The 121,896-nt window shown below is 38.0% G+C and overlaps 3 protein-coding genes across 12 annotated transcripts in view; 1 reads left to right on the top strand and 2 right to left on the bottom strand.

Annotated features, from left to right (window-relative positions):
- sugt1 (SGT1 homolog, MIS12 kinetochore complex assembly cochaperone) overlaps positions 1-13,449 on the bottom strand; it is a 28,367-nt gene extending 14,918 nt beyond the window's left edge. For all 4 annotated transcript variants that reach the window (XM_016992266.2, XM_016992265.2, XM_008106823.3 and 1 more), the window contains exons 1-6: positions 13,296-13,449; positions 13,158-13,203; positions 6,958-7,048; positions 6,373-6,442; positions 2,412-2,482; positions 957-1,010 (exon numbers count right to left, since the gene is read on the bottom strand). In XM_016992266.2, the coding sequence (XP_016847755.1) occupies positions 957-1,010; positions 2,412-2,482; positions 6,373-6,442; positions 6,958-7,048; positions 13,158-13,203; positions 13,296-13,330 (367 nt within the window). In that variant the 5' untranslated portion in view covers positions 13,331-13,449. The remainder of the gene's footprint in view (positions 1-956; positions 1,011-2,411; positions 2,483-6,372; positions 6,443-6,957; positions 7,049-13,157; positions 13,204-13,295) is intronic.
- Positions 13,450-23,017: 9,568 nt separating this feature from the next.
- elf1 (E74 like ETS transcription factor 1) lies at positions 23,018-101,746 on the bottom strand. 6 transcript variants are annotated; one of them, XM_062975597.1, is made up of 10 exons: positions 101,607-101,746; positions 98,384-98,588; positions 57,481-57,763; positions 45,782-45,956; positions 43,058-43,165; positions 40,262-40,423; positions 37,073-37,156; positions 36,080-36,272; positions 33,941-34,411; positions 23,018-24,609 (listed from the first exon to the last, which is right to left on the bottom strand). In XM_062975597.1, exons 3-10 carry the CDS (start codon positions 57,550-57,552, stop codon positions 23,985-23,987), a joined length of 1,890 nt encoding a protein of 629 aa, XP_062831667.1. In that variant the 5' UTR covers positions 57,553-57,763; positions 98,384-98,588; positions 101,607-101,746; the 3' UTR covers positions 23,018-23,984. The 6 variants fall into 6 exon arrangements, with proteins under 6 accessions (XP_062831667.1, XP_062831665.1, XP_062831668.1 ...); XM_062975595.1 differs by lacking the exon at positions 98,384-98,588 and having other exon boundaries at positions 101,607-101,718; XM_062975598.1 differs by lacking the exons at positions 98,384-98,588; positions 101,607-101,746 and adding an exon at positions 101,213-101,416.
- Positions 101,747-101,753: 7 nt separating this feature from the next.
- wbp4 (WW domain binding protein 4) lies at positions 101,754-116,693 on the top strand. 2 transcript variants are annotated; one of them, XM_016992263.2, is made up of 10 exons: positions 101,754-101,887; positions 104,691-104,763; positions 107,077-107,139; positions 107,427-107,550; positions 108,581-108,742; positions 108,998-109,053; positions 110,101-110,158; positions 111,030-111,187; positions 114,427-114,629; positions 116,244-116,693. In XM_016992263.2, coding segments are annotated over exons 1-10 (1,107 nt in total). In that variant the 5' UTR covers positions 101,754-101,885; the 3' UTR covers positions 116,452-116,693. The 2 variants fall into 2 exon arrangements, with proteins under 2 accessions (XP_016847752.2, XP_016847753.2); XM_016992264.2 differs by lacking the exon at positions 101,754-101,887 and having other exon boundaries at positions 104,708-104,846.
- The last annotated feature ends 5,203 nt before the right edge of the window (positions 116,694-121,896 follow it).

Raw genomic sequence — 121,896 nt, forward strand, 5'->3', positions numbered from 1 at the left:
ATCCTAGATTGATCAGAAATAATTTTATGGAAATTCCTCAAAGGGGTACTTTAAAGTCAAAACTTTAAAAGTTTCGAACAAAGATACAAGGAAACAAAATAAACAGTTATAGTACTCACCAAAACATTAGCTCTATAATTCACTACAATACTTATTCTAAACAAAACTCAAGCAGTAACATTAGTGAATCCTAAACTAAGAATAAAAGTAAAAGGGGCGGGGAAACAGGGATGCTAGCAGCCCCTTTCTTCTTTCTATGATTACTACTGAAGATAATATCCCCCCCCCCCAATTCAATGTTAAAATAATACTTAGAAGTCTTTCATCTCACTGTAATTCTGGCTGCATAGAAGATTTTTCATGTGTTGCTTTTATCTTTATTTATATTAAGGGCAAGGAAATATACTGGTGGCTGTTAGGACTGCAAAATTCCCATTATTTCTCAATACAGTCTCTGGTGGATAAGACTGAAGGTAGCTGTAGTCTGAGGCCCACTTCTGTACAACCACACTTTGATCTCACCAAATTAATACGCCATTTTCTTTCATCTTTCTTTCTTTGTTTGCTCGATGATAGTTTACTTGGTTTATCATAAACTAACCTGTAATTTTATAAATAATTTTCGCCTACGATCACAAATTCTCAGATGTTCTCACACACAGACCACACACACACACACACACAGATAAAAGCAAATGCTGAAACAGGAATAAGGCCAAGTCAGGCTTCTACATAAGCTTTAAAATTAGGTTCATTCTACACTAGAAACTCCACTTTAATATATATGCTGATACTATTTGACAAAGCTAATATAAATGAATGGGAATGAAAGAACAGAGGCTGTGGAGAGTGATTATGATGTAGATGGAAAGCCAGAAAAACCAGTGGATTAAATCTGCCAACAAGAAATTCCACATTCTTAACAGAAAGCATTCCAAGCATAAAGTATTGCTTACTGTTGGAGGCTTCTTCACATCTTTTAATCCAAATAGTAAAATCTGTATCAGCACCTAGAACATTAAAAAAGATGTCTATTGTGGCCACTGTCTACTACAAAAAGTTGTCAGCAATTTCTTTAAGCTACTAAGTCTGCAGGTTCCTCTACATGGTATACATGTATTTAATAATCTAGAGCTGATTTTCCCTGCATGTCTTGCAAGCTACTTGCAGCTTCTATGTTTTAATAAGATAACAAACCCTTACAGATAAAGGAACCCAAAGTCTCCTAGCAGCACTGCAAGACTAAAAACAAGGCAGACTCTTCCCAGTTAGGATAGAACAGTCCATTTGGAGGAAGAAAGATGTTGAGCCCTCTTCCTGCAACACAATAATAAATTTAAAAGTAAAAGTTTTGGATTGTTGTTTCGAAGCTGCCGCTGCAATAAATTTCAGCAACGCTGGCAACAAGAAGGAAAGGAACCAAAGAACTGGCTACAGAATTTAAATACGTCATTCACCTTTGATCTAAGTCAGTGGTTCCCAACCTTTTTTTGACCATGGACCACTCTGAACAAGGACCACTCTCCAACATTAGTACCAAAAGGTTTGGTTTGATAATTTGGGGTGCTGATTCAGAAAACTGCATTGGATAGACCACATCAGCTCTAGTTTCCGATACAGAACATGTACCATTCAGTAGCCATCCATCTGCTCACCCACAGAAAACCGTATTTAATAATCTAGAGCTGATTTTCCCTGCATGTCTTGCAGACCTTATTTTAGGTCTCATGGCCCACAGGTTGGGAACCACTGATCTAAGTGAACCCTATTCTACTTCTGACGTGGAATTCCAGAGTCATCACAACCCATAATAACCCTATAATGTATCTCAAACATAATTAATCCTATTCTAAGAATGGAGGGAGCAAGCTAGAATTGCTGGATTCTAACAGTGAAAAAGCTCTTTCTACTCCATTGGTTATGACAGTGTTTCAAACTCAAGGCTCGGTTCTGAATAGGATTTCTCTAAGCTATTACTATTTGTCCTGAAGTCCGAGAGCAAAGGATAAGCAGGTATATTCTGTAATAAATGATATAGCAGCAGTAAGCACAGTTACTATCTAGTGCTGGATGCACCCTTCAAACTACACAAAAGGGCAAATAAGTGTGCAGTTGCCAATAAGCAAGGTGAAAATTTCCTCACATTTTTCATTAACTGTTTTCTCAAAGCATCCAATGGAGGCGGCCACCTCAACGGTTGATAAACACCAACTAATTTCATGGGCTACCTATTAAAGTTTTTCAAAATTAACTAGACACCAATAATAAACGATTATAAGCAGTTAACAAGCAGTCAGTCATTCTAGTGAACAATGTAGTGAAAAAGGCTGATATGAAAACCAGAGTAAAAGTGCCAAGAATCCTTTATCAAGGATAAACTGGATAAGGAAAGAATATATTATCAGACTTACCATCCAGTTTTTGTCCCTCATTTAGAGACTTCAGTGCTGATATGTAGTTTTTCATATGATATTCACCAATCCTGATGAATATAGAAGAGGAGAGAATGAAAACATTGCCTTCCAATACAAATTACCAACTAAAGATACAAGCTTTGCATAATATTTGAGTTAAGGAAAGGTAAATACCTTGTTCGCCAGCTTCAGGAGAATATTTAACATTAGAAATTGCAAAAACTACCCAACAACAACAAAATGATTAGTGTCTTGGGCTTTTAGGCCTATTCCTGGAGCTATTTTGGACACTGATTCAGATCATTGCACTGGATAGATCACATTAGCTCAAATTTCTTAGATAGATTAGATAGATAGTTTATCATGGTTTTCCATGGGTGCATAGTTGAAGACTGGTAGATGGCATATGTCCTACATCTCAAAAACAAGGGAAAGCTGGTACCGTTTTTGGAATCAGCAGGTCAAATATAGCCAGAAACAAGTCGAACTTTGGAAGCACCAAAATGTTGGCCAATGTTATATGTCACAATTTATTCTTACTAAAAGTACAGTCAGCTGTTTCAGCCTGTACTTCCATCTTAAATAAACCTCATAGTTTTGATGATCAATGCTACCCCTATAAGAATAAACTAGAAACTATCATTGTGATTATTATTAATATAAAAATTGTTTTTGAAGGGTCTAAACTTGACTGAAACATACAAATGTTACATGCAAAAATACACACAGTTTAGCTATAATTTAAAGAACACTTCATGATTAGTACAGAAAATAAACCGATGGCAAAATGGTCTCACTGTGAACAGGTCTGCATAAATACAGCACTGCCACAACAAAAACGTCCTCTCCGTTCCAAGTCCCCCTTGGAAGGTGTAAGGAAGAAGTACTCAAATAGTGACATCAGAGCACAGGTGTACAATAGGGAAGACATTTTAGGAAATACTGAGTTTCCCATCAAACCACATACATGATTCCTAAAACATGTGTATTTATGAAGCAAATATATATAAGAGAACAAAAATGTCACAGCAGCTCAAAATTTAGGCCAAACAACTGACAAAGAAACCAAGAACACATATAAAGAGATCTGGATTTTTATAAAGAGACCTGGTTTTTGCTATCATGTCACTAAGTTTAGAAGTTAGTGGGAATTATGTTGATCTCATTTATCTGCAAAGCATTTGATCAGGTCCCCCCAAATATTTTAATCAGCAAACTCATTAAATATAAAATAGACAGAAACACCACTAGATTGATCCATAATTGTTTAGAAAACTTCTCAAAAACTGTCAACAATGGCTGTGCTTCAAACTAGAAGGAGGAATTGAGTAGAATGCCTCAAGGTTCTGCCCCAGGGTCCATTAATCTCCAACATTTTTATCAACAATAATAATAATAATAATAATAATAATAATAATAATAATAACTTTATTTTTATACCCCGCCCCATTTCCCCGAAGGGACTCGGGGCGGCTTACATGGGGCCAGGCCCGATAAAACAAACAAAACAGTAACAAAGCAATAAAACAATTATCCCAGTAAAAAACATCAACATCAATAAAACAATCATTAAAATCAACAAGCAGGATACAGTGTTAAAAACAGGAGACTAATTCGTAGATCAAGAACTTAGATGATGTGTGGAGGGAATCGTTTTCAAGTCTGCAAATGATTCAAAACTGAAAGGGATGACTAAAACAAAGGAAAATAGAAGCAGGATTCAAAAGAATCTTGCTAAACTAAAAAAGAGCAGAAATTAATACAATAAATTTTAATAAAGAGAAATGCAAAATTCCACATTTAGGTAAAGAATAGGGGACACATGGCTCAGCCATAATACATGAGAAAAGTATTTCGGGATTATTGTTGATCATAAATTGAATGAGTCAGCAGTGTGATGTCAAAGCAAAAATACTACTTTAATACGAGTCACAATTTCAAATTCAAAGGAAGTTATACTCCCACTATATTATTTAGATGTAGCCAGGCTATATCTAAACTACTGCATTCAGTTGCTGATACCTCATTTTAACAAGGATATATACAAGCTCACACAAGTTCAGAAAAGGGCAACAAGGATGATAGGTATGAACACTAAAACAAGATAAGCTTGATGGGGTTAGGCATATTCAGCCTTGTGAATAGAGATGTGAAATGATTGCTGTTTGAGTGCCTTTGGAATATATCAAGGGTGTGCTACCCCAGAAAATAGGACCAGGTCTAATGGTTTGAGATTACAGGAGGATACATTTCAACACTGAACATTAGGAGGAACTTCTTGACAATAACAGCATTTTGGCAATGGAACCTATTGCCTAGAGATGTGCAAGGTCTCCTTCTCTGGACATCCTTTAAAAAGTCTGGGCATATACACAGTAGGGATACTTTAGCTAAAGATCCTACATTGGATGTGATGGTCCATGAGAACCCTTTCCAACTCTACGAATTTATGACGTCTTGCAATGTCTTCACCTGTGTGAACACTAGCCAGGAAACAGTTGAAGTATGGCACAGACATAAAGAAAAGGCACAATGAAAGTAATAATTGCACTTCTTTGTCTATCAACACAGAGGCTTCTTGAATTGTGATGCACAGAACTGGAGACAATATTCTGAGTGAAGTTTGACTAATGTAGAATAGAGTGGGACTATAACTTCTCTCAGTCATGACACTATAATGCTATTGATGCAACCTAGAATTGCATTGGCTTTTATAGCTGCTGCATCCCATGGCAGCCATGGTCAGCTTCTGGTCTATTAAGACTCCTAGACCCCTTCCACATGTATGGTTGTCAATTCAAGTGTCACCGCTCCTATGTTTCTGCATTTTTTTCTGCCTTACATTTCTCCATGTTAAAATTCATTTTGTTAGTTTTGGCCCATATCTCTAAACTGTTCAGATCATTTTGAACACCATTCTGTTCAGAACTGCAGACAAATTGGTTGCAGATAGCAATCAATTTGGTGCCATCTGCAAATTTAATAAGCATGCCTTCAATTTTGTCATCCAACCCATTTATAAAAAATGTTGAATAGCACTGGTCTCAGGACAGAACCTTGTGGCACTCCACAAGTCACTTCTCTCCAGGATGAAGAGAAGCCATTGGTAAGCAGCCTTTGGGTCCAGCCACTAAACCAAGTACAAATCCATCTAATAGTAGCCTTGTTCAGGCCACACTGAATAAATTTATTTTAAAGAATACCATGGGGAACCTTGTCAAAGGCCTTACTGAAATCAAGGTATGCTAAACCCACAGCATCCCTTCATCTACAAAGCGTATAACTTTAGCAGCAAATGCAAGAGGTTTACTATGGGATGACCTGTTTTTCAAAAACCCATGTTCACTTTTAGTAATCATCCCACTCCTTTATAGAATATTAGACTGTCTGGCACTGGAGATAGTCCTTTAAGGTAGATATACTACCTCTTTACCTATTCTGCACTGTTTTTCCTCTATTACATCATTTGCTCTATTTTTCTCAGATTTTTTCTCATTATTTTCTTTTTTGAAAAAGATTAAAGCAAAGAAGTTGATGATTAGTTCTGCTTTTTCTCTGTTACCATTTCACCATCTTGACCATGCAGTGGCCCTACCATTTCCTTTTTCTATGGACATAATCCAACCCACAAGCCCTGCAATCATTTTGTAATTACATTTATTTTTCATAGAATTAGAAAGTGGCTATAAATGTTCTGATCTGTAACTAAAAGTTTACAATCAACTTGTACTATGTTATGCTTCTCAGCAACAGGTTCAGTAAGTATTTTACACTTTGTAATTGCAAATGCTTTTGCATGAATGGAAGACCCCCTCCAAAGTCCTCCTAATTCTCCCTTAGAACTATAGCTGCCTGCATAACAGCCCATGCTGTTCTAGAGGGCTTTCCACTACAAAAAATTCTTTCACAAAAAAAAATGGTGGGACCAACACCATGTAACTAGTAAACAGTCACTTACCCTTGTCTGAGCAAGGCTTTAGCATTATTGGGATCAAGAGACAGTGTCCTCTTCGCATCTGAAATGGCATCTGCAAAAAGTAATTCATTTTTCAATTACTCTGTTACTGCGGTTTTTGTGTGTAAAACCTTCTGATAGATCGAACATTGACATTCTGTGGACACTCAGTAATCGACATTGATTCTTTCATACTGGTAAGGATTGTAAATCTCAGTGTTACTATAGCTATCCGAAATAAAATATATGTAACTGTTCCAGGAAAAAGGTAAAAGCTAAAGTATCTCAGATCTCTTCTAAACTTGTACAGTATTATCAATTTCACACTTCAAATTCTGGTGACAAGGAAGAAGTATGTATTTGATGTTAAGATCATATTTTCAGAGGGAATTCTCCCTGTAAAAGCTTATTAATTGATAAAATTATTTTTGGTTTTTGCCATTCCATTAGCTATGTTCCAGTGACAACAACAACACAAACTGTAACTCCAGCTTTATGAATGAAACAGGTGCGTTCAATGTGTCAAAAAAAATCAAAGTTTTAGTGCATCATTTTAGGTTATAAATCACATCAAATAAGAAACGTTACCATGATAATTTTGTAGAAGAATGTACGCATAAGCTCTTTGACAATAATACTCTGCATCATCTGGCTTCAGTTCTATGGCTGCTGTCAGCTTCTGCAAGTGTAAATACAAAAAATTAACTTCACATTTTCTACAAATCTCTGTATATTGCATAGTAACATGATTTGCCTGACACATCCAACAGCATCAATTAGCACAGTGCTACTTTAAGAGAATTACACCAGAGGCAAAATTCTTCACTTAAGAGCATAGCTGACTATAACTGAGATAAAAGCTCTGCAGACAGAGCTAAAAAAAAAAAGCAGAGACAAATTATAGATAGAAAATATATCATTTTGAGGAAAGTAGTAAGAGCTTGCTTCTCAATTGTCACAAAGTATATAAACATCTATTTATTACATACATCAAAATGATCCTTCAATTTCTCTTAATGATATCAAATCATTTTTTTTTCATTCCAAAAGGTCTACAGCACACACACACAAGCTTTTTAATATAAAGCATAAATTGATTCTCTTTCTGCATAAAGATGTGCAAATCGAAACACCGGCTAACACATTTTAGTGTGTCAAACGTTAGACCTGTTTCTGGGTATGTTTGACCTTCTGATTCCAAAAATGTATCCCATCAGCTCTTGTTTTCGAGATACAAAACATCTATCAGTTGACATCTGTTCAGCCACAGAAAACCATGATAACCATATCTAAGAAATGAAAAGTGATATAGTCTATCCAATGCAATTTTCTGAATCAGCGCCCCAAATAACCCCAGAAACAGACCTAAAAACCAAGACATCAAGGTGTTGTTGTTATTGTTGGTGGCCAAGCTGCATTTACGATGCTGTAACCCACTGAGTGACATCAGGAAAGTCACATTATCTCAGCCTCAGAGGACAGCACTAGTAAATTTATTCTAAAGAAATCTTGCCAGAAAAATCCTGCACCGTAATAGGTTCACCCCAAGGTTGCAAAAGATCATCAAAAACGGCAAATACACAAATTATCTAGTTTCTACCATTGACATTTGCTTTCTCACCCTATTGTATGCTATGTTACATTCGTCATTGACTGTCTATATACCAAAACATTATGCATGCCATAATCAACCAAGGCTCTACAGATGCCTGACTCACCAGAATGAAGCAAACACCCAATTGCTTTCTTCATCAGGATAACGCAATGTTAGGAAAAATGGGTCCAGGCAGACCCATAGCCAGGATTTTGATTCAGGAGGGGCTGGGATTTTTGGTTCGGGGGGGGGGGGGGGCTGAGTCTGGCTGAGGGGGAATCTACCCTAGCAAACCTTTTGTATCGTTATCCCAATACCCCCATGCATATGAGATATATTGAGCATGGTGATCAAATCATTATATGAATAAACATAACAGTTTAAATAATAAATGTAAGGCTTTTTCGCGAACCACCCTGAGAATTTCGGGGGGGGGGGGGGAGAAGCTCAAGCCCCTCAAGCTCCCCCCCCCCCCCACCTGGCTACATGCCTGGGTCCAGGTTTTGCAACCCATAATCACTCCCTTGGTCCTCAAGAGCCCCTCTTTTAAATTAATTGACAGAAATCTCACATCTATGTATATGGAAATGGTATGTTTTAAGTTTACACATTAACTGGCATTTGACTAGAATTTCCACTTTAAAATGTTACCTTTTATTTTGTTTCTCTAATTAGCATAAGGGAAAAAGTAAGTTATTAAAACATAAACATGTTTTCAGACTCCAGGAGTTTTGGCATTCTCATACCAGAAGCCCACATCCCATTAAAAAAACTCAGCCTGTGTTAGAAAGTACCAAGTCATAACAAACAATGATAAGTTAAAATTATCACAGTGTGTTCTCGGCAAGATTTATTCAGAGGATGTTTGCCTTTGCCTTACTCTGAAACCCAGAGTGTGATTTGCCCAAGGTGATCCAGTGAGTCTCCACAGCTGCGTGGAAATTCAAACCCTAGTCTCCAGTATATGGCTACATCTACACCATAGAATCAATGCAGTTTGACACATCTTAAACTACTATGGCTGAATGCTATGGAATCACGAGGGTTATAGTTTGACAAGGTCTTTAGCCTTTTCTGCCAAAGAGGGTTGGTGCCTCATCAAGCTACAAATCCCAGGAGTCACAGTAGTTAACATGATGTCAAACTGCATTAATTCGACAGTTTAGACGCATCTCTAGTCTTATACTTAAACCAGTACACCACACTGGATTTCAAAGAAACTGCATATGCTGTCAATGCCATAAATTTCCTTCCAGCCCCAGATGTAGATTAGGGCTGTGTATAGACAGCAACATTAAATTATGTCTCTGATACTATTTAGTCTTCTCACTCATAATATCCATGATTGTATTAAGGTGTCCACATTTTTCAAGTCTACACTGTAAAAACCAATCTGAGTGGGAAATGCAACACTTCAATGCGTTAACATAAAACACTAAAATGTTCTTAAATAGACTGGGGGGGGGAGAAGAAAGAAGAGACATATAGCACCTCTATAACTAACAAATATTTAATTCTGCATGCACTTTCAAAGATATAAGTTTACTTTTTCAGAGGCAGCACCAAACAATATTCAAGTCTCGGCTATAAACCATACTGATACAGTGGTGGAATTGCAATAGAATATTATAGCACCCAGAAAACTTTTGCCCAACAAAAAATAACAGAGCTGATAAAGCTTGAGGAGCCAAATTCAGGAAAATAACATCTGCTCCCAGTTTCCTGAAGTGATCTCCTGTAATGCGTGTTACTGCAACTGAATCTTGCTATTATAGATGGGAAACTATGCATGCGTTTTATTTTGGAATGTAAACTGAAGGCACGGAGGCTCTTCAAAGTCAGCACTGATATCAGAAGAATGCACATTTATGAACTCAACTGTGATTAAGGGTAACTCAGCCACAGGAATGTCTTACCAAACCACATAGGCCCCGTCCACATAGCCGTATACATTCCACATTGAACTGGATTACATAACAGTGTGGACTCAGATCCAGTTCAGAGCAGATATTGTGGATTAAATTAAAAGCATTTAAGAGTGAAAATAATCTTTTAAACTCTCAAATTTAAAAATCTGTGAAATATAAAATGGTTATAATGTAAATTTGTCGGTCTGTGTTCAATTGTCTTTGTTGCTTGTATAAATGTAAACTGGGTTTTATCTTTTGCTTTAAGTTATTTTGTATTTTTATACGGCATTGAATGTTTGCCTCTCTATTATGTTGTAAGACGCCCCAAGATAGGGCAAAATAGAAATAGTCTCAATTATTCATTATCTGCCTTGATATTCTGGACTATAAGGATGTGTGGAAAGGCTCGTCTCATTTTCTAGCTACTAAGAAACCATCTCCCTATGTCACTTTACTGCTGCCTGAAGTCTGAGGCAGGGGGTCATTTTGATGTCCTTCAGAAGGGAATTACAGAGGCAGGGGGGGGGGGAATTGCAGAGAAGGCCCTCTCTCTTGTCCCCAACAGCCAGATTTGAGACAGAGGCAGAAGAGCGAGGAACTTCCCCCCCCCCACCCCCACCCCCAAAGATCGCAGTGTTTGGGTAGGTTCGTATGAAGAGAGGTGGTTGGTCAAATAGTCTGGACCCAAACCGTTTAGGACTGCTTAGAGCTGCTGTAGCATAGGAGTTGTTCACTTCCTGTACGGCGCTCCAGTTAGCAACCTGGCAGCTGACCTTTACACCAGCTGAAGCTTCTGAGCACTTTTCAAAGGCAGCCCCATGTAGAGTGCATTGCAGTAGTACAGTCAAGATGTAACTAGGGGATACACTACCATGGCCAAGTCTACCGTCTCAAGGTACAGGCACAGCTGGCACACAAGATTTAATTGTGCAAAGGTTCTTCTGGCCACCGCCAACACCTTGGGGCTCCAGGGACAGCAATGAGACCAGGCTGCAGTCTATGTCTTAAGGGGGACTGTAACCCCATCCAGCACAGGCTGTATCCCTATACCCTAATCTGTCTTGCTACTGACCAGGAGCACCTCTGTCTTGGCGAATAAATGGAAATTAAATTTCAACCTTATCCAATCCATTAATAATACTAATTTTAAAAATTATTTATACCCCACCACTATCTCCCCGAAGGGACTCGGGACGGGTCACAGAAGCACTACAAATTGTACATAAACATGTAAACAGCAACACAAATTTAAAAACACACATAAAATCCCATCTGATAAAATTGTAAAATTCCTACAATATAGTAGAACCTGTGAATAAAGCTGACTGTCTAGGCCCAGACAGGGATCTTTCTGTTCAGGACCAGAACGGGAACTTTGGCTTTTGGTGGAAAGGAGTAATGGAGTTGGATGTTGTCTGCATAAATATGACACCAAACTCCAAATTTCTGGATGACATCCCAGCAGTTAAATGTAGATATTAAGTAGCATGGGTGACAGAATGGATCCCTGAAGCAATAGATTCAAATAACCAGAAAGGAAATTCTAAAGAAACATTGGGGGTCCTTCCACACAGCCATATAACCCAGAGTATCAAGGCAGAAAATCCCACAGTATCTGCTTTGAACTGGGTTATGAGTCCACACTACCATATATCAATGGAGATAATGTATCTTGTTTTGCTCTTGTTACATCCTCGAATAGACTCCTGCAACGCGCTTTATGTGGGGTTGCCTTTAAAGACTGTTTGGAAGTACCAAATGGTCCAATGGGCAGCAGTCAGATTGCTCACCGGGGTGGCATACAGGGAGCATACAACTCCCCTGTTACATCAGCTTCACTGGCTGCCACAATTCAAAGTGCTGGATTTAGCCTATAAAGCCCTAAACTATTCCAGCCGAGCTTACCTATCCAAACATATCTCCCTCTATGAACCATCGCAGATAATAAGATCTTCTGGGGTGGCCCTGCTCTCGGTCCCACATTCTTCGCAGGCATGGCTGGTGGGAACGAGAGATAAGGCCTTCTCAGTGGTGGCCCCTTGGCTATGGAACTCCCTCCCCAGTGATATTCAATCAGTTCCTTCCCTTTTAGCCTTCAGAAAGAAAGTTAAAACATAGCTATGGGAGCAAGCTTTTGGGGAATAACTGTAGTGCAATAAATTAACAAAGAATCTGTGCAATTGACATTTGGAGTGGCCCTGGACTAAAACACTGGATTATGTGATTTTAATAATTGATGTTTTTATTTGTCTCAATTCTCTGTTTTTAATGTAGATGTTTTTACCAATTATATGTTATATTGGCAATTAATTTCTGCCGATAAGTGAAGCCACTCTGAGTCCCCCTCAGGGTTGAGAAGGGCAGGGTACAAATATGGTAAATAAATAAAATAATAAAGGGTAAATAATAAATAATCCCCCTTGATGGATTGTCACCTTGACGTGGTGAGGGAGCTTGCGTGTTCCAATGAACCTGAGGGCACAACCATGGGAGTCACACACTCCCAGGAGGGGCCACAGGGGAGGATCCAGACCAAGCACAATCCGAAGACCCTAAAACCTCAACGGCGGAGCAGGTGGAGAATAACATGGTACATGTTACAACGGCTGTGAAGGCGGAAGAAGCCTGCAACAGACTGAGAAGCCACTCTCGTTGTGTTAACCACACCACTGCTGGAACCTCACTCTGTGAAGACTGTGTGTTGACCGGCCATGCACCGACCTCCACACATTAAAAAAAATCACGCACAGGCATCTTCCAAGAAATGGAGGAACATCATCCTTGAACTACGAGGGATCGCCTAAGAAGAAATAAAATAATGATTGTGGGATTTTATACAACTGTGTAGGACGGGCCTAGGATAAAAATGCTGATGGTGGGAATAATTTGACAATGGAATATGCTGCCACTTCCATGGAAGGAGTATTTCCTTCCTTGGAGGCTTTGATGCACAGGGTGGACAGCCATCTGTCGGGGGTGTTTTGATTGTGTTTTTCCTGTATGGCATGGGGTTGGACTGGATGGCCCATGTGGTCTTTTCCAACGTTATGGTTCTACGCAACTTAAATTTAGGAACAGCTATCCCCCATCTGGTGAACTGAGCCTTTGTTCATGAAAGGCCATGCCGTGAGGGAAGTGGGAAGTCTTCAATACAGCACATGATTCTGCTTCGGGAGAGAGGCCTTGTTTTGGCCAGCTGAGGGAGAAAGCAGACCTAAAAACCAGCAGGGAAGAAGACCTGTGTGGCAAGAAAGGCAAGCTCCCCCTCCCTCCTGCCTTCCTACCTGCACGGCGCCCGCGGGGTCCTTCTCGACGTCGCACTCCGTCAGCCTGAGGAGAAAGGCAAGAGTTAGGTTTGGCCCAAAGACGGCGAAGGAGAAGGAGCGGGGCGAAGGGAGAGGAATTGGGGGCTGAAGGCTCACCGCGCGGCTGTCATCCCCTCCGCCTCCGCCATCATGGCCCCACCGAGGAAACTTCTAGAGCGCGAAGATTTTGTTTCTTTCCGCTGTCGCGCACGCCGTGTGACGTTGGAAAAGACAGCGCCGGCGCGGCCTTTTTACGTCACCAAGAGTCCTCCCACGGAGGGCGGCGGCGAAGGAGTCAACATTCAAAGGAGGCGGAGCCTCAGCGGCAGAAGGCCCGCCTCCCCGCGTCAATCATTTTCCAAAACAAGAGGGAAGCTTCCATTGGCTCAGGGCTGGCAAGAATAACCTGTTCTTGGGTTGCTAAGAGTTTTCTGGGCAGTATGGTCATGTTCCATAAGCATTCTCTCCTGACGTTTCGCCCACATCCATGGCAGGCATCCTCAGAGGTTGTGAGGTATGTTGGAATCTAGGCAAGTGGGGTTTATGTATCTATGGAATGTCCATGGTGGGAGAACGAACGCTTGTCTGTTGGAGGCAAGTGTGAACGTTGCAGTTGGCCAGTTTGATTAGCATTGAATAGCCTTGCAGCTTCAAAGCCTGGCTTCTTCCTGCCTGGGGGAATCCTTTGTTGGGAGGTGTTAGCTGGCCCTGAATAAAATCAGGACAGTAAATAAAGAACAACACTCAGAGGACAGGAGAATTCCAGACAAGAAACAATCAGGGCCAGCTAACACCTCCCAACAAAGGATTCCCACAGGCAAGAAACAGGCAGGCTTTGAAGCTGCAAGGCCATTCAAAGCTAATCAAGCCAGCCAATTGAAACACTTGCCTCAGGAAACAGGCAGGCTTTGAAGCTGCAAGGCCATTCAAAGCTAATCAAGCCAGCCAATTGAAACACTTGCCTCAGGCAGACAATACTTCTTTCTCCCACCTTGAACATGCCACAGATATATAAACCTCTCTTGCCTAGGTTCCAACATCTCACAACCTCTGAGGATGCCTGCCATAGATGTGGGCAAAACCACAGGAGAGAATGCTTCTGGAACATGGCCATACAGCCCGAAAAACTCACAGCAACTCAGTGATTCTGGCCATGAAAGCCAACACAAGATTGTTGTTCTTTTTATTATTACACAGAGGCATTAAGTGAATGTTGTTGATGTCAACAGATATGGTATGGAGATCTTTCAATGCAGGGCAGGGACAGCTTATTGCACAGGAGCCGACAGTGTGATGCAGCAGCTTAAAAAGTCAATGGGATTTTGGGCTGCATCAAAAGGAGTTCTAGTGTCCAGGATCGGGGGAAGTCATGATGCCTTTGTATTCTGCTTTGGTTAGACCTCACCTGGAATACTGAATCTAACCCTAAATCTAGGCACCACAATTCAAAAGATATATTGCCAAACTGAAAGGTGTCCAGAGGAGATCAACTAAAACAATCAAAGGTCAGAAAACCATGAATCTCTATCAGGAGCATCTTAAAGAACTGGATATGTTTAGCCTGCAGAAGAGAAGGTTGAGAGTAGACATGATAGCTATGTATAAATATGTGAAAGGATGCCATAGGGATGAGGGAGAAAGCTTGTTTTCTGCTGCCCTGGAAACTAGGACTAGGAGTAATGGGTTCAAATTAATTCAAATCAGATAATCTGGGTTATATGGCAGTGTAGAAGGGACCTGAGTCTGCACTGCCATATAATCCAGTTTAAAGCAATCTGGATTTTATATTGCACTATAGAAGAGGCCTATTTGAACTGATAATGCCTCAGATACAATGTAGGCCTGTGACCCTAACATCCTCACTGTCCGTCTCCTATATGGTTTTTAACATCTTTGCGTGATGAAGTAGCCAACAAAGCTTTGAAAGCTTGCTAATGTATTGCATATTTTGAAGTTCATCCAATAAAGGTAGCACCGGTTGTGGTTTTTGTTCTATGAACCAGACATATTGTGGCATTTACAATTCTACGAATAAAATTCTGGTAGGCCAGTGTTGGAAACACTAGGGTATAATAGCCACAACGGACCAGAGAAATCTATGTTAACTCTATTAAAACTGTAAAGGTAAAGGTTTCCCCTGACATTAAGTCCAGTCATGTCTGACTCTGGGGGTTGGTGCTCATCTCCATTTCTAAGCCAAAGAGCCAGCGTTGTCCGTAGACACCTCCAAGGTCATGTGGGCGGCATGACTGCATGGAGCGCCGTTACCTTCCTGCCGGAGCGGTACCTATTGATCTACTCACATTGTACTGTAAATCAAGTGGGAATTACAAGATTCAAAGTATTGTTGGACTACAGCCCTCAGGCACCCTCACTGAGATAGCTATGGTGACCAATACTGGGAATTGCAATCTAGCATCCACCTTTGCCACCGTTGGCTTAAATGCATTTTTACACAGAACTGACACAACAACCTGTTCTTGTCACAATCTATCCCCTTGAAAGTTCCTAACTGTATACAAAGGCAGGATTATCATATACCACTGTCATAGAACAGGGTTCTTTCAGATGGTGCTTTTTTGTGTACAATCATCTCTTGTTCATAGAACTTTGTGAGAAAGGGATTTCCAGACAACATCTATCACTTGTAACTCTTCTGTATTTTCCCGCTTTTCCTTACCACAAGGTGTATTTCCAGATGGAGTACTGCAAGGATCAGAAGGTACTGTTACTTTCTTCTTCTGTCTCTATAGTGGATTTTCTACTGTAGAAATAAAAGAACGGAAACAGGAATGAAATAATGAGGAAAAAGTAGAAATGAGGCACAGTGTGTTAAAGCGCTGAGCTGTTGAACTTGCAGACCGAAAGGTCCCAGGTTCAAATCCCGGGAGTGGAATGAGCGCCCGCTGTTAACCCGAGCTCCTGCCAACCTAGCAGTTCGAAAACATGCAAATGTGAGTAGATCAATAGGTACCGCTCCGGCGGGAAGGTAATGGCGCTCCGTGCAGTCATGCCGGCCACATGACTCTGGAGGTATCTACAGACAACGCCGGATCTTCGGCTTTGAAATGGAGATGAGCACCAACCACCCGAGTCGGTCACGACTGGACTTAATGTCAGGAGAAAACCTTTACCTTTACCTTATCTTCTGAAATCCCCTTTAAATTTTTGAGTGACACATCAATAATCCATCTAAGGAAGGCAATACAGAATAGCTGAAAAGTTCCTCAGGCTTATTCACACTACACAGTGAATCATAGAATCATAGAATCGTAGAGTTGGAAGAGACCTCACGGGCCATCCAGTCCAACCCCCTGCAAGAAACAGGAAAATCTCATTCAAAGCATCCCCAACAGATGGCCATCCAGCCTCTGCTTAAAAGCAGTATTATTCCAGTTGAACAACCATGTTTCCATCCTATGGATTTATGGGATTTGTAGTTTACAAGAGGGCATTTACAATTCTCACCAGAATGCTCCAGGACCTCTCCAGACTGCAATGCCCGCAATTCCATAGGATGTTACTCGCATTGCAAAATGTGAATTATGCCTAAATGTAAATGTATATTTATATGTATATTTTATGATTGTTTTAATGTAACCCAATTTTTTAAAACTGAATTGAAATGTTATTGTAATTTTTATATGTTTGTTAATACTGTAAGCCGCCCTGAGTCCCCTATTGGGTGAGAAGGGCAGGGTAGAAATACTGTAATAAATAAACAAATTAGATCGTAAATGTTGCCTCCAACCTGTGGAGATATTGACAGTGGATTTATTACTATTTCAATTGTTGCGTGTGATGGAAGTAACTATTGTATTTCCATTTTCAGTTAAAGTTTAAAAATATTAAAAGAGGAGAAAAGAAAAATCTGTGATTTATCTTTATCTTTAAATCCTAAATTAGGGATAGGATAACACTTAGTCCAGTTATAATTACGCTGTATTTTCTCCATTGTTTTCTATAGGCGGCTGTCACATATACTGAAGACAAAACAAAGGTAAACTATTGGACCTGAGATTCCAGGACAATGGAACTCCTTTTCTTTATCGTGTCAGAAGTAACTTGAGCACATACTGCAAGTCGCTTCTGGTGTGAGAGAATTGGTCATCTACAGAGATGTCGCCCAGGGGACGCCCGGATGTGTTACCATTCTGCTGGGAGTCTTCTCTCATGTCCCCGCAAGCTAGAGCTGACAGACGGGAGCTCACCCCATCTTGCAGATACGAACCAGCAACTTTCAAGTCAGTAGTCCAGCCGGCACAAGGGTTTAACTGCGGCTCTAAATGGAACTCTAAGAGTCTATGCCACAAATGACAACAAAATAAAACAAAGAAGTGCAGGCGGTTTCTCCTTTTCTAAGTATAGAAAGCAAGATCTCACATTCCTCAAGACCACTTCCTTTCTTCTTCTGTAAAACTTACACACAATCTGATAAAAGGCAGGTGCTGAGGTTTCTTCATACATGTGATAGTGGGGAAGGATCCGCAGGGCCAGTGTGAAAGAGAAGAATTACATTTACACTCTTGTCCGTAACTAGTTTCCTTGTTGGTAATGGGTATAAAGAGAACAGATTTTGTAAGTAATCTAACATATATGAACCAAGTCCCTACATAAGAACCAAGTACCTTTTCCAGATGAATGAATAACAATTTCTACTTAAGTTCAAGTGTTACTTTTAAAGAGCTATTTTAGGCATTTCTCAGTCATCTTTCCAATGTTACCCCATTCTCTTATCAATGCTAAGGGTTTCCCTTGAAAAACGGCACACGTTAAAGTAGTAATGGGTAGGACTTCAAACTAGTTACTAGTTGTTTTCATCATAGGAACAAGTTTTTGCCACGTGTTATCTTTAGAATGCAGTATTTATTAATTATTTTATTTACTGTATTTATATACCGCTTTCTCACCCCTGGGTGGAGTCAAAGTGGTTTACAACATAATCATGGCAAAATTCAATGCCAAACATACATGTAAAAACAACAAATCGACAGAAAAAGCAGTCCAAAATACGGTAATGTTATGTAGTAATTACTGTATCTATGAATTTAGCACCAAAACATCGCAATATATTGAAAACACTGACTAAAAAAATCATTGGCTATTAACAAATTGACTAGAAATAAAGATAGAATTGCATTAAATGAACTTTCAGTAGCAACATTGTCAGAAATTAAGTCCATAAAAAGTTCAATCCTTGCTGCCTAGAGAAACAGGAGGCAGACTGCGTTGGATAATTCAGCATGTTGGATAAGCGAATGTTGGATAAGTGAGACTCTACTGTATTCCCTATTTATTTCTTGTACTGCATTACTTTACTGCCCAAAAGCTTGGTCCCACAACCATGTCTTTGTTTTCTTTCTTAAGGCCAGGAGGGAGGGCACCAATCTAATCTTGCTTGGGAAAGAGTTCCAGAGCCGAGGAGCCACCACTGAGAAGTCCCTGTCTTTCGTCCCCACCAAATGCACTTGCGAAGGAGACCTACTTAAACTAATTTAATTAAGTAAGACATAATTAAACTAATTATTTTTTAAAGAAACACTTTCTAATCTTTGCACAGAACAACTAAAAGCAGAGGTTGTGTCGAGATGTGCTGACAATCCTGGATTCTCACTGTAGTGGTGAATCTTGGTCTTGTCTGAAAAAAAAATCAGATTAAAGGCCAATATACTTTAATTGCAGCAGAACATCTGCAGGGCAATATGATTCCTACCCCAGATGTTTATGCTCATCATAACTTATCAAACCTTTTCATACCTGCTATCAACCCAAACTTAAAACTTACCAAAAGAGAATTTCAAATATTTAGCTTAGACTCACAAAAGTGTGAATGCTCAAATGACATCAACTGGTTACACATACCAAAAACAGCACATAATTTTTTTGTAAAGGGTAGAACTTTACATGCAGTTGAACACAATCATTATTATTGCTACAGCTTATAAGACGTTCATATTAAAATTGATTGTCTTATGGGGTTTTTTTTCTTCCCTGTGGAAATGAACTAACCCAGACAATGGTATACTCTTATTAGACAAAGCAGTGAGACTTATAAATACACCACACTGTACAAACTCAAACTGACACATTGCTATTGAAATGGGATTTTTCTTATCAAATTACTATTGCACAGGCATCTTGCCAAAGCTATGATAAGCAGAAGGAAATTCACCATATCCAGTCTGCAAAAAGAATCCTGTTTCTCTCCTAATGAGCAACTAATATTTTAATTCAATTTGTGTTAAAAATATATTACATACACTGTTTAACTTGTAAGCAAAATTATACTCATCTTCAAAATGTGTTGAGAAGAACGTTCCACAAATAATCAAAGGGCGCCAACCTGAGAAAACATGCATAGCCCTAATCATTTTTATTTTACTTCTGGGCCACTTGCCACAAATAATTTGTATAAAAGCTAAAAGCATATTAAAGCAAATCCCAGCAGCATCATTTTCACTTAGTGCACATGGTTGAAGAATGCAGACATGAAAAAAATAGCTAGTTGCTGACTTCAGCCGCAGCAAATATAGCTGCCTAAGAGACTGTAAAATATCTGTGTGTTCTTGCTCAGCACTGTCAAAACTGATGATAAAACATAAAGTAAAACATTAATTTATCCACAGTTGACATCCTATTTGTGTATTTAAAAACCACTAATGCTAATTGGAATTCTCATGCCATGTGAAAATGTGACAACAGTGGTACTCAACTGTGAGAAAGAACAGCAAATAAACATCAAAACAAAGTCACTCTTTCTATTACAGTAGAGTCTCACTTATCCAAGCTAAACGGGCCGGCAGATGCTTGGATAAGCGAATATCTTGGATAATAAGGAGGGGTTAAGGAAAAGCCTATTAAACATCAAATTAGGTTATGATTTTACAAATTAAGCACCAAAACATCATGTTATACAACAAATTTGACAGAAAAAGTAGTTCAATACGCAGTAATGTTATGTTGTAATTACTGTATTTACGAATTTAGCACCAAAATATCACTATGTATTGAAAACATTGACTACAAAAATGGCTTGGATTATCCAGAGGCTTGGATAAGCGAGGCTTGGATAAGTGAGACTCTACTGTACTTTTCTATGATAAGAGGCATAAAATCAGAGCTGTAAGAAATCCCAACAGCTATCCAGTCCAATTGTCTGACATGTAGGAAAGGCACAATTAAAGCACCCCTGACAGATGGCCACCCAGCCTGTTTAAAAGCCTCCAAAGAAGGATAATCCACCAAACTCTGAGGCAGAGTTCCACTGTCGAACAAAGTGCAGTAAGATATCCTTGTGAAATTGCAGGCACAATATTTTAGACAAAAAGTATATATACACGACAGGAGATAAAAACAACTGGGTACCAGGAGAAATATACGGAACATGAGAAAAGGGAAAACAAACCACAGAAGGACTTGGTTGTAAATTTGTCAGAGTGCCTTCAAACTCTCTGGTGGAAGAAACATTTGTTTCAATATTTATATACACCTTCTTTCTATGGTTAAAATTTCTATTGTGGGGCTGTCCAGATATATATGTTCGGATTTTAATTCAAGGTGGAAGTATTATGTCTTCTGTCATTATCATTTCATTGTTGTGGATTTCATGATTGAATCACTGATCCTAAAATGCTTAATGCTAAACAATTTTATACTTCTATGTTGTTCTTACCATTCCCTGCTTGTCCTTCAGTCTTGTTGATAAGCAAAGTGTTTGAGCTTTTAATATGGAACATTAAGATACTTGTGTACTATACTTTCCTACTTCTGTGCAGCTACATAAATTATACTGGGATGATAAGTAGCCTTCAACCAGCATAACCACCCCAGGGCAAGCAGTGACAAGAGAGGGGGAAAGGCTGTGGCTGCAGCAGCCATGAAAGAAGTAAAACACTGGAGAAACAGGCTACTCAGGGCCAGCTGAATCTGTCAGCTGTTCACTGCCATAGCTGTACAGCCCTGGAACAAGTGAAACCAGTAGCCACTACAAATTCCACATGTAATCTGGTGTGTCTAGATGGTTCTGATAAACCATTTTCTATACACTGTGAGCTCCTTCACTCACACACACACACATACACATACACACACACACACACAAACTGGCTTGCAGTAAGAAAGTTAAGATAAGATACTGAGTATTAAATTTACCCTGTATGTAGGCATGGAGAGCATGCAAAAGAACCTATTAGATGAATGAAGCAGGCAGATCAGGCGGGAGAAACATCTGTATAACCCCAAAGCATATTAACCCATATTGTACAGAGCAAAGAACTACAGTAGCCTCTCACTTATCCAACATAAACAGGCCGGCAGAACGTTGGATAAGCAAAAATCTTGGATTAAGGAAAAAACTTATTAAACGTCAAATTACGTTATGATTTTACAAATTAAGCACCAAAAACATGTTTTACAACAAATCGACAGAAAAAGCAATTCAATACACAGTAACATTATGTAGCAATTACTATATGAATTTAGCGCCAAAACATCGCAATATATTGAAAACGTTGAGTAAAAAATTGGCTATTAACAAACTGACTACAAATAAAGATAGAATTGCATAAAATGAATTTAGAGTAGCAACATTGTCAGAAATTAAATCCATAATAGGTTCAATCCTTGCTGCCTAGAGAAACAGCTGTGGATCGGAGCGGGAGTCAAACTGCGTTGGATAATCCAGAACATTGGATAAGCGAATGTTGGATAAGTGAGACTCTACTGTACTTGCTAATTAAGGCCTGTTATATCTTGACTCTGATATATGTTTAGTCATTCAAAATTGTCTATTTCAGTGTATAGCACCATTTCTGAAATGGGCAAAATCTGTGTAAGATGTACAAAATCCTCTTTAGGGCTTTTGTAGCCCTATTCTTCCTTGAACAAGAATTTTTTTCATACTTGTAGGGTCAGTAGGTGGCTATGTCTAAGGATTTTTCTTAGCCCTATTGCTGCTAGATTTCTAGATACAGTAGTCTCGCTTATCCAACCTTTGCTTATCCAACGTTCTTGATTATCCAACACAGTCTGCCTCCCTCCCAAATCCATAGTTGTTTCTCTAGGCAGCAAGGACTGAACTTTTTACCGATTTAACTTCCAACAATGTTGTTACTGTAAGTTCATTTTATGCAATTCAATCTTTATTTGTAGTCAATTTGTTAGTAGCCAATGTTTTTGTAGTCAGTGTTTTCAATACATTGCAATGTTTTGGTGCTAAATTCGTAAATACAGTAATTACTATATAAATTACCGTTGTCGATTTGTTGCAAAACATGATCCTTTGGTGCTTAATCTGTAAACTCATAATGTAATTTGACCTTTAATAGGCTTTTGCATTAATCCCTCATTATCCAACATTTTTGCTTACCCAGCGTTCTGTCACCCCATTCATGTTGGATCAGTGAGACTCTACTGTATCTGCATTTCTCCATTTTGACTTCATATGACTTATTTTTTGAAATTGAGTATAGCCTGCTTAGCACTTCTGTTCTCTTTTGCCTAAACATCATTGATGATCATATCCCTGAAAGCTTACTGACCTTCAGAAAGATCTGTTTCAGAGCCTTATCATTTAGAGGTGGTAGGTCTCTATCACTCTTTCTTCATATAATACTCTTCAACAAAAATATGTTTTTCTAGGCAATTGATCTTTGAGGGCCAAACTTATTTCTTTGCATAAATCAATTTGATGGTCACACTGGCAAAGGCACTACATCATCTGCTGCTTGAGTTATAGAGAAAAGGTTACATTGATTTGTTTAACTGGGCACTGCAATACTGATCCATTTTAAACAGCCTTTTCCCACCAAGCCAAATCCATATATTCACAGACAAAAATATACAATGATGTTGTATTTGATTTATTTTCATAATAAACCAATTAAAATACAAAAAGGCAAAGGGGTCCAAAAAGAGTCCCACAATTTAAAATTTTCTTTTAAATACAAATTCACTTTGTAATATATGAATAGATATAACATTAGAGCTCTAAACATAATGATCTTATCTTTATCTATAAAATATTGCTCTGTGGAAAGAACATTTTTATGAAAACCTCTGAGAATTTAAATTACATATTTACAATAGAAAAGTACTTTTATAGAAACATTTCAATCGCAAAATACTTGTGCAAGTTCCATATAATTATTTTTCACCTCCTTACAAAAATAGCAGAAAATCAAAATTGCTTTTTTATGCTTCAATATTAAAGTGGTGTGAAAATAATTTTACCTGTCGTGACAACTTCCATTTTGATAAAAATGTATATTCAATATATCCATATAATGAAAACAAAAAGTATCTAGTAAATAAAAGATATAAACGGTAAATATCTTCTTGATGAAGGGAGTCTTCTTATTTTGCACAATCTTTGGGACAAAACATTTTCTTACTGTGTACCCAAACCAAAACTTTCTTAATTCACTGGTATAAATTTGAAATTTGCTGTAAGAATCAAACACATGGAATGAGAAGTGTGAAAATTAACTCTCAATTAAAGCATTGATTACAGTACTGGTTACAAGATAGACAAATAATGCATGAAGTGTAAGAAATTTAAGAGTTGGACAGTGATCTAATAAAGATAAGCTGCATGTAACTTTATACTTGCATTTTGAAACATCCATATATTATTTAACAAAGAGAAAGAATTGAAATCAAATCTATAGTATTACCTTCTAAAATTAATTTCAGAAATTAAAGTATCTTCATAATGTCTGCTTTGGAATCAAATGATATATACAAAACTGATGAAGTCCCATCACATTAAGGAAAACTGCCATACATGGAAGTTAATTTACTTCTGTTTCACTCATATGTGCTTGGCTCTAACTGTTCGCTTTCTTGTTTAATATGCAAAGTTGACGGAAATCCATTTGCACTGGATACCATCACCATGAAAGGCTGCTGTTGGAAACTTTGCTCTGAGAGTCTGCATTCCTCCACTGTGCCTTCTTCTGCCTCCGATTTGACCAACCCTTGAATAACAGTCGGTTTCGTTTCTGGTGCTTTAATGACCGAAGTGATCACTGTGTTGGATGGCTGGGCAACCATTTGTGAGCTACTGGGAGTAAAAGTTACAACAGGAGTGGCGCTGTTGAAAGATGGAGAAGATGCCGCCACATTGACTGTTCCATTGCAAATTGTCTGCATGTTGCTGGTGAGAACCTGGTGAACCTGAGCAGGGCTGAAAACAATGGAGGAAGGAGGAGAGACAGGCTTTGGAGACTGCAGCATGACGTTCTCTTTAAGCACGGTCATGGACTGTGAAGTTGGGATGGCTTGCAGAATAAACTTTTGGGGTGTTGCTGCAGATGACGGATCCGTGCTGGCGATCACTGTGGTCAGAGGCAGCGTCTGGAGTGTTACAGTGTGCAGCTGCTGGTTCCCAGGGGATACAACTACTGGAACTTGCCCTGGAGCCTGAATGGTCCTATCAAAACAAGCAAAAAGAATTAGTTTTTTTCTAATCAAAATCATTAATCCCCACCCACCTCACATATAGCCCATTACTAATAGATTTAAATCCACCTGATAGTAATATTGTTTTTAATGTGGAAAAGAAGTGCTTACCCCTCTGGTGGTTATCTAAGGACTTATATACCAAAACATATTTCCTCTCTGATCAAACATTAATATGTTTGGAATCAAAAGAAAGGATTAATGTAGCTGTCAGAAATCTGGCCACTGGGAAGGACCAAGGCATTATGCACACCAGATCCGGCTTATAAAATTTAAGTTTGACACATGAAAAACCTAGTAGTAAAAATAAAGAAATAACATTCCACTAGTAGCAGATGTCTAATTTAAGATGGCATAGAGTAGTGGTTCTCAACCTGTGGGTCACCAGATGTTTTGGCCTTCAACTCCCAGAAATCCTAACAGCTGGTAAACTGGCTGGGATTTCTGGGAGTTGTAGGACAAAACACCTGGAGACCCACAGGTTGAGAACCACTGGCACAGAGGCATGCTTCAGGTACGATACTGTTTCCACTGGAATATTAACCCACTCTCTTCCAATCTTCTTCCTATTCCAAGGACAGTATATCCTGGGTAAATGACAATAAAGCAAATGTATAAAAACATGTAAATAATGTAAATACCTAACTCATTTGTGTCAGATCATATTTGTCTTGGATTCAAAATAGCTGAAACCAGATCCAGTAGTTAGGAATCCTGTATGGACATAGTCGAGATGAATACCTAAGTGACTAATATCTCTTTATCAGTTTTACTTCTGTGAAGTCATAGACTTCAACCAGCCCATATTTTTAAACTATTGAATGTGGGAGGCTAGCAACCTTTCCTCACAATGTCACATTCTTTAATAGCCACAGAGCAGCTGGAACAGATCTGCCTACTCTTTTGTTTTCTTCTTTGATGGATGTCAAATTTCACATCTGTCTCCCTAAGACAGAAGCAGTATATCAGAGAAGCAGTCCTGATTTAAATATATTTTTCTCCACCCTTCAGTCTTATAGACTTGTCTAGTTCTGTTTGTTTTCTGAATCTTTTTTCTACAGAGCCCTATTCCATTTACATTGCAATTGTACACACAACTTACTCAGAATTAATCTCCAATGAGTTCAATGGACTTAACCTTAAGTAAATGTATTTTACTTAAGGCTATTGCAATTTATTATGACAACTATTTTTCCTAACAACTAACAATTGTGTCTGCTTTAAGTTAATTTCATTCAATGTATCTTCTGGAACGAAAGATATTGTACATTTTCCTCAATCCCATTTTTAGCCTAAGAAAACGCCTATAAAGTAGATTAGGCTAAGGGCCTAGTTGGCTCAAAGAAACCACATGAATTTTATGGGGAAACTGGGCTAACGTGGAGAACATGAGGACAGGGTCCATACACTAACCATGGATCAGACAGAAAGTGGCAATTCTGAGCTGGCTATAATGAAGAAATTTGAATTTACAAATATGCATTACACAATACTGTATCAGATAATCATGCTATTTGCACACACACACACACACACAGTATGTATCTTTTGATGCAAGCCATACTCTCTACATTCAGTACATATATTTCAAAGATGTTTTGTTTAAAATAGTTTCCTTAGTTCTTCCTAATTGATAATTTTTCTCTCTTTTTTCTGGATATGCCATTTGGGCACTAGGCTACTGTTTGTCCACAACTGTTCTTGTCTGCATCTGTATTAGGATATGTAATGGTTTCTGTATTACATTTGCATACCATTTAAGGTAAGTGCACTTAAAATTCATTGTTTTTGAGCTGGTGTATATCCACCTACATTGCAATTTCAAAGTCATCACAGAATTCTTTTCCCACAAAGGGACGGCTTCTTTGTCAGGTGTGCAGTCACTTGTACTCCCCGTCTTTTCAATCACTATGGTGCTGTCCTAGAATGTGGACCCTTCCAGACAGTTATTTTGGTAAGATAATCAGGGGCTATTTATTGTGAAAAGTCCAGAATTTTTTCTCGAGGTATCTATCCTATTGAACCCTACTCCACACAGCCCTTTCCCAGAAGTCAAATTTACAAGCATTAGAATCTATTTCACAAATTGTTCCTGCCCTTAAAGTGTACAAAACAATCATCATGCTGCCAAAAGTTGAAATTAGTGCCACTGCTCAAAAACTTCATTATTTATTTATATTGAGCACATGTGTTTGCACACAGATTATCTTATGTGTGTAAACAGTGCCAGAGGAGTGAAATAAAATAAACCAACAAAAAGCTAAATAGAACCAATTAAGCAATTTGCATAATAAGCAATTAAAATTATTAATATATAAGTGCCTGTAAATTTGTTCTCAACAGAAAAATAAAGGCCTATCCTGACAGATATAAAATCAAATTCACCTAAAGGCAACTGCTATAAAAGAGAAAGGAAAGGAGTATAAAATTCTCTTTTCCTGTATTGATCATTACATACAACAGAGAAAGGGACATGAAGCAGCATGTTGCTGCTTATGGTCTGTCAGTCATATGAGCACCTTTGCACTTATTTTGTCAGAACACAGTAAGATAAAGACTGAGATGCTCCTAAGTAATTAGCTGAGTAGCTTATCTGTACAATTCTCCTTATTTTAGACACGAAGGGCAATTAACAAGGGAACTAGGAATGTGCCAAGATCCTAGCAGCTGTGATCACATGCAGCATCACATGGCCTGTCGAGACGACTGTGCAGTGATCTACTGAAAGTGATGGTTCATTGACAGGTCCACTGATTCATGGGCTACCTGACTCCTGATCAGTCTCCAGGGGAAAAAAGGAAATAAATATGGTAACAGCTCATTGTGGGAAAAGTAATTGCCTGTCTTACATGTCAGGATGCTTGGGAAGAAGTGATAATGCTGCAGCATATCACTTATGTACAAGGGTATCCTGTCTATCACTAGCAGATTAAACTTTCAAATTTATTCCATAATCACGCAAGCTATTAACAGATCCCAAAGACCTTTGGAAACACAGTAACCACAGAAGATTGAGCCATTAATTCATCTGTCAACAAGGTATTTAAATTTCACCCAACCATTTATTTTGACACAATCAATCTGCTATTAGAATCCCTTAAAATCCTACCAGAAATAATAATCTGCCTGCATATCAAAATGAGTCTGGGTGAACATTTTTTTAAAAATGTGATTAGGGCTTAAATACCCTAAGGCACCAGCTTCTGTCTTGGAAGCAAAACACAACCAATCCTGTTTGATATTTGGATGAGAGTTTGCCAATGAATCCTAGGTGCTGTAGCCTAAATTTCAGAGGAAGAGACTGGTCAAACCACCTCTTGAGTATTCCTTGCGTAAGAAAACCCTATGAAATTTATGTGGTCACTATAAATCGACAGGTAACCTGAAGGCATGCAGTATTACATTATAAAAAGTGTTGTGCTACATTTGACCCAACAATGCTAACTTAAATCTTCCTCAGAGAAAAGAACAAAAGGAGAAAAATGAAGCAGAAAGAAACAAAATTCCTAGATGAAATGCTGGGTACACAGAAAATAAAAGCAAGGTTCTAAAGGCACCTCAATACTCTTATAGGGTAAGAGGCTTTCCTCTGCCCAAGGGAAATTACAAAGCATGTTTACACCAGGAAAGTGCCAACTCTTATGTCAATATGTAGCCAATATGAAGCAGAATTCATAGATTAATTCCTAGATTAATTTCTGTCTCAGCCAAATGAACATCTGCACTTGCTTTGTAACAGGGTTTTGTGGTTGGCTTTCTTCAAACAGGAGTTTACAGAAACTTTTTTTAAAAAAACAAAAAACAAAAATGGTATAACCTCAAAAAATCCACCCTGTATTTTTTCTTGTTTTTTTTTTTAAGTTTTTGAAAATATAATGAACCACGTTACCTTAGGTATTGTGTTTCATTTTTGCCTATTTTAGTGGGGGTAAATTGGAACTTGGATGCCTCAGTTAATTTTTTTCCAAATTAAAAGTAGAAATTAAATTGGAGGCCACACGGGACACCTTATCATGGGGTAATTACAGCCCATGACTGGTACAAATCCCATTCCTCTAATACAATAAATCACTATAATCGTAATCACCTCAATATATATTTATTTAAAATGCATGATGTAGTTAGTATATTCATATATATAAAATACTGGTGGTACTAGAAAGTCACATCAGAGTCATCCACTCTGTGATTTCAGCCCCTTTGTCACTCTTCCTCCAGGTTCCCCTCTTGTTCTTCATATTAACTTAAACTCCTTCCTGTCTCAATCTTTCTGTTTGCTTCCTGCCTGCCCAGACCCTGAAATACTCTCGGACCAACACAGATGTGTGCAGAGCCATAATCAAATATAACTCAATACCATTGACTGCTGGGCACTGGGGTAGATTTGAAACACTCTGTGCATGCGATATCTAGGAAATGGAGACTTTTCTGTTTCTAGCTGCCTTTCGATCTATGCTTTTGGTTGCTTCCCATTAAGTAAGTTTAAAGAAGGAACACTGCTTTCAATGTATTGTCAAAGGCTTTCATGACTGGAATCAGTGGGGCATTTGTGTGGTTTTTCGGGTGTATGGCCATGTTCTAGTAGCATTTTCTCTTGAAATTTCGCTTACATCTGTGGCTGGCATCTTCAGGAGAAAATACTGCTCGAACATGGCCATACACCCCAAAAACCACACAACACCCCAACATTATTTTGATCCCCCAAAATTTGGTTTGATAGCATGCTAGATAAATATCATACAATTATTTTTGACAAGTTAATAATTTCAGTTTTCCCACCCATTAATTGGCAAGTAGGCTTTAGTCTCCAAATTTGTTGATGAGCTAAAAAAAATCTTATCCCTTTATTTTAACAACAAAATCCCAAGTGTTAGATTTCAAGAATAATTGGGTCACCCTACCAAATTTACAATTTACATGTTTTTAGTTCAACAATACGGGCTCTTACAGTTGGTATATTCCCATGACTCAAACTGTACAGACATGTGTATGTACACATGCACAAATACACTGTTCTTCTTCCCTCCCTTTGCTCCACAAATCTAGGCTAATGATCTTTTTTGTAATGCTTTGTTGACTTGCTGAACCTTGTTATGAGATTCTTGTCTAGCCATCTTTTTACATCAAGGAATAGCATGTTTATTGCAATTATGCTTCCTGAAATGTGTTGAATGTTTCAGTAAGTCAGGGTGAGGAATAGCTGTTGATACTAAGATATTATCATCCAAAATGAAACAGACAAATGCTTGATTCATACCTTGCCTCCTCTATCCACTTTCTCCCTCTGCATGAACATCATTTTAATTAGTTGAACCCCTGATACAACACTAGACATTTGGGGGGGGAGGGGGAATGCAGGTTCAGTGCAAATGAAGAGTCAGAGGTTTTTATTTGTGGTATTTAAGATGAAGGCAAGGGTAGAACCCATATAAATAATTCTTTCCAAGAAAACCCTAGGATAAGGATGTTTCAAATGAGAATTGATTTGAACATGTCAACTAACAAGTTGTATTGTGTACAAGAAAGTATACTCTACTTGGCATACAACCGAAATACAATTTTTAAATTGTTTTAACTTCTACCATCCTGAATTCCTAATCCATGACATGCATGAATTCCTAATCCATGACATGCATGAATCCTGAATTCTTAATCCATGACATGCATGAATCCATGACAGGTCCAGGCTGTGGCGCAGGCGGGAGAGCAAGCCAGCTGCAACCAGCTGCAATGAATCACTCTGACCAGGAGGTCATGAGTTCGAGGCCCGCTCAGAGCCTATGTTTGTCTTGTCTTTGTTCTATGTTAAAAGGCATTGAATTTTTGCCTATATGTGTAATGTGATCCGCCCTGAGTCCCCTTCGGGGTGAGAAGGGCAGAATATAAATGATGCAAATAAATAAATAAATAAATTCACTAATCCATAGGATTTGTACACTGGCTTTATCATGATTCCAGGAGCTAACTACTTAAGAAAGATGACAAACACTAAACAGAACCACAGCATTTGGGTGAAAGAATGCCTGCAATCCAGTATGCATTTGAGATATGGAAACACCTACTAGAGTCCCCAGGATTCTGTTGGGAGAAGGTCTTCTGATAGTACCATGACAGTCAACTTGCAGGGCACTTTGTATAGTATAAGACTTCCCATTTCGTCGTGAGCACATCTGAGTGGGATCGATTGCAGGAGGATATGGAACACTATGTGAGAATCTGCCCACATGTCATAGTGCCCAGGATCAGCCTCTGCTGACTGCTTCTGGATCCTAGAGGTTGATCTCCATGAGCATGGTTACAGATTTACCCGTATCAGTGGATCATACTACCATTCTGATAGTGGTACATCTGCTTATCAAAATGGCACACTTTATTCCTTTGTTCTGCTTACTTATCCATGCAACACATCTTTAGTAAGTAAGTAAGTAAGTAAGTAAGTAAGTAAGTAAGTAAAAGTTTATTTGTATACCGCCCTCTCTCCCAAAAGGGACTCAGGGCGGTTTCCAATATAAAATCAGCATAAAACATTGTACAATAAAACACTGAAAACACTATAAAACGCTATAAGAATTAGAAACGAAAACAAAACATAACAATTGACTAAAACAATCACATAAGCAGAAGGAATATAATCACTCAAATAACATGAATCTGCAAAGAAAGAGGGGGGAAAAAAAGACCACTGGGATGGAGGAGAGGATGGCCTGGAGGGACCACTAGAACTAAAATGCAATGTGATATTCTAAGATGCTTTGGGGCAGAGGAATAAAGTGCAGTGTTTCAAGTCAAAGAGGTGGCCTGTGCAACTACTATAGCTATGGGCTCGGTTATCCAAAGGCGCAGCGGAAGAGCCAGGTTTTAAGCAGCTTTTTGAAGGAAGCCAGGGTGGGTGCTTGCCGGATCTCCTCCGGAAGGGAATTCCAGATCCGGGGAGCAACAATAGAAAAGGCCTTTCACCCTCTCAGCCTTGTGGGGATCATATCTGATTGATCGTGGTGACATTCCTGTCTGAGTACAAGTGAATATGGGGCATTACTGTATTTCAAGGGTAGTTTGAGTGGGTCACCATGTTTTTTAAGAATTCAAATGATACATGTCAACTTCCAAGTTGTCCAGACTACTCTGCTGACAGTACCTGAAGATTTTTTTGAAAAAGTTCTGAAATGAAAATGCAAGTTACTGTGTGCATTTTTGTAGTTAATTTCCTAAATGATTTTTTAAATCTTCAAACTGTTGAATTCATTTTGAGTGTGTTGGCTCTGGTACTGTGATGATGAAAATGGGAAGGTGTGTCCTTCAAAAGCATCTCCCCTTTATGGTGTTTCTCCGTCCCATTTTCTGCCTTTAGCCAGACTGATTCTCAGTCATCTAACATTAAATATTATACATGTCTAATAAATAAATGAATAAAATTGCCTTATATTTAAATGGAGTCACTGGTCCACCTAGCTAAAAGTGTTATCTCAGGCAAGCAGCAACTCCTCCCTCTTACTAAGGAATCTTAAACTGGAAATATCAGAAACTGAACCCAGGACCTTTTGTGCTAATGAAGGATTTTATCACAGAGTTAGTTTTTGAGACTTCTGTGTTCAAAGATGTTCATTCATCTTGTTAAAGCCCTCAGACAAATCAATACACCCCACCTTCAGTTCATAGTACAAAATAATAGAATGGATGAGTAGTGTAAACTATGTAGTTGTCTCTTAGAGTGTTGCTGCTAATTTGAATCCTAATCTTTGAACTGCATCATTGATTACTTCTGTTTAATTCTCTTCAATTATAATATGAAGACAAAAAACGATTTGCATTTTGAAAAATGGATACCTTAGGATATTCCCCATATGGGATAGGGAATCCATGTCAAAACTACACACAGAAAAAAATGCCTTCTGAAGACAGACAATAAATAAACCAACTACTTTAAAATGATGTTGCTAAAAGGTTTCTTTTATTTATAAACACCTGGCTATTTCCAACTTCAACTAGCCTTTAAAAATACGTATTTCTGAATATTTACATCTTCATTTAGAACATTTAACCCTCCAGTCTTCTTTTATGTCAACAGTATTAATGCATCTTCCTCTCACTCCCACTGTATTAAGAAAGTGCAAAGAAAAAAAAGTCCAAAAAGAGCATTCACTCATTTAAGTGGAGAGAGATTATGGATAACTCTTTCAATACCTATTCAGAGTCATTAACTGAAACTGACCAGCAATATCCCTCCAGGCAAGACAGGTTAGTACTTGGGTGGGAGACTGCCAATGGATACTGTAGGCTACACAGAGGAAGGAACTGGCCAAATCACCTCCGACTATTCCTTTCCTAAGAAAACCCTATGAAATTCATGAGATTGCAATAAGTAAACAGATGACTTGAAAGTGCATGTGAGTGCAGTTATTTTTAAAAAAACATTATGTATGATGCCCTGAGTGAATTAATACATTTTAAAATAATAGAGAAATATTCCACTGACATTACTCAACCATGAAATTTAGTAGCATCTGTACCATTTGCAATCTTTCACAGCCACATGCAGAACTCTGAAATTAGCCATTTGCCTGCAACAGCAAAACATGGAAGCTGTCAAGTGCCCATCAGGTCACAATATATGCCACAAGCTACTTTCATGTTTCATGGATCCCAAGCGGCACAGGCCTAATTTACAGTCATACTGACTAAACAATTCATTGCTTAACTGAATTATTTAGCTAATGAATTATTTTAAAACAAATGACATATTTACTTTGAATTATCCAAATGACTTCATCTTATTTCCAACACGCAGTAAATGGTTCCCTAAAAAACCACTAATCAATTTATCATCACACACTAGCATAAAATCACTACAGCTCACTAATAAATAAGTCTGTGGTCAATCCAATCTGTGTTCTCAGCATATAAATTTAAGATGCAGCATGAGTAATTAGAGGGTTAGAATCAATACATTCTCCTCAGTTTCTCTCATATTCTTGCAAACATATTCTTGCAAACACACACTGAATTTTAGTACCAAACCCTTTATACAATACAGCCACAATCGAACAGCATATCTTTGCTGATCAAGCATCTTCTGAATCCTTTCTCACTAAGACTGAGAATACACCAAACACAAAAAGAAAAGTTTCTTATACGATTATCCACGAGATTAATGTGAAGACTCTAATGGCCCTCTCTTATAAGAAGATAGTGGTTTTCTCTTTTTTGATCTCCCTTTCAAAATGTTTTTCAATCAGAAGATCAGATGTTCAAGGGACATAAAATTATTACGCTTGTAACGTAAGACTTTTTTTTTACATCCTTACCTTATGTTTTGAACAGAAGAGTTCAATTTCTCATCCAACATGCTACTGGTTACGGCTGTATGTCCTTCTGGAATGGATTGTACTGGCTGCATTAAATGAACTGTCCGATAAAGCTGAGTTGGATGTAGAGGCTGAGTAGCTTGCATCGTCCTCAAGGCTTCTGATGCCATGGCAGGCAATTGCTGCTGTGCAGTTTCCAGGGGCTGCTTAGGTTTGGTAGATTTGGAGTTAAGTGGTATCTTTAAAACAGCAGTAGATCCTCCTCTTGGTCCTGTATTTGTAGATCCTTTGGGCCTACCCATTTGGTTTCTATTGGCCATAGGTGCTGACAGTAAAGATGCATCAGTAGAGTCTGTACTGGAACTAGGATCATCATCATCAATGTAGACTAGGTCTTTCGGCATTTCTTTAAACTGATACACCAAACGTTGTCCCTCTACTTTGGCCAGAATACCTCTTTGGTAATAATATCTGTTAGAGCAATAAAACAGCTTACTAGTTACAAAAGAAATAAAAGGTCACAGAATAAACCATGCCTAAAATGACTTATTTAAAGGTACTAGTATAACAACACTCTAAAGAATAAACAGTCGATTTAATGATATTTCTAACTATTGCTGAAGAAAGGCATATTTCCATATAATGGAAGTTTTGTACATAGCCAATGAGACTGGGCTGAAGCAAACTATTGTAACTTTGTCCACTGATGGAAGGCTTTTTGTCCCATTGGAAATTTCCAGGAATAGAATGACTGACAGGCATGCTTTTTATAAATTCTTCCTTTCCCTTGAAAACCCTCACATCATACTGTTCTAAAAGGCCCACTGACCTTTTGCAGAAATGTACAGGAGAAAGGGAAAAACCATTTAACATTTATTTGCCTCCTCTGATTTCATGAACTCCTTTGCAGAGCTTTTTGAAACAAGGAATGCTTCTGGAAACAGTTCACAGTGTTCAAATTACATAAGAAATTATGTTTTAAAATTTAGTACAGAAAAGGACAAATGGATGTGTTCCCAAGACACTCCAGTATATCAGTTGCCAAGAGAGAAACATGAAAAGCAATGGCCAACTCTAGAACTAGCTAGTCTTGTGCCATCCATCCATCCACTGTAAGATTAGACAGCTTCTCCCTTTTCATTTTTAACACGCTTGAGAGTAAAAGATGAATTGGAAGAAATGAGCATTTGGGTTGTCCACAAGCATAGTAGAGATTTCTAGGATGTGCTAGCAATTAGTAACTAGAAACTGTCTACCATAAAATATAACTCAGCACTTGAGTCTGCTTCTAGTATATAGGTGCTGCTGTGTCTTCAAATGGTTTCTTACATATGGAGACCCTAACAGGGACCTATCATGGTGGTTTCATAATAAACTAACTGAAAAACAAACAGAGACGAGAAAAAGGTTTAAATGCTAAATGTTACCCATGTGTGTGGATAACTTAATAAAACAGAAAGCGGTATAGTAAACTATTGTCTCTAATGTTTACACCATCTGTCAGAAATATAATTTGTCTAAATCATGAAGTCCAAAAAATGGATTTACAAAGTACTATTATTTACGTATTTAAGACATGTATATCTTGCCCTTCAAATACATTTTCTAATTCATCTTGACCAAATCTACATAAATCGACAATACAAAAAAAATTATGTAAAGAAGAATAGAATAAAATCAGTAAATTCTGAAATAAAACACTATGTTTGTTTTTATAGTTCTTTGACTGGAATTGAAAAGAAGGCAGTATAGCCAACCAGTGATTTTTACCTTTTCAGTTGATCCAGAATTCATGGTTGAATAAAATTGTGAAAGATTTAGAAATAAAAAAATTCCAGTGAACAAAGATTAGAAATCCTTACAGATACCGTAGCCTAAACCCAATTGCTTGTTCAAACTAGAGTAGTTCCACTGAATCAATTTCTGAATAGTATACATTCTGTCAACTCCATAGGCCTCCTATATCTTAGGCTAGCAACTGGATTGAAGACTGTGTCATTTTGAGATGGCATTTGTTTGATATCTACTGAAAGTGTTTCATTTGCAGCACACCAAACTTGTATTAGTTCAGACGACTTCTAATCTAATGGCATACATTTACAATTAAGAAAATATCAATATTTTCTCAAGTCCACCTACCTGAGAGCTCTGCCCATTGTTTCATAATTCATATCAGGCTTGTTTTTATGCTTTCCCCACAGCCTTGACACAGCCTTGGAATCTACAAGCTTAAAAATGCCCTTCTCTCTTTGAGTCCATTTAATGTATTTAGGACAAGTAGCTTTGTCCTGAAGCAGAGCTAGTAAAAACTCCCAAAGATAAATTGTGTTTCCTAAAACAAACAGATGGAAAGGTTTTTTAGAAATTGACACATAACATGCAAAAATCCAGATGTTTACAACAGCAAGGACTTTAAAACCTATTTATATGTAAGATGAAAACATAAATTCAACTATTTTCTGGGACTTGGCTCTAACTGAAGGCTGTCAGATATGCTTGCTACATGTATCTGCCTAATATTAATCATAGTCTAATATAATTGCCAGATTTCTGATAGACACTACTACTATGCAGACAATATCACATGATCAAACTAATCTACATTATCAGTAGTATGTAATCAGTATAGCCCTTACGTGGAGGTAGAAGTATTTTAGCAGCATTTGGGTGCAGACTCGTGTCTTAATTCAATCGGATTCTTACTAAATAATAGACTCAACTGCAAGAGGTTCTATATTCTGGAAATGTTGCATTCAGTAAAGTACTGCTTGACTGGTACAAACATGGTCTGGTGGCAGTGTGGGGTTGATATGGTGTGCTGGAAGAACAGTCTTATCCTAAATATCACAAAGGACCAGAAAGCACTAAGAACTTTTTACTGTATTGCAATAGGAGAAAAGGAAGCAATTATCAGGGAATGGTGAAGGAATAATTTCCCTCATAACACTTGGTATGGCAAATTCATTACAAGAGAAAAATCAAGGGAATTTATTTTCTTTCCTCTCAGTCTCCATGATCACAATATCACCAAATCTGAGAGATAAAACTATTGCCAGATGTTTGTTAAACTCTGCAACATCGAGTATAGTCTGCTCTGCTCCATGGCCCTCAGTTTACATTGTCCAGGCTTACCCTTCCCATCTTTGTTTTTCTTTTTCACCGTTATGTTTGGAGTCAGAGTAGGCGACTCTGAGCGTGGTGCTTTAGGCTTCTTCCCTAAAAGAAAAATATATACAGACGTTCATATTGATTATGAAACAGTCAGTTCATTCACCACCCTGATCCATTCCCATTGCCAAATTTTAGTTAGCCAAACTGCTCTATATGATATAATGTAGTTAAAGCTGCCATTATTATTTATAACTGCTATAATATAATAACAACCACTACCACGTTAGAAACTGCTATGACTCCTTTTGAAGTCATGTCATGAAGAGGGAAGGGAGATATGGATGACAAATAATAATAGAAATTGATATCTGATAATATCAATGTTATGAATTGGAAAAACTTTGGAAAGACTACGTGAACTTTTATTGAAAGAACAGTCAGTCTATCAAAATTCTGACAGATACCAAGTGAACAGTCATCTTACAGAATTATATTTTAACCTGCCTTTAACATAATGATACCTTATTGTGCTAATGCAAACTAAGAGTCAAAAGGCCTCTAATTCAGGCATGGGCAAATTTGGCCCTCCAGGTGTTTTGGACTTTATCTCCAACAATTCCTAAGAGCTGGTAGGCTGTTGGGAATCGTAGGAGTTGAAGTCCAAAACACCTGGATGGCCAAAGTTTGCCCATGCAAACTTTGGCTGAAACTAAGACAAGTCAAACACGAATTCTAGACTTTAAGAGAGTTGACTTCCAAAAAATGAAGGAAATACTGACCAGCATTCCATGGACAATATTAAAAGACAAGGGAGTTAAGGATGGATGGGAGTTTTTAAAAAGTGAAATACTCAAGGCGCAAATGTAAACAGTGCCAACAAAGAAAAAAAATAAGACAAGTGCGAAGAAGCCAGAATGGATGTCCAAAGAACTTCTAACTGGGCTAAGACTCAAAAGAGACATGCACAAGAAGTGGAAAAGGGGAGAAATCGCCAAAGAAGAATTCAAACGTATAGCCAACTCCTGTAGGGAAAAGGTTTGCAAGGCTAAAGCGCAAAATGAGCTCAGGCTTGCCAGGGATATTAAAAACAACAAAAAAGGCTTTTTTGCTTACGTTGGTAGAAAAAGGAAGAACAAGGAGGCAATAGGGCCTCTGCGAGGAGAAGATGGGATGATGGTGACAGGGGACAGGGAAAAGGCAGAACTACTTAATGCCTTCTTTGCCTCAGTCTTCTCACAAAAAGAAAGCCATCTTCAACCTCAGCAACATGGAATGGACGAAGGATTAGGGGAAATCTAACCCCAAATAGGGAAACAAGTGAATTCAAATGAATTCAAGTCCCCAGGGCCAGATCAGCTACATCCAAGAGTATTGAAGGAACTAGCTGAGGTTATTTCAGAACCACTGGCAATTATCTTCGAGAGTTCTTGGAGTACAGGAGAAGTCCCAGCGGATTGGAGGAGGGCGAATGTGGTCCCTATCTTCAAGAAGGGAAAAAAGAACGACCCAAACAATTACCGTCTGGTCAGCCTCACATCGATACCAGGCAAGATCCTGGAAAAGGAAGTGGTCTGCGAACATCTAGAAACAAATGCAGTCATTGCTAATAGCCAACATGGATATACCAAAAACAAGTCATGCCAGACTAATCTGATCTCTTTTTTCGATAGTTACGAGTTGGGTTGATATAGAGAACGCCGTGGATCTAGCCTACCTGGATTTCAGTAAGGCCTTCGACAAAGTCCCCCACGACCTTCTGGCAAACAAACTAGTTAAATGTGGGCTAGACAAAACTACGGTTAGGTGGATCTGTAATTGGCTAAGCAAACGAACCCAAAGGGTGCTCACCAATGCGTCATCTTCATCTTGGAAAGAAGTGACAAGTGGAGCGCCGCAGGGTTCCATCCTGGGCCCAGTTCTGTTCAATATCTTTATTAACGACTTAGACGAAGGGTTAGAAGCCACAATCATCAAGTTTGCAGATGACACCAAATTGGGAGGGACAGATAACACTCCAGAAGATAGGAGCAGAATTCAAAATGATCTTGACAGACTAGAGAGATGGGCCAAAACTAACAAAATGAAGTTCAACAGGGACAAATGCAAGATACTTCACTTTGGCAGAAAAAATGGAATGCAAAGATACAGAATGGGGGATGCCTGGCTAGACAGCAGTACATGTGAAAAAGATCTTGGAGTCCTCGTGGACAACAAGTTAAATATAAACCAACAATGTGATGCGGCTGCTAAAAAAGCCAACGGGATTCTGGCCTGCATCAATAGAGTATAGCATCTAGATCCAGGGAAGTCATGCTACCCCTCTATTCTGCCTTGGTCAGACCACACCTGGAATACTGTGTCCAATCCTGGGCACCGCAATTGAAGGGAGATGTTGACAAGCTGGAAAGCGTCCAGAGGAGGGCAACTAAAATGATTAAGCGTCTGGAAAACAAGCCCTATGAGGAGCGGCTTAAAGAACTGGGCATGTTTAGCCTGCAGAAGAGAAGGCTGAGAGGAGACATGATAGCCATGTACAAATACGTGAAGGGAAGTCATAGGGAGGAGGGAGCAAGCTTGTTTTCTGCTGCCCTACAGACTAGGACGTGGAACAATGGTTTCAAACTACAGGAAAGGAGATTCCACCTGAACATCAGGAAGAATTTCCTCACTGTGAGGGCTGTTTGGCAGTGGAACTCTCTCCCCCGGACTGTGGTGGAGGCTCCTTCTTTGGAGGCTTTTAAGCAGAGGCTGGATGGCCATCTGTCGGGGGTACTTTGAATGCGATTTCCTGCTTCTTGGCAGGGGGTTGGACTGGATGGCCCATGAGGTCTCTTCCAACTCTACTATTCTATGATTCTATGATTCATGTCTGCTCTAGTTCAAATCTCATATCCACAATTAACTTATAACACAGTCTCAGGCAAATTATTACCTCCTGTCCACTCACCCAATACACCCAGATATGAACTACAGTTCAGGCCAGATTTACCCCCCCCCCCCCCCCCCAATTTCATCTGTAGGATCTGCACTTCAAAAATCAGCTAATTAGAGCAAAAGGTCTACACAAATAATTTGGTTATTTGTTCTCTGTACTATTTTCCTCTTCTATAGCAAATTTCAACAATTGCAGGGAAACACACACTAAACACTGAACATCTCATCTATAGACCTGCAAATGTAGGCGAATAACACATATTCATATCCCCTCACCTTTTCTCTTCTTTGGTTGCTCAAGTGCTACAGGGATTTGTGACTCTGCAAATGCATCCTGGATTTGTTGAACCTCCACCACTTCTGGAATCCCATCAAGTGTGACAGACACATGAGTAATTGGACCAATATCAATTTCATCCTCCGCTCCAAACACATGTGCTTCAAAAGACAACAAGGAAATTAATAAATATTTTAAAGGTTGTTGAAATACTTTCCTAAAATATTATAAAAAGCCTAAAATATGTATGGACTAAGTATGATATCTGAATAATTTTAACTGATTAACCAATAAGAGACAATTATTTATTATTTATTTATTCCGCCCTTCTCACCCCGAAGGGGACTCAGGGCAGATCACAATGTACATATATGGCAAACATTCAATGCCATTGGACAAACAACACAGAGACAGACAGACACAGAGGCTATTTAACTTCCCAGCTTCTGGCTTTGTGAGGGTATGCTCGGTTCCAGCCACAGGAAGAGCTGCTGCTTCATCATCCACTGTGATGATGAGTCCTTTTTTTGATGGAGTACTTCCTCATCTGGTGTTGTAAATCAGTTAAATTAGCCTCCCCGCATAAGCGGTCCCTAAATTTCCCTACTTGACAGATGCAACTGTCTTTCGGGTTGCTTAGGTCAACAACGAGCAGGGCTATTTTTTTATTTTAATTGTCAGTACAGTAGAGTCTCACTTATCCAAGCTAAAGGGGCCGGCAGAAGCTTGGATAAGCGAATATCTTGGATAATAAGGAGGGATTAAGGAAAAGCCTATTAAACATCAAATTAGGTTATGATTTTACAAATTAAGCACCAAAACATCATGTTATACAACAAATTTGACAGAAAAAGTAGTTCAATACGCAGTAAATGTTATGTTGTAATTGCTGTATTTACGAATTTAGCACCAAAATATCACGATATATTGAAAACATTGATGGCAAAAATGGCTTGGATTATCCAGAGGCTTGGATAAGCAAGGCTTGGATAAGTGAGACTCTACTGTAATACAATTATTACTGTATTCCAACTCCTGCATTATTTTGATTTTTCTTCAAATCCTTTCCATGCTCTACTCCAGAGACCTGCCAGGCCTCTGATAGGCTGTGTTGCTCATTTTTTCCTGTCCCTCAATTGACTTTTCTGCCATTAGAGAGACTAAACAAACTCAATAGTCACTTATCTGATCAATTAATTAGCTCTTTATTTTTAAGTTTTATCTATATTGCTCTGCCTTTCTTCCAGCTGTACTGATCATAAAACAGAAAAGGTTTGAAACTCATCAGAATAGTAGAGCAGAAGATTTAAAAAAAACTCAAGGAAAAGGGGGAATCCTAACTGTATTATTGAAAATATGGAGAGAAACTTTTAAAAAAACTTAAAAAAAACCAATTATGAAACCTTTTTAAAGAATAAAATACAACAGTCACCTAAACATATCAAGACCTGTTTCTTCTTGTGCCTGTGTATACTTAAAGTGAGTCAGTGTGGCATTGTGCTTTTGGTATTCAACTACACTCAAGTCCGAGTTCAAATTCAGATTTAGTCATGCAAAACACTTGGTAACCTTGGATAAATCACACACTTTCAGTTTCAGAGAAAGGCAAAAGCAAACCTCCACTGAACAAATGTTGCCAAGAAAACCCTGTGATAAGTTTGCCTTAGGGTCACTGTAAGTTGGAAATGACTTTAAGCTTCACAACAACATGCCATGCTTTCCTCCTCCTAATATAAGTTATAGTATGGGTTTGTTTTAGTGCTAAATATCCCAGACTTTCTGGGCAAGATTACACTTTCAGAAGGCTCATTAATCTTAATGGGGAATTTAGGTACTTGTTGAAATCTTTCCCACTGAGATCAATAAAACTCAAAACCAATTTCGACCCAGCGATGATGTGTTTTCTAGAGTCTCCAAGTAGAAATACAGTCGCCTTCCATATACAGGCAGTCCACGGGTTAAAAAATCCAACTTACAAACAACTCACCGTTAAGTACAGGGGTGAGACAACAGGAAGTGATAGAGATCTACCCCTTGGAAGGAAAATTCACTCCTGAAAGAGTTATCATAGGGTATCTCTGCTGAAGCTTTATCACCAATCCTTATTTTCACAACAAGTCAAATTTTTCAAAATCCAATTATCACAGGGACAGAAAGTAAGGGGAAATCTTCTGAACAGAGACAAAGACAGCAAAACAAACACCACAGGGGTGCTAACCCTTCCCTATGCTTTCCAAAACTAATTTATACATATTTGGTTGGAGTTACACTTAAAAATGTACATGTTCTGACTTTCAAACAAACTCAACTTATGAACAAACATACAGAATATATATCTTGTTCTTAACTTGAAGACTGCCTGTAATTGATTCTGTATCCAGAGATTTAACTATTTGTGGCTTTTTTTTAAGCATCCAAAACCCAAGTAGAGATTTTTCTATTTTTTTAGGGACACCATTTTACTACAACATTGCATATAATGGAACTTAAACATCCACAGATTGTAGTATTTACTCCTGGAGCCAAACAGGGCCAATGTACTTTAAAAATGGGAACACTTCAAACAAACACTTCCTAAAATCAGGAGATTTGCAACAAATGAATCTGCCACTCATGAGTTCTTAAATTAGCCTTGTTTTGTGCAACTCTACAGCATAGCAGCAAAAGCTACCATATATAGCAATCCAACACCTATCTCTTACAAAATTACCTTTATGCAAAACCCAGCTCTTAAAAAGAAAAACAGAGTATTGTTTTTAAATTATATATAACACATTTCATTGGGTTTGACTCACTAGATCTCTTTTCATCCAATACTGGGTCAGGGGATTCCATATTGAGAAGAGCCTCGGCAGCTTCAATGGTCTGCATGGTTTCATCACCATTCTGACAAGATGCTTCAACTGAAAGTGAGAGAGTGAAAGATAGGGAGGTAAAGACAGAACATTTCTAAAATACACCAAAAAAAAGCCAAAACAAAACCTGAACATGTAATAGAATATGAAACAATTTGAACTTAACTCTGTGTAAGAGAATCTGGCACATTACCACATACCACTGTATGGCTATCAATCTCCTCCCAAGGAAAATCAAGGAAAAGTTTCATGAGAACCACCACCCTTTTTAATGTTCCTCCAGCAACAACAAGAATATCCCTGTGGGCAGAAAAATTAGACAATTCCAACTGGATGCCCCCCTACGAGGGTCTTCCTCCAGGGGCAAACCAAGAATGGGCAACTTGGAAGTCCCTGAACAGACTCAGAAGTGGAGTTGGAAGATAAAAAGCAACCTGGCAAAATGGCACTACCTAGAAAAATCCTCCACCTTGTGCGATTGTGGAGCAGAACAACTCAGCATCTGTATACTTGCCCACAATGCCCTGTCTCATGCACAGAGGAAGAACTGTTTAAAGCTACAGACAGTGCAGTCAATGTTGCCCATTTTTGGTCTAAAATTACATAGCTGCTTGTGCTCCCTTTACTTCATCACTTTTATACTTATTTATTTATGCAAATCAAGGAACCTCAAGACAGATTATTATGACAGTTGGCCTATGCCTGAATTATCTTATTTTGCCACTTCCTATAATACAACAATTTCCTCCTGTAATCCTGCAAATCCCATTCATACACTCCAGTTTCCACTTACTAAGGTTCTAAACATTTTGTGTAAATATAGTAGCTTTGAATAAGTTCTTACCTTTGTAAAGCAACAGTATTAAAATTCAGAAATGTGTTTGTGTGCATATTTATGAACAGCATGCAGTGTCGATTTTAACAGTTATTATATCTGAATTTAAAGGGAAATATCAGATGACCAGCTCTGCTTCATACAGAAGCAAATATCTCACACAAGGACAATAGTTGCATCAACTGGCAACAAAATTAAAGTACAGTAGTATTTTTCTGAAGTGTTAGACGGAGAAGACTGGGTTCCAAACCCAACTCTCTGTTATCCGGAGAGATATCATATCAGCCACTGTCTCTCTGCACAACATAATTCACAGGCTTGTTGTGAGGACATAAACTAAAAGAAGTCCTTTATATATATAAACTGAAAGAAGCTCATTTAAGAAAAGATGGGATATAAATATTCAACGCTTTTTAAAAATCACATTGGTTAAAAATATATTAAAACAGATTAAAATAAACCTAAATTACAACAAGGACAATGAAATGGAATTCTGAAGAAAAAACAGGTGCCAGGTGCTTTAGAATGTATTTTGGAGGAAGAAAATGGCAAAACTACTTTCTGAGTATTTCTTGCCTGTGCGGCTGCTATAAAGCAACAGGTAACTCAGGCACATACTCATACATACTGAAATACCTCCAACCCAATTGCTTCTAAAAACATTACAGAAAACAGCTTGGATTCAAGCTGTGCAAGATTTCTTCCAATACTTGCACATCATAAATACAGGATTGGGTTGAATCAACTGGCAACTGCGGCTGGCAGCAACTGAAGATTTAGAGAGATCCTGACTGGAAATCCTTTAACAGCAGCCAAATAATGCTTTCCATAACAGAAGTACAAACTTTCTACAACAGTCAACAGCATAAAAGGAAGTGAGAATAGTTCATTAAACAGAGCTGGGCGTTGCTTCCTGTAGTCTAGCACATTGCTACTGAGTGTGATAAGGACATGAGCTTTTAGAAGGAATGTAGTAACCACAATGGAAAAAGAAGAATCCAGTTCAAACACTCAAAACAGCTGTTGCTTTAATTTTTTCAGTGTATTTATCATTTACAAGTATTTATGGTAACAGAAGAGCTCACAGTCTGTGACACTTTGGAAATGAAGGTACAATTTCAAAACAAAATTCTTCAGATTTCATTAGGAAAATTATAAAATAACCCCAACCTTTAAAATGTATCATCGTTTTCACTTCAAACTGATTTAAAAAGCCTAATTACAATCTCTAGTTATGCTTGAACTGTCAATCCACATTTTGGTATCAGACAATCAAAATAAATAGTCTAAAGCAGATGTGGAACTTATGGATTGTCCTGATTCTGAAGTGACAAGTCATAATTTTGGCTTCAACATTTTCAAGTTGAGTATGGACAGAATGAAAAAAAAAAAACCAAGGCAGTTATAAAGAGTAGATGTACTGGTAGGACATATTGGAAGCTTTAACTATGATTTTGGTGTAATCAGGCATGTAGCCGGGGGGGGGGGGGGGGGGGGGCTTGAGGGGCTTCAGTCCCCCCCCAAAAAATTCTCAGGGTGGTCCACGAGAAGGCCTTACATTTATTATTTAAACTGTTATGTTTATTCATATCATGATCTGATCATCATGCTCAATATATCCTATATGCATGGGGGTATTGGGATAACGATACAAAGGGTTTGCTAGGGTAGATCCTCTCTCACGCAGACTCAGCCCCCCCCCCCCCCCGCCCCCCAAACCAAAATCCCACACACACACACCCCAAACCAAAATCCTGGCTACGGGCCTGGGTGTAATGGTTGAACTGAGATACCGTCTTCAAAGTGACAATGGAAAACTGCTTACACACCTGTAAGGGTGATATCATCATCTTCAATAATTTCTTCTTCTGCAACATCTAGTGAATTCTCAGTTATCAAGACACTGGATTCAGTAACACAAGATAAACCTGAGTAATTATTGAGGAGATCAGCACTGGGTACATGCTCCACAATGACGGCAGGAAAAATAGATGGATCACCGAGCTGTTAACACAGGACACAAAAAGAAACACTACTTTATCCATGCAAACAGGCAAACCTAAGCAACATATTACAACAAAAAATGAAGTGTGTCGCTTGACTTTCACTTGCATACGTCAGCTGGAATATTAGGTTGGCTAAATCAAGGATGAAAATTGGGTGGTTCTCCTGATGTAGAACTGCAGCTTCCAGCTGTCCTGTCTAGCACTATCAGCAGTAAGGAATGGTATAAATTACAGTCCAACAAGATCTGGAGGGTTGCACAATTCCCATCCCTGGCCCAAAACAACAGTTAATTTCCACTACTGATTCAGCAAGTTCCTGTTGATTCATTGGCTGTATGTGGGACTAACAACTGTATTTAGGCTTTTAAAAGTACATCATGCAGAACAATGACTTTAATGAAGTCTTCCTTCTAGCCACAGGTATGTATAGAGATTAATGGTCCAGCTACGGAACTAACACCCACCACTACGTCATAATCCAACCTAATGATAGCAGATCACAACAAAGAGAAAAATTACAAAGTGGATTCGTATGCTTAGTATACAGGTCTATTATGGATTTCAAATCATTCAACTACTTGCAAGATAGTAAAGAAAGGGACTTGTGGTGCTGTAGAAAATAACTGGGGATGAAGTTGGTAGCACAATCTTTTCTAGACAAACTTGTGCTACCAATTTCATTCCTTCCAGTGGCAAGCTTTACGAGCAGAAAGTTTTAAAGCAGAAAATTTTAAAGATGCTGCATAATGTTTGATTTGTTTTTATTAAAGATTTTTGTTTATCTCTTTTAGTGAAATTTTAACTGAATTGTTTAAATAATTTTAACATTTAATTCTATTTTAATATTTACATTTTGAAGGTTTTAAAATTGTACAGTTTTGAGGTTGTGAGCTGCTTTGGCTCTCAGTACTAGGAGAAAAGCAGGGTACAAATGAATATAACAACAAAATTATCAACAACTATTATTATCTCCGCTAAAGTGCTAAAATATCTTTGCAAATGTATAGTCAAGACTAACATGGCTATATTTTTGATTTCTGGCCTATATAGTTCTTTGATCTTTTCCATCTCTAGGAAACGTGATATAGCATTGCTACTCAGTTTATGAGATAAGAAGTAAAATGTTCTTATTTTTTTCCTCACTACAGCAAGGTGGGTTAAAACAAGCTGGTCTTTCCTATTATATGTGAACTCTAAATAGCGAGAATATTGCTGTTATGCTATTGCAAAGATTATTGATCTGTAAAGCTCAAAAACGGATCTACAACAGATCAGTGCTGCTGGTTCATTACTTCATAAACAAAAAATACAGTTTTGCAGTATTTGCAAAATCAGGAATTTGTTGAGGTCATATATCTTTTCCTTTGCTCAAACATCCTGCTTTCCTTTCAGAGCAGTGCCAGTCCAAGTAATTTGCAAAGAACAGATAAAAGGTCAGCATGCTTGAGGTTGAAACCAGTTCAGAAGGAACACCTGATGTTCAAATGAAAGACCCAACACATATAATAGCTATCAGGAGTGAACATCTCTCAGTAAATAGTTCTAAAGACAATTATATAAATTCAAATATTCAAGTCTGATAAGGTTTAAAAGCTAGTCATAAATCCCCCTTCTGTTACTAAGGAGGAGGTTAACAACCAATAAATGAACGTGGTCCCAAACAATTTTAAGCATTTATAATAAACCAAGTGTTCAATATTCACCAAAGCCAATTAAAAGATATTTAATACAGTTATCTAAGTTTATGTTCCTTAAATAGTCGAGATGTGTCAAATTACTTGTTTCTTTAATCTCACCATCCCCATCATAAAGTTAAAAAAGTATGCAGTCTTCCCTCTCCATTTAAGGCAAGACACTAATTAGCAAACCTCACTTCCATATCAGTTCTTGCTTTCTTTTATAAGGTCATCATTGGTTAAAAAATACGAAGGGGCAGATGGGACTTAAGCTTCCCTAGAAATGTGATTTAATATGCATGAGACCATAAATAATATGTACATTGTAGAAAAGTTCACATGCAATACAGTTTCAATCAGAAAGAACAGACAGTTTTTACAATTAAAAAAAAAAATCTATCTTCATTACAAGAACATCAGAAATACTTTAAAGCCCAACATTTAGCAATATATCTTCAGTCGGGCCTTCTCAAACAAGAACTGAAACAAAGAGCAAAGTCATGGCAAACAGATACAGAAAACAATAGATATTACTCAACAGAACAGCTCCTCTAAGTGCACCTATAGGTCAACATACTATTAGTCTATACCAGGGTTCCATGTGTTTTCCTTTTTCTGGATATGTCCTCTTTGTTTTTCAGAAAGAACATTTCTGTTGGAGGGACTTTTTAAAATGTTCATGTTTGTATATACATCCCTTACATATCTAAAAATTGGAAGCAAACACCCTTTGTAATTCTAATTACCTTTATCGCAAATCTAAGGAATAAACGAAGCAATATGCTATCATGAGGGTTGGCCAGAGAAAGGTAGAAAGGGGAAAGGAGGATGGCAGTGACAGTGTCTCTTGCTCTGTGTCCTAGTCTCTGGAGCAGCAGAAAACAAGTTTGTTCCAGCTTCAGTATGGCATCCCTTCAAACATTTGAAAATGGCTATCATGTCTCCTCTTAAACGTTTCTTCTTCAGGCTAACATGTCCAGCTCCCTAAGTCACTCTGCATAGAATAAGGCTTCCAGATCTTTTATCATTTTGGTTGCCTTCCTCTAGACACGCTCCAGCTTGTCAATATCTTTTTAAAATTGTGGACACAGTATTCCAAGTGAGGTTTGATCAAAATAAAATACAGTGAGACTATGACTTCTCCCAATCTTGACACTATATCGCTACTGATGCAGCTTGTAATTACATTGGATTTTTAAACTGCTCATTAAGACTGTTGACTCATGTTCAACTTGTGATCCACTAAGATTCCTAGATCCATTTCACGTGTATTGTTTGCAAAACAAGTGTTACCCATCCTATATGTTTGCATCTCATTTGTACTGCCCAAGTGTGGTACCTTATGTTTCTCCCTGTTGAAATTCATTTTGTGAGTTTTGGTCCAGCCCTGTAACCTATTAAGGTCATTCTGAATTCTGATCCTGACCTATGGGATGTTAGCTATCCCTTCAAATTTAGCAGAATCTGTATGGTTGATAAGCAAGCCCTCTATTCTATCATCCAGGTCATTTAGAAAAATGTTGAATAGCACCACTAATCACTTCTCTTCGGGATGGGGAGAAGCCATTGGTCAGCAATTAGAAATACACTTAACAACAGCACTGGGTGGACCACATTTTACTAGCCTGTTAAAATAAAACCATCATCAACTTTATCAAACATATTCTACATCTAGAGATTTCATTTATCTAACAAATTTGTAACTCCATCAGCAAAACAGATAAGATACTCATTATATTTATTCCACTCTTTCTCTAATTACCTTAAAATGGCCCATTTTCCCCTTATACCACCCCTGTGAGATAAACCTAAAAACAGCAACTGACCCAGATGCACCCTATTTCTTTCTATGGCCATTCTGTTCTTCGGCAATATATCCCCGAATCTTTCTCTTTGACAGAGAACTTGCTTTTTCCCACTGAACATCTTACAAAGCTTATTGTAAGAAGATAATACATATGTAAAAAAAAGAAGAGAGAATGCCTGAGAGAAAAGCTTAGCAACTGCGATAGCTGAGACTGAGGCTCCTTTTTTTCTTTTCTACCAGACTGGAAGTCCCCAATCACTTATTGAGATTTAGTGTTTCTGGGTTCTCTGAAGAAATAGATTTTATAGGTAGTTTGTCAGCTTTTGTCTCTAAAGAAACATTTGCTTTGTAACTGAAGAGCTTTCAGAAAAAAACTATTATTTTCAAAATTCCATTCAGGATGAAGCTCAGCCTACAAATAAAATGTTGTGTTCTTTATTTAATAGCCTCAGGGGTCTTATATTTTTTATGGGAGATGAACTTGTCCTTAATGCTGTTTTTCAGTGTACAGTACTCAACAGCATGTTCAGGTTATTGTTGTTATGAATATTCAAAGCCAAATTTAACTATTGAGAACCTAGATTTTTTTTTTTCGTGGCAGGAGCAACCGGAGTTGCTTCTGGAGTGAGAGAATTGGCCGTCTGCAAGGACGTTGCCCAGAACCTAGATTAAGATTTCTTGGTAAAAGTTGTTTGCCATCATTTTTCTCTTAGGCTGAGAGTCTCTGATTTGCTCATCATCACCCAATGAGTTCCTATGGCTTAGTGGACATTTAAACCTTGATCTCTTCGAGTCCTGGTCCAGCCTTCACACTATTACATCACACTGGATCTAAAACAACTTGTAGCTCCCTCCTCGCAAAACAAACCACAGTACCAGTTCTTTATTCCAGTAACATGGCATTAAAAGTAATGTCTCCAATGTAAATGTTTTGAAACACATAGTGACAGTATTCTAATGATCATGTTTTAAAACAGATCTTAAAACGAGGTCAAATACACTTACCTGAATTTATTCTCAGGCAAATTTTAAACACTATTATTAGCTCCAGAGACTTTAAAAAAATCCCAGTTCACCACTGACAAACATTGAATCAAATAGAAAGTAGAAGAAGGCCAACTTCCTCAGCCTGGATCTACAGAAGTGGACAGGGGCTTATTCACCATTGTTGCTGGCCTCTGATTCATTTACCACTAGTTACGAGGATCTGTTAAAACCTTATGTGGCCCTCGTTTATATCTATAACACTGAGCATATAGCAAAGGTACGAATTCTATAACCAGCATAGCAAGTCAAGGATTGATTGAACTGAAGCCCTAGAGATGTTAATAACACAGTTTTTAATTCAGATTTCAGATTGCATTATCTTAGCCAACTTCCTCTTGCAAAAACGTCCTTTCATAAAGGAGAAGTTCCAGACAACAAATACTATAAGAAGAACTACAGTATTTAAAATTCCAGAATTATTATTCCTCTTGTTTTAAATAGTGTAAATTGTTCATAAATTTTTTTATTGGTATCACCATGACATCCTATGATACAGGAATGGATATAAAATTAGGATGGATGAGTAAGTAAACAAATAAACTCTCCAGAAGTACTTTAAGTAAAAATAGACAATGCAAAGATCTAAGAGTCCTAAAATATACTAGTCAGACTTTGGTATATGGTAATCTAATTTATCCTTATACTTACACTATTGTTGACAAATGTTGTATTAAAATTCAGTAAGCATATTTCATATTTTATTATTAAGTTTTGATAAGAAAACAGCTAATGTTTATGAATAAGTCGTTAGGCAAATAACAAAGAACAGAGTCAGAACTTTGAAGGAAGTTGCATAAGGACCGGAAAGTTAAGCTGAAGAAATTCCTGCTGTTTCTGCTTATGTATTTTCCCCACTCACCACAAATGAACAATATGTGACAGTTGGATCATCACACTTCTGTGAATTTGAGGCACTGCTTTTTACATGGGTCCACTTCTATTTTTCTGTGTACTCAGAAGCTAATGATAGATCTATTCTACCTCACTGCATTTGTCTGCACACTTCCTATCACCATTTCATTTAATACATACACAAAATGTGTGTGTACATCATGATACACCAAAACACAATAACTGTGTGAATGTCTGTATTTACTTTAATCATTTTCTTATTAAAGAACCAGGTTTGCAGACCAACTGAATTAAATTCAATACCGCACTTGGATGACAAACATGGGGATGACTGCATTTTGTCAACATCATTCCACCAACTCCAATCTTTCATTATCATTCATGTAATGGTCACTCTTTATGTAAACCTTTCCAGTGCACTTCATGGGATGACTCTTGCAGACCATTTAAAAATCTGAGATGATACAATAAGAGCTGCATACCTGTTCTGGTATAGAATCCATATTATACAATTATTTTGCCTCCACTGCTTCCTAACTTGCCTCAAGGTTCATTACCTCCAGGATCTAGATTTAATTTAGTCCTGTATACCTTTAGGGAACCTAGTTCCACATGTGCATTCTCAAGTTTAATAGTCATCAGAGGTATGCATTTTTACTGATAGAACCCTATGCATACAATGACAGCTTTATGTGCAGTTAAAATAAAACTTTCTTGTTTTGGACAGTGGGGAGATGTTAAATTTTGAAGAACAAGCATTTTCCATGGCCATACCAGCAAGGTGAGCTTTAAAAAAAACACCATATACAAAGCAGCTGGTTTGATCCATATCAACAAACCAGTTCCAGAAGTTTATTTATCTCCACCTGCCTTTTTGTAAAGCAAAGAGATCTTAATTGACAATCAAGACCAACCTACTCCAAAACATTTGCTTAATAGTAAATATAATCCACAACAATTGTTAGTGAGAAATTAATCTCAAGTGTGAGAATTATAGCTAAATCCATAAGGAGCAGGAAAACCAGAGGAGGGTGTGAAGTGACATTACTATTCCAGTGCCTTGGCTCTGCTTCCACTATACTAGGGTCTAAATTTTAAAATAGCTTACTGGCGGTTAGAAATTGTGGGAGTTGAAGTCCAAAACATCTGGAGGGCCCAAGTTTGTCTGTGCCTGGTTTAAATAGAACCCACTCATTCCCCTGGGTGGGTTTATTATATCGGACATACTGTGGCAAATTTTGCCAGAGGAACAAAAGTCTTCGGCCATTGTGTAGCATTCTTGTGGGGTTGTACAAGTAACTACTGCTTTAGTTTCTTATTCATATTATTGGAAAGCCTTCCAAACAGGGCAGAGAGACAACAACTGCGCTGCTAAGAAAAAGATCTATGCGAATGCAAAATCTGAGGTCCAAAGAAGGACCACAGAGCTCAAAAACATCTGGTGGACAAAAATGGCTGAAGAAATCCAACACTTGGCAGATATCCTGTCCAGCTTATCTGTCCGAACGTGTCTCCCGCTATGACCCACCTCGAAGCTTAAGATCGTCGGATGAGGCCCTGCTCGCGGTCCCGTCAGCCTCACAGGTGCGTCTGGCGGGGACGAGAGACGGGGCCTTTTCAGTCAGCCTATGGAACGCCCTCCCCATTGAAGTCAGGCAGGCTCCCTCCCTCCTATCCTTCCGTAGGAAGGTAAAAACTTGGTTGTGGGTGGGGCCAGGCTTTCGAATAAGAATCAGCAGCATTAATTACTATTATGTATACTGGAACTCAATTGACAGACCCAGTCTTTTAAACTTGTACACGCCTATCTATATTTTATAAATGCATTTTATGAATGTTATATGTAAGTTAATTTTTTTAACTGATTTATAGTGTATTGTACTGTTTTTATATGTCTGTTTTATTGTAAGCCGCCCTGAGTCCCCTGTTGGGTGAGAAGGGCGGGATATAAATATTGTAATAAATAAATAAATAAATATCCATGATGTTCAGGAATTCCTTAAAGCCACAAAGGTTATCTACAGACCAAGAAATCATGGCACACAACCTCTACGCTCATCAGATGGAACCAAACTTCTGAAAGGCAAAAAAATAAATTGCACTACATTGGAAAGAGCACTACCACAACCTCCTGAATCGCAGCTCCAATGTGGCCGAAGAGGTTCTCTCACAAATCCCGAACAAAAAACCAGGGATGAGTTTGCAACGTTGCCTAGTCTGGAGAAAGTCAACCATGTCATCCTTCCAGGTTTCCTGAAAAATTGTGGGAGGAGCTGCAAACCACACAATCTAATCTGAGATTGCCAGACCTCAGACTCCATTTTAGATTATTCTTAGGTTTTGGACTGCTAAGAGAAAACACTTGCTTGAAGTTGTAAGAAAGATGCCCTGTGCCATATGCACATAGAAACTATCTATCTTAAACATACGTGTAAGGGGACTGACAATCTATGTACCTGTGTTCTACTGAACACATGAAGTTGTGAGTAAACCAAATATGTTATTTTACCAAAGCCTACCTTCATTTTTGTCTCTTGAGTGCATGATATAAAATTACAGTAGTTGTTTTATGGGGAAGTAGACATATATTTTTGGCGACTGAAAAAAACTTCTGAAACTCTGCATTGGAATATTACTCTGTTTTCCTAACAGATCAGAGACAACAGGTTCAGTCTAACAACTGAAGATATTGCCTTGCATATTATATTTGATTGTATACCATCTGAGAAGATTCTACTCAAACAGATTTTTGGTTTGTCTCTGAAAGATCAAACTTTTCAAAAAGGTTATGATCTCCAAATGGTTATGAATGCCATTTTCCAAAAATGTTAGCTTTCTCTGTAACATTTTAAAGTCTTTACACCCATCTGTTTTTGGTACCAGTGTTATAGACAGAAGAGGATTTATAGTTCTTGCTTTGATCTTGAGAATCTGAACTGTTGGATAGGTAATGGGGACTCTTTAAAGCAAAATACATGGTTACTATATTTCTTCAATTGTAAGACACCATCACTGCAAGACATACCTTAATTTCAGCATCACCACATAACATGCATCTGAAATTCTAACATGCACCCAATTTTTAGAGATGTTTATATAAGAAAACAGGGTGGCTTAGAATTGAAAAAATGCAATATTTGATTTATAAAATTATTCATGAGTTGCTTCTCAGTTTGAAGATGCCTCTAATGTAACATATAATTTTAACATTTTAAAATGTTAAAATAAATGTATTATGAATTACTCAAATGCTGTATGCAATAGAAAAGCTGAAACAGGCTACCCAAAACTAAACATCTTTAATTAGACTTAATTGAGCACCTTTCACCTCCTTAGGGAGGGAGTTCCACAACCAACGTGGTTCCACAAATTTGGTCATTCTTTCTCGTGGTCCCACCAGTCTCTTTGTATTGGGACACAGAGAGGGCCCTCTAAAAAAACACAAAAGTATTGGAAGATTCAGACACTCAGAGCCTGTCATCTGTTATGTCTGCATCAAAGGTTTTGGGTTTCCACAGCTCAAATTACTACAGATTATTGATTTATAAACTCAAGCCAATGCTACAATTGACCTGGAAGTCAATTCTTTCTCCGCTAACCCTAGTCTCTGTAGTTACAGGGGAAAAAGCAACTTCATTTAATTCTTTTTGAGACACACAATCCATGCAAAGTGGAAACAGCATCCAATATCTTTGTACTATTCTGGGAATAGAATATAATTTGGGCCCATCAGATGATTACTTGCAATGTAACCAATATCCCAGACAAAATACAGCAGCAGAACTCCGTTTACTAGGGACAATTCACAAAACAAAACATCACATGGGGATACAGCTCATTGCACATGGGAGACACCATTCTTAGACTGAAAATATAGCTGTATCTGAAAGTCCTAGGGCAATTTTAATTTTTATCTGTCCACACATAATAAACATAGTACAGATGGTCCCATATACATGGATTGCAAAGCTATTCCCAGTTGTGATTTTGCAACTCTTGTTTATCTTACTTATTTGCAGGGAATCCTTCAAACAAATGCTTAGAAAATAAATAATGTAACTTGAAAACTACAGACTTCACATTTATTAACTTGATTCTATGTTGCTTAGCATCTGATGTTCACATTCATTACAGCTCTTCTTGAATTAAGTTACTGATGTTTCTTTAAAAGTTAAGACCATCATTTAATATTGTGTATGTTCTCCAGAAAATGCAAGGTTTCCACAATTACTAGCTGAAATAACTAACCGACACACCCCCTTCCCCAAAACAAACCTTTATTCCACTGAACTCCTAGCTGGTTGCAAAACAAAAGCTACCTAAGCCTGCTGGTCATGTAAATTCAGGTTATACAGCTCTTTTTTGTGTGTGGATATCACTTACATTTATTTCCTTACGCTTTTTTTATCTCTCACTTTTTGTACAAGGAACTTGAGGTGAAATACATGTGGCCCACTTTTTTCTTCACTGTTTGTCTAAGGGAGTTTAGGCTGACAGATAAGAATCAAACCAAGGTCATGCCTGTTCATGACCCAGTGAAAGTCAATTCCAGGGATTTCCAACTTCGCAATCCATGGGATGGGGGGAGGTCAAGAGAATAGGACGGACACACTACTGTTTTCTTTCCAAACTCCTCTTACTTTCAACTATCATCCACTGACAAACCAAAATTAAGGGTAGAAAAACCAAGAATATAGTGAAAAACTCTTGTGATGAGATGGCACCATATCCAGGAGGGATCATTATCATAACTATAGTTTTGCTAATACAGAACAAGATGTGGAAATAGCCTTTGATTTCGTATCCCTAATCAGTCTCTTCAAAGTGGGAGGGGAAGAGACTATGTCTCCAACAGGCATTTCTAAGAGAGTCAATATTATTTATGTGTAAGAAAGACAGCCACCCAGAATACTCAAGACAAAAGGAGTTAAAATTTGAAGCCTTGCACCTATAGACTATACCACACATATAAGGTTTTCAATCTAAATCTGTAAAGTAGTTAATAATTGAAAAACTACAAAAAATGGCTAAGGTTTTCCCCCCAACTTTACTGTGTAACTATTAAAATCCAGTTCTTCTGGATGTTTTCTCCTGCCATTTAAATTCTGTTCACAGATACTGCAATTTCAACTATTATGGCTCTATCTACTGTTGACTTATGGTGACCCCGTGAATTTCACAAAGCTTTCTTAGCTACTCTGCAATGGTTTTTGCCGGTTACTGCCCCTAATATATAGCCTACAACATTGGTAATGCATCTATTTATTTCCTCACATTTATTTCTCTTCCTTTTCTTGTATACTTAGGAGTATTGCTCCTGATGGTCATGATACTATCAAAAGATGCTAACTGGAGTTACCTAAGACAGAGCACATCAATGGTTTTTATTGCTATAGGAAGACAACACACTTCAGCAATGCACTATTATTTTAAGGATTGCACATAGAAAATTTAATACTTTCAAACAGACAATTTTTTTTTCCCTAAGGACAAAACCTGAATTTCACACAAAAATTAGCAAATCATGTATTTGGTGTAATAGAAAATAGTAATCTGGATAGTTCTACAAATAAAAACACAAACTGAGGATTTATTTTATCTTTTAAAACTGCCATGTTTGTACATTACACAAAATAGTGACCCAGATCTCAAACTATCTGTGTAATGCATTACTAGATTCAAGGACTTATGTCACTTCTGATAGATCAGAAACTGTGACTAGAAAGTCTGAAAAGAAGGTATTTCAGCCATCTGGGATGTCCAGAGCTAATCTGGATTTTGGGATGCTACATTGATATTACTATGTAATAAATACAGCCAGCTTCCTGACTTGTATTGCTATTCATCTGTTCTACAAATGCATGTAAATAAAGCTGAGTATAGACTAAGCTTCTGGCTCTGTTTTCCCCAAAGGAAAATAACACTGAAGGCCTCAGCTGTTCAGGGAAAAGGGGAAAAGCTAAAATGTGTAGGAGCAGAATTATAAGTGAACCAGAAAGTGAGTAACAAGCACACAGAATTTCCTTTGCACTACAAATAAAAACACTCAAATGAAAAAACAATTAGTCAAGTCATATTTTAGTCTTCTTTTAAAACAATCTATTGGTTATCTCATATAATTTCTTTTATTTCTCTCCTACCTGTTGCTCATCTTCCATGACATTACTGGCAAATTCAAACATCAGGTCATTCTGCTGTACCACTGCTGCCATAATAAAGCATTCCAAGGTCTCAGTTCTGCATAAAATAAAAGGCTCCTCCAGAAAAAGGTTTATCACCAGGAATGAGTTGTGCAAGGAAGGAGACCTTGAAAGTGATCAGGTGATGAGGTAGCTTGTTCTTGTGCACACTTCCAGAATTTTCTTTGCCAAGGCAGATGAACGATGAAATACCTCCTTGGGTATTTGCCTCACCCAGAAACCACTGGAAACAAATGCAGAATAAAATCAGAATAAATAAATTAAAAATTAAAAAATTAATAAAATATTAAATAAATACATGTGGTAATAAGTCAAGCATATACTTAAAACAGAATACAATGCTTCTTATGTGTTCTGAAACATACATTGCTTATAGGTTGCTTTTTAAGCAGTTGCTACCGAGAAAATATGGAAAATTTGGATACATCAAACACTATTAGTTTATGTACCACGCATTTGTTACAACTTGTAATCTTTCCATATTGCTTTTTAGAGCAAATATTTCACTTTACCACACTCCTAGGACACATTCTAGAGAAGAAATCATCAAAAGATGTAGAAAAACCCTTTCCCTCTTCTTAACAGAGCAAATATTTGGGCATTTTTCAATGTTCTGTAAATGCAACGTGAGTGTATTCTTATCTCTTAACACCGGCTTGTAAGCAGCAGGAAGGAAACACTGACCACGTCATGGCAAATGAAAGATGTAAAGAGCTGTATGCTACAAGACTTGATAAACAGAAATGCACTAGGAATGTGACCACATGGAGGAGATACATTTAAAGTTCATAATGTACAGGATGGGCTAAACGAGCACTGAAGGGAGTAATAAGCTATATTACAATTGTAGACAAAGGTTTGAAAAAGACAAAGCAAGAATATTCAAAACTTTCATGTCATTAAGACACAATAAATGCTGCTTTCAGTATTAATTCTGGCAACCCTCTTAATTTTTGTAGCCACACCTGCTGTAACAAAGATATGTAGAAGCTGAGAAAGATCGGCTTCGACCAACCAAACCTCTCTTTCTATAAACATAGGGAATTACCCTTACTTCTATGCATATAAGAAACTTGCATATTAAGTTGGCAGTCACAATTGAAAAGCTTTTGATTTATATTAATTGTATACTTTGACCAATTAAAATTTAATTAATTAATTAATACCCTACATGGGAACTACAGGGCTTTCCATCCAATTAATACAAGTTCATCTATGTTCCCTAAAAAAAACTAGATGCTATCTAATCCTGGAAGCTACACAATACTTGAGTGGGAGACCACAAATTAATACCAGGTGCTATAAGCTATATTTTAGAGGAAGGAACTGGCAAAGCTACCTCTGAATATTCTTTGCTTAAGAAAACCCTATGACATTCATCGTGTTGTCATTAAGTCAACAGAGGACTTGAAGGCTCACACAAACAGCTGAAAACTATTTGTATAAAAGTAATTAATATCTAATACAATAAACAATTCCATTAAAAACAGACTGTTCAAATACAGTTCCATGAAATGTTCCTACTGCTAACATGAATTATAAGACACAGGTCTGCCAAAATAAGCAAATGTTTGCCTACCAGTGAAAAAGAGAGAGAAAAGAAAGGGCCAATATTGGACCTAATGTGGAAAGAAAATCCACAACCTGGGAACAGCTATTGAGAAGGTCCTCTTCCTTATTCTCACTAAACTGGAATTTCTCCAACTGTGCTCCTCCAGATGTTTTAGACTTCAAGTTCCACAACTCCTAACAGCTGGTAAGCTGGCCAGGATTTCTGGGAGCTGGAGTCCAAAATACTTGGAGAAACACAATTTGAGAAATACTGCACTAAACACTTCTGCGATGATGGTGAGACTGAGAGAATGTCCTCCCCTGAAGATCTCTGAACATGGGCAGGTCCATGTAGCGAAATGCAGTATTTGAAATAGTCTCAAACCAGACTGCATAGACTTTTAACAGTCAATTACACTATGTAACACGATTTTTGTTCCTAGGTTATGTCATTTCCTAATTGGTTCTATCATAAAAACATGGAAAAATTTTATTACACTGCAAAAACTATGTTTTTGTGGGACATCCTGCAGCACGTTTTTCAATAAATATCTCAGTCAATTCAACATACAGCAGAGTTCCGGTTATCCGACTTAAACGGGTGGGCCGAATATCAGATAAACAGATCTGCTGGATAATAGGGAGGCCTGGTTTAGGGAAGCCCGGTGCATGTTGATAAACAGCTGCGAAGGCCAGGCGCTTACCGGTGGGAAAAGTTTCCTCCGTCCAGCAAGAGCCCAGCTGAGGGAAACCCAGGGCGTGGTGCTGTTTAGCAACATGCTCCGGGTTTCTCCAAAGGCCCAGGCCCTTACCTTCCATGGCTGCCTCTGCCGCTGCATCTGCCTCCCCCTCCTCCGCCGCTTCCTCCTTCGCATTCTCCTGGGGCAGCCCAAGGAAGAGGGAGAGAAAAGTCCTCCTCCCTCTCCCTCTCTCGAGCTCCCTCTGGCTCAGCAGTTCTCCCTTCCTCGGGTTGCCCCAGGCGGATGCGAAGGAGGAGACATGGAGGAGGGGGAGGCAGACGCAGTGGCAGAGGCAGCCATGACCGCCGCCGCAGCGAGGAGAATGTGACGCACTGCCAAGCCCTTGGCGGCACGTCAGATAATACGGAGTGTCGGATAAGCAGAAGTCGGATGACTGGAACTCTACTGTAGTTGGTGGCAGCCACACAAAAAAAAACTTCTGGAGTACAACACATACTTTCAAAGTAAGTATTGCACAGTTCAACAGGAAACAACACTTTCAAACCAGAAACAGAAATTTTTTCAAATTTTGTTACACAATATATTCTGTCAATAAATGTGGGGAAGATCCTCTGTGATTTTTTTTTAAAACATCGAAGTACGTTGCCTTGAAAAGTGCTAGATAGCCAGGCGTACTGGTTAAGAAGACTAAAGCTGAAGGAAGATTGACTACTAGGCTGTAGAATGAAAGCTTAAATAACAGCAAACAGTGAGCGGGAGGCTCAGAGATAACAGAGAATGAAGCAAAAATATAACTACAAACAAATGCTGTTTGAAGCTCCTTTTATTCCAGAAATGCTTTTCTGTAGTGTGCCAGAGACTGTCAAGCAGAGCAACTCAACCAGTTCTGGCTTGGCCTCCATCCCCTTATCCATCCTTGGCAACAGTAGCAAAAGTTGTGCAAAGGTGTTGCAGGGACTTTGACTGAGGGGAACTCTAGTCCAGCACCAGCCTTACCTCTCCTCACAAATTTCAGCTTTTATATAGAAGACTCTTTTACTAAAAGTATTATGTGCCAAAAACTATGGCCATGATTATTTCTATTTTTGTCTGCTATCTGACTTGAAAGCTTCTGATACAGGGTCCAGTTTTCAGTCTGGGAACATGTTAACCAAGTTCGTACATTGAATCTTGACAATACAGTTACATAAGGACATAATATTACATCAAAGATTCCTCTCTGAATTGGTCCCTGTTCCTATAGACTAGTTATGCTCTATGAGAAGAAAGGCTGTGAAAAAGAAGGATGATTTGATACATTTAACGTTCTATCAAATTGTATACAGCTTTATGTCTTAACCAACACTCTGAATTCTGTTGGTTAAGATATTGTTAAATATTTGATTTGCAAATCAACCATATGAAATCTGTAGCCAAACGTAATTTATTTTCCAAAAGCAGAGTTTTAGGATTAGATTCCATGACATAGTTTCACTTAATGTATTCGAACCTGCACACTGTGTTATACACTCCTTTTAAAAAGATAGCTGCAAGGCTATTAAAAGAAAGTTATGTAGCTGGGACTGTCATTAAGTAAAACAGCACCCACATCGTGGTACACTGTTCCTAATGATTCAAAATCAAAAGAACACATACACTAATATATGGGATGCCTTGGAATATAATGTGTTTAAAGATAGCCAATTCAACAGACATCAAGCAAACTATCATCAACCATTTAAAGATGATCTTTATCATTGGATGAATTTATTACATGCTACATTATTCCACCCCTCTAAATCAAATGCATTGTGAAGTAATTGTAAATATATTGGATCATTTATAAATAATAATAATAATAATTATTATTATTATTCTTATTATTATTATTTATGCCATTTGTATCCTGCCTGTCTCCATCCTGAAGGGGACTCAAGGTGACTTACACAGGCACTTGTTCAGTGCCTACAAAACAGATATCAGACATACTTTTAAAATATTAAAAAAATTAAAATTCATAAAATAACATTAAAAACCTGACAATCAATTAAAATCACGTCATCCAAAAATCATAGTCTAAAGCTGTTCCATGGACATTGCACAAATTAGACATCTATTATTGCCCTACGTTCTTATCCAAAAGCTTGATCCCAGAGCCAGGACTTCATTTTTGTTCTGAAGGCTAGGAGGGAGGGGGTCAATCTTATATCAGTAGGGAGGGAGTTCCACAGCCGAGGGGACACCACCAAGAAGGCCCTATCTCTCGTCCCTGCCAGCAGCACTTGCGAAACAGGCAGGATCGAGAGCAGGGCTTCCCCAGATGATCTTAATCTTCAAGGTGGTTCATAAGGGAAGATATGTTTGGACAGGTAAGCTACATAATCTAGTTTAAAATGTTGCCTGTTTGTCATATCACAGTACTATGTGGCGCTTAAACATGATGATTCCTTCACAGAGAGCTGATGGAAAGAAGAACCTTGGGAAAGCACATCTTGAGAAAAAATGCTATGAATCAAGAATTCATAGCTGAAATCTCACTCTGCCCCAAACTTAAAAGGTAGTCTTATAAAAGCCACTCTCTCTCAGTCCCCCCATGTAATATTCAGGTTTCGCCTAAAATATTCTGTACACTCCAAAATATCATACCAATTATAAGTAGTACTGTGACCTAAATGATCTTGTATACTAGCTGAATAATATACAGAATAAACAGAAAGCCTGACTGACTATCCAATCCAAGTGTTCTTGTCTTGTTCATTTGGTCTCTTGCTTTTTTGTGATTCATGGCTGTGACAAATGGGACAACAGGACACAAAAGAAACATGACAGCAATCTAGTTATGCTTAGCCTTCCCTCAGTATGGTTAAAATTATGATGTTTTTCATGTTAAGATTTTAAAAGCTTGCTATAATCTGTCCTGCATTATTTTACAAGAAAGCAATTTAAAATAAATGAATGCAGACTCCCTGACATTCACACAAACTCAAAGACCTGATCAAAGGCCACAGACCTATGTTCACTTGTCAAAATACATCTACCTGAAGCAGGGCCAGAAGGCTATATGTGAAAAATTTTGTAAGGCTTTTATTATTAGGAATAGTCTTACCACAATATGTTAATATATTTGCATAGACGTCCTCTCTTCCACTCTTCCTCCCACTTGCTATCAACTGTGGCCAACATGAACAGTCACATCCTTATTTGGGGCAGCTGGTATGCGTCAGCCCAACTAGAAATTCCAGTTTTTACACATTGCTGTCTAGCTTCCTGACAAGAGCTTGCCCATCCTACCCTTGTGTCATATTACAGGGAGCCAGGACTTTCATCCCTTGCGAAACAGCCAAACATGTCACACATTCGGATATGTCCCTACCTGCTGCTTTATATCTAATCTCTTTCTATTTAAATGGGAATTCTTCAGATGGGATTATTTTTCCAAAACAAAACCACAGCCACCATAACTAGCTGTTATGACTTTTCAGAGTAAACTTGTAGAATGGACATACAAATCTTTAAAAAAAGCAAATAGAAAATATCGTTCAAACAGGCCTTTAAATTACTGTTTTGTCATTACAAGAAGAATTTTAACAGCCTTGTGCATATTATTTTTTCAGATGAACAAAAAAGCAGAGTAAGCATCAGTAGTAGACCCCACTGAATAAGTTAAATCAAAAGCATATGAAAACTTAAATTAAATTTGAAATTCCTGTTGCAGTGACCAGTAATATAGTACTGTATTATCAACTCCCTTGTGTTTTCAGTACTCCTGAGTTTGCCTCCCTAGGCCCACTCTGGAAGATCCAATCCTAAATAAATAAAAGTACATATGTGTTAAGCCTTTTGCTCACAAATAAATCTTTCCTCCCATACCTTTGCATGAGCAAACAAACAAGCTTGAAAGCTGTAGATCCCCACAGACTTACTAGGATGAGTCATCTGTGGCTTTCTGGCTTTTGTAAATACAGTAGAGCCCCACTAATCCAAGCCCCGCTAATCCGAGTGTCTGTATTATCTGAGGCAAATGTCCTCCCCCCCCACTCTCTCTCACTCACTCACTCAGTCACCCCGCCAGGTCCTGGTACTGCCAGAACCCAGCCAGGTGAATGAGCGAGGGATGGACGATGGGTGAGTGAAGGAGGGCGGCAAAGGCCCTCCTTTGCTCACTTTCTCCTTCGCCAGACCGGGCCCCAGAGCCTCCCTGAACGGGGCGCTGGGCGGAGGAAAGAGTGCCTCTTCCCTTTGCCCAATGCCTGTTTGGGGAGGCCCCGGTGTATGTTTCTAGGCAGCAAGCACACACCGCCGCCTCCCTGAACGGGGCACTGGGTGGAGGAAAGAGTGCCTCTTCCCTTTGCCCAGTGCCCATTTGGGGAGGCTCCGGTGCGTGTTGCTAGGCAGCAAGCACACACCGCCGCCTCCCTGAACGGGGCACTGGGTGGAGGAATGAGTGCCTTTTCCCTTCGCCCAGCGCCCGGCACCCGTTTGGGGATGTCCCGGTGCATGTTGCTAGGCAGCAAGCACGCACTGCGGCCTCCCACAACGGGGTGCCGGGCCGAGGAAAGAGTGCCTCTTCTCTTCGCCCAGCGCCCGTTTGGGGAGCCCCTGGTGCATGTTGCTAGGCAGCAAGCACGCACCGGGGCTTCTCTAAACTGGGCCTTTATCCTTTATCTCGGATAACCGGAACTCTACTGTACAAATATGTAAAGAAAGGAGAGGCTGTGCACAAACCATGTATATTTTGCCTTACTATGCTAAAATTTAACAGTCAGAATACAAGCTCCCTTAATGCCAATTATTGCTTCCATAAAAAAAGACTTTTGTAGATGCTTTTATAAAAAGAAGAAAAATACCTTTAGACTACTCCTTGTAGTTCCTCTATGAATATTATCTGCTATATATATCTGAGTACCAAAATGGGAACTGGAGTCAGGAAAGGAACAATATGAAGGAACTTGGTAAGATTTTCAAGTGTCAAGAAATGTACAGTATGGTCCCTGCATCTGCATGACTGGTAACTGAGATTTCATTTACACACATCTGATAAAATAGGTCTTTTCTAGGAATTTTCTAGACCTTCCAGGCAATTCTGTGGTGTGCTTCTATCAGATATTACTACAGAGCAGTGGTTCCCAACCTTTTGACTCACAGGGCCCCTTTTAGAATCAATTTCTATGGGGGAGCCCCTTACGTCTTAAACATTAATAGCATTTAGGAGTAGTGTTACGAAAGAAGGAAAAGGGGATAGATAGTATTGGAATGTAAAGAGATATCTAAACAATTGTGCTATGTCTATGTAATGAAATTGCATTTCAAAACTTTGAAATGTACCATAATACCTCGATTTATTCTCAACTTCCACCAATATACAGTACATCAATCAATCAATCAATCAATCAATTTATTAATGCTCCGACCAACGGTCATATGCATATATGCATATACATATGCATATACAGAAACAACTTCTAACAAACATCGATACAAAACACTGTAAAATCCAACAGTTAAAAGTAGGATAGAAGCAGGATAAAACAGCGCGTGAAAATATACATTGTGAGGTGCAGCGACGCAAATGCAACATGTGCTAGGAACTGCATATTTATGTACCGGTAAAAGATCATGATATTGTTCAAACTTGGTCATACATAAAAATTCTTCCGAAGTTCAGTAAGTCAAACCATTTGCGTTCCAACAGAACTAAAGTGCACTGTAGTACAACAGGCCTAAATTAAAACATAATATAAAATAATGTATAAACGTTTAATGAGACACCGGTGGATCCATTTTTTGCAGTTTTTTCTAATTTTGGGTTCAATTGATGATAATTGCAGGCAAATGTCTAGTTCTGTATTTAAGCAGCTTCTGTATTTTGTTTTGGTAACTTTATAGGCGGAGAATCCTACGTCACAGAGAGATGTAGTTGAGAAAGGCAGCAATACTATTTTTGCTTTCTCAGATAAGATTTTGAATTAACCTTGTAAATGCAGTCAAAACTCTGGTAGACTTTGGTTTTGAAACACAATTTTGAGTTTACTGTGAGATGTTAAATCTAGGAGGACCTCATATTCCGCTAAGTTTAGTTTGGGTTGTTTTCTGTTCACTCTTAAAACATTCAGTACCCATTTAACATAATCAAGAACCTTCTCTTGAGCTGTCGGAAAAAAATGTTCAAATAAGTCTTCCAAAACTTCAAGATGTGCCTGAATATTTTTCTGTATTTTGTCTTGAATCTTAATATTATTTTCATTCAAGAAGCTTTTTGTAACAGGCAAGTAATTGGTATCTTCCTTTTCCACACAGTCCAACTAATACACGTTTTCTCTTAAAAGAAGACACTTTGGTGTTTGCATCAAAAACTGTGGTAGTTTTTCCTTACAATGACAGATTCATTTACTTAATTTTGCTAAAAATGAACAAAATTCATTATTTAATTCATTCAGTTTGTATTTATTTTATTTTCCTGGAGTGGTCGCGGAGTCCCTGGGAAGTAAACACAGAGCCCTAAGGGCTTCGCAGAGCACAGGTTGGGAACCACTGCTATACAGTCACATTGGCAAATTCCTAGAGACATTTCTCTAGGAATTTCCTGGAGAGTATACCTCTCTATGATAACTTCTGGTGGAAGATAACTAATCTTAACAGGATTAGTTATTATCCATGGTTTCCTGCTTACACTGTAAGTTCAGGAACATATTCCCAGCAGATATAGAAATTTGTACTATTGTAATTGTTATGTACGGGCCCCTGGTGGCACAGTGTGTTAAAGCGCTGAGCTGCTGGACTTGCGGACCAAAAGGTCCCAGGTTCAAATTCCGGGAGCTGAATGAGCGCCCACTGTTAGCCCCAGCTCCTGCCAACCTAGCAGTTCGAAAACATGCAAATGTGAGTAGATCAATAGGTACTGCTCCGGCAGGAAGGTAACGGCGCTCCATGCAGTCATGCCAACCACATGACCGTGGAGGTGTCTATGGACAACGCCGGCTCTTCGGCTTAGAAATGGAGATAAGCACCAACCTCCAGAGTCGGTCACGACTGGACTTAACGTCGGGGGAAACCTTTAGCTTTTTCTAATTGTTATGCAGCCTTGCACTTCATTCCATGCCCTCGTCCCATGGTTACAGCTTTATACTTATCCCACTCACTGTCCAATCATTTACGTTTACAGTAGCTTATTGCCACCGATTGATGAGCACTGTTTTAATTAACTTTTTAAATTGTCGTTTAACATGTCTATGTGTTTGATTCAATTGTTTTTTTCAAAATTGTGTTTTATTTTTGGCACTTGGTGCCATGTGTAAGTCACCTTGAGTCCCTTTGGGGAGATGGTGGTGGTATACAAGAATAATATTATTGCTGTTGTTATTATTATTTACTATAATTTTGAACCAAAAGTTAAACCTTGTGCACTTTCTACAATGTTATTTACATACTTGACATTTCTGAGCTTTTAATTCATCACCATAAAAAATAACCAACAGCACATTCTTTCAGATACTATTAAAACACATAGCCGTGTTACTCCAAAATATCATAATGCAAAGGGAATGTATAGCATCTTAGAAAATAACTGGGGGGAAAAGTTGGTATCATAATCTTTCATTGATTGAATCTACAGCATCTGAGAAAGTAGACTCAGTCTACTCAATTAAGTCTCTAAGATACAACAAGATATGTTTGCATTTCAGATACTAATTAAGCTAGTATTTGGGGAGTGGAGCATTTCTCTGTATGACAAACCTGTTCAGAGAATATTAACATTTTATCAGTGAATAATAATATATGCTATTTGAACAATTAACAAAAAGGTTGAACTTTGTTAATAAAAAGAGAAGCTAATGCTGGATCCAGTAGAGAACCATAACTAAATTTGTAGCAGCACACAAGGGAGGGTAGCCACTATTGCAATCTATATTCCATCTGTTTTAGTGACTATGCAGAAAGTATTCCTGAAGGTAGCATTTTAATAATCAATTTCTTCCTGTTAAGAAGCCTATCCTGTACAAAGTAAACACTTGACACATGAACACATGGAACTAATTAAACCAAATCTTTGCAACTTCACATCTACACCAAAATTAGAGTTACCATCAGAAAAATACTATGAAATAACAGCATGATAGTTGGATAAGACAAGCAAAAACCAAAATGCAAACATAAAGTATAAACATGTGAGCAACAATTTTGTCAGGCTGCAAGATATCAATCCTAAATAGAACACTGAAACTTCTAGGTCTCATTGAAAGCAACTGCCAATAAAACCTATACCTACAGTTAGAATATTTGCAGGAAATACTAATTTGGCCACAGTCTCGCATTGAAGCTGAATAACCATTTTTTGCTTTATAGTAAAGGAGGAAGGTGACATGGATATGCCTTGTAGGAAAGAGGCGGAAGGTGAAGTGGACATTCTTCAGAGGCATCTCAGAAACTAAATAATAAAAGAATATCAGTCAAAGATAATTAAAAAAACACACACACAATGTCCTTTTCTAGCTTTTTTACCATCAGGACTCTTAACTACTCAGAACAAAGGCCCATCTCTCAGTATACAAGACCATAATCCAATTTCTTCCCCACTCCAGACGTGTACTTACATTATTCTGAATTTCTTTTCATTCTGTTTCTATTTTAGTATGATAAATTATTTAACTATATTTTTAACTACACCTTCCAGCATTTCACAGATGCAAACTGGGATGTGTGTTCACAAGTTAACAAAGGCCGCAGCACTTTGCTTTTGCCTGAGCCTATTGGGGAATACAACCCCCCACCCGATTCCCTTCCTCGTCAAATTTGCACTTTGAATTCAGTTTGCAGTAATAGGTTTAAGTTGAGAACAAAGGGGTAATGTAGGAGCAGAAGAGAGAAACTGGGACATTTTAATAGCAGTTGGAAAAGGCAGGACACAGAGGACACATCAGGATAGTTGGTAGATATGTTATAAATTTATTGTTTTTACTTAGGATATAATACAAAAATAAAATTTAAATGCTTCTGTCAAGTATTTTTGTAGCCCTCAGGAAAGCATTTACAGCCCTGCGCTTCCAGACAATGTCATCAGACTGGCTAAAGGGGAGATAAAGAGGGATTCCGCATACTCAAAGACTTTGTATTTGTGGGTAGGGGAAAGAGAATATCTGTTACATTGCCCTTTGTATAATGACCCCAGAAACAATTTCCTGGGAGCCCTTCTGGAAGAAAGGGCATCATGGCAACAGTCAGCAGTTATTTGTAACCTGTTAGCAGATTATTCCAAAAATATAACATTAAAGGTTGCCACATTTGCAGCCCAAAAAATTGGAGCTAAATTTGTAAAGCCCACAGAGGAGGCTAGAAATGGAAACAGTTTGGGATAATACAAATAAGATTTTGTTATTGTTATCATGCCTACAGGGACGGTCTGTAGGCATGATGACAATAACAAAATGCTGATATTACAAGATCGTTCTTATCAACTACCTCAAACTTTTAGAAGCAATGAGCAGCCTACATTGAGACTACTGCCTCAATTAGAAGTTCAACAAGGATAAGAGTTCAAAGGACCATAAAAAGAAGCAATGTTAAAGATCTCACTTTTAAAAGATGTTCTGTACTGCATGTGAAGAGACCTTATCTCAAAACATCAAGATATCAGAAGGGGCTACCTAAAAATGCAAAGTTTTTGTTTTTGAAATTACCACAAAAGCCTGATAATTTTTTACATCTACCCCACTAACATCGACATTAACGTGCAAACAGATGAAGAAATTTTTGCAAGCAGGGAATTTTATCTACAGAGACCAAATACCCTGTTTCCCCGAAAATAAGACATCCCCGGAAAATAAGACCTAGTAGAGATGTTGATGAATTGCTAAATATAAGGACTCCCCCGAAAGTAAGACCTAGCAAAGTTTTTGTTTGGGAGTATGCCCGCCAAACAGAACAACAAAGCATGCAGGAACAGTAAATGTAAGTACCATAGATTGTTGTACATGGAAATAGTGGTAGTAACAAGAAATTCTTGATAGGATTCAGTTTGTCTGGTTATGTTGGTTTATGATGACAACTACTGTACAGTATATAATAAATGTTCATTTTTTTGGTTCAAAATAAATGTGAATTCTTCATGGAAAAATAAGACATCCCCTGAAAATAAGACCTAGCACATCTTTGGGAGCAAAAATTAATATAATATATTAATATATTTTTGGGGAAACACGGTAACAATTTGATAATCAACTGTATATAATGGAAAAGAGACTCGTTTACTTTTCTGCCTGCTTAACAAATCTTTTCAACTCAACAACTGCAGAAAACTTATCCAAAGCACATACGTGGCAAGGAGGATCATCTGTTCAAATTCTCCAGGCTGGAGAACTTGCCTATCTTTTTCAAAACCACACAAATTAAGGGGGAATGGAATGTTGCTCTCCTCCATTTTCTTCAACAGATTTGTTGCTTACTATCATTCCCTGCTTTTTGCCACAAACAAGACAAATTTTGCTTCACAACGGAGCAAAAGTTGTAGGGTTGAGAAAGGAATGAAGCAGAAGATGTAACAACTGTATCTTTGGAACTTTTAGGAGGACATGTAGAATTTCCTTTTCTTTAGAACAAGCACCAAACTACTTGTATTTAACTCAAGCAACATGCCGAACATTTCAGTGATCATCAAATGAAGACTGGTTGGTTATAGGCATACAATTTATTCTGCTGTCTAATTTTACGATGCCCCAAATAAAAGTTATGTTAACAAATTTCTACAATGTTTTGAATGGCTGACGTATAATGTGGGTTGAGTACTGGAATAGGCGACTGGGAGACCAGCGTTTGAATTCCCACTTCACCATGCAAATGCACTGGTTGACTCTGAATAAGTCACACTCTCTCAGTCTTAAAGGAAGGCAAAGGCAAATCTTTTCTCAATAAATTCTGCCAAGAAAACACCATAAATCAAAAATTACTTGAATTAGGCAATGATTACTCAGTTATTTTGCCAGTTTTCTTCCTTTGAAATATTGCTTGCAACATGTGGTATTTGTTGGTAGTCTCTCATCCAAGTACTAACAAGAACTGTCCCTACTTAGCTTGCAAGACCAGAGGGGATCTGATCCATTTAGGAACTTATATTTAAAATTTAAATCATTTAAAAAAGGAATTGTCCTGAATTGCTCTTACAGAAATATTCCCCAATCTATTAAGTTTTATTTTCAGCAAAAATTTATAAATGACAATGAATAGGTATTTTATGAGGAAGCACAGAACAATTTCTTAGTTGAGTTACACCATGGCCCACATAAGAAAGAATAAGGAGGACTATCTTTGTTCATCTGTTCCACTTGTAGTGGTCTAACTGACAGGAAGCAGACAAACAGCAGCTAAGTAGAAGTGACAAATGTTTCCTGCCTTCACTGCTGCATCTTTCTTTCACTCTTGCTGTAAAATACCGGTACTTCATTAGTGTCACAGTATACTCGTCAAAACTTCTCACAACATACTATCTGAACAAATCACTTGTGGAGATAGATAGATAGATAGATAGATAGATAGATAGATAGATAGATATATTGTAAACTGCTTTGAGTCCAGAACTGGGGAAAACAGTAAAACATGACATCATCCTCATCATGAATTAAACCTGCAAATGAATAAGCAGTATAAAAAAGGAGGGTAAGAGAAGAAACACTCATATTTGAAACAGATGGGAACACGCAGTAGAAAAAACACTATTCTAATGCAAACATATTATAAGTAACCTCAACCTACAATTTCAAACAATTGATACACACCTCTTGGAAGAAATACTTTCCAAAAAGGCTATGTTGTGTGGCCTTCAACCATACGATGAAGCTTACACATTCATCCACAGAAAAACTGCAAAAGTAACTGGTTCAGAACCTTTAAGGTGATGCAACATCTATAAAAACATCAGAGTGAAGAACAATATTCCATCATTAGACATCTTTGCTAGCTCCAATATCTACCTCTCTCCCACAGAACACATACACAATAAGCAGCACAAAAAGATATCGTCCTATAGTTCACCAGGATCAGGGGGTTTTTTGGCTCCCCATGTCATATCACAACCCTGTACAACACCAAAACCTGTCTGCCTCCTCTCCTAACCTCCTGCTGGAGCCAATCTTTTTTTCTTAGGAAACCACAATAAAGCCTACGTGTTCTAAACCTAAGACTGTGCTTAGAAAATTTAACTCTAGTATTTTTTTTTCAAGTAGAATCAATGCCAGAATTCTATAAGGTTTTCCTAAAAGAAAAAAAATGCAAAACTTTGGAACTGAAAAGCTTACTGAACAAACTAAATGCAACTCTCGATGGTCACATCAAAACTTCACCAATCAACAAATGACTGAAAAAAGCAAAGAAGTCACGGAAAATGAAGCATACGTTTTTCTTCAAAATGCATATCTACTTAAGAACAAGTAAGTAGGCAAAGAGCTTTCAACATCTGAAAGCCACTTCTGTAAATTGTGGTGGAAAAAGAGGATGTCTGCTCATAAAGAACTGAAACTCTTAAAAAGCCTACTAGATCTCACTTCTCAGGGTATTCTGCATGATTTGAACAACACAGATCTCTGCTTGCATTTAAAAGAGTCAAAACAAAACACCATGTTCACTATAAGGAAGACACTTTATGCTTTCATGATAGATTCAACCTTCCTTTCCTTTCTGTGTTCTTAAAAACACAGAACTTTGCTGAGACTTGTAGATACAAAAATTCCACAATGACTCAGCTTTAAATTCAACAGACACTGGGGAGTTAAGATGAGGCAATTGTAATTGTCCTTTCTGGAAGCAACACAGCCCCCTAGATGAATACTCATGTTTGTGAAAGTTGCATTCTTATTCATGTTTATTATATACTAGCCAATACACTTGGCATTGCCTAGGTATGTTTTCTAATGCTATTTATCAGAAATACTAATTGCTGGCTTTATGATTTTCTGAATGGTTCCATTTGGAAAAATGTAATTGTATAACGGAATTTCCATTAATGTAAAAGTTGATGAGGTTGCAATTCCCATCAGTTCCAGATTTGGTCAGCTGGAACTCCCATCATCCTCAGATCTTGCTTGCTGAAAATCTCATCAGCTCCAGATCTGGTTGGGTTGGAATTGGCAATGATGCGGCTCTTCAGATGTGGGTGGACTCCAACTCCCATTATCAGGCCACCCCCCTCCCCTCTCAAACCCCAACCATATTTTAGCTTGGTTCGTGATGGGTATGTGAGCCAGGTTCGATCCAGATCCATCAAATCATACTGGAGCCTTTGTGCAACAAACATATACCTATAAATAAACATAAATACATACTTTGACTTTTAAATTAAATTTCAACATAAAACTCATTCAAACTTATCTTAATAGACAAATGAACATATGTGACATTTGTACTGTACATCTGTTTCCATAAACTTAGCACAAAGGTCATTTGTTTGAAAATCCAGGATGATAGATAGGAATGGCCATAGTGTATTTTACTAGAGAAAATAGACAACAACACCTTTTTTCTTTTTAAAGTGCTAACTATTTAACCCGGTGGTACAGCAGGTTAAACCACTGAGCTGCTGAGCTTGTTGACCAAAAGGTTGATGGTTCAAATTCGGAGAGCGGGGTGAGCTCCTGCTATTAGCCCCAGCTTCTGCGAACCTAGCAGTTCAAAAACATGCAAATGTGAGTAGATTAATAGGTGGGAAGGTAATGGTGCTCCATGCAGTCATGCCTGCCACATGACCTTGGAGGTGTCTACGGACAACACCAGCTCTTAGAAATGGAAATGAGCACCAACCCACAGAGTCGGACACAACTAGGCTTAATGTCCAGGGAAAAACTTTTACTTTTACTTATTGATTCCTGAGATCGCCAAACAAAGAATGCAAATATTTTAATACTTTTGATATTTTACTCCTATCATAATGTTTTCAAATTTGTTCCTTTGTGTGTTTAAGTATTCAACCTATTACCAGCACAAGTTTAGTCTTCTTTATCTGAATTCCAAATTTCAAAATCCAAAACCGTCCATATGAAACACTGAGATGTTGACACTTTGCTTTTTGATGGATTAGTGCACACAATTTTGTTTCCCGCAAAAAATTATTTAAAATATTGTATATAAAATTATGTTCTTGGCTATAAGTGTATATGAAACAGAAATAAATTTCATATCTAGAAACAAAAGTACCACCTCTATGATATCTCATTATGTTTATGCAAATATAATATTCCAAAATCCCCAAAAATTCAAAATCTAAAATATTTCTGGGCCCAAGCATAGCAAATAAGATACTGAACCTGCACTCTTGTTCAAATTTTTTATATCAGTATTGCTTTCAAAGGCCTTCAAAGTGTGTTTTCTAGATGTTCGCTTAACAAAAACCTTGCTCGGGTTCTGAAATCTTCAAAGAAGATCCTTCTCTTGGTCCCACCATCCTCTCGTGAGAACATAGCAGAACATGGACTTCTTGGTTGTTGCTCTGAAATTTCTTTCCTCTCCAAAGTGTCCTTCCAGCAGAAGGTGAGAACTTTTTTGTTTGCTTCCACAGGTCTTTGGAAATTGAGTACTCACAAGGAAAGGTTTTTAATATTGGATGTATTGTCCATATTTAATGTATACATTTAATAATGTATATGCACATTCCTAAATATTGTTCCAAACACCTTACTGGATCTAGATATAAAATATGCAATATACTGATAATATAAATCAACAGGCTTTTAAAAAGCTATTAACATTCACAACAATTCTTCAGCTTCGGCAGTATCTTATTCTCTGGATAAATTGAAAAGATCTGAAGATGTAACATAATGGATTTCACTGATACTCTCTGAGTAGGAACATTAACCCATTTCCTCTTTGTTTCCAATATATATTATGCTTTACTGGTGTGTATCTCTCCTTCACTTTTTCTTACAGAAAAAAACAATGATTTAATTAACACTAAAAAAATAATGAATGATCTAAAAAAAGTAGAAAATCGGCAGTAAGTATTGCAGAAGTATTTGTCTTATTTGTTCCCCCCCTTTTTTATTATAGTTATACAAAATATTGCATATATGTACAAATAGATTACATAGACTATAACCAGAATATAAGAATAGTCATATTAAAAGTAAAGCGTGTAGAATTTAACTTTCAGTAGCCAGTACCAAAGTAAGCACATACATGTGCACAGCTACACATAACTTCTGGCTCTTCATCCTAAGATATTTCTCTCCTGGAGACATGATAGGCAAAACTACCCTTTACAGTAGACATTCCACTTCTATGTGGATTAGGGGTGCAGAAAGTGAGGAAAGCATGAAATAAAAAAACACTATTTTTTCCATCTGAGAGAACACCTCTCCAGGAGTCTGTAGGGACTTCAGGTCAATTCTATGGTTAACTTTTTCAGTCTGAAGTACCTAGAGATTCCTAGAGAACATATGTTAAACCCGCAAATATGGGGAGCCAACTGTAATACAATCAAGCCATCCTTTGCATTTTACATAAATTAGACACAGGGAGTGCAATGTGAAAGATCTCTGCTTCAATTTATGCTCTTTCTTCATACTTAGAAATTTACCTCAAAAAGAAATTAGTTCAAATTATCATTTCAAAGCACCGACCCTGATAGATAACACTACAGTTGTCTCTCATAGAATCATAGAATTATAGAGTTGGAAGAGACCTCGTGGGCCATCCAGTCCAACCCCCTGCCAAGAAGCAGGAAAATCGCATTCAAAGCAACCCTGACAGATGGTCATCCACCCATATTTGCATTTTTCACATTTGGAGATTTGATTATTTACAGATTTAAAAAATTATCTCTAGAAATCTATAAGATCTCCAGTGTGACTCTATGGACAACTTCCTTCAGTCATGCTGAAGTAATTGGGGAATTCTAGAAAGAATATATCTCTAGGAATCTCTAGGTTTTTCAACACAATTCTATGGTAAGCTGAAAAGCAAAAATTGTGCACAGCCTCATACCGGAAGACCTAGACATTCCCAGGAAGGTATCCCCTTAAGTAAAAAAAAATGTAATTTCTTTGGGTTTTTTTTTCCACTTTCACTGTGCCTCCATGCCAGTTAATACAGGGCTGCCTATATTTTTTATAAATATGTATTTTCTCATCATTAATCACATGTATAACTTATTAGTTATATTTATTACTTTAAAAATCAGAAAGCTACTAGCCTAGGGTATACAAAGCAAGTCTATGCAGTGAATCCCACACACAAATTCTGTAACTAAAACAGTACTTAAATCACAAAAGAAATGAGAAGGTGTTCTTTTTATGTTACAATCATTATATAATGCAGGCTGCAGTCATTACAAAAAGGAATGAATTATACAATGCTTGTTAATTGTAGCTAATTACTTCTCAGATGAAAGCTGCCCCCAGGTGCTTTTTCCCCTACAAGATGAGTGCATTTTAAGCAGGATTAAGACCATTTACACTCGTCTTCTCTTTTGGACTAAAGCCTCTGCTACAGAAATTCGTAAAATAAAAAGAAGTCTCTTTGAAGTTTCACAAATACGTACATATAATGTGTCATTCTGCTCTGAGCATGAGGCTAAAAACTTGATATTCCAAGGAAGCCTCATATTCTGACCATATTATCACAGCTGGAATGTTTGCTGTTAGTGATGTATATAGGGGCCAACTTCCTTGGTTTCTTCAACAAGGTAGCTAATGGGGGGGGGGGGGTGAGGAGTATAAGGGAGGAGCATCCACACAAGTACCAAAAACAGTAAAAACACATACTTCACATAGAAGATAACAATTTAGAACCATAAACACCATTCTTGCATATATAAACAGTTCAGTGTAGACCCTTAGAAGCACCACATCTAAAACTGAGTAAAAAGAAGCAAAGCTTGGGCATCCTTTCCTCATTTAACAGCCATGCAAACTAGCCAGGTGAACACCTTTCACCCTATAGTGCGCAATGCAACACAAAAAAGGTAATTCAGTATGCTATGAAGCCAATATTTAATTACTAGAGACTGAATGATCAGAAATATCTCCAGAGTGTTTTCTGGCCCACGAAAGAAAACCATAAAATACAGCATTCCCCCAAAAATCTTTAACCACCATTTAAAAGCTAAGAGTAGCTATGCTGACTATTTGAAGGCAAAGAAAATACATTTCTATTGAAAAATAAATATAATTATAATGATTTAATTGGACTTACAAATTGCACTATAAATTACAATTTTATGTGAGGTGTTCCAGCGTAGCAACGCACTGCTCACATTTTCGAAATGTTGTGTTGAAAAAAATGTTTTGTAATTGTGTGACACTGTTCTACAATTGGAAACATACTTTTGAGGGATACATTTCTCCTGCAGAATTAAACACTGTTAAGGGTTTATATCTTTTTTAGAACAACAGATCAAAATTGTTTTGCTTTCTGACATTTTGAGATGTGTCTCCCTCATTCACAGAATCTCTTGTAAATGATTTAAAAACACCACCATTAGTTCTTTAATGTCATTTGAAGCATACTACAAGCTGGAAATAAATACATCACATGAGAAAACATGAAGTAGAAAAAGATGTTCATATTTTTGCTCCATTTTATGGAGATGAGCACCAATCCCCAGAGTCGGACATGAGTAGACTTAATGTCAAGGTAAAACCTTTATCTTTAGCCTGAGGAAGAAAAGGTTATTCAATAGCCATTGGTACATATTCTTGTTCATTCATATCCCCCAAGAACTACTGTCGACTGGCCACTTTGAGTCTCCATTGTGGAGAGAAAAAGCAGGGTTTAAATAATCATAATAAATAATAATAACCAAATTTCCAGTCAAACACAGTGGGGATGGGGAGGCTTCTTTCCATGATATTGAACCCCAGAAGAGTTATGTCTGTAATCTAGAATGCTTACATTTTGGGCCACACACACAACCCACAGAAAAATTCAGGGAGAGACCATTTCCCTAGGCTCCATGAGCTTGTTTGCATGTGCTGTACACTGTGGGCAGAGGAGTGCACAGACACATTAGTCCTGCCCCGAATGTCCTCAAACAGCCAGCAGCATTTCACACTTTTGCACATTTAATATGAAGATCTGCATAGGGTTCTTTATCTACTTTCTGATCAACTGTTACAGAACTCCCACAATCAAGAATCATTCTTTATTGGGAATGGGTCGTAAGCATGAGAAATCTAAAACAACATTCAAATGTTGTTGTTGTGTGTGTGTGTGTGTGTGTGTGTGTTTTTGGGGGGGGGGGGTTGTTTCTTTTTACAATTTATAATAAAGAGTTGACAAGTTTGAGGGTGAGAACTGGCTGTCCTCAAGCCAACAAATAATGCACCACCTAAAGAGAATGCTTCCCTTCCAGTCCATAGTTTTGTATTATGCCCTCTTAGGGATACCATCTGCCATTTTTTTAGAAATCAAACTGATCTGTCTTTCAGAATAGATACTGGCTATTACGGCAAGTCATAAAAGCCCTAGCTGAATAATTCCCAAACAGTAGTTGCCAGCATTTCTATGCAAGATTCTTACCAGCTTTTTCTTTTTACCCTATGGCACATGTGTCAAATGCAAGACTCGCAGCCCAAATCTGGCCCACCATGTCATTTTATGTAGCCCATAAGGCATTCAATGCCAAGGCAACAGTTATATTTGTACAGTCTTGCAATTACAACAGGACCTTGAAAGCAACCATAAGGCTGATGTGGTCCATGGTGAAAATGAGTTTGACACCCCTGCCCTATGGTATGCACACTCTCTAAATTCTTGCATCTGCAGGGGGAAACGTCTGTTCAGAAATTAACACAGATCCTTTGCCAGTAACATGTTAATCATTTAGTTTACAGCCTTTCCTTCAGTCATCACACATATTGTTGTTAAAAAGTAAGTTGACAGTAATTGTCTAAGCCTTGGTGTCTCAGTATATCCCTGGATATTCTAAGTCAGACCAACACTGACTCCAGATATCACCATAAACCACAAAAAGATTAATTCATAATATTAAGGCCTAAACCTCAACTAGAGCAGACTCACTAAACTAACTCCTGAATGGAAGATCAATGTTTATCTAAATCCGATTGTCTTACTCTAGTTCAGATTAGCAACTGGACATAGCTCCAAAAGCATAAACCTCCATTAGACTTCACCTACTTACTGGAAACTACCATAATTGCTTTCACTTTTTATACTATCCAGATCAGACATATTGTAGGACATCTATGCTCAGAAATTCCTGCATTTTTATATTTAAAAAATGATAGTCAAAGAGGAAATCCTGCTGGGACATCTCCAATATATAGGAGGGAGCTGATCCGTCTACCACTATTCCACATCGTTTCTGGTTTAAACTGTTTCCATTTAAGGCTATTTGCTCTGCAAATGAATATGTACAAGTTCATATGTATCTTTTGACTGTTAACCTCTGTGGGGCAAACAAATGGCATATTAGATCAATAAAAGACACAGAGTTAACCTTCCTATTGGGGCATTACTGTTGTTTCTACCCTTCCTCACTGGTGAGGATTGCCCCACAGAAGAAGCAATTAACAGGTACATATGAATTTGGATGTTTTCCTTTGCAGAACAAATAACTCTCCCTGCATACACTCATTTTATGAACAATGTTTTTTAGAAATATATATGATACATATTTAAAGGGGGGGAAATAGAAAACAAGTGCTCACACAAACTCCAGCTTTCTATGCTCACCATCATCCTCCAGTGGATTAGTGAGAGTATTTTGTAGTTGCTGAGGTCTGTCTTCACGTCACATTCCAAATGTCATTTAGCTCACAAGAGTGTATGAAGGGAGAGTTATTTTTTCTGGTAAGGAAAACATTCAGGTTCATATGTACCTGTTAATAGCTTCTTCTCTGGGGCAATTCTCACCATGGGGAAGAGTTTTGATAAATCCAACTCAGTTCTAAAAGTTGAACAACCTATGTTCTCAGTTGAAAATAGGAAACAAGAGAGACACAACTTTTACAGACAAGCATTCAACTAAAGATATGACAAACATTGCCTAAAAGTGAAGAACAAGAACAAATCGTTCTAACATTCTTTGTGGAGAACAATATTTTGGCAGGTTGAAGTCAAGAGATGAGTAATTTAAGTCTCAAGCATATTTCTTATGTTCTCTCCCCCCACCCCAGAAACAGCCTATAAAAGCAGCATTTCTCCTCCTGACACCTAACCTCAAACCTTCACCAATTGTCACTGCTCAGCTCTTTTCAATACAGTGTTTTGCCAAGCATCAGAGTTAAAACTTCCATTAATAAAGCAACCACCATCCTAAGAAACAGACATCTGCACACTAATACTAATACTCTTGTTGCTCATCATTGTTTATACTACATGCTACAAAAATGTTTGTAGCATGTAGTATAACAACGATGAGCAACAAGATTATTATAGAAAACACTGTGTAAGGTGATCCCCCCTCTGTCAAGTAGATATAATCACAATAGCTGCCTTTGACACAACTATTTTAGTAATGTGACATCTGAAAAACTTCAGCAGTTGATACTATTCCATGCTCACAAACTCACAAATATAATACTCTGCCATTTTCTAGGCAATAATATATGTACATATTCAGGTTAGAGGTAAATGTTAGAGCTGGAGTACATGTATTTATAAAGCAAAGTGTTATCATTTATTTCTAGTATATTTGTCTACTTATTCAAATGCACTAAATGTATTCAGATGTTATGTATAGGCAGATCTGTAACACTGACAAATACTTTAAAACACTTTATGCTTTCCAGCCAAAGAAAACACCTAACTGAACAACAAGTGAAGTTTTACTTTTTCCAAAACAGAAAAATGTTTCCCCCCTTGAAATCTAACCATTTAAACATAAAACACTCTATAGAACCTCCTCTGTTCCTGATTCTTCATTAAATGCAATTAAAAATGGGGTTTAAGTTTCACTTATTAACGAGTCAAAAGCACACAGCCATGCCCGTTTTTAAAACTCAGTAGGTACACATAATCCTCTACTAAAATTAAAAAGAACTCAAGTTGCAGATGCATTAACAAATAATGTCCATCTAAATTACCTTGCTTTAAGTTCCCTCTAGGATCCCAAAGGCTAAACGATAACAAGAAATCCAACAGTTTTCTGCAGTTAAAATGGCTACTGTAGATTGGGGAAGTAGAGTCTGTGCTTCAGCTTATGAGTCATACATGAAACTAAGTGTTTCTCCAAGAGGCACGCCCAGGTTGCTGTGGGCCCAATTACTTCGCCAGGTCAAACATGCAAATCTTCAGGTAAGAGGGGAATGAGAGAACACCGTGAATCAGCCAGCCACACCTTAACTAGCAAGAGCAAAGGCCAAACAATTGCTGCAGCAAAGTAGAACATACAGACAGCACATTCAACAAGTGGACAAAGAAAGGCCAGTACAATTTCTACAGCACTATCAGATCTACTTTCCTGCACTCTTGTTTGCTAAATAAATGAAGCATTTCAGTGTTCAGAGAAGTTAATGATCAATCATCAAACCCTTCTATTCTGCACATCCGTTCAGAATAGAATTCACTCAAATTAACTTGCATGGGGATTTCAGACAGAGAAGTAACTATTCCAAAAATGCTTACATCTTTGATCACAGAAGGAAAGAAAAGTGTGCAGGAGTTTGTATTGACGTTATGACTGCCAATAATTACAGTTGTTTTTTCTATTTGAAAACAAAGTGAGGAAACTACAAAAGGAAAGGAGGGTGGAATTACTGTAATTGTTTTTACACTTATTATTGCATAAGATGACAAGAGATTTTAAGAAGCATTATGACAAGCAACCTTTCTAGAAATTAACTTGACGCAGGAAGAAAGAGCCTATAAAAAGAGACAGACCTCATCGGTCTAGTCAAAAGGTAGTGAGTTCTGTCCCACTCTAAAATTGTGGTAATATTGACAAGAACTGGAAAAAAATACTGTTCTACAATATCTGGGGCATTCCAAGTGCCTATCCCTGCATTTAATAGGGACTAATCAGGAAAGCTAAGTGACAAGGGCACTGAAAAGTATCTGTGGGGTCAATACAAAAGGCACTTCAAAATTATGGGCCTAAATACCCTAAACTGACATCTGATCTTGGAAGCTAAGAAGGGCCAAGCTTGCGTAATATTTGGATGGGAGACTGCCAACAAATACCAGGTACTATAAGCTTGATTTCAGAAGAAATAAATGGCAAAACCCCCTCTAAGTATTCCTTGCCTAAGAAACCCATATGAAATTAATGAGGTTTTCATGAGTCAACAAGTGACTTAAAGGTATGTGTATCTCAGTTAGAACAACCATGACATAGCAGTTTGAGTGTTGGACCATAGGTCTGGAGACCAGGCTTTGAATCCCGACTCAGACATGGAAACTCACTGGGTGACCTTGGGTAAATCCCATTCTCCAGTCCTCATAAAGGCAATCCCCCTCTTAAGGAATCTTGACAAGAAAATACAATGATGGGTTCATCTTAGAGTCACAGTAGGTTGAAAAATCCAATAGTAGATACAATAGAGTCTCACTTATCCAACACTCGCTTATCCAACGTTCTGGATTATCCAACACATTTTTGTAGTCAATGTTTTCAATACGTCGTGATATTTTGGTGCTAATTCGTAAATACAGTAATTACTACATAGCATTACTGTGTATTGAACTACTTTTTCTGTCAAATTTGTTGTATAACATGATGTTTTGGTGCTTAATCTGTAAAATCATAACCTAATTTGATGTTTAATAGGCTTTTCCTTAATCTCTCCTTATTATCCAACATATTTGCTTATCCAACGTTCTGCCGGCCCGTTTACGTTGGATAAGCGAGACTCTACTGTATGTTACTGGGATTTATTTGACAGAAACTTTGGTATCAGAGATAGAAATAACCTAAAAAGAATAGGAATACATGGGTTCCTACACCACAAAATGTTTTGTTTCTCCAATAGTTACTAGCAACAATCTTTCAGCTAAAAAGATCTGACCACAAACATGCAAAATAGTTTTTGCCATTTCCTCTCTGAGTTATGATCTCAAAATATAAAGCATACCTCACCAGCATATTCCTATTCTGCCTACTTCCCATATGACATTTCTATGAACTTGTTGAAAGAACAATGTAGCATTCTACTGCACTGCTTCTCAGTGCTGTCATGTGGGAACCAGCACTTCTTCACTCACTGTACAAGGACTAGCACCATATTTTTGGCAGATGGCTATATTCCTGCCCCCCTCCCAAAATGCTGTCATTGATTTAAAAAAAAAATCCTGAAAACATGCCAGGAATTATCACCAGTCCAGGAACCACCAACACCGATCTACTCAATCATCCAAGTGCTTCTTCACATAGTGTATCTTAGGTGAGGGAAAATCACTGTCACAAAATCTAGATGGAAGGTCAACTAGCTAAGTAGACCTCCACATACAAAAGCAGTACAGGCAGTCTCCACGTTATGAACAAGATCGGTTCTGTAGGTTTGTTCTTAGGCTGAGTTTGTTTGTAAGTCAGAACAGGTACATTTTAAAAGTATAATTCCAGCCGTGTGTGTATATTCATGCATGCTTTGGATAGCATAGGGAAAGGTTAACATTGTGATGTCCCCTGAACCCTTGGGACGTGGTCCTGCCTCCATTATGGACCAAAGTGACGAGGAAATGGAGTTTGTGCCGATTCAGCAAGACTCTGCCTCTTTCCAGATGCTCCCTATTGACAATTCTAGTCCACAGCTCATTAAAAAGGCCCTTGAAACGGAGTCTTCTCCCACCAGTTCCCCTCCCTTTGATAGACGGATGTTTTGGGAAACTAGTAGGTTTGAGAAAGCTGGCAGAAGAAGGAGCACGCGATTAGCAGCTAGAGAATCTGCTGATTAACCTGTTTTCCCCTGAAAATTCTCAGGGAGGATCGCATCTGGTTGAAGATGTTGTTTTAGCTCTTTTCCCTTGGGAAAAGAGCATTTGGACACCTGCTCTGTGGAAAGATTTGAAGTTCCTTAAAAGTTCTGTGCGCTGGCTAGCCAGCGCGGAGTCAACGTGTCAGTTGAAGGAGTAACTTCACTTTCAGCCAAGTGTGGACCGCGTTGGGATCCACTACCTTCCAGTCTAGCCGTGCCTTGCCTAGCCGTGTCTCCGTGCCTTGCCTAGCCGTGTTTCCTTGCTTTGTCTTGCCGTGATTCCAGCCTTGCCTTGTCGTGTCGTGAATCCAGCCTTGTCTTCAATTCCTTGCCTTGGACTTGCTTTTGAACTCTAGTAAAAGACTTGGACGTTTCCCCACTCAAACTGCTTGGAAGTTTGAGTGCGTTTCGGTTTTTGGATTACAAACTTTAAACTCTAATATTAGACATTGGACAATATATTATTGGACTATATTTGACCTTTCCTGAAAGGTCTATTGATGAACTATATCTTCTGCTTGTTTTTGCTTTATTTCTTCAATTCTTTAATAAAGATATTAGATTGTTTATTGGCCTCGGTGTATTGGTTTCCAGTGCTCTCGCAGCCAGGGGTGTCACAAACACCCCTGTGAAATTTGTTTTGCTGTCTGCATCCCTGTTCAGAAGATTTCACCTCACTTTCTGTCACTGTACCAATTGAATTTTGAACAATTTAGCTTGTTGTGAAAACAAAGATTGGTGATAAAGTTTTAGTAGAGACACTTTTCCCAAGAGGGGTGAATTTCCCTTCTGAGGGGTTGATTTCTCTCACCTCTGTTGTCTCACCCCCATGCTTAACTGTAAGTCATTTGTAAGTTGGATCTTTGTAACGCGGGCATGGCCTGTAAATGGAAACATGGTACATCACTGGTTTTGAAATTGCAAAGGGCTATGTTTCCACTGGTGGAAACAAATAGCTGGACTAGAATAGGGATAGGGGACTTTCAGTTTTTGCTGGACTGCTGACCCCCACCACACTTTACTACAGGCTAAAATGGTTAGGGTTGATGGAAATTGCAATACAACTCCTGACGGCCATACACTCCACCCCACAGATCCCATTCAACAACATTCTTAAAGATGTCAGAAGAAAAAGTAATCCAAGAAGCAGTTTTAAATATCACGTTTATAGTCCTGACCCAAGTAGTATCGATCCAGTTTGGATATGCCATTCTACTGCAGTAAGACAGCAAAGGCCAAGTTGAAAAAGATGATAATACATGGGCAACTGTGCTTTCTTCAGCACAAGGATACACTGAGTCCGCAGTATTCAAGTATAGCATAGAAGCTCTCTCAGTGTTATTGTTTTTATAAATATTTCAAGTCACAGATGGAGTTCCAATGCTTGTGTTAACTGCTTTGTCACATTTACAGGTACTTTTGGAAGGATAATTCTTCCTCCAAAAGAAGATACACAGTCATGTATTATACAACAGCAGTCCAGCAACCAAAAGGACTTCTTGTAAAAAACCTCAACTTCTAAAGGTAAGCATTGGCAACAAATACTCAAGAGCAGCAAACTAAAGCTGTACTCGTCAAATAACTCCCAACTCTAGTTTTCCTTTATAAAGTTATTTGTGGTCGAAATGCACTACTGTATATATTCCAGTTATACTTTGAGGCTTGCGCCCTGGTTTGGGTGAAGGATTGGGCCACACTAGCCAACAAGAAGTTGCTAAACCTCAAGGGCTATAACCTTAGATGGGGATGGCATTCGTACCTATGGTACAATAAAGCTAAAATAGAAAGGAACTTTACTAATCACTTCATCAGGGCAGCGCTTCTCAAGGTTTGGGAAAGGTACAAGAGAAGGTTCTACAACAAAATATCCCTCTGGATTTCGCTCGGGGAGGTGTTCCATAAAAGAGAGATTCCATGGGAAAAGTGGTACACCTATAAACAATTATTGAATAATTGAGATCTCAGGATCATCGACAAAAACCTAACACGGTATCACTATATGCAGATAAAAGATAGCTTTAAAGAGGATAAGAAAAATGACACAGGAAACAAGAGGATAATGTTAAGGGAGAAAAAAGTGATAAGGATCCTATATCAAAAACTCCTTGAATGGAATACAGAAAGGGAATTAATGAAAGAAAACATGATCAAATGGGCTTTAGACATAGGCCACCTGATTCTATTTAAAGACTGGGAGAAAATTTGGAGATTAAAACTAAAATACTCTAGATCGCTAAAGGTAATTGAGAATTGGTACAAGATGTTTTTTCGTTGGTACCTTACCCCCACCCCCCTCACCCCCGCCCACCCCCACCACCAACTGGCTAAATTTTACAAGAATCAAAACGAAATGTGTTGGAAATGCGGGAAGAAACTGGGGACCTTCTTCTACTCATGGTGGGATTGTAAGGAAGTTAAAGGCTTTTGGAGGAAAGTACATGAACATTCCCGAAAAGTATTAAAGACGAAGTACAATTTAAAGCCAGAGTACTAATAATTAAACATAATGGATTTCGAGCTAGGAATGAATAAAGACAAAATATTATTCTATATATTGGCAGCAGCAAGAATACTCATAGCTCAGAGGTGGCGCACAAGAGAAATTCTGACAGTCAATGTACGGTTTATAAAATTAAGAGAGCACATGGACATGGACTAGCTGTCCTCTCTGTTATGAGACCAAAACAGGACACATAGGACGGATTGGTCACCGCTGAAAGACTATCTTTGGGCAAATAGGCAGATAGGGCTGTGATAGCCGATGAGGATTAGGACGATGGGACATCACCAAGAAAGAAAAAGATAAACAAAGTAACAAACAAGAAAGGTGTTGACTACAGCAAGATAAACAATGTATGGATGTGTGTGTGTGTGTATACAAGGAAGGAAGAACTGAAGCAAATTTCCCTGTGGAATGGACTGGAGGTCATTTATTTCTTAACCTCATGCACAACTGTTGCAACCCAGCGTGTTAGCAAGGTTGTGCGTTCTTCTCTCTCTTCTCCTATATATTTTTCTCTTTTCTTCTTCTTTTTTTTCTTTCTTCTCCTTTTCTTTTTTTTCTTTTTCTTTACTTTACTTTTTTTTTCTTTCCCTTTTGTGGCTTATACCCCAGCCGGTTACCCTCTTCTTATATATTCCTTCTTAAAAGAAACAATAAAGATCATTTAAAAAAAGAAATGCACTACTGTATATAAAATAATACATTTGTATAATCAAAACAAGTCCTGCACAATCACAGTAACATATTCTGAGAAATGAAAACAATATCCCTATAGGATTAAAAAAAACTGCTTTTTCTAAAATATGCTTTTAACTTCCATTAAAAAGTATTTTATTAACCTGATCAAATATCTCAAAATTTTCATCTTATCTATGTTAAGAACAGAGAAATAGATGAAGGCAAAGGACCGATCATACAGTCCTTCCATTCTATTCATCTGTTACCTGAAATGCAAGGGAGATTCTGCTACTTTTCCGTCTCATTCCACCATAATCAGTTCCATTTATACTCATCCACCTACATAAGATGTCAACAATTCTACACAGAATCATAAAACTGGAAGGCATAGCAAACACCATCTAGTTCAATTCCCTGCCGTGTAACTAATGCAATTTCAAAAAAATGGCTATACAACATGTATTTGAAAACTTTCAGAATCTGCTGTCTTTTTGGAAGTCCATTCTACTGCCAAATAGCTCCTGACATCTAGTAGTTCTACCTAATGGCTAAGTAGTATCTCTTTTCTTATACAGTGTTCCCTCACTTTTCGCAGATTCGCTGTTTCGCAGTTTTTCAATAAACTCTAAAAGACTATTATAAATAATAAAAATTACAATTTACAGCCTAAGGAAGGGAGGAAGGAGAAGCCAAAGGGAGAGAAAAGGAACCCAAGTGGCAACAGGAGGAGAAGGAGGCTATTTATCAACACACGATTGGTAGTGTATAACTACTAAAATAATGTATAAATATTAAAATAAATATAGTGTCCCAACTTTGCGGATTTTCACTTATTGCGGATGGTCCTGGAACCTAACCCGCGCAATAAGTGAGGGAACACTGTAATTTTAATTCATTAGTACATAGATTATAATTACAAGAATGGAGATTCTGAAGTAGATGAAAACAAGCTTGCTCCATCTTCTAAATGACATCTGGTATTAAATATGGCTATTGTTGTAGCTAATTGTCACCAAATAGATTTTGACTTAAGGCAATTCTATGAGTGAGAAACCTTCAAGGCATCTGTTATTAACAGTTACCTTATTCTTTTTGCAGTATGGTGCAAGGGAAAAGTATTTCAAACATTCTGGATCCAAGAATCTATCCTGAATTCCTAAACGTAAACAAGGGAAAAAATACGCTCACAATCTTTCTGTGCAAAAATCTACGACTGGTTACCACAAGCTATCTTTCTTTCAGCAGTATAATTAATTACTTGTTTATTGCTACAATTGTTGAACAGCTGGGATTTTGCAACCCTTGCTGGCAAATCAGCCAGAGATCTTTTTTTTTATATCCCGGTCTAATTTTTTCAAGTCCCACATTTGCAATTTTATCTGAGGGTCAATTATATTATCCAACAGTTGGATGGGGTCTTTTAGTTTCCTCATGCTATGATATAAATAATATTCTTAATAATAGTCTTACATGAAACAGTTGGGATATGAACAACTTAAAAACAGGGCATTCTGTTTGTAATCAATCTGACTAAAATTGCTTTGGTCAGAGTACTAGACCACACCTGAAGACTTGCTTCGACATGTTTATGCTAGTAGTTATCCTTATGATTTATACTTTCAAGACTTTCAGAGCTAAGATAGGATGAATCCATGGCCCTACTTTCCACAGTGCTGGGATTGCCTACTCCTATCAGGCTATAAACAGAAGAAGAGGTGGTGGTGCTGTCCTCTATATATCAGGAATAGTGTCTCCTACATCAGGCAGGCTTTTGCTGAGGAGCCAGAGCACATGTGCTGACAGCTAATGGTCAGCAGCTAATGGCTAGAGGATTTCTCTGAGATAACGGAAGTGGCATCAAAGCTTAAAAAATGTAGAAGACAGACACTTTTATTATTGTATTTATACCCCGCTTTATTTTTTCTGAAGGAGATTCAAAGCGGCTTAACATAAAAACATACAATTTAAAATATACAAATGTGCAACCATTAAAACAGAATTAATTATAAACAGTATTAAAAAATCACAGTTAAAACGTATTTAGTTAAAAACCATAGTACCCCCTGGCTAGATCTTTTTTTAAAATATTTTTTATTGAATTTCCAAATAAAATTTACAGTGAGTGTGTAAGAACACATTAGGTTCTTAAGGAAAGATGTGCAGTGAGTAAGTAGAGAGAAAAAAAAAGGGGAGGGAGAAAGGAGAAAAGAAGAAAGAAAGAAAGAAAGAAAGAAAGAAAGAAAGAAAGAAAGAAAGAAAGAAAGAAAAGAAAAGAAAACCACAGGAGATAAAATGAAGTAAAATACAATTGGTCACTTCAATCTCTTACACAGATACTTAAAGAAAAATGTCTTTCTTTAATTGGTTTTTCCGTACATTCTACTATGGTGTCAGCCTCTTCTTTACCTTCCCTCATTATCGTCAAATTTTCTATTAGAATTAAATTAGCACCTTCATTTGCCTGTCAACCAATTTTTTTTATCAGATCCCAGTTTGTTTGTTTTTTGGGAATGCCATAGTTATTTTTGAATAAATACGTCAATTTATCCATGTTCATTATTTCCAAAACCTTAATTAGCCAGCAGCTCAACTCCGGGATTTCTTTCTTTTTCCAATATCTGGCATATACTATTCTTGCCGCCGTTGTAAGATAATTGAAAAGAATTTCAAGAACAGCAGGGAGGGGGCCATTCTGGCTTCCTGGGCAGGGAGTTCCAGAGTTGAAGGCCAGCCACTGAGAAGGCCTGATCTCTCTTGTTCCCCCCAACCAAGCTTGACATGGACTGAGAGAAGGGCCTCTCCTGAAGATCTCAGGCCCGGGCAGGTTCGCACAAGGGGATATGGTCAATCAAATAGCCTGGACCTGAACTGTCTAGGCTTTAAAGGTCATAACCTAAACTTTGAATTCTGACTGGAAACAGATTATGAGTAGTACTGTGGTTAATGACACAACTGAACTCAAGCTAAAAGGATGTTCAGCTTTAGCGTGTTCAGAGGTAAAAGAAAGTCAGAAGCTGCACAACACATATTACAGGAACATGGAATATGAAACACATGAATCAGGAGAAATGAGACATAGTAAAACAAGAAACTTAACATAAAAACCTTGCAATACTTGGGGTTAGCAAGCAAACATGGATAGGAATGGGACATATCAAGTCAGATAATTGCAAAGTGTTTACGCATGAAATAAAATCTAAGAAAAAATAGAGAGACATTAGTAGTGAGGAGACATGTAGCAAAAGTATTCAAAGGATATAATGCAAAGGAATCTACAAAGAGAATCTACATAAAATCTCTCAACAAATGGGAAACAAAGCGAGGAATGCAACAACCCCATCACCATTGCATTTATTTCCCATAGAAGTAAATTATACTTAAAATTCTTCAACCAATACTTTTACCATATGTGGAGCAAGAGATGCCAGATGTCCAAGTTAGGTTAAGGAAAGGAAGAGGCACTAAGAATCATATTGCAAACATAAGTTGGATAATGGAGCAAACAAAAAAATATCAGAAGAAAATCAGCCTGTTCTTTATAGATTGCAGCAAACTCTTTGGCTATGGAAATCATTAAAAAGCTTGGATCACTCTTGAAATGAATGAGCCATAATATTTTATTGTCCTGATGTGAAGCCAGGTCTTAGAACAAGAGGCTACTGCTAGGAATGAATACGGAGAAAAGAAACAAAGACTGCAGTCAAGAAGTCAGAAGGCAACTAGGACTTGGAAAAGCAGCTATAAAGGTCCTAGATAAGATCCTGAAGTGTAAATATATATCATTGAATACTGAAGTTAGGATAGTCCACGCCATTGTACTTCTCATTTTTATGTATGGACAGTGAGGAAAACTGAAAGGAAGAAAATCGACCCATTTGAAATGTTGTGCTAGAGAAGAATTCTAAAAAGTCAAATCTCTTTTGATAAATTCAGAAAGTCTTTCCTTTGAATGAAGTAAAAAATGTTTTCCCTTACTCCTTCCAGGGACATAGTCTACTCATTCTCAAAGTCCTGTGTGAAGTGTTGGGAATTATCCAGTGACAACAGATTGATCAAGAAAGTCAAAAGAAGCATGGTTAGAGTCCACTCTAGTAACTAGAGCTGGATGAACAAACACATGTCTCTTCCACCCATTTAAAGACAGCAATATTCTCACTTTTACAAGAAATGATAAGATTTGAATGTTGCCAAATAACAAGAGAACTGTCTATATAGGCATGAGACTGAGTGAAAACCTAGCTCCACTGTTATAGACTGATAAGCTTAGCTGGCAGAGATCACCTGTGATGTCAGAAATCATGTCAGCCAATGTCGGGTGTGGTCTGTCTCAAATGTTGCCTAGTGAATCTAAAAAAACACATTCTCTGAAAACAGGAACAGTTGCAGCAATATCTCTTTGTCATCTAGCTATCCAGTACCTTAATTGGCCCCATCAAGGGAGCAACACTAAAATGAATCAAGAGAAATTTCCTCCAAAGAATAGTGCAGTATCAGCAGTTTAATTGGCTGCCAGGCCTGAATTCTAGTAAAGTTTTAGCCTGAATAGTTGGGGAAGAAATAGTTGCCAACCAGAGGAAACAGCCCAAAAGTATAGCAAGATAACCTTGTGGTTTGTTTAGAAAACACACTGCCCAAACTAAAATGCTGCAGAAGACCTGGAAGTGATCCAGCTGAGACATAAGCATAGCCTGTTATAATCAACCTATTATAACCAGAACATGAGGATTCTAGGTTCAGGGGCATTTCCTCCTATGCTTTAAAGTGGGGCACCTAAAGGATTTTTGATCTTGTAAATCAGGTGAACAGGGACCACCTTTCAATGTAGCCCATAGGATGAGGACTCCATTATCTCCACTTTTCCCAAAACTTTAAAGATATGCATAGAAGTTATTTCTCATAACACAAGTTCTTTAAGGTTGGTATGCTTCCTGATTGTATCACTGGGTCGATATGGTCTGATGGCTGGCTGGGATTAGGAAGACATGGTTGCATATCTCACACTCCCTCAATGACCTTGGGCCATTCACTAAATCTTAGTTCAACCTAATTCAAGGGTTATTGTGAAGGCAAATTTGGAGGGGGGGGATAACCAATGCTTTGAGGACTTTAGAAGAAAGGAAGAGTATGTACATGTAGGACTTGGTCATTCCTTCCATTAAATTATTTTATTAATATACAGTATTTTATTGTAATTATAACCTGAAATTGTTCAGCATTTTAAATAATATTTGTCATTTTGGGACTGACTCTCTGAGGAAAGGTCATTCATGTTCCCCAAATAAGAACATTTCTATAAATAGTGGAGGGAGCTAAATTGTAAATATGCCTGCAGAGAAGTATTATCTGGGTCAAAAAACTTATCCCACAATAGCATGGGACACTAGTATGAATTAAGTAAAAAAGGCAAGACAATTTTAGTTACTGTAGCTTGTTGAGGAAGTTCAACAAACAATGCAATACTTTGCTAGTTAAAACAGTCAAGTGATCATCAAGAATGGTCTTGTGAGAGTAACATTTATATTAAAATGTGATTTTAAACTAAATTGTGATTTCCACTACCAATAACAGTCGAACAGAAAATACTTCAGTAGTTTACGTATGTGTGTGTGTGCCTTCAAGTCGACTGTGGACTTATGGTGACTATAAATTTCATGGGGTTTTCTTAGGCAAGGGCTGTTCAGAAGTAAAATGGCTAGTGCCTTCCTCTATAATAGTCCCATACTAAAATTATTATAAAAGCATAATTTTAAAATACCACATATCTATAATCTTATGAATAACTTTTTATTGTTGTGTCCTTCAAGTAATTGAAAATTCTGGAAAGATAAAGGGGCTAAACAAAATGACAATGAGAATTAACAAATCTGTATGCAATTAGAATTTGTCTAATTCCCATATACTGTATATGTAATTGCAAAAGTAAGTTCCCTACCCAGTCATCAGTAGGCTGTATTGGTGTAAAGCACACTGCACTATGAAACATCACTTTCATAGTTTATCAAATTGTTTTGCAACAGCATACATTTTTCTAAAGCAGCTGAACAGTGCAATCCGCTGTATGTGTATTCAGAGGTAAGTCCCAATATATTCAGAGGGGTTACACAAAAAGGCTGTGTTCACTTTTTAGACTGAGCAGTTTTATTTACCACACTATTCTGGAATTTTGTTGAACAAAAAATCTACAGCATGCTGGCTTTATTTTTTTTTTCTGTCACTGTTTTCTAGCTGTTATTACCAAAACACCTATATTGTTGAGGAAGATAACATATGCACAACCTGTATTATGTGTACCAGTGATTCCCTTACTAGGAGTTAAAACAAACATCATTGTCTCTATCAGAACAGAATTGTCAAATACACAAGGTGTTTGTTATCTTAAAAGCACTCTAGGCATTTGACAGATTTCTTTATTATAATAAAACTAGGACTAAAATTTACATTAATTAGATTTTCTTTTGTTGTATTAACTTGAATTTCATCATTCATGTAGCAATATGCACAACAGAGAATTGGGGGGTGGGGTGACATTGGCCACATGGTAATCCCAGAAAAGGGAGGAACCTTTGACAATGATCTTATGAAAAACAACGAATCAAACAAAGCAGAATAATCATGATGACAGTATTTCAACAGCCAAACAGTATCAGCGTTGTGCTTACAAAGATTATATCGGAACCTGGAATCCTACATCAAACCCAAATCTGGGTTGTAATTATACATATTTCATGATCTGCACATAGTAAAGCATCTTCCATTTTAATATCAAAAAATTGCAACAAGGCCAGTGCCAAGGATACATCAACATATTAAAAACTGAAATAAAAGTAAGAATAAAATATTTAAAACTCCCATGTGCCTGCCAATTTGTTCTGAAAACAGGAAAGTTAATGCTTACCTACAGCAAAAAAATCTTACAGAAATACTGCCCTTCTTCCCACTTCTCTAATCACTACACACAAATCAAGCAAAACCAAGTAGAACCTGTTTCAAATTTCTTTCAGCCATCCCAGTGTCCTAAATCAAGAGTAATTTATTTTACTAAGTAATTGTATAGCTTTCTTCTACCTCTGCAAGTATGTGTACCAGTGATTCCCAATTAACATGTGCTCTTAGAGGCCCTGCAGATTATACGATCAATAATGTTCAATTTCTTTAAACACACATCTGCATGTGTGAAAAGAACCAGTATCTCTAACAAGTGTTTAAATATCATTAATACAGGGTGCTTGACCAGTTTCTATTACAGCCAGGGAACAGCCAAATTTTACATCATGCAGTTAACCCTTTCCTCCTGGGTAAATCACCCAATGGGAACTTCAGCAAGATTTTAGTCTGAACTACAGTATAGAAAGTCACACATTATGATTCCAATCTTGACCAGATCCATTCTTTTTACAATTTTTTTCATGCAGCACCAAATGATATTTAATATCTAAACTTAAACTTAAACTCAAACCTCTAAACTTAAGATACCAGATTGGCCATCCAGTCCAACCTCCTGCCATGCAGGAAAATACAATCGTGTTCAACCAAAGATAGCCGTAGGATGAAGATGTTTTGTTTCATTCTAGTTTTCTGTTATGTTTGTTTGGAACAACGTGAACTCAAAAAACAGGATGACAGAAAAGCAGAGCAAGTTGTCCCAATACAGCAACTTGTCTCTTCCATTTGCACCTAACTAGTTGGTTTGCATGCCTTTTTAACCCTCAAGAGAGGGGTGGGAGAGATTATATCTGCAAGCCATGTGTTTACTAAGAAGGCTTGGCTCACAGCACACCTGGTAAGGAAGTGCAAACTTCTGCATCTATTTCAGTGCTTCCCTCTGCTGAATATAAGAACTGGAGTCTATTATTCCACAGAGTATATAAAACAATGTTGAAATGCTATGGCATAGAAGTTAGAATACTGATCTAAGACCAGAGCAACCCATTTGGAAATTAACCTGACTGGCTTTGGGCCATAGCCACAATCTGATTACCTGACCTGTTTGTCAAATTTATTGTGAAGATGAAAAGAGTGGGAGGGAATCATGTATTCCGTACTGATCTGCTTAGACAAAAAGCAGAATATTCATGATTATGGTGGTGTTAGCAGCAGCAATGTATAAATTTTCTCAGAAATATCACAGCAGTTTATAGAATTCGTAATTTCCTATTAAGTAAAACTCAGTAATAAAAATATTGGCAGTCTCTATGGCCCTTAGAAGGGTGAATAATACAGAAATTGATACCTGGACTCACCACAATAGCTCTCCCCTGGCTTAAGAAGATGAATATTTACTAGAGTGACTAATATGTTTAAAGAGAAAGAGTTATGGACACAACCTCTTGTTCCATGCCCTAGCATTAAGCTCCATGTGTTAACAGATAAGACTTTGAGTCCAATGGCTTAATGTGTAAGAAGTTCAATCACCATAAAAGCCATTGCTACAATAAACCACTGCATTTTTGTGTGTGATCAATACATGTTCAGTGTCAATCTCTGTTTTGCTAATTCCTAAATTCTTATTGCTCCAAACTGTACCTGTTAATTCTGACAGAGGAAACCTGAAGTATCTACATTTAAATGACTTGCTTTGGTTGATTTCTAACTCCAGCACGGTAATGCATCCCTCAATTTCGATAGCTGTAAACAAACAGCATATTAAGTATTCTAAACAAAAAAATTAAAGTTGACTGTTACAACAAATAACATGTTACAGGCTTCACAGATGTATACTTGAAGTAGTCTGGATTCAGAATTTTTCAGAGATCATTAAGGGGCGCATCGATACTAACCACTTAGGTCAGTTTGGATCAATTTGAGAAACACCAGCTTTTTTTTGTGAGGATGACATATCTGAAACAAGTCTGAGACCAGGAAGGTGGCTTCAAATCAGTTCCAGAATCCCCAATATTTTTTCCCATTTTCAGGGAAGATGTGCACTAGCTCTCTGAAGGCATAAGAGGCACGGGGGGGGGGGGGGGGGATATACATACTATTCTACAAACATAGAATATTATTTATACTGATAAAAACCCAATCCTTCATGGAATGTGCATCACCTATTCACATTTCAATACACATATTTAATACAGCTAAACAAATTAAATCTATCATACCTAAAGTCATTCCCTAATTTCGGCAAAATTGTAAGGCAACTTTATCAACGTTGATGGCATTTCTAGATTACATTCAGATTCAATCACCAAAGAGGGTTCACAATAAAAAAATGACCTGATCATAATACACATAAGGCAAATTATGACAGGAACAAAGTATATAGTTTAAACTTTCAGAATTTTTTTTTATACTATTAATGTAATGGCATGTAATTTTCTGCTTCTTTACCACGAAAAAGCCTGAAACACAACATTACAGACTATGCATAATCCATAATGATGGACATGTTAACTACATATAATTAACCCACATTTACCCATAAAATAAAAAACCTGAAAATTTATTAAGCATTTGAATACAAATGCATCTGATATAGCATACATTTTGACCACTGGGTGGCAGCCAGTATTTGAATGTTCAACTATCTATAGAAATAACAAGCAATGTGATAAATGGATGTGTCTCATTTTAGCAGTAAAAGATTGGGGGGGGGGGGGGGCTCAGACACCCAACTCTATTACTCCTTTCCACCTAATTTTAAGGAAGCAGTTCCTGTGCTAAACCAGTGCCTGACACCTGTAGTAAACTGGATGAGGACAAACAAATTGAAGTTTAATCCAGACAGAGATGCTTCTGGTCAGTCGAAACATAGATCTGGGAATAGGGATTCAGGCTGTGTTCGATGAAAACCTGGGCGTCCTCCTGGATTCAACTCTGAACCTGGAAGCCCAGGTATCAGCACTGTCCAGGAGTGCCTTTGCACAGTTAAAACTAGTGTGCCAACTGTACCCGTTCCTGAAGAAGTCGGACCTGGCCATGGTGGTACATGCCTTGGTTGTATCCCGGTTGGACTACTGTAATGCACTCTATGTGGGGCTGCCTTTGAAAAGTGCTCAGAAACTAGGGCTGGGTACAGGGAGCATACAACTCGACTGTTGCAACAGCTCCATTGGCTGCCAACACATATTCAGGCACAATTCAAAGCGATGATTTTGACCTACAGAGACTTTTGCGGCTCCTGTTAAGGTTATCTGAAAGACCGGATCTCTTTCTAGGAATCTAGTAGACATTTACAATCCACTGAGGAGGGCCTTCTTTTTGTCCCACCACTCACTCAAGCACATTTTGTGGGAACACATATTTTCAGTGGCTGCTCCCAGACTGCGGAACTTCCTCCCAAGAGAGACCAGCATGGTTTCATCCCTGCATGCCTTCTAGAAGCAGGTCAAGACTTTTTCTGCAAGCAGGCATTTGGAGAAAAATAAGAAGCCTATCGCTGGGGAGGTTGTTGGTGGGACTTTTGGGGGGATTGTGTATTTTAAAATGCATTTTAATTGTTTTAATTATTTTAACTGTACCTTTAACCTAACACACAGTACTATTTAATTATGTGTTTTTTTTAGTTTTTTTATTTACTTTGCTTTAAAGTGTGTGGCTGTTAGCCACTTTGGGTCCCCTTGGGGAGAAAGGTGGGGTATTAAAAGTGATTAATAATAATAATAATAATAATAATAATAATAATAATAATAATAAAATTCTGATCATCCACCTTTTTTCCATTCCTGAGCTCAATATCAGAAATGTGCCATGTTCCCAGAAGCTACAGCTATTTATTGGGGGGGGGGGGGGTGCAAGCTTCCAGATATTTTAAACTGCAGCTAAAATTCCTCATAATTGGCTAAGCTTTGAGTGGTAGTCCAGAAATAACTGAAGGCTAGATTTCACCCACTCCTGGGTTAGAGCAAGAGTGGGTGAAATCCAGCCTTCAGATGCTCCTGGACTGAGAGGCAAAAAAAATGTTCAAAACCCTCTTCTGAGTGGTTCAATACCAAAACCAGATATATATACCCCATTCTTTGTTTTGAGATGTTATCTATTCTCCTCATGTGAACTATTGTCCTTAGGTGTTTAGAATATTGAAGTGTGTCTGCTTTATCTGTTTTGAAAAAAAGTTACACACATCAAGTTGATTATTTTCCATAGGATTTGCTAAAAAGTACACCCAAGTTGAAAAGTATTGGGTGCATTGTCTCTGGATATATAAGAGCTGGCATTCAGTACTGCAGCTAGAAATTGGTCACTACAGCAGGGGCATCCAACTCATTTTCATTGAGGGTGACATCAGCCTTATGATTGTCTTCAAAGGACCATTTGCAATTAAAAGACTGTATAAATGTAACTATGTTGCCCTGGCATTTGAAGCTTCTCGGGCCACATAAAATGGTATGACAGGGGGATTCAACCCACAGGCCTTGCACTTGACAAGTGTGGCTAGAGTTATGGGTCTGTATTCAATCGTTATATGTAATCTTACTGTAAGACTCTGTAAATGCCACTCCAATCCCCTTAAGAGCCAGCACCCAGATCGGGCAATGGAGGCCTGTTCATTTTCTGATTGGGACCCAAGGATGATGACATTTCCACCTCCTCCTGCCAATGAGTGAGACTTCAACAAGGCATTATAACAGAGATCTTACTTTGGATTGTGATAGCCTCATTCAATGGGAGTAGGTCAGCATCAGAAAATGCCCATGAAACTATTCTCCTCATTCAATTGACAAGGTGGCTGAAGCTGGAATCCAATAACATTTAAATAGCCACCGTTTCCTCAGTCCTGTGCCAACCATTCCTTCCGTCCCTTCAGTCATTTGCTCCAGGCATTTCTGTGTACTTGGCTTACTTCTAGTTTTGGTGACAAAAGGAAGAAAAATGTGGTTAGAGCAAAAGATTTGCGAAAGAGTTCAGCAGCCGATGAAGAATTGCCTTCCAATACAGAAGTATATTTATATATGAACCAGTGAGCCCTCTGTGTCTAGTTTAGGAACCGCCTAGTAATCAGAAAACAACTTATTTGAAAATATAGTGCCAATACAGCCACAAAACCTAGTATTTGTCAGCACTGAGACTAGGCCAATACATTGAAATTTTATTTAGGAAATACACATAATAGCAATTATAAAACTCCCCAGGGAGTTTCCAAAGACAGTCCAAGAACTTAGGAAATACCTATAACCCCATAGTAACGTATAAAATGCAACAAAGCATCACTTGAAAGAATAACACAGTGTTTCTCAACCTGTGGGTCCCTAGATGTTTTGATTTTCAATTTCCAGAAATCCTAACAGCTGGTAAACTGGCTGGGATTTCTGGGAATTGTAAGCCAAAACACCTGGGGACCCACAGGTTGAGAACCACTGCCTTAACACAATGGAAATGGAAATGCTGAGATTGACACTTGGCTTGACACTTCTTGACCAAATGTGCCAAATGATGATAGCCATCAAATAACAGGAATAAAAGTGATCAGCAAGAAAATGCAGAAAGCAAGACTACGGCGGTACCGCTATGTCATGAAAAGAGAACCAACATCAGTAGAACAAACAACACTGCATTTTGAGATCGCAGGACAACGACCACATGGACGGTCAAAGAAACAATGGATGGCACCATCAACGAAGACATGCAATGTACTAATATGAGGATGCCCAAAACAAAGCCCTGTAGAGTGTGGAGACAACAGTCACAATGCTAACCCTTCCATTGGGAAAGTAGCTTAGAAAGAAGATGATAAAAACATTGAAAAAGTATATTAAACTACAATAACTTTGTTTTTGTGGTCTGAACGTGAAAAGGTGAAAATGGCATATTTTTGTTAAGGAAAATTACAAATGAAGTGCCTAGAGACTGAAGGAAATAATAGTATAACCCTCAACAACAAAAACAAAGTTTCTGGAGTATAATAACTCCTTCAAAGTAAGTACCACACAATTAAACAGGAAATCACACTTTCAAACTAGAAACAGAAAAACTTTTTCAAATTTTGTGTTGTCGAAGGCTTTCATGGCCAGAATCAGTGGGTTGCTGTGAGTTTTCCGGGCTCTATGGCCATGTTCCAGAAGCATTATCTCCTGATGTTTCGCCACATTTATGGCAGGCATCCTCAGAGGTTGTGAGGTCTGTTGGAAACCAGGCAAGTGGGGTTTATATATCTGTGGAATGTTCAGGCTGGGAGAAAGAACTCTTGTCTGCCTGAAGCAAGAGTAAATGTTTCAATTGACCACCTTGATTAGCACTGAATACTTACTTACTACTTACTTAGGCGATCCCTCGTAGCTCGAGGACGATTGTCTTCCATCTTGGGGGTGGGTTCTTAGGTGGCTGAAGAGACCGATTCTTGACCCGCATATTCTCCCGCAGTGAGGACATCGGTTTCCAGGTGGAAAGCGGTCCCGGTCGGGGTTAGCTTGACGCCCCTTCCTCTTGGCACGTTTCTCCCTTAAGCCCTTTGTTCGTGCCTCTTCAAACTCCGCAGCACTGCTGGTCACAGCTGACCTCCAATTAGAGTACTCAAGGGCCAGGGCTTCCCAGTTCTCAGTGTCTATGCCACAGTTTTTAAGGTTGGCTTTGAGCCCATCTTTAAATCTCTTTTCCTGCCCACCAACATTCCGTTTCCCATTCTTGAGTTCGGAGTAGAGTAACTGCTTTGGGAGACGGTGATCGGGCATTCGGACAACGTGGCCAGTCCATAGCCTTTCAGCGTCAAGGTCTAGCTGCTTACCTGCACAGGGGAATCCTTTGTTGGGGGTGTTAGCTGGTCCTGATTGATTCATGTCTGAAATTCCTTTTTTTCTGAGTGTTGTTCTTTATTTACTGTCCTTATTTTAGAGTTTTTTAATACTGGTAGCCAGATTTTGTTCATTTTCATGCTTTTCTCTTTTCTACTTGTGGATTTCAATGGCTTCTCTGTGTAGTTTGACATGGTGGTTGTCAGAAGGGTCTAGCATTTTTGTGTTCTCAAATATTATGCTGTGTCCAGGTTGGTTCATCAAGTGCTCTGCTATGGCTGACTTTTGTTTGAACCTCTGAGGATGCCTGCCATAGATGCAGGCGAAACGTCAGGAAAGAATGCTTCTGGAACATGGTCCTACAGTCCAGAAAACTCACAGCAACCTAGTTTTTCAAATTTTGTTACATAGTGTAATGAATGTGATGGTGGTCTTCCCTTGGGGAAGTTGGGAGCAGAAAAAGTACAGGTATTTCCCATTTGTTGAATCCTTTTAAACACTGACAAACAAATACGAAATTTCCCTGATTCTCTTGACACTGGGACACCCTTATTTATTCATTCGCTATCCCACCTTCCTCCATGGCTGACTCAGGACAGGCGAGAGGCCTACATGTTCCAGGATTCAAGAATGTGAGGTGGCATGAGGGGGTGACGTCTAAATTATTTATGCGTCTAAATTAACAACAAGCAAGGAGTTCAAAGTTATCATCCCCGTGATATAATATCACCTTCCCCTTACCTCCAGGACCTGAGGCGCCCCAATGCTCCCAGCTGCGGGGGGAGAGCATGGCCCAATCCTGTCAGGGCGGCAGAGTCTCTCCCAGGGACCAGGCCGGGCCTCTCTGGGGGGAGGGAGGGAGCAACTCGTGTCAGGGGGAATCCTGGGAGCGGGGTCCTGGGTGGGGCTGGCAGCCCCGAGAGCATGAGAGGGCCCAAGGAGTTCCCAAAGACAGCCTCACAACTCAGGAGACGGGAAAGCAGGCCCCCTCCCTTGGGCGTCCCCTCAGAAAGTGAAACCAACTCGTCCCTGGGCTCGCGCTCCTTTCTGGCTGAGACGGAACTCGAACCCGCAACTCTCGGGGCCCGGCGCCCCTCGCAGAAGAACTTCCCTCAAAGGCAGAACTTTTACTCACCGAACTCTCCTCTCCTCCACCAAGCGCGCTCGCTCCCCCGCCCTCACACACTCTCTCTCTTCTCCCTCCTCCTTCCTGGTTCACACGCTCGAGCTCCTCGCCGCCTCGCGCCGGGGGGAGGGAGGGACGTCAACGAGAACGCGCGGAGAAGCTTGGGCCCTTCTCGGCACCCGTACCTACACCCACGCGCGTACACACACACACACACACCCTTGTGGCGACTTTCCTGTCAGGCTCCGTTCCCCCGCGGGCTCCGGACTGACTGGGTCCCCGGAAGGCATGTAAGTGAGAAGGGGAGAGGGTCTTCCAAGAGGCCTTCCCCTTGGAAGGTCCTGTTCTTCGGTTCCCAGAAGGCCCCGCAATGCCTGCCCTTTCGCCCCATGCTCGTCGCAATTCGGTGCGGCCCTTCTCAGCGCGCGCCCTTCGGCCTCCTCAGGGACTGCCTTTGCTCGGGTGCACGCGCTTCCTTCTCGGCCCAGGCCTTCCTTGTTAGAGAGAGGGTCCACCTCCTGGGTCTGCAAATACAGCACCCTTCCACACAGCCATATAACCCAGGCCCCTTCCACACAGCTGAATAAAACCCCACATTTTCTGCTTTGAACTGGAATATATGGTAGTGTGGACTCAGCCCAGTTCAAAGTAGATATGGTGTGACTTTCTGCCTTGATATTCTGGGTTATATGGCTGTGTGGAAGGGCCCTGAAGCCCCTTCCACACAACTGAATAAAATCCCACGTTTTCTGCTTTGAACGGGAATATATGGCAGTGTGGACTCAGCCTAGTTCAAAGCAGATATTGTGGGATTTTCTGCCTTGATATTCTGGGTTATATGGCTGTGTGGAAGGGCCCTGAAGCCCCTTCCATACAACTGAATAAAATCCCACGTTTTCTGCTTTGAACGGGAATATATGGCAGTGTGGAAGGGCCTTGAGTTCACAGAACCCAGTTCAAAGCAGATATTGTGCCTTGAAAATCAGAAAATCATAATGTTTATGGACTGGAACAAAATGCAATATTATCTGACATGATGCCACAAGAATGTGAATGTATATTATTGTTGTTTTAACTGTTTATTTTAGGATGTTTAATACTTTTTATTGATGTATTTGGATTGTTGTTTACATGATTTTAATATGTTGTAAACAGCTTTGGGTCCCATGAGGGAGAAAAGCGGGATATAAATAAATATTTATTATTATTGATATTGATATTCTCAGTTATATGGTTGTGTGGAAGGGCCCTGAGTTCACATAACCCAGTTTAAAGCAGATATTGTGGAATTTTGTACCTTGATATTCTGAGTTATATGGCTGTCTGGAAGGGCCCCAGAAAATCAAGGCAGAAAATCCCAAAGTATCTGCTTTGAACTGGGGCCCCTTCCACACAGCTAAATAAAACCCCACATTTTCTGCTTTGAACTGGAATATATAGCAGTGTGGACTCAGATAGCCCAGTTCAAAGCAGATAATGTGGGATCGTTTTGCCTTGATATTCTGGGTTATATGGCTGTGGAAGGGCTCTGAGTCCACACTGCCATATATCCAGTTCAAAGCCCATAATGTGGGATTTTTTTCAACTGTGTGGAAGGAGCCACAGGCATTCCCAAACCAGGTATTTGTTTATTCTGCAGGAGGCAGCAACCAGATTTATGCAATTTCCTGCTTCTTGGCAGTGGGTTGGACTGGATGGCCCATGAGGTCTCTTCCAACTCTCAGGATTCTATGATTCTAAGATACTCTAGTGTGATGAGGGTTTCAGATGGGATGCATACTCTTTGCCAACCTTTTCAGCTCTTTTTCACAAGTAACCAAACTGTGTCTCTGAATTTTAAAAGTTACCAAATCACACATAGGACTTCACCACACTAGAGCATGGATCCACTTTAAATCCTGTTTCTGCCTCCTGCAAAATTCTGGGACTTGTTGTTTAGGGAGGGGCCTTTAAACTGCTCAGCCAGACCTCACTAAACTACAAACCCCAGAATTCTGCAGGAGGCAGAAACCGAATTTAAAGTGAATCCATGTTCTAGTGTGATGAGGCTGTAAATTAAGTTTAATAATAATGATAGCTTTATTTTATACCCTGCCACCATCTCCCCAAAGTTACTCGGGGTGGCTTACATGCGGGAGAGCATACACAAAGCCCAGAGCATACGCAAAATTTACTGGCTAAAACACAGTGAAAAACATAATAACATATAACAGATAACAGTTTAATTAAAACAATTAAAAACAGTGGAGTATATAAACATCATAAAAGTGTGTCAAATGGGTTTCATTTGTTGTTACTAAGTAGTTGTATTCTTTAGTTAATGGTTTTGGCAGCCATACCTTGAGTAGTTCTTAGCAATATTAAGCCAAGTAAATGATTATTTTTTATTCATTGATGGAAAGGGGGGGATAAGGGTAGTCTTTGCATTTTACATAGTACCTTATTAAGCCATTTTTTTGAAACAAATACTAAATATTAAATAATTATGGCTATGTAATATTTAATTATTTGAACTATTTAAATTATTTTAATTATGCTTCATGGCACAATGTGTTGTTGAAGGCTTTCATGGCTGGGATCACAGGATTGCTGTGTGTTTTCCGGGCTGTATGGTCATGTTCCAAAAGTATCCTCTCCTGACGTTTCATACACATCTATGGCAGGCATCCTCACAACCTCTGAGGATGCCTGCCATAGATGTGGGCGAAACGTCAGAAGAGAATACTTCTGGAACATGGCCATACAGCCCAGAAAACACACAACAATCCTTCATGACACACTTTGCTCTAATCAAAGCAGTCATCTTTCAGCTGTATCTAGGGAAGGAAATCTTTGTATTGGAATAAGCTCCTTCCTTGGAAGTTTTTAAGCAGAGGTTGGATTGCCATCTGTCAGAGTACTTTGATTGTGCTTTTCCTGCATGACGGGGTTGGACTAGATGGCCCATGTGGTCTCTTCCAACTCTATTATTCTATGATTCTATACTCTGTCTCAAGACTATTCTTTAATGTAAGCTGATAGCTCTTAAACAATTGTATTTCGTTTTCAAACATACAAACTGACTGATCCCATTTCTTTCTTTTATTTTTTTAGGGCTGATTACTGGAAATCACAGCCCAAGAAATTCTGTGATTACTGCAAGTGCTGGATAGCAGACAACAAGCCTGTATGACGATCTATCTACCATACTCTTAAATGAATCTGAAGTAAAGGGATTTGAGTTATATAGCTGTAGGTTGACTTTGACCAGTAAGTTAATGCAGCCTTGGAAACAAGTATATTGAGTGGTCATCCTTTCCCTTCATTGTCAGCCTGTCAGGCTTGATACAAGGGAACAAAGGTCATGCAACCCCTGTGCTCCATTGTACAGCAGGCCCTCCACTTTTACAGGACTCTCTTAAAAGTGGAAAACTCCCAAATGAAAATCACCTTTTGTTTAATCTGAGATGCAAGGCATCGCTAGGTCTGCTGGGTGTTGACCACAGAATTGTTCTAGGGACCAGGAGATTGCTAGAGAAGTTTTATTTCTTGGAGCTTTTAGATGCTCTAATATGACTCTATGGTAAATTTTGGGAAGGAGTTGACCATAGATTTGCTCTGGAGGACATAGGGATTCCTAGAGAAAACATATTCATCAAATCTGTGAATAATCAGATCCCCTCAAGTTTAAGCCTATAATGAGGAGAGTCAGATGTACTGCATTAGCACCCTCCCATCCCTGACCTGGCTTCCCAGTACCATCCCAACAAAGTTCTAGCAAACCCTAGAGCTCTATTCATCTATTTAAGAAATGTATTGAGTCAACACCTGAGGAGGGAAACTTGTTAACTCCAAGTTCTCCATCTCTTTTGTCATTCTTTTTTGATTGAGTTTAAACAAGAGAACTTGTCCTGCTCATAGCAGCTCTCCACACAGTTGGAAACCCCTTTTTTAAAGAGTTCCCAATCCTATGTGAATTGCTAAAGCTTTTGTATTCAGATTAATCATGCTCCACAAGAGGAAAGTAACAGGCCAAAGCTGGAAAGGAAGGAAGCAAATAAATAGCACTTCTGGAAACAATTGCATGGCTGTATTAGCCCAACTACAACTGCATTGATAGTTGTTGTGCACAATGTTACCTGTGCTATGTTAATATTTTCAGATACATCTGGTGAGGGGGAAAAGGACTTCCTACCCTATTTGTTTGTATTAACCACAAAAGACAACTCTGCACTTTTTCATCAGGCTTCTTGGTGGTTGTTTTTTAAAAAATGTTTTCAGGCATGGTAATTCTTATACCATATCCTTGATTGCAGGAGATGATTCTGACAATCTGAAGTTTTCATCAGATTTTATGAAGGAAACAAGTTTCTGGCCTTTGTGGTTGTGATGAACATGGGCAATGGGTGGTTGAACTGAATGTCAAAATGGAATTAAATCAGATTTTTAGCAGTCAGGAGGCCCTTGCCTTTTCCCATACCTTGGGCCAAAGCAAAGTAGACGTACATTAATGGATGCCCTGTTGTTACATTTCCATGATATAATTAAGATTCGTTGATGTTGTGTGCCTTCAAGTAATTTTTGACTTATGGTGACCCTATCATAGATTTTCTGGAGCTGAGGGTGTGTGACTGGATGAGGCTGAGTGGGAAATCAAGAGGTGGTCTACACAATCACAGTCTAGTGCTCTAATCACTATACCACACTAATGTCAACTCAGGTTTACTTGGTATAAATTCTGGCTCATCTTGACACAAAATATTGAGTCCATTTTTTCATATTTTTATCAAATCTCACACTGTGCCATTCAGCAATGCCAAAGTCCTGTCACCAAAAATACAATAATAATTCCTTCAGCTATCCTGGAATATTTCAGAATTACCTGGCTATGCCTTTCTGTCCCCCTACCCAAAACAGTATTGTTATGTCTCGAAATATTTCCTCTAAGAAAGGTGAGATAATAAATATTGTTATTTTGGGTTAATGCAGTATATACATAGCAATATAGTACTAATAGCAATGGTACGTCAGCAGTTAGTGAAGGAAATTTTACTATGCTTCTTGAAATCTAGAGAAGGAGAAACTTGTGATCCCCTTGGTAATAAATCATTTTCCCTTGTATGATTCGATCTAGCAAATACTGTTATCCTATTTCTCTGCATATTTCCTCAGCTTTGTCAGTTATGTCTAAACTGGTGTTCTTCATCTTCCTCATTTTAAAATACTATGCATCAAATGTAGCTAGTTAGTTTAGTGTTTCAGAAATTGTAATTGAAAGAAAATGGCATCTGTGATTCCCTCTCTTCATTGTGATTGTTATATTTAAATTTACATCTTGTATTTTGAAAGTTAAAATATTTTCTGTTGAATATTGGGTTCCTGGTAGGAATGCTTTTCCTTAATTAAATTTCTTTAATATTTATATTCAGTTGAAAAAAACACCATTCCAGTTTATGTTTCTGTGTGCATTAATTCACTCTCTCTGTGTGTCTTTTTAAAGAGCATTGACTTCCATGAAAGAGGAAAGAATCATAAAGAAAATGTGGCAAAGAAAATTAGCGAGGTAATATAAATAGATCCTTGTTTATCCTAAACATATTGTTCAGGATCCAACAGTGGGCTTTGGATAGTGAAATAGTGAAATCCAGTGTAAATTGGAGGGGCAGGTGCCCCATCCATTCAGCCCTGGAGTCCCAGGAAATATTCCAAAGCCATTAGAGAAGGGGTGCGGGAGCAGCAGAGATGGACTCAGGGGTGCAGGAGGAAAAGAGAGTTGCAAAACTGCTGGCAAAATATTGGGATTATTTTAAATTTCAATAATATGGAACTTAACTCCTTTTAAAATTGTAGATTAAAAAGAAAAGTTTGGAAAAGGCAAAAGAAGAGGAAAAAATGTCTAAGGAATTTGCAGCCATGGAGGAAGCTGCGATGAAGGCTTATCAGGAGGATTTAAAAAGACTTGGCGCTAAGGCAGGTAGGTTCTTTAAGGTGAATAATCAGAGCATGCTCCCTCACTGATTCTAGTGAAAGTAAACAAGTATTGTACTGCATGGCAGGGGGGTTGGACTAGAATGGTCCATGTTGTCTCTTCCAACTCTATGGTTCTACTGCTAGCCCTCTGTGTACATGGATTTAGCCATTAACAGCGTGAATGTATTCCACACACAAACAAGAAAATCCCAAAAGCAAATCTTGATTTTGACATTTTATATAAGGTACACCATTTTACTATGCCATCTTGTATAGTGGGAATTGAGCCTCCATAGATTTTGGCGTCCATGAGAAGTCTTGGAACCAAACCACAACAGAGACCAAGGGCCCACTCTATTATCTCCTCATTCAGCAGTGGTCTCAGAACATTTAAAGACATGACTGCTCACAAAATGCATGGCAGCTGTTGTATCCCACATCAGTTACTTCTAGCAACTGGCAAGGAAAAATGTCAGTCGGTATATTAATGTTAAATGATGTATTCAATCTATTGTGCCTCTGTTTTGAAAGAGTAGTTGCCATGCTTTCAAGAAAGATACATGAATCTTCCCCAACATGTAACCCTCAAATGCCTAAATCTGTTTACTACTCCCAACTAGTAAAAGGGGAAGACCCATTTAAATCAGTGGTTAAATAGCAAGTTAGAAGTTAATTCCTTTGATTAAACTGGCCTACTCTAGTTAGATTAGAAATTTGATTTAGGACCTGTTGTTTTGGTATGCAACCCTCATTACTCCCAATCTTTATGTCCAGTGTTCAGATAAGCATGGAAGTTATGGTTGAAATGTCTGGAAGATAACGAGTTGGGGAACGATGCCCTAGATGTAGACCAGGCAAGCCAACCTGGAATAGGAAGCAACTCACATTGCTATATTTCTTTCTCATCAAGGTTACTTTCAGAATTTACAACTTAACTGTTTTTAACATTTAAGTCTTCAACCATTTGCAGGATGTTCTTATCTTAAAATCAGACCATCAAAATTGTAAGTTTTTTTTTAATCTCCATGTTTCAGAATCTACTGGTCAGAGCTCAACACCAAAAAAACAGGAAGTGAAAAAAGGAAAGAAAGAAAAGAAGAAAAAACAGATTGCAGAAATTTCATCGGAAACAAATGAGTGGGTGCGGGGATTCTCTGCAGAAGGCTATGTGTATTATTACAATACATTATCAGGAGGTAAAACTGTAGTTAAGAATGTAAATTGAAATAACCAGATATCTGGAAATACATCTCCCTTCCAGGTCTAATAGATATATGTGGCCTAAGCTGGAAGTACCCAGAATGAATGGGCACAAATATTTTTTCTGAATTTTTACTCTAATGTCATCTATCATTACATAACATCCACATTTACTATATTCATACATTGGGGGGGGGGGGGAATCAGAGTGTCACAGTTTGCCAACTGATTTTTAAATTTTTATTTTTAAGAATCACAGTGGGAGAAACCAGAAGGATTTCAAGACAGTACTGAAGAATCCCAAACGGTAACATAGTATATGAGAGATCCTGTTTACGTCTCACCTCTGTGTTCTGGCATAATATAACCACTCTTCTCCCAGAGCACACTCAAACCTAAGCTTCTTTGAACTCTTAGCATCCTCCTGTTGAAGGTCTTTTACAATCCCTTTTTGTCTCTATTCCCTGAATGATTCAAGCAGCCATTAGCCAAGATTTCAGCTGTGGTTTTCAGTGGCTGCAAGAAGGAAGGAGTTGTTCCCTTAGTATTAAAAGACATGCAGGGATGGCTCACCCTTACGATCTAGCACTGCCTATCTCCCCATTGTTTTAATCTATAGTAAGAAAGATTATTAAAAAGTAGTCTCCTATTTACAAGACAATGAAAATTGGAACAGAAAAGCTTAATAATTTACATCTACTCTTACAAGCCTAGTTTATAGATTTCAAAAATTCCGGAGCTTATTCTTCCTGTTCTGATGCCAGTAATTTCTCGGGACTATGGTTTCATAACACAATATATAATTTGGGCCCCCAAAGCTGCCCTTAACTTATACATCAGGTCAAATTACACACAAGTTTATATGGTACAGTAGAGTCTCACTTATCCAAGCTAAACGGGCCGGCAGAACCTTGGATAAGCGAATATCTTGGATAATAGGGAGGGATTAAGGAAAAGCCTATTAAACATCAAATTGGGTTATAATTTTACAAATTAAGCACCAAAACATCATGTTATACAACAAATTTGACCAAAAAAAGTAGTTCAATATGCAGTAATGTTATGTTTTAATTACTGTATTTATGAATTTAGCACGAAAATATCACGACATTGACTACAAAAACGCCTTGGATAATCCAGAACCTTGGATAAGTGAGACTCTACTTTATTTGTCTTTTTTCCCCCAAAAATCAGATCAGTTTATACTTATTACATTTCTGATGAGTTAGAAAAGATATAAAATGTTTAAGTCTGTCAGGGAACTATTATTGTTTGATTACTTCCATATCATCACATAAGTGATACTTTGGTTGATCTTCATAAAACTAATAATTTTGTCTGTCTTCTTTGTCAGTGGATAGAAGGAACAAGTGACAATGGTCTTACTTATTACTACAATACAGAAACTGGAGGTAAATAACAAAGTTGGTTTTTTCAGGCTGCTTCTACTGCTGACTAAATTTCCTGCAAAGAAACTTTTCCTCTGCAGACGATGATACACAACCATTATTTGTATTTTTTCTAGACACACTTGTTGGGAAGACATAATTGGCTCCAGTTTTTGGGATTTATGTACTTACAGCATGGTGCCAGTTTATTGCATGGTGTTTCATATAGACAAATATATTCTATGTAGAAATGTTGTGATATAAAACATTCCTTAATTTATTATGTCTGAGTAAAGAGTACAACTATTGTATGGCACTTAGAACAATTTTGGTACAAGGCATAGGACCAAGTCCTTACTTCAGAGTTAAGTCTTATTTAGACATGAGGGCTCCATGTGGAAATCACTAAAGGTGTATAAATGTCTCACCTTGGATCTAGTTGGCTTTGCTTCCTTAATTGTTTTATTGGGGGGACGGTGAAGAATGGAGGCGTTTGAGTCCTGGCCTGTTACTCATATTCTTGTGTAGTTCCTGGCTCATCTTGTGATTATATCTTGGGTCTGATTTACTATTTACTTTGTAATTTTTTCTGGAAACATATTTTGAACAGTGGAATACAAATTTATAAAATGATAAGTCTCTGTTTTAAGTTGAGGCAAATAGTGTCAGTTGCAATTTAAAATAATGTTTTACAGTAGCAAAAAGGTTCTTTTGAGAAAGAAAGACTTTCTATCAAAGAAAGGGGATCTTTGGGTCCTGCTGTTAATTATTTTTATACTTTCTCAGTCTTGCTTTCATACAGTACCATTGTTATAGATTATGTCTCTGATGCTTCCCATTTACATAGCACTAAGTGATAAACATTACATAGTCTGAACTATTTTCTGTTTTTCAGCATCAACATGGGAAAAACCTGATGGTTTTGTGTCTCACTCAAAAGAGAGCAATGAAAATAAATGCCTTTCTAACAACAGCTTAGAAATAGAATCAGAAAGCGCAAATGCAAAAGAAGGTAACGAAAATGAACTACAGAAGCCAAAACAAAATTTCCAGGTAAGGTATGCCATTTTCCCAATTACCTTTTTCTTAAGGTTGTTCATTAATAAAGCTTTGTCTTTTATAAAACCATGTTTATAAAAAAAAAACCCAACGTATTTAAAAATGCAATGTGCCTAAAATCGTTAAATAATTGTGGACAGAAAAGCTGGGGGAATTTTACTGAAATGTAATGATGACTGTGCTCCTGGTTAGTTAGATTGTCTCTATATGATCATATAATTTAATGTTGCAGGTATTCCCTATCTGATTACCCTGCCTGTGAAACTATTCAGTGTTTTTTACATAGAGAGTTTATGTTGATTTTATCAGAAAACTGTAGAATTTAAGGTCATGAGTGTGTTTTCAGAAATTAGCTTCTACTTGAAAGTTTAAAAATTAAATAGGAAGTAAATGAATAAAGTTCAAATGTAGTAACTACATTCTGATGAACAAGTAGCTAAAACAGTTCTTCAACAGCTTCCATTGTATAAAGCTATCGAAGTAAAACCCATAATCTGCCCCAACCTGTAGGGATTGCTACACTGTCTGGGATGAGGTATGGAGGCAGTGTTTTACAATGGCTCTTTTTTTCTGGAGGGGGAAACACAAAACATGGGGCCATGGAATTCTTGTTTAACACTTCGGGGATCCATTTTATCCTGCGGTCTAATTACCTTATTTATTTATTTATTTATCATGTCAGAAGCGAACCGAGGGTACAAGTTGTGATGTACAGTAAAGTCTTGCTTATCCAACCTTCGCTCATCCAACATTTTGTATTATCCAACGCAGTCTGCCTTTTAGTAGTCAATGTTTTTGTAGTCAATGTTTTCAATACATTGCAATGTTTTGGTGCTAAATTCGTAAATACAGTAATTACTACATAACGCTACCGTGTATTGAACTGCTTTTTCTGTAGATTTGTTGTAAAACATGTTTTAGTGCTTAATTTGTAATATCATAACGTAAGTTGACGTTTAATAGGCTTTTCCTTAATCCCTCCTAATTATCCAACATTTTCACTTATCCAACATTCCACCAGCCCATTTATGTTGGATAAGCGAGACTCTACTGTATTTGAAAACTTTTAATTTTTTAAAAAAAACTTGGCATTATACTAAATGTCCTTTGACCAGTAGCTAGCCACTTGGAGTGCCTTTGGTGTTTCTGTAAGAAGGTCCTCCATAGTGCATGTGGCAGGGCTCAGACTGCATTGTAATAGGTGGTCTGTGGTTTGCTCTTCTCCACACTCGCATGCTCCACTTTGTAGCCCCATTTCTTAAGGTTGGCTCTGCATCTCGTGGTGCCCGGGTGCAGTCTGTTCAGCGCCTTCCAAGTTCCCCAGTCTTCTGTGTGCCCAGGAGGGAGTCTCTCATCTGGCGTCAGCCACTGATTGAGATTCTGGGTTAAACCTGCCACTGTTGGACTCCCACTTGCTGAGGTGTTCCTGCGAGAATCTCTGTAGATCTTAGAAAACTATTTCTTGATTTAAGTCGTATTAGGTATACCATACACCTCATATATATATATGATTCCACTGGGAGGTGTCCAGAGCTTAGAACAAGGATGTTAAACTCATGTTTATCGAAGACCGCATCAGCCTTAGGATTGCCTTCAATCATCAGAAAAAACTATGGATTCAAAGGGCCAACTGTAGTTATTTTTTACATAGTGGTCGGTGCTCCCAGTTTGAGTCCCCAAATGTTGGTGAATGACAATTCCCATCACTTTTGATTCTCTGCCATGCTGAGGGTAATAATAATACGAGGGTTATCCAGAAAGTTCATTACGTTTTGGAATTGAAAATAAACAAAGTATAGGAGAAAACATTTACCATATTCAATTGAAAGCCAGACCCAAATACTAGTTCTCACCATAGTCCCCATTGAAATATAGGCAGTTATCATAGCGATAAAAGTGTTTGAAAAGCCCTCCCCCTCCCCCACCCCAACATTCCCGCCTGGCTTGTGTCCTGAACCAGGCTGGCTTCCCTCCCCTCAGCTGTCAAGTGCTGCGCTCAGCTTTCCACTGATTGCTCTTTTGTTTTGCAAATGCTTGCAAGGAAGGTTTTTTGGGACAGGAAAGGTGTGCTTCTTGCAAAACCTTAGAAGAGCACCTTCCTTGCAAGCATCTGAAAAACAAAAGAGCGATCCAGGAAGATCCGTGCGGAAAGCTGAGCACAGCACTTGACAGCTGAGGGGAGGGAAGCCAGCCTAGTTCAGGACGCAAGCCAGGCGGAAATGTTGGGGGGGGGGAGGGCTTTTCAAACACTTTTATCGCTATGATAACTGCCTAGATTTCAGTTGGGACTATGGTGAGAACTAGTATTTGGGTCTGGCTTTCAATTGAATATGGTAAATGTTTTCTCCTATACTTTGTTTATTTTTAATTCCAAAATGTAATGAACTTTCTGGATAGCCCTCGTAATAATAACTTTATACCCCGCCCACCATCTCCCCGCCACCATCTCCCCACCAATTTACCAATTGAATATGGTAAATGTTTTCTCCTATACTTTGTTTATTTTTAATTCCAAAATGTAATGAACTTTCTGGATAGCCCTCGTAATAATAACTTTATACCCCGCCACCATCTCCCCGCGGGGACTCAGGGCAGCTTACAACGAGAATATGACAACAACATAGCATACAATACACATGATCCACTAAAACAATGAGATTTAAAAACAATGCAATATAAGATAAAAACAACATACTTTAAAAACCGGAACATCAAATTGTTCTGCACAGCAGAGGGTAACTAATAACATCATTCAACCAGGTCCAAGAATAGAATCAAAATGAGTAAAAAAGGAACAAGGGAACAATTTCACTTAAAGTGCTATGGAGATTGCGACCCAACAGCACTTGTGGCTCTGAGACTGGAGAAAGTTTAAAGGACATGTTAAAGTCAGATATCATATCCACAAGCCTTGCATCTAAATCCAAATCCCACTATCCTGATTGATCAGAACAAACTGCAGCCTTTGAGATGCTACTGTACCACAACTCCCATCGGCTCTAGAAATTGTACTTCGATTTTTGTACATTGAGGATTTTTTATCTGTTTTCCCAGTCTTGCGATTCAAGACATCTTGAATCGCAAGACTGGGAAACAAGTAGAATTTAAATCTCCTCCTGTATTAATCAGAACTGTTTTTAAATATTTGACATGGGGGGGAATATCTTAACATTGAACAGAAAATTGTTATTGCTCCATCTTTCACTGAATAGAGTGTTATTTTTCACATTTAGAAAAAGCCAAAAGGGGATGATAAGGTAGAGAAGAAGCCTCGCAAACCAAAAAAAAGTCCTTATGGAGATTGGCAGCAAGTGAAGCAGGAAAGCATAGATGAGGAGGATGCAGCACCTCCTCTGCTAAAGCCATCCCATGCAGCATCTCAAACAACTAAGCCTTATGGCGAATGGGAGGAAATTAAAGAAGAGGAAGACCCATAGTAAGTTCTTCTAATACTTATTTGGCAGAATTGCAGAGGAATTTAATTGAAATAATTGTATTTAAGTGGTTAAAATGTTGGATAACTGACTTAGAATAGTGGTTAATACATCCCTGGTTCAATTCTCATCTTCTCTGTTAGGATTTTATAGGTAAGCCAGTATCTATCTGACAAAAATGATATTGGTACATCTTTATAAAGGCTCAGGCTACAATTATGTACTCTGCTCAGCTTGGTGTGAATCAGTGAGACTTCTAAATAGACATTTGTTTTGTCTATTCAGGTAGAATCAACTGCATTTGCTTCCTATTCTAAGCATATCATTCAGAGCATGTTGCTTTATCTAGTTGGAAAGTAATTTCATACCTCTTTCATATCAATTGTTTTCTCCCTGCAATCCTGAAGTATACAGGGTGTGTGGACGTGGATCCATAATTTATGGATGTATGTGAGAGCATGCCATTATAGGGTCATGGTTTGAATATTGGCTATGACTTTGGAGACCAGGGTTTAGCTCCTTGCTTGGCCTTGGAAACGCACTGGATGACCTTGGGCAAGTCACACTCTCTCAACCTTAGAGGAAGGCAAGGCCAAACCCCATCTCTGAACTAATCTTGCCCAAAAAAACCCTGTAGTAGTTCCACCATAGATCAACAGAAGTAGGAAGTGACTTGAAGTCACACAAGAAGAAGTGTGTCTGTGTATTTGTGTCTGTATGCCTCTCCTTCATATATGTGGTATGCATTCAAACAAATAAACAATTTGGACAATTTTTCTGTTTTCCATAAGAATACAAATAATCACTGAAACTATGTATTTATTCAGTTGATTAAACAGAGAAATGCTATCATTTATAGCAAAAACCTTCTGCTTCTTTCTTCTTTACCAGTATAATAGGAACTAAAAAATTATAGCATTCTGGCTAATGTATATTTTAGTTCACATGTTAACCACCTGATGAAGGTGCAAGTTAAAATGCTTTTTAAATGGTAGTATAATTTTTCTCTGTGTTTTTAATCAAGTTTATGTGATAATGATAGGATCTTTCTTTCTTTCCTTTCTTTTTCTGATATGGGAAAGAAACAACATTAGGGCTGCCATCTTCAGGAGGATTATGGATATTCAGTGGTGTCAAACTTGAAGCCCTCCAGGTGTTTTGGACAAGGTGGCTGGGCCTTCTGGGAGTTGGAGGCCCCAACATCTGGAGAGTCACAAGTGTGACATCTCTGCATTAGATAATACTCTAGGAGTCATTATCTGGGGAACCAAGCTTAGTGGGGCAGTTCTTCAAGGAAAAGTAGAGCTTATCTGGTAGCATGAAAGTTATTGCCAAAACACAATTGAACAGGATAGTTTTTATCTTCTCGCTGATATCTATATACATTGCCAGTTTTATGTAATTGATTTATTTTCTGCTAGTCACTTTATTTCAGCTTGCCTCTGAGTAAAGGTTGTGCAGTATGTATGTATGTTGGGGTTTTCATTTTTGCTTTTCTACTTGCAGCACCTTGCTTATTGCAGACTTAATAAATTTATTTTACAAATTTGTAATGCAGTTTGTTGTTTTAAATAATATTTTATGTTTTTTTGTTTGTTTGTTTGTTTTGCACTCAGTGAAAAAGTTGATTTGGAGCTTCCAGACACGGAACATGACTCTCCTGCTGCTCCCGTTTTGGAAAAACCAGAGGATGCCAAGATGATATTTAAAGAAAAAACTGTTACTTCTCTTGGTGACACAGCAGAGGGCGTACCTGTTTTTAAAAAAAGGAAATTTGAAAATGGAAAATCTAGAAATATACGGCAGAGACAGAGTGATCACTGACCATTGAACCTGAAAATTTAGATGTTCCTTTGGTGGAAGGAGGGAAAGGGTGAAACAAGGACATATTTTAAACATTTTCTTTAAAAGAAATGCTTAGAAACTAAGATTTTTCTTCTTTTTTAAAAAGTGTCTGTAGTATACATTGTATTAAACATTTTATTTTTAGGTGACCCTACTTTTGTTTGCTGTAAAATTTGTTTCATTTATGTAGCCATGTAAATATAATATTTTTACATACTGTACATATGAAGTCACGTTTTTTGTCTTACAATCAATATTTTCTGTTGTGGCAATTCCTAAGTGAAAGTCAAGAGTCCTGTTGATTCTGCAAATCTTTTTGCTGTTCTTCCAAGTGTCTACCTTTTCAGTTTAGTTCACCTATTTCTTCCCAGCATCTCCTTATATGTGTCTCTACCTCATATGTGTTATTCATACTACAAATCTGAAGAATTAATCCAAGCTGTGAAAAGCCAGTAGAAAGGGAACTAGTTACAAATTTTAATACTGCTTTTTGTTACTAGAAATTAAAGGCTGTATGCATTGCGGCTAATATCACTCTGGTTGATTCCACATGTAATCAAGAGCTATAGCAACAGTTTAATATTGCTTGCTATGTAAACGATGTTTTTCCAATGCAGGGTGTAAAAAACAGTATTGTGTTTCTTAGTGCCTTCACAAGATGAGTGTAAAAGCCATGCATTATAAAGTATATGCCAGAAATGCAGCTTGAATCTCAGGTGAGGGATCTGTAGCCCTTCAAGGGGGTGGCAGTTGCTTCTCTTCCCAACATCACATTCTATTTATATAGTGCCATCGCTGTATATTGTACTCTACAAGTAAAAGAACAATAAAACAGTTCTAATTAAGCTGTGTTACAAAAGGAAAAGGGTGCTGACAGTGGATTAAGTTCAGCAGATACAGTCTGCTGCTTCTGCCTCTAAAGCCAGAACAGTGAGAGGGGCCTTTCATCTTCTCTTATTTTTATTATTTTTATTTATTTAGTATATTTATATACCGCCTTTCTCACCCCTGCGGGGACTCAAGGTGGTTTATAACATATTAATGGCAAGAATTCAATACCAACATACATATAATAAAAAATCTTAATAACTAAACACTGACATATAACTATAAATTAAAATAATTAAACCCATCAAACATAGGCGCATACCACATTTAAACAATAAGGCAAATCATTAAAATATCCTAATATAAATATTAAAAGTACATGATCCATAAATCTTGGGCCTAGGCGCATGATTGAAGTGTGCCTGCTTCATCTTAAATTACCAATTTCTATGCAGCAGTCTCTGTTGTGCTTACATCATTTTGCTATTATTCCCCTGATTCTTACTATTCTAAAGTTAACCTGAAGCCATTAACTGTGTCTCAGTAATTCAACCTCATGTGCCAGGAAGCTTTTTCAATTCCTGTACTGTTCCAATATTCTTGGCAAGGTATTGTCTTCATATGATCTTCGAGAGTTCAGTTGTATTTCTTATGATTTCTAAAGGTTTTCTATGTTGCACAAGATTGTAAGGATAAGTTTGTACTATCCCTTAACTTCTTTAGTAATCACTTTCATTATCCTTTCACTCACTTCCACAATAAGAACAAAGAAGGGAGACCCAAAGAGTTTACTCTCGACAGGAAATAAACTGCCTCTGTATCCATTAGATGGCTCAAACTAAGTTTTGACTTGAAAACTAGGGAAAGTTTCAGTTTTTCTTGAGGTCCATCTTTATTTGTTCAAATGGAATTTAAAAGATTATGGATTTCTACTTTCACATTCTTTTATGGTTATTTTCCTAGCTATGTGTTTAGAACTATTTTCCATCCAGCATCTTTTCTGCCTACAGTTTTCTTAGCTGCAGTCCCAACACATCAGCTATCTAGATTAATTGATTACATTATCTACAAATATAACACTAAGGATATCCTTCTTAATTGTTATTATTATATATACTACTTTCTAAAGATCATAATGAATGACCTTTCCTCATCATAGATTCTTATATTAAAAGCATCATTGCCCCAAGAGTGTGTGGTTTCTCTAAAACCATGTGCACAAACACATGACTGAACACTGTTTCAATCTGCTGTATTTAGCTCAGGCACCAACATAACTTTTAATCAGGATCAATTTATCAAGTGCTGGATAATTCACAGTAAATTGGTAGAGTAAAATGTCTCACCTACTACACTACCACAGGCTGTAGTAATATATTTTTACACTGCTGTATAGAAGTTGCCACCTTCAAGAGGTGCAATAGGCAATTAAATTCCATCCCTCTGCCACAATTTTGGAACATTATTTGAGCCTAATTGCTGGACCTCCACAATTAGAAAAAAGAAGAAAAAAACTAGATTCTGCTAATCTCAAGACCTCCCACATTGTTCCAGCTATCTTTCCTTTAATAGGCGGCTGATTTGTCCTACACTGCCTTTGTAAGTTGCTAGTAACTAAGACTTAATACAACAATTAAGACTTAATGTAATAAAGTGTTTGAGATATGCTTTTTAAAAGGCGTGCACTAATATGCTTTGTCACCGATACTTCTCTCCAGCGCTTTGTCTTCCTTTGTTTTTTCCACAGTGATGAAACACACAACTACATAAAACTGCTTTCATTTTTTTGAATCTTAACTAGAAATATTTTCTGCTTGCTATTCCTCATAAACCAGTTCTCACTTCCAGTTGTTTACTCAAAATTGCTTTCCATATTATTTGTTTTCCATATATATAAAACATTTTGGATTCATTTGTGATTGCTGCATTGTAAATAAAGATTACACCAGTGTATACCAGCTGTAATTGTTACATAAAGATTTCCTCAAAAAGGCAGCAAATGTGGGCATGACAGTCTGAAAATTTTACCCACCGCCCTGTGCTAATATCTTTAAATATTAAAAGACTGCCTGTCTCAATGGTGTGATCACAATATTTATCGTTGGTTCCTTGGAAAATGAGGTTGAGTAGATTATTTAAAATCTTTTTGCAGTGTTAACAAAGCTTTATTTTAGTTGACATTTTATTGCAAACAGCTGAGATCAGTAATCATTAGAATGGTCTTCGCTATTCAGTCTTACATAAGCAGCATGAAATTCATGAGATGCAACTTTGAGTCTTTTAAGAGAGGAAAAAGAATGGTATATAAATATTACAATAAAAATCATAAGTTGATAATCCAAAGAAATCCTGAAGCATATTTAAAACTAGTTAGAAAAAGTTTTGTAGATTCAGTCTACTTCATAAGATGCAACTTAATGGGGGGGGGGGGGGGGGTGTTTGAAACTTTTTTAGCGAATCATGAAAAGTAGTTTCATAATGCATAATAATTTAGAAATCAGGCTCCATCGATACACTTCAGTGGACACCCATGGGGATTTGGTTAACCAGTTAAAATTCATGAGTAAACCAGGTTCTTTTTGAAACCTGAAATTTCTCGGGGGGGGGGGGTGGACCCTAACCCCCCCCCCTTGACTACAGCCCTGAACTTAATACAGATGTGAATGAATAAGGGTTCACCTCCACCCAAAAGAGAGTGTAGTGAAATGGCACAGGCCTCTATATCATATCTGATTGCAAACAGTGTGTATCCAGTATTATTTTTAAAACAAGAAACCCTTTCTAAAGGAAGAACTTACGTCCAGGAATGCCCAGATTACTGCAAAACAATAAGCAATCTAGTTCCAAGATAAAGTACAAACTAGGAATGTATGGATACCTGGAGGATGAAGTAAAAAAAAAAACCTGTGCTTGGAGTTTCTAAAAATCCAAAAGCTTCGGACAATGCTATTCCTCTTACTCTTGGAACATATCTCCTCTAAATATGGAGTCTGTGAAGAATTTCACTTCTAATTCAAGATCCACGCCTATGATGAATTTGAAATGTGTGGGTATATAATAAATTATTATTATAACTGACAGGCTATCGTCATACTGATTCAACATAAACAGGTAAATCACTGGTTATCTTCAGTCAAAACACTTCTATTAGCCCTTGAAGCTAAAAATATTCTTCTGCGTGGAACAAAGTATATTATTGAATGAGCAGCATAACTTCAAATCATGAGTACTACCTTTGAGTTAATATGTTTTAAAATTAACTATTTTAACATGGGTTTTGTTTTAGTTACAGCCTAACAACACTTGAATGTATTGGAAGGATTGCCTTAATCTAAATAGCTTTTATTGGTTGCTGTTCATGGTATCTCAGGAATATGCAGAGTACAGTAAAGAAAGCAGTGACTGGCCTATAAGCAGGAAAAAGGTAAACCACAGTGCAAGTTTGATTGAGTTGCAGATTATAAAAGCAGATTGATGTATTATGTCTTTTGAGAGAATATTCAAATTTTTTCTTAGTTGCGAGTGTTTTCTTGTTTGTTAATTGGGGGGGGGGGGGGTTGTGCTGCTACTTCTGTTTTGAGATCATCTGTAGCTTCTATGACTATCCTGTTGCCTTTGAATATACGAAGATACAGAAAGATAGAATATAAGTCATAGCAGTTTGTGGCCCTCACTACAATTCTGTGAGTTATATTATGCTGAAAGATGTTTAGCCGAAGTTGTCCCAACAGTGATCTTACATACACAAATCAGAAGATTTGTTTCATTAAAATAAATGAGAGTAAACATGATTTGACTTGTGCTACCAGGGATAAGTAGAAATGTCAACTTGAGCACTTCTAGCTAAGCCACAAGCTAATATATATTATCTCATATTTACTTTCTTTTGTAAAAGGTAAATAAATGGACTGCAGTTACACAAGAATGAGATGGATCACCTTTTGTGATAAAAAGTAAATGCAACAAAATAAACTATGTTAGATGATCAAGTCTGAATTCCTCAGATTTAGAAAACAAAACTACGAGAAAGTGAATAAAAATATTGTGGAATACGGCTCGAAAAATATACTACTGTTATTTCTAGTGGGACAAATCCTGCATTACCATACTGACAACTTTCCTACACAAAATCAAACGTATTAGTGGCTGCTGAAACAGAATGCCAAACAAAGCCCAAGAGGTAAGTAAATAATTATCCAGACTGCTGATTTTTTCAATTACATAGTAGGGCATCTAATAAAAAGATGAGTTTTACACTGCTTATTTGCAAATCAGTGTTCTGAATGTTATAGGGATATACACACAAGAATGGCACAATATTGATGATAACATCTAACATTATATGAGTTTTAAGGTCTTTCCCATCATTTCAGCAGCTCTGAAAAGTGGGGTATCCAGTATAGCTAGTGGAAAGTAATCTGAAATGTAAGTGGTTGCTCAAGATTAATAGTGGAGGAATCTGGACCCACATCACATCTCTCTTCACATCAGAACTTTAAATAATTTTTTCCAAGCTCTGGTTCATTTTTCTGACTTTCCTGGTAATATCACTAATCTAGTATGAAAAATTAATCACTTTCAGAATGTGTCCCAGAT

The sequence above is a fragment of the Anolis carolinensis genome, chromosome 3, assembly GCF_035594765.1.
Source record: "Anolis carolinensis isolate JA03-04 chromosome 3, rAnoCar3.1.pri, whole genome shotgun sequence".
Lineage (NCBI taxonomy): Eukaryota > Metazoa > Chordata > Lepidosauria > Squamata > Dactyloidae > Anolis > Anolis carolinensis.

Coding starts and splice junctions, on each gene's coding strand:
- elf1 (XM_062975597.1), bottom strand. CDS start 57,552: ATGGCAGCAGTGGTACAGCAGAATGACCTGATGTTTGAATTTGCCAGT. Junction 45,957..57,480: donor TCATGGAAGATGAGCAACAG/GTAGGAGAGAAA, acceptor CTGTGTTAACAG/CTCGGTGATCCATCTATTTT. Junction 40,424..43,057: donor ATTGGATGAAAAGAGATCTA/GTGAGTCAAACC, acceptor TGTCTTTTGAAG/CACATGTGTTTGGAGCGGAG.
- wbp4 (XM_016992263.2), top strand. Junction 107,140..107,426: donor TGGCAAAGAAAATTAGCGAG/GTAATATAAATA, acceptor TTAAAATTGTAG/ATTAAAAAGAAAAGTTTGGA. Junction 108,743..108,997: donor TTACAATACATTATCAGGAG/GTAAAACTGTAG, acceptor TTTATTTTTAAG/AATCACAGTGGGAGAAACCA.